Source organism: Lissotriton helveticus, chromosome 2_1, assembly GCF_964261635.1.
Source record: "Lissotriton helveticus chromosome 2_1, aLisHel1.1, whole genome shotgun sequence".
NCBI classification, from domain to species: Eukaryota; Metazoa; Chordata; class Amphibia; order Caudata; family Salamandridae; genus Lissotriton; species Lissotriton helveticus.
The window spans coordinates 1,673,111,115-1,673,255,293 of NC_136059.1; positions in this window are offsets into that span (position 1 = coordinate 1,673,111,115).

The window sequence follows — 144,179 nt, forward strand, 5'->3', positions numbered from 1 at the left end:
CTTGTCCTTCACAAGTAGCCCCACCTAAACGTTCTCGTTCTGAGAGTATGGTTGGCTAAAATATGGTTTCTTGTTTTTAAAGATGTATTCAGGAATTATTTTTAGGAAATACACATTCAGTTGTCCTTCACAAGCAGCCCCGCCAGAACGTTCTCGTTCTGAGAGTATGGTTGGCTAAAATATGGTTGATTGTTTTCAGGTCAAGTCAATATAAACTTTATTTCGGCAATTACTGCCATAAAAGCACAATTTCATTGACGACATCACATCATAAAATAGTCTACTAAAATTAGAAGGGGTGGGGATTGGGAACGAAATGCTAATGCATTTTTCATATAGATCATAAGGTACATTAAGCAAAGACACAAGTGTTGATTAAGGGCAACATATCGCAACTTATGGGAGGAAAACATCATGTGGGCCATTTCATTTAAAAATATAAATAAATAAGGTAAAAAGCATGATTAAAAAATAAGCATTGGTTAAAAACATTTAAAATCTAGAACAATATTAGATAGTCAGCATCATTTCGTTTCACAACCTTAACTTTTCACTAAACATCTACGCTTACACCACATTGCAAAAAGGAACTTTGTTATGGCAGCAACAAAAACTGGGTGTGTATCATACTTAAATAGTCTAAGAACCTCACTAAAGTTTCAAATTCCTATATTCCTGCAAAGTTGGAGAACCCATTTTGATCTTGCTGCCTCATAGGCAGAGCAAAAAAAGATCACATGGGTCTCTTTTTCTTCCGTCCCGTTACACCCAGGACATAGTAGTTTGTTGACTCCAGGCCAATTATTAGAAAATGCATATAAAGGGAGCGTCCCATTTCGGAGTTGGAGAAACAATTTCTTTGCTAGAAATGGTTGAATGAGGTCTAAGGCCGGCTCCAATTTGTAGAGTGACTTAACATCCAGAAACCTGGTGGTTAAACTTGATGTCTGTGTCGCCCTGTAAATAGACATAAGTTGGTGTTCTTTAATAGCAGAATTTAGTGACTGTTTAGAGGTAGCAGGGCATGATTCCTCAGGTGAAGACCACAAATCACTCCTTCCAATTTGGCGGAAGGTGTTCCGAATATAGGATAACCAAGGAATTTTCCCCGTCCCCAGAGTGAGCATGACTGATTTTAATTCCTCTCTATAATTGACCAGCTCAGGAGTACTCCATAGCCATCGCCAATAAAGTAATGGACGGGAGGCAATCACTTCGGCAATGGGGAGGATGCCTAGGTCCATCCATAAGGGGATTAAAGGGGCACTATTTGGAAGACCCAAGAGTTGCCTTAAAAAGTTATTCTCAGTCGGGGTCAGGGTTTTAATCTGGGAATGGCCCCATAATTCCGCTCCATACAAGGAGGCGCCCCTTGCTTGAACTTTATACATTTCTACAGGGGGGCCAATAACCTTTACTGCACAGCTCCTATGAATTTTTAAAATCCCCCCACTGACCTGGATAAGTTTTAAGTTTGCCTTACAAATCTGCCGCCCCAGTCCATAGTGTCATTTAGGGTAAGCTCCAGATAGTCAAAGACAGGCACTCTCTCGAGAGCAATTAAGTCCATTTTGGGGTGTGGGCAATTTGTAGTATCTGCATGGAAGACCATGTACTTAGTTTTCTTTAAATTCACCTCAAGGTTCCTTTTCTTGCAAAACAAGCTAAATGTCTCTTAGACACACTGCATCCCCATAGGGGTTTTAGATAGGAGCAGCGTGTCATCCGCAAACATTAGTGCTGGAATTTTGCGGTTTGCTAGTTAAGGAGAATCTATATCCTTAACTGCTAAGAGATCCGCTATTAGCCCATTCAGAAAGAGGGAAAAGAGTGTTGGGGCAAGGACGCAACATTGTCTTACGCCCTTCTCTACAGGAATCGGAGCTGAAAGTTACCCTCTATTCCAAAACCTAATTTTAGCAAAAGTGCCTTCATAAAGATTTTTAAGGTGTTGGCAAAGGTAGACAGGAGCCCCCATTTCTAACAGGAGGCCCCATAGCTGGTCTTGGTCTACCAAGTCAAATGCTGACTTGAGGTCAACAAATGTTAAGTAGAGTGAGCCTCCCTCCAAGATGATGGTTTTCCAATAGATCAGTTGAAGTCTAAACAACTGATCTATAGTTGAGGTTTTAGATCTAAATCCCGCTTGGAAAGGGGTCAGTATGTTATGGTCATCCATCCAATTCCGCAGTCTTCCCAAAAGAACACGTGCAAAGATCTTTTGCGATATGTCAATAAGGCTAATAGGCCTATAATTAGCCGGTTCTAAGGGACAGCCTTTTTTGAAAATAGGAATAATCTCGGCACCTGCCCACATTTGGGGGGGTGTCAAGCCATGAAAGATTGCGTTAAAAAGGGACCGCAGATAAGGAGCCCAAACTACCTGCTCGGATTTGTATAGATCTCCTGGGACCCTATCCAATCCAGGTGCCTTATTTGGCAAAACTTTGGCCAGGGCCGCTGATACCTCAATCAAGGAGCAAGGGGGGATGTCGGCAAATGGAACATGAATAGAGTCAATCGCTGATGACCCCATTTCAACAGGTCCCACTTGAGACTTTGAATATAACTTTTCAAAGTGGGATCGCCAGACTTCCTCCCCAAGGTTTGGCTCAATTGCATTCTTACCCTCGGGTTTGCCTGTCTTCACCAGTTTCCAAAACCCTCTAGTGTCCCTATCATCTAGGGCTTTCCTAATAGATTAGCACCTATCGATCTCCCATTCAGATTTTGCATTTAAAATGATTTTCTTAAAAGAAGCCCTAGCCTCCCTAATGGGTGCAACATCCCCCTCTAGTAGTTTGATCAACAGATCGATCCTTCCTTCTTTACAAGCCGTATTGTACCAAGGACTGTTACCTCTTTCTTCCTTTCTTTTCTTGGTTGAAGAAGTATAGAAAAACTCTGCTAGTGTTCCAACCAAGTCCTGATGGTTTACCCCCAACTCCTCTAAATAATCAATATCACTACATCTATCTGGAATAGAACTAGCCTTTTCCAGAAAGGGTATAAAAGATTTATACAAAGAAGCCTTTGCCTCAGGTGTTTGTAAAAATGTTCCCCAATGGATTCTTCTCCCTCCCTCGATAGCAATTAAATTAGGGGTGGGCTGGGCAATCTCAGCGTGTCCTGCTGCCAAATGACACCAATCCAAGGCAATAACTAATAGGTTATGATCGCTTTCAGGACGAGACTGAACCACGAAATTCACTATCCTATGCCAGAAGTCCACCTTCACCAAAATATTATCTATTGTGGATGCCTGGCCATTTCTTTCAAAGGTGTGTTTCCCTGAGTTGTCCGCAAACAGTCGACCATTATACGCTCTCAGGGAATAGTTAAGGGTCAGTGAGGTCAGCTGCAGAGCTAGAGGGGTCCAACCCCTCAACGAGTAATGATTGCACGCTGGGATTCCCCACGAAGCATCCTCATCACTCGTTATAGAGTGGGATAGACCATTTAGGGGTTCAAAGTGGGAATTGAAGTCCCCACCAATAATGGGGAAGACTTGCTCAGGTAACATAGAGAGAAGGGCGGACAGGCAGTCTAACGTCTGCACGGTCTGCCCATACTTAACAGGGCGTGTATATACATTGACAATAGCCACCTTAGGGAAATTGTTAAGAGAGAGTATAATGCGTAAAATATCAGGGGAGTGGGTGTCTATCGGCTTAACTAAACAACCGAGATGTGTAGCGACCCAGATGCCCAACCCCCCGGAGGGCCTGCCCCTTGGCCCCTGGATGACCGCTTTACTATATGTGGCAAACCCTGCTCTGTGCAACAACTCCAATGCCCAGGTCTCCTGGAATAGGGAAATCTCGTGGGAATCGATAAATTCGCCCCACTCAGGGATATCCATTTTTGCTTTTAACCCAGCTATATTCCAGGACAATATCCTTAACCCTGGTAATATGGCTGCGTTAGTTCTCTGCGGGCCCATGGTTTCAGCATTGGAATTGTGGTGGCTCGCTAATTCCCTTTTATCATTCTCTATTTGGACCCAATCATTAGTTATCAGCAGGGAGTTATCAGACACCACCACTTCCTGAGTCTTTTTGATTCCTATGGCATGGGGGAAGAAGATAAGTTCTCCCTGGGTAGCAGTAGTAACTTGCAAGCTCCCCGCTCTACCAGATGGGCTGCTGTTTATAACCCCCTCAGTGTCATCATCGGCTCCCCTAACGGTACCTTCAATTATTAGATCCCTATTCAGCATCGATGTCTGATCATTAATCATATCGCCCTCATCAAGTCGTAAAACTTGGCTGCAACAAGTCAGTCAATCAACTTGGTCAAAGGTACTAAATCTATTGTTTAGGGGGACAACAAAGGGGGGAAATACATCATGATTGGCATAACTAATGTTTTTTCTTCCCACCTGTGGCATAAATTCCCTGCCTACCCGTCGTTGGCCTCAGCTATCTGAAGAAAAATAGGAGGGATGAGGGGGGTAGAAGTAGGTTAAGGAAAGGGACCTTATCCCTGAGGGCGCCCTTGTTTGATGCCAGTTGCATAGATAATCAACCACCTGGCGATCTCTGAAATTAATCAGGATACAATCACCCTCGATGTGTTTCTTACTCTGGCCCACCCAATCAACTCTTTGGGCAAACAGGATCTCACTATGTAGCTGTGTGGGAGTGGTCTATTAAGATTTAACCAATTGGAACACTTATTTTTAAGGTCAGGATACAGTTCCTCCTTGCCATGGTCCATCCCAGGGACACCGGCCAAGACAACAACAAACGGAATTGATTCAGGTGGCAGATCTATACATGGAAGACTGGAAATCTTTGAATCACAGCTTGGCACGGGTCTCTGGTCATTTTCAGCTTTATCTTTTCTCGTTGGTGCCAACATTAAACCACCCTCCTAAGTGGAGATCACTGGGTTTGTGATCTCATTGGGTACTCCCTATCCATGAAGTGAATTGCCCGGATTCTCGAGGGGACCCGACTCAACTAACCCCCTAGAAGTAGCTAATATCGTATTAAATGGGAGTACAAGTGGTAAACCATTGGAAACTGGTGGATTAAGCATTGGAACAGAAGTTGCATCAACTAACCCAAACTGACCCCCCCTGGCAAGTTACTGTTCGAGTTATTTTGTGCCAGACAAGATTCAAGGTTCAAGAGTTTGCCCTCTATTAGAGAGAGTCTGTCGAGGAGTGGTCGAAAAGATGAAGTAAAGAGGGCTCCCATTTTTACCAATAGTTCCTCTCCAGCTCATAGAGGGCAAACCTCTGTTGAATCTAGGTCTGACAACCCCGTCGAGCAAGTTGGTGATCAAATCTCCGCCCCTGATGAGGTTGCTGTGCACTCCCTCACACCAGTTCTAGTGAGATTTTGGATTTTAGGATTTTTTGGTTTTTATTCCTTTGCGGGACCCCACCCCGCTTTCTCTTTAGCTGGGCCCAGAGGTTGGGCCGCGGTTTGCTGAGAGGGATTGCAAACAGACCTTGTCAAAGGACGGGAAGGTGAGCTACTGACGAGGTTTCTAGAGAGCAAAACAGCAGGCTCAACAGTAGGTACATGTAAGGAGCAAGGAGCTAAGTAGGCGGCAGGGCGGGGCTAGTGCGCCTCTGATGCTCTCGGTGCTGTGGTTCTGGGGCCTGTAATCTGTCCCAACACTCCAACTCTTCCCGCAATGCCTCGGCTCTCTCACAAACAAAGGCTCCCAACGCAAGGAGCTAAGTAGGGGGCGGGGAGGGGCTGGTGCGCCTCTGATGCTCTCGGTGCTGTGGTTCTGGGGCCTGTAGTCCGCCCCAACAGTCCAACTCTTCCCGCAGTGCTCCGGCTCTCTCACAAAGAAAGGCTCCCACTGCAATGCGACACCCGCGCAGCGGGTGCCTCGAGGAGCTAAGTAGGCGGCGGGGAGGGGCTAGTGCACCACTGATGCTCTCTGCGCTGTGGTTCTGGGACCTGTAGTCCGCCCCAACACTCCAACTCTTCCCACAATGCTCTCTCACAAACAAAGGCTCCCACTGCGATGCAGAATTATTTTTAAGAAATACACATTCAGTTGTCCTTCACAAGCAGCCCCGTCAGAACGTTCTTGTTCTGAGAGTATGGTTGGCTAAAATATGGTTGATTGTTTTTAAAGATGCATTCAGAAATTATTTTTAGGAAATAGATATTCAGTTGGAGTCTAGAATCTCTAAAAGCTGATGGAACTCACACCCTAATTAGTTATAACATCTCCGATAGTGGATAGACTTAACATACTACAGTCAGTACATAGAGAGTGATACAAAAACGGATCACAACAAATGCACCTACAGAGTCATATGCGTCTTTCTACAGCTACACAGTACTTGCAGCTGATAGTCGTCACACAGCAGCAGTCCTTACCTATAACTTGATACATCTCAATGGACTCAACCACCACAGTTAGGGGCCTGGGGCAATTATATTGATGCCTCCCTCATAGATTGCAGTCAGTGCATAGACATTCATACTACTGAGGGTTGTCTCATGAATCTGTTTTTCATCTAACACATTTCAGTCAGTATCTAGATCCCATGCAGCAAATGTGTCTTAAAAAGTGGAGTTACTTATTTACTCCTATATTGGTAATGGATCCCGCACTATGGGCCAGATTACAATCTTGTTAAGAAGGCCTCCTGACAGATACCAGAATGTGTGAATCCAATTTGATTCGTATGTTTCCGACTGAGTTGACCCAATCCTGTCCTACCGAGACATTCGCAGACAAATCATGCCGAGCAATGTAGCCAGAGTCTGACCGAGCGAGTATGATGCACGATTTGATCAGCTGTATCACCTCGGTCTCAGCAAGATGAAACAGCTGTAAGAATTGGACATCGTGGGCAGTAGCAGGCCCCCCTTCACCCAGAGCCCTTCGAATCAATCACAGGGGTGCCCATGCGTTCCTCACGATCCTTGCATGCATAGTGTGGTGGGCAACATGGGGTGCCCGCCACAGGGTGTATGCTTTTACCCTCACACCCCTTTTTGCTATGGGAGCCTGTGTACGTGTCGGTACACGGGCTCCCCTAGAGTTTAATGGGAGTCGAGCAAACCGAGTCTGTCAGTATACAGCTGCATCGTACTCGTTGGGTCGGACTCGCACAGCGCAAATCACCTGGAAAGCCCTCTGGATCAGAGTCGTATGGAGGGCTTTCCTAGCGAGATCAAAATCTGGCCCTATGAAGCTTGGGTTGAGAATCTCATAATATGGTTGAGGTTCATGGTCACTGCAAAAATGTAGACAAGATGGAAGTAATAATACTTAATCTCGACAATACTTTGGAAGCCAAACATGGGTGCAATATACCTGTGTGTCAATATTTTGAACTGAATGTTGAGACAGACGCACCAAAGCTAGCCATGTCAAGAGTGACCAGGGACATCTTAAGGATTTTGGGAGCCCTGGGCCAAACATATTTTGGGGGCCCCTTTTTGGAACATCTTTGAATTTATGATCCGATTTCACCTCTTTCATGCCCTCTTTGGCCAGGTCACTGACAGTGCACAGGTCTACTCCTTTAAATTCTAAGGGGCAGATTTATGAAGGCCTTGCGCCACCGGTGCGTCACTTTTTCCCATGTTAAAAGTGACGCACCGGCGGCGCAAGGCCTTCATAAATCTGCCCCTAAATGTTTTTACTTCTAATATTCAGGGATAGTGAGGTGTGTTTTCAATATTGTAACACAGCAACAGCTCAGTAATATTGCTCAAATAATCTCTGAGATGCCCTCTCATTTCTTATAATTGTTGATGTAGAAGATATTTTTTATGGATGTTGCAAGAAACATAGACACATTTCTCTGCAATATGTCTGTAATAGACTTTCCCATATCGCCCACATAAAAAATAAATTAAAGGAAAACTATTTGAAAAATCTGTTTAAGAATTATTCAAGTTCATCAGGGCAAGACACTCTGCAGAGCAGAGCCAGCTCTATCAAGGCCACCACCTGAATAGCTGGGGCCCTGGGCCTGAGCCCACTTTGCCTGTGCGTTCAAAGGTCTACGAGAGTGACTCTTCATGTCTTGTGAGTCTTCTGTTGTTTCTCTGTTCATCCATAATTTTTAGTGGCGGCTCCTGAGCTAAGGCGGAGGAGAGTTGCCCCACTACCTTGAAGCAGTAAGAAAAGGAAAAAATAAAATGATAATAACGTAATGTTATCATCATTTTATTTTATCTTCCTGCTGCAGCAGCTTTGCGTGACGGGAAAGCAGAGGAGGGGAGGAGTGGTAGAACCCTCCTAAGTGCACAATGGCTGTTTGGATGTCCCTCTCGGGCCGCCCAAAACAGTCATGTGCTCTTTCCATGTTCTCCATGCAGGCTGCATTACAGCCTGCATGGAGTGCTCAGTGCTGAACCACGGTGCTCATAACAATCACAACACTGTGATTTGTATGGGGAGCCTGGTTGTGCTTCCTGGAGTAGAGCAGGAGAGGTGGGACCTGGCGGCAAGGTAAGCGTATTTTTTTTTTTACATTGTGCCCTGTGCCCCCCCATTACTCTTCTGCCCACCCACGAGCCGTGCTGGCCACCGCTGACAAATTTAACTGTACTCATATATAATGAAAACCTGAACAGTGTGTTACTGTATGCCACATGCTGTAGATATATTGCCTCAATGACCACTGTCACCATAGCTATTTGTAATCTTACACCATCAATGACCTAATGTACCATCATATTGATTTTTACCCCTTTTCTCGTAGGAAACTTTCATGCTTGAATTACTACATTTAGGAATGGATTAAAATTGCATTAAACAATGCATTATTCTCACCTATCTTTCTCATGCGCCATATAACACACACCTGGCTTTGAACCACCTCCTTTCCAAGTTCTTTATTCCCACAATGCAGCGCCTTTTTCATAACTCCCAAAAACTCATTCCTATTTATATGTACAAAGTTATCCTACTTTGATCAAAAACATTACTTAAAAATTCGATTTTCCTAAAGTATGATATTTTACATTTCTTGCAATCACTTTATTTTTGCAATTATTTTATTTATTTTTAACATTAGTCAGTGACTCTTTTTTTCTTTTCTTCATTCTCGTAGCATTGCTTTCCCGCTGATGCGCTCATTTAGTGATCTACACTACAGCCAATAATGTTTGGTAATGGTTTTAAAACATAATTCCACTGCCCATTAAAGTTTTAGCGGAAGCTTCAATTGCACTTGAGATGTATACATTCCGTGACTGGTTAACACCAGCCCAGCAAGAGGTCGGTGGTAACCAAATGCAAAAATATTAGCGAGACTGCAGCACGCTTTTAATGCATGTACAATAAAGTCCTTACCAAAGGACGTGGCTGCCGTGCAATTGACATTGTTGCTATATTTAGAGTTTGCCAGTGCAAAAGTTGGAAATAACTAGGAATATCCTTGTCACTACTGGTAATGTCTGCAGTATTGCAGAAACAAAAACAAGAAACATTAGTGGTAGTTATTGGGAGGAGTACAATGCTACTGCCACACCTTAAGGTAATTACCACAATGGCGTATATAAGGCGGAGGGGGAGAAATATCTAGTAACAGGGCATTTATTCAACTCCACCCCATTGCCGGCATGTTCCTAAAGGGCAGCATGCTATAACACAGAATATTAAAGTTTTGTTATCACATGTAGGTATTGCCACGAGATTTGACTCTGCATTGTAATTGAGACTAAAATGGAACATATTAGTCTTTGCTAATAGTTACTCACTAAACAAAGTAAAGGCTGCTGTGGGGTTTCTCAATGAGTTTCCAATCTCACTCTTGCAGCTGACCATTTGAATCGGACATCTGAACTCTGGTGTCTCCACAAAGAAAACAATTATGGGTAGACACATGCAGTATAGATTTTGCAGGAGTGAGAAAATGCTTGAATTGATGTGGTCACCCCCATTTTTTGTTCAAATGTATTGCTGGTTTTTAGACTCAGCACATTGGTTCACTGCTCTCCAGTGCCTGGTGTATGTGCTCTGCCCCTAATACATATATATTGGCTAATCCCCCATTGGCATATTTAACACACCTGTAAGACCAAAGTACATTTTGTAGAAACTTCACCACTATATATTACATTTAATAATAACTATTAAAGAAATGTAACTTTTAAAATGTTACCTTTTCCCTGCCTGAAATTCATGGAGATCAATTTGCATTTACGCTCCAACTTCTCGCAGCCTGTTCTTGGCCTTAATAAGGCATACATGATGTGTTAAGTTTCTCCCCGGAGCTACACAATAGGTCACTGTGATTGACAGGTCACCCTGAATGGGCATGGATGACTCGCTCAGCAGAAGGGTAGAGACTGTGACTCTCCTGTTGACACCACAGAGTAAGTACTACATGACAGGTCTGTCTGAGGCACAGGTTAAACATCTGCACTCTTCAAAGGAAGACAACAGGATACCAGGACAATTCTTGTGTATCCCGTCTAGTTTCTGAAGTGCCCTGCTTTTGCCCCTCCAGATGTCACCTGGTTTATTGTGGGTACAGAGCCCTTCACTACTGTTCGACCTATCAGCCATGGAGTGCTCTTCCCCCAAACTGTTTACATTACTCTTTCATTTTTGCCAATTTCATTTTTGTTGGCCTGAGGATGCTGTGCACTTTACTATTGCTAACAAGTGCTAAAGTGTGTTTTCTCACTCCTTTAAACCTGCTACAATTGTCCCACACTTAATTGGTACATTACATTTACTTGTAAGACCCTATTAAATTGGTACTACATGTACCCAGGGCCTGTAAATAAAATGCTACTAGTGGATCTGCAGCACTTATTGTGCCACCTACTTAATTAGCCTAATAAGCATGTCTTAGGGCTGCCATTCCAACCTGTGTGTGCAGTTTCAAACCACCATTTAGATCTGGCAAAATAAATGTCTTCTCAGGCCTAAACTTGTCTTTTTAATTCATTTGGGTCAGCCCTAGGGAACGTCCTAAACAGCCCGTAGGGCAGTGTGCAGTGTAATTAAAAAATTGGATACGTACATTTAACCTTTTCTTGTCCTGGTAGGGAAAACTATTACATTCATTTTTCACTATTGCAAGGCCTGCCTCTCCCATATGATAACATTGGGTTACCTCATTACATTTAGTAAGTGAAAACTTCCAATTGGGAGCAGGTAGGAATATCGAGTTTGGTGCTTAAAGAACTGTCATTTAAACCCCTCTTTAATGTTAAAGTCTGATTTTAAGTCACAATTCTGAAATCGCCACTTTTAGAAAGTTGGCATTTTCTTATCCCAACCCTTTGTTGCCTGCAGCCTGTATCGTGGGTCACATGACTATGTGTAGCTGGGTGTTGGTCTTTAAGTATTGCTCTCATAGTAAAACAATCAGTGTTGGCGGGATGGGTCATCTTTGACCTAAATGGTCTCTCTCCTACCACACTTGCACAACACTAAGGCTCTGCCTCAGAACACTCGCAAAGGGTTTCACCCCAGTCTATTGTACCCCCAGACAAGGGCATGGGGCTATTGCAAGGAGGCAGGAAGTTCCAAACACCACTAAAGGTGGAAATCTCCAGAACCTTCTCTTCCTTCAATGTTGTCACCAAGTATATGGACCCTCAGACTCAGTTCTTCAGGTCACATCAGGAAGCCTAAGACAGCTGTGCTGCTCTGCTGCAAGAATGACGGCTACCCTGCTGCCCTGCTGCCAGAGTGAAAAGGACTGGACCTGAATACTCAACCCAGGACCACTAGAGTGATTCCAAGGGCTTGTTGACTGCTCTCCTGATCAGAGCGTCAGGGACAGAAAAGGATCAAACCACCTTGAACCCAGCACCTGGACTCTGTCTGTTGTGAATCCTGCCCCCAAAGTTCCACCCCAGTTCTGGACCCTTGGAAGTGGGCCTAAAGGTGCTCTGCCAGTGTCAATGGGGCTTTTGGGCAGAACCGACTCAGCACAATGCATTTCCTTGCATTGAAAACACTGCTGCGTGATGCATCGTTGGGGCAGGACATCACATCATAGCCTGCAGCCCATCGGAACCACTGCTGTGCGCTGCATTCCCAACGCAGAATTTTGTATCACATGCTTATGTCGACAGCATCCTTGGTGAAACAGGAGCTTGCATCACAAGCCTCATCAGGTGCTTCATTGGAACCGCCGCTACCCGATGCATCCTCACACCGGACCTCACATTGCAGCTTGCAGCTTCTCCTAAACCCTGCTGACCAGCCCATCCTCATCACAGGATCTCACAAAGCTCTGCAACCAGTCTTTAAGGTACCCTGTTCAGCAGGCCTAGCTTGGTCCTTGTATCTTGCCTGCACTCCATCACAGAAGGCATGAAGTTGTGACTTTGTCCAAGTTGGGCATGACCAATTAACCACAGCTTGTGCTTGTAGGCACTATTTTTAATTAAGTCTTAGAAAATTCATATTTCCAGTTCTACTGATTGAATTTTCATTGTTTTGGTCCCAAAATATTTATTACACTTTAATATATTTCTCTAAATTGGTATTGGATTTTCCTTGTGTTGTCTTTCCATTTTTTTACTGTTGGAAGTGCTACAGTTTTTGTGCCAAGCTACCAAAGGGTTAAACTCAGGTTTTTTGGGGTTAGTTTGTAACTTCACCAGTGGCAGCTTGCATAGGGCATGCTGAAGGGCGGTGGGCGGGGGAGGGGCAGGGTGGGGGATAGTAAACTTGGACATACGACAGAACGGAGGAAAGTATTACTTTCCTTCGTTCCGTTGTCACTGAACTTCACCCTAACAAGAATTGTGGCTGCTGCTTGAGTAGGATTTTACCCCCTCACCCAGCGTCCCAGGTTCCCACCACTACACAACCAAATACTCAGAGCCCAGGTTTAGTATGGTCAAAGGCTTTCACCATCTTGAAAACAAACCCTGGCACAAGGGAGCTACTGAAAAAGTGGGTAGGGTGGCCCCTGGGTATCCAATTGTTTTAGGAGTGCCAAGGAGTCCCCCCACTCACAGCTAATACCAGGCACAAATGTGGCACCCAAAGGCCCTTCTGGACTTGCAAAAGAATACTAGACTGACTGAACCTGCTGCACTTGTCATCTGTGAGCTGTGAGGAGGCTTGAGGAGGTTAAATGCCCTTCCACTTGAAATCCGAGGAAAGAAAGCTCTTTAAAGAACATAAGGCTTATCGGCTTGGTACATCCAGGAATATAAAATGCTAAAGAGGACATTCCTGTGAAGAAGCCCAGCTGCCCAGCTGCACTGGACCTTAACTGGACTTTGCTGTTGCCCTCCACCTGAATCACTGAAAGTCTCTAGTGATGTTCCCCATAAAGTCCTGTGGGCTTGGAATTAAACCCCTGTGGTTGTTTGGGCACCAAAAAAACTTTTGTAAACGTTTCTGCTAGTCAAAAGGACTTGGAAACTTTTTGGAACTTTTTGACTTCCAGACATTTACTGGAACCAATCAACTTGGTGTATTCAATCCAGGTTCCATCATGGTAGGCTTAACGTTGCTCCTTCGTGGTCGGCTTGAAATTGCACCTTTGTTCCCCGTCTGCCTGACTATCATATCTCTGGATCCCCTTATTGGACTTTTTAAGTATTGGTGTCATATTTGTTATAAAAGTTCTCTTTGTGTTTATAAATTGGAGAGGAACGTACGCTGGAGTCCCACGCCTCCGCGTAGCCGGAGTTCCCGTCCCTGACTCCTCCCACACCTCGTGGTCAATGGCGAAGCAGCGAGAACGCTGGTCTGCCGTCTCTCCGTGAAGCTGTGGTCAGCGGAATTGCCGTTTTTCCGCCGGCACTTGCACGAGGAAATCGCTGGAAATCGCTGACTGATAACGATGTCCTAAGCTGGGGATTCAGCTGACAGAGCAGCCAAAGTACTCGGTGTTCGAGGTCCGGTGTGCGGTGAGACGCTGTCTGCGGTCGGCGCTATAAACTTGCAAGGAGCTACAAAGTTGCAATGCGCTATCTCTGCGCTATCTCTGCTACTGAGGCTACAGGCTGAGGCTATAGGTGAACACGCAAGCGGCTGGAGCTTTGGGCTAGATTTCTACGATGGACTCGGTATTTGGAGCCTGCTGAGATTTCATTTTGTGTCGCAGATGTGAAGTAACGTCTGTGCTACTGCCACAGCTATAACTTTAAAGGTACAAGCTGCAATGTGCTAATGCAGGCAAGATACTACGGACTTGGTATTGGGTATTTGGTATTTGGAGCCTGCTGAGACTGCTGAGACTTTATTTTGCGTGGCAGATGTGAAGTAACGACTGAGCTACAACTACAGCTACAACTTTAAAGGTACAAGCGGCTACTGTGGTGTCTAGATCGTAATGGGCATCTATCATTTAAGAGTTACGGATTGGGCTCTCTGGGACTTGTGACCTTGCACTGGCATAATCCTCTGTTACTTGGCGCTTACTGCCCGTCTAGCCCTGATTTATTGGCATAGACTCTATCCGCCGCCTGCCCCCCTCCCGCGAGGGAAAAGACTTCCTCAATCTCCCTTGTTTTAGGTTAATACACAGCGGTTGAAGGACACTGATTGTTTTTTTTTTCTGATTGCCATTCAGAATTTTTTAGCGGCATGGGCAAACAGTTGAATGCACGCGCAAAAGCGCGAGCTAGACGCCAGCAGATGAAGGATGAGGCCGCTGCCACTAAGAATGCTAAAACAAGTGTTGAGAAAGAGGACTTATTAGTCGATATTTCTGGAACCTCGGGGGACGAGGAGGAAGAGTCCACGGAGTCTGTTTTGCCCATCCCTGCCCAATCTATCTTGCCAGAGAACTTACCCCTAGGGCAAGAGGACTTTGTACATAAGGTGAATGGGGGCGAGACGACTAAATTAGGAACCTCCAAGGATGGGGGGCTAGGTCAGGCTCAGAAAATCTCCAAAAATGTCCCCCTATTCGGGAGAAAAATGACAATTTGATGCCTGCGCTTCTCCCCTCTCCAGCCGCGGGAAGTCCAACCCTAATCCCCTCTACAATGGGAGTTAAAGACATCCCCTCACCGGCTGTATTGGTCCCGCAAGAAAGCAATTCTTCGGTAGATGGAGTGTCACCCCATGCGGAGCCAATAGTATCTTCTCTTCTTGAAGTGCAAAGTCCGATTCTAGAAGTGGAGACTGTGACTACTGGAGAATTCCAGATCTCAGTTAAAGATATGCTCAACATGATATTGAGCGAGGTGAGGGAAATAAAAAACTCGCAAAGGTCTGATTTGGCCCTTATTATTCAAAGGCTGGATAAAATCGAAGAAGTGATCTCTTCTTTTCCCGTTCGACTCCAGGAAGCCGAGGCAAGGATTTCGGACCTGGAGGATCATGTGTCTGAAGTTAAAAAAGAGGTGTCATCCCTCTCTAAGACCTCTAAGTCTTTAGAAATAAAGTTAGATGAAATGGAAAATTATAATAGAAGATCGAACCTCAGAATTGTGGGAGTCCCCGAGAAAATTGAAGGTTCTGATATGACGCAGTGGCTTACCTCCTTCTTCCTCCATGAGGTTTTTCCAGAATTTAAAGGGGACATGACGATCACAAGAGCACACCGTGTCCCTGCTCAACCTTTTCCAAACTCCTCTCTACCCCGAACTATTCTTGTGAATTTTGCAGATATCCGAGTGAAAGAATCGATTCTGTCTAAGGCCTTTAAACAGAGGCAATTCTCGGCTAACCCCTCTACTAAATGTCGGATCTTCTCGGATATGTCTGCTGCGGCTGCTAGAAGGAGGAAGGAATTCGTAAAAATGTTACAATTGTTCAAGGACAGGGGAGCGCAAGCTATGATTGCTCAGCAATCAAAACTGAAAGTTCTGGTTAAGGGCAAATTTCATTTATTTACGGACATTGACGAAGCACAGGGGCTGTTAAGTATGATCTCTAAGGACCAATGAATTTAGGCCGTAAGGCCGTAAGACTGCCCTTTGTACTCTGGTATAGAAGTTTTTTTTTTTGAATTTTGATTCTTGGTGGTCTTTCGAATTATGGAAATCTGCCGGTTGGCAGAGGAAACTACCTATCTCGCTGAAAATTCTTAACTTTCTTTTTTGCGAGGGGGGAGGGAGGAGAACAGGACTGGACTCCGAGGAAGGTCAAAGGGTGCTAATTCAAGGCACCTTATGGGTGGGGATGGGACTGAATGGCTGGCGTGGGGGGAGGGCCATAAAGGACGGGGGGTCGAGAGGGGGAGGGGGAGGGCGGCAGGGGGTAAGAAATCAAAAAAAGAAGTCTTGGATGATTCCATATATTTACTGGCACACAGCCGGAAGTTTAAGAATGTCGTTAATTCTGAAGTGTGGTATTCCTGGCAACGTGGGGTCAAAAAATGGTCTATTTTCAGATTTGGAAATGAGATATGTGGCGATTTTCTCTTTTTTTTGATTCTCTAGTATGGGGGTGAAAATTATTTCCTTTAACATAAATGGGTTAAATAATAGGAAAAAAATAAGAGCAATTGAACTATGGGTTAAAATGCAACAGCCGGATGTGATTCTGTTACTGGAAACCCACATACCCAAGTCGAAAAATGAGGAATTTTTCTATGTTTAAAAGTTGGGCATCCTGTAGAGTACTATCTGCATGTTCAGAATCACAGAAGGGAGTTGCGTTATTTGTGAGTAAAAAACTAGAAGCTCAGGTGGGTCAGGTGGAGCATGATGGGATGGGCCGATGGTGTTGGGCCACCTGTGTTATTCCTAATAGAAATAACCCAGTGACATTTGTACGTTTTTACGCTCCAACGGAGGATAGACCAGCGATATATGAGGAGCTTTTTCATTCTTTGTTATTGGTCAAGGGGGAAATCATTATAGGCCGGGATTTCAATATTATGATGAATAAAGTGCTGGATTCATCCAGTAAGTCGATGGTTCAATATAAACCCAAATCCCTTAGATTGATTAGGAATAATATGGCGATTTTTAATTTACGAGACCCTTGGCGCAATCAAAACCCAGATAAAAGGGAATATACCTGTTGGTCTGGCAGGCACAAACCCTCCTCCCGGATTGATTTCTTTTTAATCTCACATCAAATTATTTTTTCCAATCAGATGTTGCTCCATAACGGATTCTCAGATCATGCAATGATTATTTTGGAAGTAGGATCGGGAGACAGGGTAAGAATCCCGAAGCGCTGGGTCTTTAATAGAAAATATTTGACTGATGAGGCTTGGGTGGAGGCCATTAAAACAGAAATATCAGATTTTCTCGCACGGAATCTGGGATCAGCCCCCCTTAACTATGTTTGGGATTCTCTGAAGGCATATATTCGAGGGCTGGTGATTGGGAGAGACGCGGTCGATTCATCGGCCGCTAGGAACAGGATTAAAGCGCTTCAACAGAAAATACAGGATCTGACTTTACGCATGCAACATAGCTCAGATAGATCGGTCTATAGCCAACTAATTGCGGCCAAAAGAGAGTTCTCTCAGGAGATCTATACTCAGAGTGAGGAGATTTTTCGTACGAGCTCTCAAAAAATCTATGAGGAGAGTAATTTTACTGGCAAATTCCTGGCGTGGCAGGCCAGAGAGCAAGCCTCGTCGAACTTAATACATTCTTTGATCCCTCCTGAGACTCACAGAGACACTTCCGTGCCAACTGAAATTGGAGATATTATGGTTGCACATTATAAGAAAATCTATGGTACTCAAGCGATGATAGACCATCAAAAGTTATTGAAGTATCTGGAAAAACAATCTCTTCCTACTCTTTCTCCTATAGATCAAGCGAGTATGGTTATCTCCTTCTCGCGATAGGAAGTAGAGAAAGTAGTTCAACAGCTGCCACTTGGGAAAGCTGCTGGCCCTGATGGGTTTCCCGCAGAATTTTTCAAAGTTTTCTTTAGTGCCTTTTCAGATTTTTTTATACAATTATTAAACTTTATGTTGATGGGCGGACATGTTCCAGATTCATTTCGCGAAGGGACAGTAGTAAGTTTTCTTAAAAAGGGTAAACCCCCTACAGACCCAAATTCGTATAGACCCATCACGCTACTGAACACAGACTATAAAATCATCACTAAACTTTTATCCACTCGCTTTAATTCTTTTTCCGCAGATTTGATTCATGAAGATCAAAATGGTTTCGTTGCCGGCAGGCAATTGCTGACCAATACTCATTTTCTAACAGAGGCTCTTGATTTCTTTGATGCACGAAAGATCCCAGCTTTAATTTTATTATTTGATGCTGAAAAAGCTTTTGATTTGGTGGTGTGGGAGACACTTTTTGTTATTTTACAGCACTTCGGCATTCCAGAGGCAATAATAGATCTGATACGGAATCTCTATTCTGGGGCCCATGCCAATATCATTATTAACACAGAATCAGTGGGAATTGTCTCGGTGAAACGTGGAACTAGACAAGGTTGCCCACTCTCCCCGTTATTATTTGCTTTTTTTATAGAACCATTAGCCACTGCAATTAGGAAAGCTCCCATGTTACTCCCCCCTATTAACTCGATGCCTAAAATTAAACTGTATGCAGACGATATAATTCTGTTAATTAGGCCAGAAATGCAATGTCAAGCTCGGGCTCTACAAATATTTGAAGAGTTTGAGGAGCAGGGGGGATATCGGATAAATAAAAAAAAAACGATATTCTAGTTTGCGGTGGTATCAACCCCTTAATACATCCTGACTTAAAGTCATGCATTTATAACAAACCGAAAAGATATTTGGGGGTTTGGTTTTCATCCTCAGTTGCTGATCTTTATAGTTTAAATTTTGTACCAATGCTGCAGAAAATCCGAGTATTGTTTGAAAGATGGAATTCCCTACCTTTGACTATTTTGGGACGTATTGCTCTAATTAAGATGTCGGTTCTTCCGTTATTTAATTTTCTATTTTCAACTATCTCTTGTGCTCTGGCTGGCTCATTTTTCACTAAGGCTGAATCTTTGTTTTCTTCGTTTATATGGGCTAAAAAGACGCCACGCATTGCCTTGCACACTTTATTTGAGGATAAGGAACAAGGAGGACTTGCTCTTCCTAATCTGAAAGACTATTATGATGCCTATTTGGCTCAATTTATGACTAGATTTAAGGACAATACCCAACAACTTTTTATTAATTTTTTCCCTGATTTGATTTGTATAGAAGCTCAGATTCCCTCACCGCTCCAAATTTTCAAATCACCAAAAACAGTTAGGTATAAGGTTTTGCACTGGTTCCTTAAAAGACGCACAGCACTGTTAAAAAGGCACTCTCTTCCATTTCTTAATTTATTCTCTCCCATTAGCTCCGTTTTCTCTTTTTTTGGGGTAGATATCAATTTGGAGCTTTTAGAAAAATGGCAGAAAATAGGGTTCAGGAAACTGAATGATTTTTTGAAAAATGATACCTGGATTACGATGCCTGATTTGATAGCCCGGACTCAGGGTAATTTTATATTACTGGGTTCTTATAAGCTGATTCATGGTGTTTTGCTTCAATTAGATCTGACACATCTTTCCCCCCCTGATCCACTATTTAATGAACTTTTTCTGTTAATACAAGAAAGGAAGCCTGGGGAGTGGAAACGTCGGCTAACCATGAACAGGGATCCGAATCTATATGGCAAAGCAAGTAATAAATGGCTAGACCAGGAAAATATGGTATTAACGCCCGCCATATGGAAGAAAATTAGTGGGCTGAATTTTTCTGCACTAAGAGGAGCCAATTGGCGCAGAATGCTGTTTTTTAGTAAATGGCTTCTGTATTTTACCCCGGTTAAAACTAACAAGATGTATCCTGAGTGCTCTTCGAATTGTTATAGGTGTTTGCAGCATGACTCAGCTAATTGGTCCCATGTGGTTGCTAAATGCTCTAAAATTGTTCCTTTCAGGGAAGATATATTTATGGTCTTGCAAAACCAGTGCGAAATCTCAATTTCTGTTAATTATAAAATGATTTTGTATGGATTCGACCCGGAATTGATGCTAGAAGGGTAATTAGTTAAATTCACATATATCACTATGGCCGTGGCGAGGTCATTAATTCTTCAAAATTGGCGATCGCAATATTGCCCCAACGTACATGAATGGCGTTATAAAATGCAAAAAGTTAGAAACAGTGAACGAGTGTATGCTCAAAGAGTGGGGGCGATTCGGAAGTTTGAGAAAATATGGGGCTCTTTTTCTTTCAATGGCAACTGAGCCTAAGTGTATATATGGTTCTGTTTTTTATCTTTTACTTTTTTTTATTTATTTTTTATTTTTATGTTTTCTTCTTTCCGTATTTACCTTTATTGTTCCAATCTATTGTTATGGTGATAGGTATGCTTACTGATTTTTACTGATATATGTACATTTGGTTAAAATTATGTTATGTTTTTGTGTGTCCAAGACTTCAATAAAAAAAAAAAAGTGTTTATAAATTGGAGTGATATTTTTATTGTGTTGTATTTTAGACTTTTTTACTTTGTTGGTACTTGTAAATGCTTTACACTTTTTTATTAAGTTAAGGCTGCCTGCTCTGTGCTATAACTACCAGATGTGGAGCTCAGATTTAAATAATAGACATATTTGACTGAACCTATCAAGATAGTGACTTTATTCCTTGAGTTGAACACCAATCCACCCCAACTAATAAATATAGTATGTCCTAGCATTTTCTGATGACATTAGCATATGGGGTCAGAATAATAATTCATGTAGTGGAATGTGTAGGTGCTAAGGCAATATGACACTTATGTAGACTGTGCTCTGATTTGCTGGTGAAATGATACATTTGCTCACACCACAGCGAATGTGCAGTTCTGCTAATTTCATATTTATTTATTTATTTTTATTTATTTTATATGCTTATATAGCGCCTGAATAGACCCCCGAAGGGGTATCTCTGCGCTTAGCCATACAAAGAAACCGACAGCTCAACCCAAACAGTGCTAGAGGGTGGGGGGAGTGAAATGGGTTAAATGCTGGAAAAAAGGTAAGTTTTCAGGGCTTTTCGAAAAGACAGGTGGTCAGTGCTAAGCTTTAATGCGAGGGGGAGGGTGTTCCAAAGAACAGGGCCTGTGTATGCCAAAGACTTGCCTCCTTGACGAGCTTTTTTAATTTTTGGAACCTTAAGGAGTTGGAGATTGCTCGATCGTAGTGAGCGACCCGGAACATAAGGAAGGAAGGCTGTGGAGAGGAATTTCGGGCCTTTCCCAATCAGGCACTTGTGGATTGTGCATAAGATTTTGAATTTGGTCCGCAGTCGCACTGGCAGCCAGTGGAGTTCCAACAGAAGTGGCCTGGAGGGAGTCCTGGGAGGAGCCTTCAAAATTAACCTCGCGGCCGTATTCTGGACCACCTGTAGTTTGTTAAAATGGCCTTCATTAGCTGACAAAAGAAGGCCATTACAGTAGTCCAGTCTACTAACGACCAAAGCCTGGACCAAGGTCTTTCTGTGGTGATCTGGGAGGAAAGGAAAGACCCTTCTCAGCAGAGAAATAACCCCGAAACAGGTACCCGCAACCTGATTGACGTGATCTTTGAAGGTCAATGACTGGTCAAATAGCACTCCCAGATTTCTGATGGTCTGTTTAGGAATAGGGGCAGGTCCTAGTTCAAGAGGCCACCACTCATTAGACCACAATGTTTCTGCTTCCCCATAGAGTACAACTTCTGTTTTGGCCACGTTGCACTGTAGGCAGTTATTGGCCATCCAGTTGGAAACTGCCCTCATACCTTCTGCAAAAGTTCTTTGTAAAGCAGGAGAGAAGGTCTTAAAAGGGAACAGAAGTTGGGTGTCATCAGCATAGGACACCGGTATAAACCCAAAAGATCTCACTAAGTCAGCCAGGGGGGCCACGTACACATTAAACAGTGTGGGGCTTAGGCAAGAGCCCTGTTGCACACCCCTGGTGAGCTCCCTGGCGATGGATTTATGGGGGCCCAATCTGACTTCTTGAGAGCGGCCGGAAAGGAAACTCTCCATCCAGGACAGAGCCATACCTCCCAATCCTATCTCTCTCAAACGGCAGAGAAGCAAATCGTGAGACACCGTATCGAAGGCAGCGGATAGGTCCAATAGCACCAGAATCATGGACCCTCCACTATCGAGCGTCATCCTGATGTTATTGGTGACAGCCAATAGGGCAGATTCGGTGCTATGGTTAGGCCTAAAACCAGATTGTGAGGGATCTAGGCCATCCGCTGTCTCGATATATTTGGAGAGGTGGGTGTTCACGTGCTTCTCTGTTAATTTGCCGATGTAAGGTAAGAGAGAGATAGGTCGGAGGTTAGATAGATCCGTCCAGGGTAGGGTAGCCTTCTTCCGGATAGGGTTTACAACCGCAGTCTTCCATTCCATGGGGACTTGGCCTTTGGCCAGGGAGGTGTTAATAACTGCCTGGATCGAGGGGCCTAAGATGGAGATCAAAGGGGGCATCATTTTAGCAGGAAGAGGGTCACTGGGAGAGCCTGTTTTCATATGGCCGATTAGGGTTGCCAAATTTTGATCTGTGACGGGAGGAATGACACACAGGGAGTTTGAAGCCTGTGTGCCGGATTTAGCTTCGGGAATAGATGAAATGGCCCCAACTTTAGAGGTTAAAATTTTGTCATAGATCAAATTTATTTTATCCTCGAAGAACTCAGAAATTTCGTCACAGAGAAGTTGAGAAGCATCATCGGTGCTTTCAGTGGCTGTGGGTTTAATAAAATTGCGTAAAATTTTGAACAATTCACGCGGACAGTTCCCTGCCTCCTCCAGTTGAGTAGAGAAGTGGACTTTCCTGGCTAATTTTATATTTTTATAATATACTGACTGAGCCTCGTGAAATGCTTTCCTTGCTTCTTCATTTTTGGATGTTCTCCACTTTTTTTCTAAGCGTCTGCATTTTTGCTTTTCTTTCCTAAGATCAGCTGTATACCATTTCTCCTGTTTGGACTGGGGGAATTGCTTGTGTAGTTTAAGGGGGGCAATGATGTCAATAGCAGATTTCAGGGACTGATTAAATTTCTCTAATACCGACTCAGCATTGTCTATATCTGTAACAATCGGTTGCACCCAGTAATTGTGCAAATTGGTAGCTGAAATTTTATGCCATTCTCGACGAAGAATAGGCGGGGGCAGAGCTTTCTGAGGTTGTTTGATTGGTCCAGCCAGATAAAACTCAACCAAAAAGTGATCTGACCAAAGGATCTTTTTGGCAGGTAAACAGCGTATTTTGGTACAATTGGAGAATATAAGATCCAGGGTGTGACCACCTGTGTGTGTGGCACCGTTGTTAATTATTTTAAGCCCCAGGTGAGATAGGTCAGTTGTTAAATGAACGGATTCCGGCAATTCAGGAGTGTCCATATGTATATTAAAGTCTCCAAGGAGGATAAAATCCTCCTTGGCTCTCATATGGGGGGCAAGTGTTTCCAGAAGGAGCAGGGCAAAGTCGGGGTTGGGAATGGGTGGACGATACAGGAGGGCTCCTTTCCAGAGAGTACTACCCAATGTGATTTTGAAAATCATGATTTCCATCATTGGACTACATATTTGGTCTAAAATGGTTAACTTAAACGTGTCCTTACATATGATCGCCAAGCCACCACCAGTTTTTTTGGGCCTGTCAACATGCATAATTCTATATCAATATAATATATAATATAATTCTATATTAACAAATAATGTATAAAATTCCTCGGTACTGGGGGGGAGCCAGAAACTTTTCTGTTTTACTAGGGATGCTGTTCGTTTTACTCCTGGTTTTGCTGCCTACTTGGGTCTAAGACTAATTTCTCATTATGCATTCCTCTGTATTACCCCCATTTACTGAGAGCCTTAATGTCACTGACTCTGTGTCACCTACCTTACTTTTGAAACCCTTTATTTCACTGATCTAGAACTCAAATATTGAGTGGGCATTTTACTTTATTGACTGTAAGTTTGATATTTTGATGTGTTAGGAGATACCATAACTCTGTGACACGTTTCCTCATGATATTGAGGTTTAACACTGTCTCTGATTCATCAGATTGTGGACATTCTCATTGAGATAAATTCCGGAGTACTTAGATTTTGGGTTCTCCAATACCCACAATGGGAGGAAGCAACACATGAATCATGGTTTACCGGACTAATGGATGGAGCTAGCTAACCAAAATCCCCTACATATGGTGTATTATGTATGAGAAAAAAAAACTATAGTAGGTGTTACAGCTAAAGCTGTCTGGAAGGCCAAACCTAAAAAGGAAGATATTTAAACATGTTTAAGTGTCATCCAAACTTCAGGCATTGCAGGCCTGGACATTTCTCTTAAATGCCTCAAGGTTCAAGTCTAGTTGTTTCAATCCACAAATATTGTGAAACATTTTCATATCTACGCTTCTCTAGGTCACATTATCTGAAAATTGTATACTCGTCATTAAACAATCAGGAAATATGTATACCAACTGACCATTGAAAATATTGTACCTTTTTGAGATGTAATGTTTTCCCCTGTTGCCATCTCTATCATAAATTGCATATTTAAATGATCACATAGCACAAAATATGGAGTTCTTAGTCAATCATTTTTTATCAAGCTGTAAGACTCCCTTTTCCTTATAGCAGAAAGGTATACTCTTGTGCAACTTAACTATATAAGGATTCTACAAACATCAAACTTTATCAACATGTTGCACCCTGTTATTGTCCACATTTGTTAGTAGTTCTACATGTTGTATATTAGCACACAAACAAAATAAAGAAGTTTATGCATTTTAGTTGAAGATGAAAATGGCACCTAAAACTAGGTGTTAGGTAGCACACTAGTTATGTAATACATTGTTTAAAACCAGTGTCCCCTGAAGGATTTGGTGCCCGAGCAAGAAATTTTTGGGGGTTCATTTGGAACAACTTTGAATGTTATTACCCTTGTTTTGCTAATTCGAGCCCTATGCTGGCTATATTGAATTATATGTTAAAAGTTAAGATACAAAAGTACACAAGAGTGAGTTAGAGAGAAAGTTCACTTTCCCAGGAGGCTGCTTAGAAGGTGGGTGCCCTGGGCAATTTCCCACTTTACCCATGCCTTAACACATCTCTGTATGAAACTACAAGATGGACTCTGAAAAAGACTAACATTAGAATGTCATGGATCATGAACAACTAGAAAATCATGTTAATTTACTACATTGAAATGACAGAAAAGAAACATGCACCTAAACTCTATCCTGACTAACATCAAACAAGAAAAATAATATTTAGGTTAGAGATGTAGTTTTGCATAAATATCGAAACCCTATGCTTATAAATAATCTAAATACAACTAAACACTAAAACCGTTGTGTGATTTGGACACTTCCTTTGTCCAAGGGTGGTGGGAAGAGGTAGCTAAACATGCGTTAAATGTGTTAGAACAGCTTAACGTCTAGTAATTGGGTAAAGAAAAAAATCTTTGTAAAATACATCTACAAAGTTTTCCAAAATGAAACTCGTATTTGTAAGTTTATGAAGTTTACTCCGACTTGTGCATGCTCCCATTGTAGAACATACACTTTTCCTATCCAACACCAGAAGATGGCGGAACATGTCAGAAATTCAGTAGTTGGTCTGTGCAACTTCCACTCTCAAGTCCTCAGACTTAAAAGGAGCAATGAATGTCCTCTTTGGTGAGGGAGAACTGACTCTCTTTTAGAGTCAGGTCCAAGGTGATACATGGGCAGTCTGTGTCTGTCTACATTGTGTACATGCATACCTTGCACCTATTCCTTATGAGGTGATGTCTGAAGACCTCCACATAGTGAGTGCAGTTGCAGATGACATGCAGAAGAGCACGGCCACTGAGCAGGTAGCACTTTCACTCTCTGACCATTGTTGTTTATCTGTAAACAGTTGACTATCCTCTGCGTGAGCATTTTACTGTTTTCCTTGGCAGAGTAGCTTCATGCCTTTATTCAAATGCTGTTGTCTTTTGTTACCTTTGTTTGAGCTGTTCAAGAATAGCTGTGTACAGGTGGCATGACAGATCAATTACAGTGATTTCAAAGAAATTAGTATACATTATGTTTCAAACAAAGTGCAGCAATCAAAACCCAGAAAGGCAGTCAAAGGGGAATCATTACACAATGAGCACCACATATGGTACAACGAACACAAAGACATGGCTGCCATAGAACAAGTCTGCGCATCACATATTATCCTGAGGCGCAACCAGGGGGCCCAGACCAGCGGGCCCAGACGCGGTTGACGGGCATCGACTGCGTATGTCTTTAGGGGATGCGTGGTTAATGAATCGAGAATGCTCCACAGGAGGTATGTTGCTGGTATGAATTCTGATGGCAACCACCTGTCACCATAGGCTCAGCTTGAAGTACCAGTGAGGGGAAGACTGGCCTGAGCCCTGAGATGAAATTGCTGCAAGGTATTGGCAATGAAACATTTTGGCCTTTCCTAATTGAAATGGTTTGAAACATACCGTTCTTTTTTAACCTGATTGGGCTCACGGCATCCAATAAAGTATGCTTATTTGAGAGTGAGTCACAACTTATTTTAGCTTGGAGAAGCAAGTTTATCCTTTCTCTCACTACAGGGTTCAGTTGCTATAGATTGACACAAGCACTCTTTGTGCATCTTTTCACATATCACTTTTTTATCTTTTCTTTTTCTTCACCTCTCAAGCATTAGTCTCACACTAATTTCATTTCTTCACGATCATGAAAGTAACCAATAATGAAAAACATGAGCAAACTGGTGAGTACCTACCGGCAGCTCCCTTGGTGATGCTTACGTGAGGTACTTTCTGACCTCTCGCATATTTTCTCTTCTTGTATATACTAACAAGAAAGTTTACAAGGGTGGTACACTGACAAACATTGAAAATTTAACACCCGGGTCTTGCTGCTATTGGCATTTTTCAGAAGCCAGTGTTTGGGCAGAGATATTATTATACTGTCCCTTTGGTCCCTAAAAAGTTTTTGTGTCCTAGTACAACCGGGTCTTTTATACGGATCACTGAAAAAATATAGAATGCAAAAATATAGAAGAAAAAAATTTCGAAGTTAAAATATAAAAAGACAAAATATCAAATTCCTATCTACAAACAGGTAAGTACAAAAATATCGAAAATATATATATATACTTAGTAAAAATATCGAATTTATTAAAATATATTAAAAATAATTAACTAAAATATACTTACAAATACTTAAATAACCTTAGAATTATTAAATAATTAATTTAAGTTACAAAAAAAAAATTTTTTTTTAAAAACATATATATATTAACATAATATTAAGAAAAAACGCTAAAATATCTTTACCGTAGGATAGCGTAGGGGTAAAAATGACTATTCCCACTCCAATGAGTGCAACAGTAGTGAAAGCGTAGGATAGCGTAGGGGCAAAAATTACTATTCCCACTCCAGAGAGTGCAACAGTAGGGAAAGCGTTGGATAGCGTAGGGGTAAAAATTCCTATTCCCACTCCAGAGGGTGTAACAGTACGGAAAGCGTTGGATAGCGTAGGGGTAAAAATTACTATTCCCACTCCACAGGGGGCAACAGTAGGGAAAGCGTTGGATAGCGTAGGGGTAAAAATTACTATTCCCACTCCAGAGAGTGCAACAGTGGGGAAAGCGTTGGATAGCGTAGGGGTAAAAATTACTATTCCCACTCCAGTGAGTGCAACAGTAGGGAAAGCGTTGGATAGCGTAGGGGTAAAAATTACTATTCCCACTCCAGTGAGTGAAACAGTAGGAAAAGCGTTGGATAGCGTAGGGGTAAAAATTACTATTCCCACTCCAGAGAGTGCAACAGTAGGGAAAGCGTTGGATAGCGTAGGGGTAAAAATTACTATTACCACTCCAGAGAGTGCAACAGTAGGGAAAGCGTTGGATAGCGTAGGGGTAAAAATTACTATTCCCACTCCAGTGAGTGCAACAGTAGGGAAAGCGTTGGATAGCGTAGGGGTAAAAATCACTATTTCCACTCCAGTGAGTGCAACAGTAGGGAAAGCGTTGGATAGCGTAGGGGTAAACATTACTATTCCCACTCCAGTGAGTGCAACAGTAGGGAAAGTAAATACTTCATATATTATTTAAAAATATATATATATTAATATATATAAAAAATGTATTAAAAGTAATTACCAATGTAATATAATATAATAATTCATCAATTAAAAATACAAATTAAAATTAATCATTACAATTAGTTACCTATTAATACAAATTAATTACAGATTAACAATTAATTAATTAGCAATTAAAAATTAATTAACAATTAATTCAAAATAAATACAAATAAATAAATTTACATATTTAATTAATTATAATTAAATTACTTCCCACCCTATTCCCCTATAAACCCATAACCCGCTACAAAAAATAAATTAGTTAAATTAACATAATTATCAATTAATCAATTAAATAAAATGAATTTCCAAATAAACTTTAGTTAATTACCAAATAAAAATTAATTAACAAATAATTCAAAATAAATACCAATAAATTAATTTACATACCTAATTAATTATAATTAAATTACTTCCCACCCTATTCCCCTATAAACCCACAACCCGCTACAGAATTAAATCACGCAAAAATTAAATCACATAAAATTCATTAATTAAAATAAATACACAATTTTCACACATATACTAACAGAGAAAACACTATAAAAAATTCGATATTATTAAAAATTCGATAATTTTAATAACATATATTATATACTTAGATATTTTAACTTTCTATATTTTTAAAATTCGATATTACATTACTTACCTTAAAAACGATATTTTTGATGACTATATTCTGTCCATTCGATATTTTGTCCATTCTATATTTTGAAGTCGATATTTTGTCAATTCGATATTTTCTACTCGATATTTTGTCTGTTTACCCTTTTATACATATTGACGTTTTCAAGATGTGCCTTAACCAGGTGCATGCCCATAGCGGAGTCTGGCCAGTGAGCTTGTGCAGCTAGTTGATATTGTTCAGGGCCTTCCACCAACATAGTAAGGGATCCTAGTGACTTGAGGGAGTGTCTGGGGGAAAACGCCCCATACAGAAGAGCCACAACCCCCAGACTCAACAGTGACTCAATTTACAGCCTAAACACATGAAGGTCTCACACTAACCAATCCCTATCGTGATGAGCTGGGCAGTACAGAAATATGATTTAAGATCGGGCACCCCCAGACAACCATCATAGACAAACTAGGTACATTTCTTAAAGGACAGAAGAGAGGGCTTCCCAACCCACAAATATTGTGTGAGCATAGATTGTATCTCAGTGAAGATGGTGGGGGGAGAGGTAAAGGATAGATCTGTAGAACATATAAATATCTAAGAAGAGTGACCATCTTTTAGAGGGTAGACGATTCCAGATCCATATGGGTGCACAGAGTTAAAGGAGCTATACTTAAGTCTCATGCCTCTTGCTGATCACTCGCAATATAGATTACCAGGTATCTTAAGTAGCCACCCTTAAATGCCAGAGAGAAATCTGATACAGAAGAGCACCATCTACAGGTAGTAACGTGGACTTAGGCCAGTTGAGTTGAAGACCAACCAATAGGCTTCCACATAGATCTGTAGCATCTCAACTCAATTATGATGTTTTTATATTCTCTACCAACATTTACAGACCAGTTACTCTCCCCCTCCATTACCAGGCCAGTGAGTTCCTCACATTGGTGGGTTGGTGTTTGAATATTTTCCAGCTAAAGTTCCAGTTAATCATTTCAACAAAACAAAAAAAATTATCACACATATAATAAAGTTCATTTTATTGTTTCGACAAGGAGTTGGCTTTATGCATTCTATCAAGGCTAATAGACCGTACACTAAAAGATGTGTGCAAAAGAGAGAAGTATATTTGATAGCTTCAAGCAATATATAAATATGCTGGTGAGAAGGCCTCAGATTTTGAATAGTCTATTATAGCTATAAAGGAGGAGGTGCAAGGTTTTCCAGACAGGAACACCCAGGTCAAATCCCGATCAGAGAATGATCCTTTTTCCTAGTATTTGTAACCCTAATTTGCTAGAAAAATAGCGTTCTTTCTCTGACAACCTTTTCATTGTTTAATGTGCCTGAACTCCTATGTTTCTCTTAATTCTTAATTTTTGGGAAGTAACATATTGTCTTTACCAAATGTATAAAGGCCAATCTACTTCATATAGCTTGAAACTGGGGCACCATTGAGTCGGAAGCATAATGGAAGCTTTCAAGGAAGGTGCTAATCACCTCAGAGCCTCAATATTGAATCCTACTAGACCTTCATTTTTGCATTATCCTCTCAAGGTGTACAGATGCTGATGCGGTGATGATGTTCGAGCTATATTTTTTGGTGACAAAAGTGCAGGAAGTGGAAGTTGTTCTGAGTATGCACCTGCAGGCACCAGACCCCAGGACCAACTACAATTTCAGAACCCTCTTGAATTCTCTTCCTTCAGTGCATTTGCCAAGCTGGGAGAAATCACTCAAGGTGTTCTTTTTGTTTTATGGACCAAAGTCATAGTAGGAATTAGTTTCTGAAAAATAAAACACAGCCAGAGCTCTCACACACAGGGAGTTCTCTCCTTGCACATTAGAGCCATTGTTTATTTTCACCGCCTGGAGCAGCCAAGCCTCGCAGAAAAGACCAAGGCAAGGAAAATAAATGACAGTGGCCCTGACCTAAATAGAGCAGTGACACTGATTTTTTGAGACAATGGCTGAGAGGTTGATACACTACCTCTTGAAGGGTTTATGATGGCACATCCATCATAACATATTTTCAAATGTTGAAAGTGATAGAAGTTCCCCAATCCACACTTCAGCTGTAGCACTCAAACTGACATCTAGAAACGTAACATAAACTTCTTAAATAAATTATAGATTGTTTGGCAACCGCATCCAAGAAGCAATGTGAAATAAAAAAAGGCATCTTTGATGCTCAGAAGAAAAGATAGAGAAGATCTTTCTAATTTCAGCTCCAACGCTAAGGGCCTGATTACGATCTTGGAGGTGACGGTCTGGCCATTGTGTTGGCATTGGATTCCCTGTATGCCTAGCAGGATTATGACTGCCCAAATCAGATGTGTGTGGCTTGTCAGGTAAAAGACCGCCCGGCTCCCGCTAGCTCCTTCGGTCTTGCTCATTTGCTCCGACGGCGGTCTCAGGGAAAAGTGGCTGCTGGTGGGAGCCCAGAGAATATCTCTGCCTGGCCAATCATGATGTGCTTTCCCACTGATGCAACTGTGATGGTCAAACCTCCACACGTGAGTAGGCAGAAAGCAACACATATAAGGCCAAAACTCACCTTCACTCACCTTTACACTTCCTGTACCACCATGGACCAGATCCTACAAGTCATGCTGCAGCTGGTACTGCTTCAACATAATCAAAATCAACACCGTTGTTGCCGAAACTGAAGGTAAGCACCACCATTACCCGTTACTATCTGACTTGGCTGGTCACATTTACAAAGAATTCATGCATTTTTATAGTACACACACAAGCAGTAACATGCCAATGTGTTGTGCCTATTTAAGTAATGTTGCTGTTTACGATATGTTATGTTATGGGGCATTTATATAGCGCATTATCACCGAAGAGGTCTCTAAGCGCTGTCCAAGAGGGGGCCAAAGAGAGAGGCAGAGAGTCAGGAGTGCTTTAGATAGAGCTCCAGGCTTCCAGGAAGAGAACAGTTTTTAATCTCTTCCTGACGGTGAGCAAGTTGGTCTCTTTACGCAAGCTTTCCGGGAGTCTATTCCATAATGGTGGCATCGTATTTGAAAAGGCTCCCCCCCCAACGTAGAACGCTTAAAACGTAGACATGCCAGAAGACAAGCTTCTGAAGACCGCAGTCTCCTGCTGGGGACGTAAAGGGTCAATTTGTCCTGGCGTTGTGAATGATTCAAAGACTTTTGAACTTCACTCGATGAGGTATTGGTAGCCAGTGTAAGTCCTGCAACAGCAGAGTGACATGTGTCCTCCTGGGTTTTTTGAAGATCAATCAACTGATAGGAGGTGCACTACTGTGGTTATCCGTGTTTAAATACAAAGTTAATGTGCTGGTAGGGTGCTCTCGCAGGTGGCGTCACCGTCCAATGACGCTAGGAGTACAATGAGGTTATGTGCATGCCTTAAAGTGCGTGCATCCCTGAATGGAGGCACACCATAGGGTTCCAAAAATGAATTTAGACTCCAATCAAGTTCGTCAAGTAGTTTCTTCTATTTATTTCATAAGCGTAATTATTTGATATTCACATCATATCAAAGTTATATGGTATCCATAAACATCATGTGTGCAGGTTTAATGAGTTCCACTCCCTAGGCATTTCGGGCAGGAGCCCTTTGTCGAGGGGTATCTACAAAGAATGAAGAAGAATAAGTAACCAATTTTCTTAAATAAGGAATGGATAATCATAGGGTGATGAGTGATCAGGAGTGCTAATAGATGTTAACCCATGCTAAGTGATATTGGAAAAATATCCAACGAGTATCGTGTGTATCAAAGGGTGAAGAAGGGTGAAAAGGAATAGGGTGCTTATAATGGTTAATAGAATTGGTAGTGTACACCGGGATATCAATAAGGGGTGAACACGATGTGAATGAGATTTACATAGAGGATGTGTTTACCGTGCGTGATATTAATGTTAGAAAAGGAGATCATTACTGAGGTGAACGGGTGAATAAACCAAGTTTGAAAAAACACTCACGGCGCGAACTCGAGTAAAGCAGCGTAAACGTGATGCTGAAAGAACAAATAACAGACCGAGTCTTATAAACTATGGAGTTGGAGCTGTGCGCTCCCGTTAATATACGCCTGTTAGGCGTGGCGTTTACTTACATATGTTAAGGTCGCCGTGGATTCTGTGCGAGTATGGTGAAGTTTCAAAAGTGTCTTCCCGGTGACCACGGCGACCTTAACATATGTAAGTAAACGCCACGCCTAACGGGCGTATATTAACGGGAGCGCACCGCTCCAACTCCATAGTTTATAAGACTCGGTCTGTTATTTGTTCTTTCAGCATCACGTTTACGCTGCTTTACTCGAGTTCGCGCCGTGAGTGTTTTTTCAAACTTGGTTTATTCACCCGTTCACCTCAGTAATGATCTCCTTTTCTAACATTAATATCACGCACGGTAAACACATCCTCTATGTAAATCTCATTCACATCGTGTTCACCCCTTATTGATATCCCTGTGTACACTACCAATTCTATTAACCATTATAAGCACCCTATTCCTTTTCACCCTTCTTCACCCTTTGATACACACGATACTCGTTGGATATTTTTCCAATATCACTTAGCATGGGTTAACATCTATTAGCACTCCTGATCACTCATGACCCTATGATTATCCATTCCTTATTTAAGAAAATTGGTTACTTATTCTTCTTCATTCTTTGTAGATACCCCTCGACAAAGGGCTCCTGCCCGAAATGCATAGGTAGTGGAACTCATTAGACCTGCACACATGATGTTTATGGATACCATATAACTTTGATATGATGTGAATATCAAATAACTACGCTTATGAAATAAATAGAAGAAACTACTTCACGAACTTGATTGGAGTCTAAATTCATTTTTGGAACCCTATGGTGTGCCTCCATTCAGGGATGCACGCACTTTAAGGCGTGCACATAACCTCATTTTTTGAAGATCAGCCTGGCTGCATCATTCATATGTAAACTAACACACCTGCATTACAATGTATGAATGAATTTTGGGCAAACTGCCTTACCAAAAATGGGCTCTTGCACAAACAAAAACATCAGATCATAAAGCCAAAGTCACCAATATAGGTATGTTCACATAAATTATGAAAACTGGCACATTAAACCGAAATGGCAAACACATCGCTCCTGAGGTGTGAGCCAGGAGCTAGGTAGAACCTTTTACTGCCGATTTGCTCTGTTATTGCACGATACCATTCCCATAGCGTTGTTGCTTTTTAATCTCGCACTGCTGCTATTGAATTTTTTATTTTTTGTTTTAAAGAAAACTAATTAGTGCTGGGTGAGGGGCAGGCTGATTCAGAGACTCTGCGCCCTTTTCAAACGCCCAGGGGCACGGCACTTCGTTGGCAGGGACGAGTGAACTGCGACTAGACGCTCGCCTGGACGGCCGCCATTTTAAAGCGGGCCAAGGTGAGCGGTCTAGTCTTTCTCCTTCCCTGCTCCACAAAAGTCGGGCTGGCGCGACAGGGCAGCGAATGCGCTCAGCGGGTGCGCCGGCGGCACGCCCGTTTGTGCCGGTCCGAGCCCTTCCCGCGCCTAGCGCCAGGACCCCTGTTCGGGGCCCTCTCGGGACAACAGGCCGCCTTAGGTATGATCGGGAGGCATTGTGGGCCCTAGGGGGAGAAGGCAGAACGCCTGGATGCGTATGTTATGAACCTATTAAAGACATGAGGGCAGCAGCTCACCTATGCCCCAGCTGTAACAGGGCCCTTCCAACGGTCTACTGGCAGGCCATTAGCACCATTCCCAACATAGATAGAGGAAAGGCCGAGGGTGTCCCCGCTGATGTTAGATGTCTGTTGCTGAACGCTAGATCCCTAGTTAAACATAGTATCGAACTAGCGGACCTGATAAAGGATAAGTATGTAAACATTGCTTTTATAACTGAATCGTGGACAGATGCTGCCTCTGGCCCAGATATTGTCAAGGCAACCCCTCCCAACTATGAGTGCTATGTCCAGAATAGATGTGGGAAGAGAGGTGGCGGGCTGGCGATTATCTACCATAACTCCGTGAGAGGGAATTTTCAGCCAGTAGTGGCAGATCTGGGCGAAGCACTGGCATTTAACCTCATTTTGTCTAACCATCAAGCCCTGAGGGGCTGTTTACTTTATAGGCCCCCTGGGAGTTAGGCAATCTGCTAGAGGAGGTCGTTTGTGCTAAGACGTTCACAGTCCTAGGGGATTTTAATTTTCATCTGGACTGCCGCTCTGACCCTGAGACTTGTGAGCTCTTGGAATTGATGGAGGGGGTGGAGCTGAGACAGTTGGTGATGGCCGCGACACATAAGGCTGGCCACACCCTTGATGGTGTTTTCTCCAACCATCCGAATGTAGGAGTTACTACAATTTGCCCGGTCCCCTGGTCAGACCATGCCGCAGTCTGTTTTAAAATCTCCATGGCGATACCCCCTAGATTAAGACTGGTGAGGAAACCTGCTAGGACCTCCAGGAAGTGGAACAATATTGAAGGAACGTCTCTCGAAGACCTATTGATGTCCTCGTTGGTGCCCCTTCCAGTTGATGTGAACGAGGCTGCTGCTACCTACACCAACTGGGTGGGCAAGGCTTGTATACGATTAGCACCGCCCAAACTCTGCCACGCCACTCGTATGTTTCCATCGGCTCCGTGGTTCTCAGAGGAAATCAGGGAACACAAAATCACCTGCAAGAAACTAGAGCGGGTGTGGCAGAAAAACTATCTTGAGGCTGACAAAAGGAGACTTAAATCAGAATTGGCAGTGTACAAAGATTTGATAGGGAAAGCAAAACGCACCTTTTTCACCAACCGCATTAAGGAGGCGAAGAACTCACCCAAGGAGATCTTCCAGACAGTCTCAACATTGGCAGCCCCAAAACCTGCTGCAGTGCCACCCAGTCAGGAATTATCTGAAGATCTAGCAACATTTTTCCAAAATAAAGTGGAGACGATTTTTAATTCTCTGGATGGGCAAACAAGGACTGACCTGCCAGAGTTTAGCCCAATGGCAGGGGAGGCTAATATACAGGAAAGCTTGCTCCGGAGCTTCTCCCCGGTTAGCGAGGAGGAGGTAAGGAAACGGCTCCTGAAGACAAAATCAGGCTCCCCTCGTGACCCCTGCCTGGCTGCCATAGCAAAACTAGCAAGACAACTGAAACGGTCTTGACTCAAAACTCAGCAAGGCTGAGCCAAACTTAACTAATAGAACAACACATTTGCCAGTACTGAGAACCTGACTTATGACTTCTTAATCCAAGAAATAGTAGTCATGAATGTAGCATGAACACTTGCGTAAAGAATTGCAACATATAATTTTAATTGCTTTTTTTCAAGTGTTATTCAATTTTTACACATACTTGTTTTGTGCATGGAAATACAAACAGACTATATACATTTATATACAAAACAGTGTAAAGTTAATATCAAAAAAGAAATTTTTACACACACTATCAAATTCAGACACTCTTGGCCATACATTCATACTACTGCTCAGACATACACATACTAGTCCCGGTGTCAACGATATTGTACAAAAACAAAAGATGAAAAATGAACCCTAATTTTTGGATCAATGTACAGTTCTTTGTGGGTTTACAAGAAAAAGGAACAAAATCTTCTTGCTATTTACAACTGAAATTGTGGCTCAAAAAATGTTTTAAAGTGACCCAGGACTAGGTCGGTCGACACGTTTCAAACCCCGTAAATGCCAGGGTTCTCCTCAGGACCAAAATTACTCAATTCTTGGGTCAAGGCTCCAAACTCAGAGAGGATAGAAAGTTGTATTCCAAACCAAAGTTCAGGGAGGAGCGGTTTTGTGTGCGGGTTCCTATTGAATATGATCAGCTTCTGCAGACCCGCTGTTGAAATCCATTTCGTCGGGTTCCCAACGTTTAAAAATCAGTTTGCGCTGGTAGTCGCGGTGGGACTCCTCATCGATGACTCGCTCCACCTCCTTCAGTCCAGACTGCAAAACTAGCAGCAGCCCGATAGCCTTCATGCTTACATCATTATTTAACAACATGCTGGAAAGCGGGGAATTGCCGTCCTGCTGGAAACAGGCATCAATTTTGCCCCTCCTAATAAAGCCCAATCTGGACATTTCCGATCTAAATAACTACCGTCCCATCGCCAGACTCCCACTTCCGGCCAAGCTCATAGAGGGTATTATGAATACTCAGCTGAGCCTATTTCTGGGGGCTGGGCAAGCTCTGGATCCATCGCAACATGGATTTAGGGTGGGACACAGCACGGAATCTGCCCTTATTAATTCAGTAGAAAACATTAGGAAAGTGATGGACGCTGGAGGCAAGGCCGCCCTGATCCTGTTGGACTTGTCTGCGGCCTTTGATACGGTCCACCATACGATACTGGTGGACCGTTTGAGGGCCGGCGGGATTCTGGGCAAAGCACTTAAAATCTTGAAAGCCTTCCTCTCCAACAGGAGTCAGGTGGTGGCCCTGAGTGATCTAGAGTCTAAACCGTTTGTGCTCCCATGTGGGGTTCCCCAGGGTTCATCCCTGAGCCCTACCCTGTTTAATGTGTATGTCTCCACCTTGGCGCCAGTCATTCGATCTTATGGTTTCAATTTAACATTGTATGCAGACGACACACAGATTGTGGTATCGCTCCTACCTGGGGGAGTGGAAGGTATGGCCAGCAGGTTTAGGGATTGCATGCTGGCAGTCAGTAAATGGATGGCAGGGAACTGTCTAAAACTGAATTCGGCTAAGACCGAAGTGCTCCTCTTCGGGGCCAGAGAAAATTTCTGGTCCCCAAGATGGTGGCCGGAGGAGTTAGGCGTCCCTCCCTCCCCAGTCGGTAAAGTTAAGAACCTGGGGATTCTGATGGACGATAAACTGACCTTTAGGCCTCAAGTCAATGCACTGTCCTCAGCCACCCATTTTGTACTGAAGATGATACACAAGATCCTGCCCTTTTTACCGGATGAGCACAGGAAAACAGTGGTGACGGCACTGATCCTGTCCCGTCTGGATTATTGTAATGGCTTACTGCTCAATGCCCAACAGGGGCTGCTCAATAAATTACAAATCGTGCAAAATGCAGCGACCCGCCTGATTACGGGCACACCCAAATTCACTTCCGTCACCCAAGAGTTGGTGAAATTGCACTGGTTACCTGTGCGCAAACGAATTGCTTTCAAAGCACTATGTACAGTATTTAAGGCACATAAAGGATTGGGTCCTCAGTGTATGACCCAGCACTTTCAATGGTACAAACCAGGCAGACCACTCAGGTCAGCCAATCAGGGGCTGATTGTCATCCCAAGAACTAAGAAAGTTCGATGGGGGGGCAGAAGCTTTTCTCTGGGAGCAGCGAAGGCTTGGAATGCTCTACCAATGGATCTCAGACAGGCTCCGGATCTGATTTCCTTTCGGAAAGTCTTGAAGACATGGCTTTTCAGGCAATAAGCTCGGGCTAGTCTTGGGAGCGGTCATTTCAGCACCAGGACACCGGCTGGTGACAGTGCGCTTTATAAATGTCACAAATAAATAAATAAATAAACATCATTGTGATAAGTGCAATGTTACTACATGTAGAAATTGCACTAGTCAAGGTGGTACCCTACCTCCACACTTATCAGGAAAATCAATGCCGGACCCAAATCTTAAACATTCTACATATTCATTACCTCAACATTTCTCCTCGTCTAGTGGAAGTCCTGTATTGCAAACAATTAAATGTGTCACATTAGTTCACATGAGGGAATGCATATGTGCACATACTTTTCAGTAATAATTGGGGAACAAACACTCCTGGATGCAAATATCATAAAATTAGGTTGAAACATATATTTTCTGGTGCATATGACCCTTACTATGATGAATGCCTGCACCTCAATGCAAATGATCATCATTTACCATGGTAAACAGAGTATGCACTTAAGAAACTTCATATAAAAAATATAGGCTGGATTACCTGAAATTATGGTAAAGACAAATATGTACTACATATGTCGGTCGCAAACATTGCTAGGAACCAAACAATTGATAAGTGAAAAAAATGCCAGGACTAACTTGTTGAAATCAAAACCATAGATGGATTTCAACAAATGGGATAACTCTCAACATCAATTATACCAAGTATGTAAAGTCCTGTGAACTTTTGTGCTGTGCCACAAAGCTTGCCTCCTTTATCACTGCCATGGGGAATATCCTTAGGAAGGGGCATCCAGCGGGCAGAGCAGGCACCTCACATAAACTACATGGGGGAGTTGCGGTTTGAAGGAGTGAACTTGGATTTGGAAGGAGTGTCCTTGACTTGGTGTAAAGAGCGGATTTGCATTTGGGAGGGGGGCTTTGAGAAGTGGAAGGGGCAGATGTGTTTGGGAATGTGAGCATTGCAAGTGGAAGGGGTGGAAGGGCCATTTTGCCGGGGTGGATTTGGATACAGGATTGGTAGGTATGGATTTGGGTGTTGGAGGGGTGTCCACCCCCTGAAAAGAGTGGGTGGACGCTGTGTACCTGCGTGTATCCCCAACTTGTGTCCTGATCGCGCTATCCTGCCATTTGTATAGCCTTGCAGCGCTGTCTGAGTTCGGGTACCTTTACGCTCTGGTCCGAGGATGCCGTCACAAACCAGATTATGGTTATCATATTTATTAGCTTTTTCCTCACTTTTCTGGCAGTTCTGAATGAAGATGAAGGCACGGATCAGTGTCTGAAATCTATATGACCCAACAGACATTGAGATGTTGCCAAGCAGCGTCCCTGCAATGGAGGAACCGGGTTTGCAGGAGAACTATTTAACCCGTTTACTGCGCCCGCGATTTTGACGGCAGCATGGAAGGGGTTAAGGATTGTAAAATTGTAAATTGATACTTGTATAGCGCACTACTCACCCGCAAGGGTCTCAAGGCGCTTGTACGAATACGGCTGTGGAACCCATCCTGGCTTTCCCTGTGAGGTGTCCACTCCTGGGCACCCCCAAGGTGGAGGCCAGGCATCCTTAGCGTTGTGGGGGCCGTTGTGGAGATTAATCAAGCTATTGCCCAGAGTTGCAGAGTGGGACTCCATGATTGGAATAGGCACTGAGGCAAGAATTATCAGGTCTGTGGAATTTTTGAGCCCAAGGCCCACCGAGGCGGGGAATTGAACCCGGGTCCCAGGCCACACTTCTGCATCAGGGTCTGCCGCTCTAACCATTGAGCCACACTTCTCCACTTAATATCGGACTGCGCAGCTGTTGTCTGAGTGCTTTGATTAAGCACTGTGGGCTCAGCCCATCCCCTCCCAGACCCACCAGGTATCCAGTGCTAGCCTCTTAAACATGCTGTTTGATTTCCAAATGACTAAATTGTCACATAGTTCCAATGAAAAGTGGCAGTGGAGTACGCCAGCAGGAGGCCTGTAGGCGGGAACACACACTGAGTAACCAGTCTGTGTTAGTTTTGTCACAGCACTCGCTGAGTATCTTAGCTGTTATACCTGGTGTGGTGTTTAAAAATTCCAGCCGGGTTACTGCATTATTAAACATGGCAGTGTGTTATTGATAAAGCAATGATTCTTAATGGTAATACATTTCATCAGTCTAAGGGTTTTCTTTCATTTGGGTACTGCAGACATTTGTCATACAATAAATGATTGCCTTTCACCTAATCCATTATTCTACTCACAAATTACAAAATTGACTATGAATCAGTGCTTAATTTGAGCAGGTGCTTTCGGGTGCTGAGCACCAGCACTTAATTGGTTTCCATTGCTCTGCACCAGCACCTAGTTGTCAACACCCTACATAGGGCAGTCTGCCACATGGTGGCGCTGCTCATGTAATTTAGAGATGAGCAGTATAACAGTTGTTTAGGAAAACAATAGACATTAACAAATTGCTACTAACTGCCTCCCCAGCCATTCCTTTAGCTTTGGGGACCTGGAATAATCTGAACTGTTGCATTTACGTGCGAGAGAGATGGTTAGTAGTTTTGTCAGCAATGACAAGGGCAATGGGTGGTGCAAGCTGCAGTTGCCTCCTGGTCAGAGCCCTGGCACTTAATATTTTACAAATTAAGCACTGCTATGAATTCCCACAGAGTGGATCATGAACATGATTAGAGCTAGAGGGCAAACATCGGAGGTTGACCTGTATTAGCTATGCCTAATATAGTCTGTATATGGAAAGCAGCAAAAACGTAAGGGTGCTATTAGTTTCTCTTTTTACATTATATAATATTTCAGACAGTATGCGCGTGCGTTTAAATGTGAACAAACTGTGCTCGTGCAAAGCAAAGCCGCCTTGCAATCATGAATGAACTCACCAAACATTCTTATTGCTTTACTGTTATTTTTCAGTGACTATATGTAAGCGTCTCGCTCGTATACATATCTATAGTGGAATATTTAAGTTGCATACATGTGTGTCTATTTGCTAGGTTGGTAGATTTGTTTCTAAAGGTCTTTTGTCGTCAGCGAAAAAAGTAAAACAAAAGAAAGGAACATGCTTTTGTGTGCCTCGTGGATGTATATATACTGTATGATGGCGCTCCCCTGCACTTACTGCACGCTCATTAACTGGAAGGGTACGGACCAGGACATCCATATGTCGCTTGCCTCCTGAAGCCCGTAACTTAATAGTTTTGAATATTTTACAGGATGTTTGATATCTCCTGGAGGTTTCAGTTATTCTCATATCATCACTTGATAACATTTCCTTTCTTTAAATAACATCTGCAGGCTTTGCAGCAAAACTCACATTTAAAATTTGACACGTTATATACTCTATCAAAACATACAGTTAGAAAAGGGTCCAAGGGATATTTAAAGACCATGCCTAGGTTGTACCCCCCAAAAGATAATGTATAAACAACACAGGAACCTAGGGGTCTCAAAAGAGGAAAAAGGAGCCTCAATATGTCATCGACAGTGTCTAGACTAGTACAGCGATGATAAACACATAGTTAATAGAGTAGCATAAACAGAGCTTAAAACAAAAGGTCTGTTGTGGTTGTGAATAGAGCCCACGAGGTTGTTCATAGGATACCCATCAAAGTATTGTATGATCAATTTTATCATCTGGTCATCCAAACAGAGGTAATAAGACTCTTGATCATTGTGACCATATTCTTACCCTGTAACAGAGCGGGGTCCCTGCCCACAAGCACTTAACGACCAAGTGATAATGAACTAATGGGTAGAAGTGCAGTGCAAAAAATAATACAAGTGGTGAGTTAAGATAGGATAGAGGGCAAGAGAGAAAGGCAATTTTATTAAGAATATGACCTCTTCCTAGTTAAAAACAAGAACAGTGCAAGAGAGCAGCGTTTAGCAAATAACTGCGTAAAGGCCAACATGTTTCAGCCTAGATGGGGAAGACCCAAGGCTTTCTTCAGGGCCTCTGTTTGTGACATTGCTACTGCAGAGTGAAAAATGAATGGTCAAAAGCAAACCAGTAAAATAAGTAAAAACAGTGAAAAATCCAAAGGATACAATAGATCAGTTACATATCCTCCGTGTCAGTGGATCCTTTACTGGATCTGGAACAACAGCAAACATAGCTAGTGTTAAGATAGGAAATATGCTACTCACTTTCCTCTCGGTAGATGAAAAATGTGATACAAAATTAACACTCACCCAGCATAACCGGGGAATTGACCTCACCTCACCTGGACTCCAACTCAGGAATAATGAGACCACGCTCTAGGGAAATAGGGATACAGATACTTAGTGCAAACGGGCTAAACAACTCTTTGCACTCTCTTATACACTCTTAAAAGTACCATGAATGTTATCCTTATTCCTAGTCACTTAACCATGTAGGTAACCAAAAAGTCACTAAGGGCTCAGAAACTTCCTTGAATACTCTCAACAAGTTTACACATGTATTGCTGTCTGATCTATAACAGAGCTCCTACTGAGGGACCTAATGTCCCTTAACTTGATTAAACAGATTCTAACAGTATGGGGCATCATGTGCATGTCAGGCTTGTTACTCTTACCTCTCTGTCGTTGCCTCTGACAAGACCCAAGTCAGGGGGAGGCAACGTACGGGTAGGAAAGAGAAGCTCTATAGCGTCCCGGTCATTGTTAGTAGACCAATCGCACACTCGCACAGCAGTGAGGACGGGTATGCGGGCCACGCCTTAAGTTTAATGAACCAAATAGGTGGCATTGTTGTGTTCGCTTATTTGCTCTTACTTAGGCTGCTTGAAAGGTTTGCCAAACTAAAATGAGCAACCTACCTTGTCTTTCGCCATCTCCTCTCGAATACATACCGGAAGAGAAGAGACGAGTGCGTAGTCTCGCGATAGCGCGAGAACTACCAAATTACATCATCCTTAACAGAGTTGTAGTTCCTGTGAGTCTCAAAAACTTCTCCTGCTCGATTCGGATCTGTGAATGGAGATAATGACCATCTCAGTTTAATGGGCGACTTCAACCTGGGTTTTAACATTTTAAAACAAGATCGAAAAAGGTGTTAACCTTTATGATGTATGATTAAGTGAAATCTGTGCTCCAAAGGTTAGATAATGGGCAGATTTGTCAGCAGTGACACAAAGTCAAAAGTTATGAAATTTATTAACTTACGTCACGTTTGTAACAAACTGTACCTGGTGGATGTGACCTGACTAGTCATTACCATTCCCAAACAGATATATCAGGGTTTTTTATTACCACCTACACGCTGTATCTATACATCAAGGCAAGGGTGCTAAGGATTGTCTACTGGCTACATCATAACTTTTGACTTTGTGTCACTGCTGACAAATCTGCCCATTATCTAACCTTTGGAGCACAGATTTCACGCCACTAGTATGTGTTTCTGTTTAAACCTGGAAACCAGAGTTGCTTTCGAAGAGACATACTTTGTACAACTTTAGTGAGTAGCATATTTTCACTCTCTCTCTGCGACTGGATGAGAAATGCGGACACACAGACAATAGCGATATTGCGGTTGGTGGCTCAGCTTTTCAACATTCCGTTTTATGTGGTTGAAAGGAGTGGTGGAAGGAGTAAACGCTGCAGATGTGATATCAGAAAGAATAAAGTATCTACTGGGCTGATCTGGTTGCACTATGTGTAATAAAAATACACAACATGATCCCACTTGTGTTTACTCAGCTAATAATTGATATTATGGGCCCGATGTAGGTCGGTCGGTAACGGCCGAAAATCGGTATTTTCGGCCGTTACCGATCGGTAAATAGGTGATTGGCATGTAGGGGGCTTTATTTTACCGAATCGGTAAAATTACCGATTCGGTAATTTTACCGATTCGGTAAAATAAAAAATTGGTAAATTTACCGAATCTGAGCCACCCATATGTAGGTGGGACTCTTCAGAGTCCCAGGAGCCTTACCGAATCGGTATTTTACCATCAAATCCAATTTGATGGTAAAATACCGATTCCGGTGTGCATGCACATGTGTGCATGCACACCTATGCCATGTGATAGGCAGACCTGCCCTTAGGGCATGTATGCCTGCCACATGGCACCCGAGCCTGTTTTGGGGGTGCCAGAGGGTGTCAAAGTGACACCCCCTGCACCCTTGTGAAAATCGGTATTTACCGATTCGGTAAATACCGAATCGGTAATGCCCATTCATTCCTATGGGCTTCAAAGCCCATAGGAATGCATGGGCATTACCGATTCGGTATTTACCGAATCGGTAAATACCGAAATCATCCGATTCGGTATTCCAGCACATCTGGAATACCTACATGTCGACCCCATAGATTTACCGATTTTTAATTACCGAATCGGTAAAATTCGGTAATTTAAAATCGGTAAATCTATTTCACCTACATCTGGCCCTATATGCCTTATATACTTACTATAATAAATGTCAAATATTGGCACAGAATATTGAGGTGATGCATGCCTATTAAGGGGAAACAGAGACTGACAAGTCCGACGACCCTGAACTGCAATGAACTGCACTGGGTGAATCGCCCATCCCTTGCGATGGCGCAAGACCAATGCCTCCTGGGGGAATCAACCTGAGTTTAATATGTATGGATGTCGACGACTGATTGTTTGAATCGAATTGTAAGTTCAGGCTTATATCTGTAATGCTACTGATTGCTCCATTACCAATTAATAAAAATCCGTTTACAAAAAAAACGCATTCTTGCATTTGCAATTGTCGATAAAATAAATATTAAAAATAACTTTAGTGTTTTCATCCGCTGCTCGCGCTATGATTCAGGTGCTATTTCTTTTCTTTTTTTAATGATATGACCCCGTGAATGTTGGCCACATCACAGTGTTTTAACCTTCCCCCGCCCTCCTCCATCTTGTTTCTTCTCCTTTCCACCTCTCCCTATCCTGTTTCTTCTATTCCCTCCCACTGCCATTCCTACCATGCTTCTACTGGCTGCTGCATGAAGCTTCTTTTTAACGGTCCCATTACTAGTCCTATTGGCTTTGGCAATGCTTGTCTTAGGCCTTTCTCCCAATTCAGTTTATTTGTTTGTTTGCCAACTCAATAACCCCTTCATCTTCACTGGTAAACCACTGCACACTCCAACTTCCTTCAAGGTGGTAGGCAGATTTAACCACACCTGCTCATGTACTGTTAGAAGGTTTCAGATTTAAATTGCCTCCACTGTAACTTAGAATGACTTTCGGTAAACCTTCCTTTCAGGATACAGCATCCACAAAGTTCACCTCAGCAGATATTTCCCATTTGCTTTGATTTTGTAATCTGAACATAAAAGTAGTACTTTTTAAACTGAACCACTTGCGCTTGCAAACGGTTTGAAATAAACTTCATAATGTGAAGCTTTCCAAAGAAATGAGGACAGTTTATGTATCAAACCTCAAGGTCTGAATACTAATGAGGCCATTCCATGACGGATGTCTCAATGATCCAACAAACGCATTCATTTTATCGACCGACTAAGGATGACATGCTGCTTCAGCCTGCCTTAAATCGAACTGGTGGCCTACGGCCCACTGAGCTATCTATCTGTCCAGTACAGGAGTCTCTCCTGGAACATTTGCAAGCTGACAGGCATGGCATAAGGGCCAGAGCTGATGCCTGTATGGGGGAAGCCCAGGTGCCAACCTCCACATTTTTCATTGGACTAACAGTCTGTCCAAGGTCGATAAAATAGGGATCAGTGAGTTTGGTAACAAGATCACTTCTTATTTAAACATGCAAGAAGGCAATTTAGATGCGTGGCGCCGGTAAAGGTTTTCCTTTACCTTCTTTTGTTATGTCCTGAACAGTGCCTCCCACCCCCACCCATTAGATTTTACAGCCCCCTCTCAGCCCCACTGTGAAAGATCAATGGATATGCGAATTACTCTGCAGACACACCCTTGCTCTGATGACTTACAAAGCAGCTCACGCTGGGTCCTGGTGACGAGCTCCTGTGTTTGATTCCTTGCAGTGCTCGATAAAGGTGCTGCTGTAGTATCACTTGAGGGATAAAGGGAGCGCTGACTCAGGTAAAGTCAGGTCCCCATGAGTACCGGTACTCTCTTAGTTCTAGAAAAAGTGCCGGTACTCAAGGGGAGAAAATTTAAAAGTGCTGGTACTCAGTACCAGTGAGTACCGGCCCATTTAAAGCACTGGTCATTGGCCAAGGCACTATCTCAGGATAGTTTTTTGTTGTTGTTAATAGAAGCATTTATGGGCTTGGACCCGAGGAACCACGGAAGACCTGAGACTGGCTGTCTCTGTGGTCAACATCTGATCAGGTTTCTGGAACATCACAGGACAAGTGTGGCTAGCTTCTCACAGGTGGTGTGTCTTCTGCACACTTCCCAGCATACATTGTTACTTCGAGGCGCTGCCGCGCAGATTTCAGATCGGATGTAATGTGGAGTATCCCCAAAACTCAAAGAAACAATGTTTGCAAGCATGGATCAGGTACAATGGGGATTCAGATCCAGATCTGTGACCTTGAGGAGCAGACATGTTACCTTGAAAAAAGAAAACACGGTAGCAATTTGTGGAGGATGTGCAGTTTTATATAGCAATGCCAGCCTTTTGACAATGCGATTTCTTCTTCAATTAAAAAGAGGCGACTGGGAGTATTACTGCTTTGCCTGAGGGCCCTAAGTTACTAAAGTTCTTGCTGCTCTTTGTGTAAATCTGACACACTTTGCTGGGCGAAGGGTAAATATATCCATAAATAGTCACAAGGTGATTATATCAACAGCATTGTTCATGCAAAAAAAGTCGTTTTTGCACAATGCTTTGCGTCAGCGTTATATTTGTACTTGAGGGCCACCGTCCATAGGTAAATTACATCATTATGGGCAGATGTACAAGCCCCCTGCGCCACCAGTGCGTCTATTTTTGTGACGTACTGGTGGCGCATGTTACTGCTCCATATTTACAAGGACAGGAAAGCCACCCTGCATGACTTTTCCTGTCCTTGTAAATATGGCCCCTTTACATGCAGCACTTTGCGTGAAAGGGGCGTTCCATGGGTGTTTTTGTGGGTGTTCTCATGCAACACCCATGGAACAAGACAAGTTTCCAGATTTACGAGGAATGGTAAATATGGAAATGCGTCTGAATGCGAGGCGCAACGAGGAGAAATGTTTTCATTTTTCCTTGTTTTTTCCTCATTCAATGGGTGCTGCATTCTACAGCACGCATTGAAAGAGGAAAATGCCTGTAGTGATTGTTTCTGTGCAGGAAGTTGGCCCTTCCTGCACAAAAATAATCTCCCCATGATGCAGGCATCCTTGCTCCATGGTGCAAGGGTGCCTGCGTCGGCGTATGGCAGCAGTTTGTGCGCCAGTGCAGGGGAGAGCACAGGAATGCTACATATTATTGTAAATAGTGCCGCAACGTGGCGTAGCCAAAGGGCTTGCGTTTCCTTATAAATATGCCCCTATATGTGTAATTTATAGCGTAGGAAAATCAAGCGTGTTCTACCTTCAATTTGGAGTTAGGATTTAACGTACAGGCAAGATGCACTTACTGTTTTTGGTGGAATTATTCATAGGGTTGTGCACGTTTTAACCTGTTACCACTTCATTGCATACACTATCGGGAGTTTGGCACTACGCGACGCAAAGCACGGCGTGGGAAAGTGAAGTTGAGAACTTTGTGTCATGTAGCGCTGCTGAAGCATCGCCTGAATAGATGCACAAAAAAGTTAACGGCCCAGATTGTTTCTTCTACTTGGTCCATCCCCTTTCTTCTATCTCCCCATCTACGGCCTCATACAGAGACAGGATGTAGCTGAGAGGTTTGTATTTAATGATCTTGGCAGGGGGGGGTTATGGGCCAGTGGTTTAATGGCATTAAGACAAAATGGTGTTGATCAGACCATCGTACGATTCGTCTTGCCAGCTTATTAGTTTTAACAAGGCTTGCATGAGTCTGTGTGTGGCAGCCAGACACGTAATTCGCAGAGGCAGCCAGGCTCAGAGACCACAGTGACTGTCAGTGGCCGAGGCAGAACCCCAAAAAAGCGCTCCATAGCAAGGCAGAGAGTCCCACTATTTAATTAGCACCATTATTTCACAGATGAGGCGTGTAAATACATTCGATATGCTGAGAACAATTACAAAACAAGATAAGGGCACAAGCAGCCTGTGCATCACTGCTTGTTCCTGTGTTAATACTCTATGGTGCAGGGGTAGGCACTGTGTGTCTGAAAGTGCATTCAGGCAGAAGCAAACAAGAAGATACAGGCACACAAGCAGCGTGTGTGGCACTGCTCATGCCCGAGACAATACTGCATGTGAGTTAACTTACAAGAAAAGGTGGGGCATGCACCAACCATTAGCCAATTGCAGGCTATGATTTTTGATTGACACAGATATGTAAATCCGAACTGGTGGCATGGGTCTGACCCCACAAAGCACATACAACTGTTCACCTGACAGCTGCGCTGTCTAGGCGCCACCTAAAGAGATTGGGTACACAATACATGTGAAATGTGTTATTTACACAATTTTTTCATTTATGAATATTCAAGGTTACAATTTTTCGTTTGTGAAGAATGAAGGACAAAGCCAAAGAGGTCTTTAAAATTTGTTGTCAAACTATACATTATATGAGGACAACATGACATATGTGTTCTTTATCATATGTGAAAATGTTGAAAACGTTTAATAGGTTCAGATTATTCCCCAATGCAGACATTTGAATTATGGGAGGTGAGGGAATGACATGCTCCAGTGTACAGCCTTTCCCCAACCTTGCCAACGTGGAAGAAAAGGATATCATCAACAAGTGCAGATTGAATAGGCAAACTATACTGGTCAGGCAGTACTCCTTTGTGTGGCCACAGGTTTCTTCCAATACACTGTGGCAGTATGTGGTGGTTTGTCACAACCATTTGTCAGTGGTGTGCTACAACAAGTACTTTCAGCAATGATGAGACACATCAACAGCTACATGCTGTTCACAGGACGTTCAGATGTGCCTAATGTGAAGGGCGATTTCTACGTTTTTGCATGCCTGCCTACCACATGTGGTTGTAGCAATTGATGGCACCCATATTGCCATATCGCAATTTGGAATTCACAAAACGGGATGCATGAATTTTTTCTAATAATATTAGCGATTCGGTAAAATTCGCATTTTTTACCGATTCGCTAATATTATGCGTATTCTAACTTGCTAATTCGCATTTCCCATTGATTCCTATGGGCCAAAAGGCCCATAGGAATTAATGGGAATTGCGAATTTGCAAGTTAGGATTCGCATAATGTTCATGCATACCATGGGTGCACGGGGGGGTCCAAAGGACCCCCCCTGCACCCCTGAAATGTATTTTTAATTGGATGTTTCACACACACGTCCTAAGGACATGTGTGTCTGTAACATGCAAGTTTAAAAAATGCATTTTTTTGCTTTTTTACAAATTTTCACAAATTAACACGAGGGTCAACCTCGTGTTAATTTGCACTTCCAATTTCGAAATTCGCAATTTTAAAAAAAATGATGCATTGCATTTAAGGAATCGCACAAATGCGATTCCTTAAATGCATTCGCATTTTTTAGAAATGCTAAAAAATGCGAATTGTGCACAAAAGTTTGATGCATCCCAAAAAGGGTTTTTGCATTCGCAAACGGCCGATTTTTCAGATTCGCACCGTTTGCGAATGCAAAAACCAATGATGCATGTGCCCGTTGGTAACAAGTCTACCGGAATAAGAAGAACAACCATTCAATCAATGTACACATTGTCTGCTTACATGATTTATACATCTCAAGCATCTGTGCCCGGTTCCCTGGTTCAGCCCATGTATCTTTGTACTACAGAACAGCACTGTACCCCTGTCACAACTTGAAACTGGGAGGGCCTGGTTTGTTGGTAAGTACAATCTGTCATAATATTGTTTGGACAATTTAATGTTGTATAATCCAACATATGTTACATCTTTTTGCTCTTTTTTTGTCTTCCTTCTAGGGGACTTAGCCTATCCCAACCGACCATGTTGGGAGTCTGCTTCAATGTGGCCCATGGAAGAACACGGAGGCCAGTGGAGTGGGCTTTCTGGCTCCTGAAGGGCAGAATTTGATGTCTAGGCAAAACTGGTAGAGCCCTCTCCTACTCACCCACTTAGCTGTGCCAAATCATCCTGGTCTGCTTCAAGTTCCACAACATAGCCCTTTGACGGAACATCCCTTATATCCAAGGGGATGCAGACCATGAATAGCCACCGGGTGTGAATAATGAAATGCCAAGTGAAGATGATACTGGTGATGAGGAAGGAGTTGACTTATGTCAAGATGTCATTGATAACTTCTTCTCATGACTGTAAGTATATCTGTACATTTGCTCACTTTCACCATTACCATTGATGTGATGATGAGTGAAGTATGTGGTGTTAATTTGTCAGGAAGGGCAAGCACAAAGTTTTGACGTATTGACTACTGTGTACAGTTTCTTTGTTTATCTCTGAATGTTTTGAGAAACTGTGTCCTCCAAAAGTTGACTTTGTAATGTATCTAGTCAGTTTGATTGGCAACATTTTTGTTTCAATCTGTTTCGGGTTTTGTCATTATTGTCATCTTCATTTGGGCATTTCAGAATTGTGACATTTGCTAGTATATGGTGCTGTTTTGAAATACAAAGGGAACACAGGTTGATTCTGGGACAGACTGGAACAGCCTTTGGGTGTGCAAACTGTGTATCAAGACAACGTTCACATTTGCTGAATGGAAGATTTGAGGACTCTATGGGACTTGTTCTCTGTTGTGTGTTGGCACTAATGCAAGATGTGTGAACTTATTAGCATCAACCGCATATGGTGGTGGAGGCAAATCATGCTAATCTCCTTTCACATTGGCTAAATCCTCATTATGTGTAAAGTGTATGTAGCTGTTGGTGTGTCTCATCATTGTGGGAGATACTTCATGTGGCACATCACTGCAACTTGGTTGTGACACTCCACTAGACACTGGAACACTGTATTTGAATTATCCTATGGCCAATAACTGAACTACTTCGATGTTTTTATCTATTGGTGTATTAGATGTGGGATTCGTATTGAGAGACTGTAAATCTGGCTCCAGTTGTTGATTTCAATCAATGGCAGTTTGCCTTCTGAATCTGACTGTTTGAGAATCTATCGCTTTCTTCCATGGTGCCACGGACTGGAACTGTAGATGTGCTTATGGCACATGTGTTGTAATGTTTTTGGAACACTATGACAACCAAATATTTGTTACAGTTCAATAAAATACTAGTGAGTGATTTGTGGTTTGTTTATGTCATTTCTGACATATGTGTGGCACATTACCAACATGTAAATCATGTTGGAATAGACAAACATTCCATCGGTTCACATGTGGCTGGTCATCTCCGTGATTTTCACTGGCTGAAAGTGGACAGCCGAGTGAAATTCAAGGCGCTCAGTTATATGCATAAGATCAGGATGAAAACTGCTCCCAGCTACTTGCAAACCCTTGCCGACGTTTATGTTCCTTCCCGTTCCCTTCGTTCTTCTTCCCATATTCTTTTCACGGTTCCCAAATTCAGACTGTTCAGAATGGGCGGTAGGTCCTTTGCGTATTTAGGGCCCAATCTATGGAACTCACTTCCTTTGGACATCCGGTCTGAGGACTGCTATGTCCGTTTTTGCAAAGCCGTTAAGACCTGGCTGTTTAATCAATAACTGTGCGTTTGCTTTCAGCCATTGCTAGTTGATATTTCTCAGCGCCGGGAAACCCTTTCGGGTAGCTGTCGCGCTCAATAAGCTCAATAAATAAATAAATAAATAAATAAATAAATTACAAAATGTGTGATAGAAGGTAAACTGACAACAAATTGAGAAAAGGAACACAACAGCAGTCTTTGATGTTGGGATTTTGGTACTGTATTAAACAAAACCAAAACAACTGAAAGAGGGTGAAAAAAATAACCAAACAAAATATGGAATTGTTAGTCATGGTAGATGAAACTATCATTGTGGAGCCAGATGTTTTAAGTCCATGAACATCTATCATCAGAAAAGGTAAATGTGTCCATAAATAGTCCAAAGAGTGAATGGTAGGCACATACTCGAACAATTTAGATGCAGTTTATTATTGATGTTGGTGGTCTTGCCTACCTCTCCTGCAGATAATTTGGGTGAACATCCCCTCTGGCAGGGGGCAGAGGGAGGGGAATCCACAGCTGCTGTGACTGGGATGGTTGCAGGTAAATCCATCTCTGGCAGGGCCTTCCTTTTTGTGGCTGCTGCAGATGTACATGGGCTGGGGGAAGATGGCGTTGGGTCACAAAAAGGGATAGATGGTGCAGGGAAAGTCCTGCACACATGGGTGAGGATGTCCTGCAGCACCCCAGTCAGGGAGAATAAATTGATGTTCTGTTTCTCCATCTGGAGATTGTGCTCCCTTTGCAGCTGCTTCATGTCCAGGAGTTCGGTGAAGAGCTGGCTCTGTTGGCTTGGGACTATTGGCTGGCTCCCAAGAGGCTGTCAATGGTGGCCTATGTGATAGTAATCTCAGTGGCCTCACTGTCCACATACACAACCCCCTACCCTGTGCCCTTGAGCCTGTGTGCCCACTAAGTCTGGATGGATGGTAGTTGGTGGTGAACATCAGGCAGGACTGGGGGTGAAGGTGGTGGTGCTTGTATTTGGGACACAGGATGTGGAGGCAACAATTGGTTGTAGTATTGTTTCAGCTGGAGTGGGAGGTGTACCTGTGGTTTGAGTGAGGCTCACTGGAGCCGTCCACCCAGGCTGACCAGATGAGGCAACCTCCTCCTGCTCATCAAGACTTTCAGCAGAGTCTTCCCTGGAGGCTTGGTCCTGGGGTAGAGTGGAATCTGCGGCAGCGGTGGGCCAATTTGTGGCCTTGCAGTTGGACGTATTGTATAAAAAAACACAAAATTGCAAAAGTCTGGATTTTACATGTAAAAAGTGTGTAGCCAATACCTAAAGCTACCTAAAAGGAAAAGAATGTAATGATTATTGGATCAGTGGAATGGTATTCATTTTTACACAAGACGTTTGAATTCCACATAACAACTTTACATCAACAGGTGAGAAGGTGTCCTGAAATTGAGAAATGGTAGTTAGAAAGTATACATAAGATATACTAAACATTGGAGACTACACAGTTGAGGTGAGGAATGTAAAAAACATTCCAAGGCAGAGCAGGCAATCTATCTGGCAAAGACACAACTTAGAAGGATGTTTGTCATTGGTCATCAAATGAACACTGCAAAGTATAAAATTGGGGGCCACCACTTGCATTCAGCATACCAAAGGACATACCTTACAGTTTGTAGCTCAACACAGTTTCATTAGTGAGACCTTAAGAAACCACTACAACACCTCCATGACAATCATTCTTGACATGGTTGCACCATCACAGCTAAATAGACTGTCCACTAAAGACTCCAAACCATGGTACAATGGGAGTCTAAACAAAGAAAGACGCAATCTGAGACTAGTCAAATGAGCATGGAGATCCTCGCCATCCGTAGAACCCTTTAAGCACTTGAGATCACCGAAGAGCACCTACAACAAGCGCATTAGAAACTCAAAAGCGAATTTCTTCAGAGCTCAACTAAACAAAGCCAGAAATCACCCAAGAAAACTGTTGGAAATTATCAAACATCAATCCACTCAACAAATTAATCCCTCCACATTAGGATCCGATCCGCAGCCAATCTGCAATATATTTGCCTCCTTCTTCCTTGAAAAGTAAAAAAAGATTGAAAGTGATCTCCAAACAGCAATTGAGCATCTCCCAATGATACCTCCAAGTAGCCCTAGCCCGCTTCTGATCGAGCAGTCCACTGTACTACAAGGACTCACTCTTAAAAACAATGTGTCATGGAACTCATTCAAAACCTTTGATGGAAAAGCCATTCTTAATATCTTAACAACAGTTACACCATCAAACCACTTCTGTGACCCCTCAGCTAGTGTTTTCAATGAGATTAAAAGTTCTTTACTCACTATTTGGACTAAGATAGTGAATGCTTTGATAATTCAAGGGGCTTTACCAGATTGCCAAAAATCAGGACAGGTAACGCCCATTCCTAAAAAGAAAACCCGCAGCAGATCATAAGAAATCAGATAACTTCCGTCCAATCTTCACCATTCCCTCCCTGGCAAAGATCCTTGAGAAATGCGTCCAAACCCAACTGTGCAATCACATAGCTTACTTCCACCTTATTGACCAATCCAATCCGGCTTCTGTCGGCGACACATCATGAAACAGTCCCTACACATATAGCCGATGACTCGCTTAAATTGCAAGACCAAAATTAATCTTATCTCCTAATCCTCCTAGACCTATCCACAGCCTTTGATACAGTCAAGCATGCCGGCCTCCTTGACTTACTTGAACATAGAATGGGATTATCAGGTGTTATCCTAAATTAGTTTGCCTTGTTTCTACACAACAGAACTCCAAGAATTGAGGTTAACCAATCCCTGTCAACTACCACTCTGGTCACGTTAGGGGTCCCTCAGGGGTCCACCTTATCACCTGCTCTCTTTAATCTGTGCATAGAGCCTTTAACTGAAATTCTGAAATGTACCATTGTACACTACAACATGTATGCAGATGACTCCCAACTATACCTACCAATCTCCTCTCCTGCAGATATCCGCTTACTCAACACAACTTTGCTTAAATCCCAAAACTGGCTGACCAGAAACCACCCCTCATGCAACTCTCTCAAATCCTGATTCCTCTTAATTGCTCCACCAAAACAATGCCTTGGCATCGAAGCTTGGATGAAAAATTTAACAGCCTTCAACTGCCTTCCACACCTTATAGATTCAACAAGATCACCAGGAATAATACGGTCACAAGGATCTCAGCATGCAGGGACATATCAGCTCAGTCACCAGAAGAGTAAACTTTCAAATGAACATTCCAGGAAAAATAAAACCCTTTTTCATCTTCCATGACCTTAAATCAGCTGTGCAAACACCAGTGATCCCCAGATTAGACTACTGAATACAACCCGATGTGGTCTGCCGAGGTCCAAGTCGACTCCACTAAGGGCATCCCTCAACTCTGCTGCAACACTCACTGGATCCAAAAGGATTAACCGCATCACTGCAGATGTGAAGGCACTAAAATGGCTTCCTATTGAGGCAAGGTTACAGTCGAAAATTGCTTGCATGATCAATAAAGCCGTACACTTCAATACACCGAAGTACCAAGCTGATGGGCTGGAACTGTCTGGCTGTGGCAGATTGCCAAGAAGCACAAGCACCTCAAATATTTGGATAAAGAAAACCTACAGCCAAACTTTCTCTGGATTGGCCCCTAGAATCTGGAACTCTCTTCCCCCTAAAGTCAGCCTGAACCCTTCAAGCACATCCTTCAAAAAGAAGTCAAACTGCTTTTAATGATCAAATCTCTACCCTAATTCCACTGACTCATTTATCTGGATATTGATTTGATGCAGTTCTCAAACCAGGGTTTGCCTTCTCCATCTACGTCCTGGTCTCTAACTCACTGTCTTTCTGATTTGCAACAGGTATTGTCAGCATTTATGTTTCTTGGCTGTCATGTTTTTTTACTTACCGAAACATTTGTAAAGGCTCTAATATCCCTCTAGTGTCACGTTCGCGCTATATAAAACTTTATAAATAAATAAAAAACAAATAAAATAATTATTTTACTGTAACAAGTACTGGTCGACATAATCAATTGTCCCCCGACACATTTCATGAGAGGGCATCACATAGGACTTGACTAATACTTGTCAGTTTAATGGGTGTGGATAAATGAAAGTAAAGAGAGAACCTACAAATATGACATTGCAATCTTATTTTCACAAAACAGAAACAAGGCATCATGGGAGTTCTAGTCATTTCAATGTAACATTGCCATGACTTGCACAATTGTAAGCTTACCATACCTAGTGATTATTTGCAGTAAAATGAGTAGGACCATTTGCAGAAGGTAACGCATGTGTGGAGCTTGTTATTTGGTAGACACACAAGCACCATTGCATAATGTGGAATGTGATGGAAATTGAGAACTGTAATCTTAAACACAACAAAATGCATTCATACCAACTACTGAGCATATACTGCAAAAATATCTAAGTTTCTATATTTGAAAAAGCTGGGAACACATTGGCAAGAGCTACATTAAAACCAAAAAGGAGATGTAGGTTCAGTGGCAACATTGAGTAGTGAAAGTTACCACTCTCCACTCCACCAGGGATTCCTGTAAAGCCTTCAGGGTGCAGGATCTGGAGGACCTTCTCCTCTCAGGCGTACAGATTTAACGAGGGCCTGGGAGAACCAGCACCAGCCTGCCTGGCCTGCAGATCATGCTTGGACATCAGGGCACCGACCCTCTCCTGCATGTCATTCCACCACTTCCTAACACCTCCTGTGTGCTCACATTGGTAGCTACAGTATTTACTCTGTCAACTATTCCGGTCCACATTTGTCTTTTCTGTGCAATGTTTGTATATTGGGCTTGGGCTCCAAACAATTGTGGCACTACTCTGATGATTTTGACCACCATGACTGACAATATCACCTCTGAAAAACGTGGGGTTTTCTGCCAATGCATTTCTTACTGATATTGATGTAATCAAATAACTGGCTCAAAACTGGAAAAAATGGTAAAAGGAACAAGTAACAGGGAGAAGATAAGAATTCAGGTTCCTGTGTCCTCTGGCACGGTGCAAGGTAGTGCTGCTGTGCAGCAGCAAACAATCATGTCTGATATCAGATGAGTTTTATTGGGTGGTATGCAGGTGAAGGGAGTTAGCCAAAAGACATCAGGGGCCCCATTAGGATGGCGGGCAGATCACCCCGCCGGGCCGTCAGTAGTCACCGCCGACCCGGCGGGGCCATTCGCCCGCCATCTATGCAGAAATGGCCCCCCGCCATATTACAATGGCTAGGGAGTCCGCGGCGCATGGACAGACCAACCGCCGCTTTTCCGCCCGGTCAACATGTCAACCAGGCGGAAAAGGGTTCTATATGGTGGCGATGTCTGAAATACACTGCCAGCCATATTAGAATGTGGGGTTTGAAATGCCTTTCCGTGGTGGCATTACTGCAACGGAAAGGCATGCGGAGTCTGCTTGGGGTGCCCGTTGTGGGCCCCCAGGGACTCCGGGGGGTGGGGGTGCACATGGGGGATACCTATGGTACCCCCTGCAGTTCCATGCACAACATGGCAGGCACTGTGCGGTGCCTGCCATGTTGTGCATAGAAGTGCACAACATACCCTCCTGGGATTGTGGCGGGCGGTGCTGAGTGCACCGCCCGCCACAATGTTAGGAATACAGGATGCGCCCGCCTCTGTGGCGAGCGCATCCTAATGGCACCCACAAGACCCCCGCCCTTATGGTGGGTGGTCCCTTTGTACAACGGGATGGCGGGCGGACAAAGTCCACCTGCCATCCTAATGTGCCCCAGGTGTGTGTACCATCCAATGGCCACAGGAATCGTACATTTGGACTGCGTTCTGCGACTGCATCCCTCCATCGAGAAAGAAACACCAAGACACCATCAGTTCAACTGTGAGATCTAAATATGCTTAGCACAATCATTCCACTCTGACGAAGATGGCGTACCAATTGCAAGCTGAGGAGTTCACTGCATCGCCAGCGCCTGAGATGCGACTGCGGCAGTTAACACTCCATTGACGTGGACAGCAACCCAGCCTGCATGGATCTAAATATGGTGGGCAGGCACACTGCCTACTCAACACTGTTTTTGGGACCGCAGCTGTGGTAGTACGGTGGTAAGACTGCCAAGATCGTAATGAGGTCCTAAATCTTTTCTAGCAAACCTTTTTACTCAAAACCTGATCACTTTATCATAGCTATTATAGCTCAATAGAATATGTGCCAATGTTCCTGCACCCTGGTGGTACACTTAAAACAAAGCCAAAAGCCATATGGAACGTTGTCCAATAAAACCTGTAGATTTTGTCTTTTTCACAGAACATACATTGAGATCCGATTTCCATACTATAACTTTCTAATTTTGAAAATATGCACCATTCTCCATGACTTCAATAATAAATTGCAATTTTCAAATTTAACAGTGGGGTTTCTACATTGAAAGCTTCCGAATGATACCCACTTCCTAAGAAGATGATCCATTTTTAGAGCCTTCTAGACAATAAGATTTGCTATTCTGGCCCTGGAACTAAGGATTCCGTCAAAGTGCCAACCCAAACATGAATATCAGTTGGACGGCAGCTAATACAAAAACCACTGAGCAATGTTTTCTTAATACGTGTTTCTGGTAATAATCTGTCCCATGAGATACTACTGAGACACTTAATAGAGACCCACATCCTTTTTCATAAATGAACCACACACTCAACTAGCACTATAAAACACAATGTACATTTTAAAAACATTTATTTTAAAAGCCGAATCTATTGCATTTGATATGAATTGCAGCCACACACAATAAAAGTACTAAAGATATGAGAAAAATAACCAATACTGTGAACAGCAAGTAATATTCCAACATTATTTTTATATTTCTAGCATTAACACTCTTGTACATTACTTGTAAGCACTATCATAGCTCTAGCATATTAGGAAATAATTAGCCTGTCCTGAGTTTCAAAAATAGTGCTCACTCCATACCTGATTCAGACCAACAAGACATATTGCTCTGCCTGAATAGCAATCCTGCTATTTCTGATGGAACAAAATACAACCACTTGAGCAGCTAGTGAAGGCGATCTACCACCATACAACAACCTTAGATTAAAGGTGTGCTTCAGGATGCTTGTTCTGTCTTGATAGTGTTGGCACTGCAGAGATCTCTTTAAAATCTAGCCGTTTATTGTCACTTTTATAATACTGTAGCAGAGGGCTGTTGAAGGGTGTTAAAATGAAAAAATCAATAATAAGTATGACAATGCCCTGAAGCAAGATGGCGGCTGCTACTGCAGCTGAGTGAGGAGCTGTGTGGCGTCCTACCTGAGGTCCGACCGGCTCGCTGTTTGATGTCGTTGTTTTATGTCAGCCCTTTCTGAGTGGGAGTCTTCTCGCTTTGCCGCCACCTCAATCCTGTACAGAAAAGGGGGTGGTGATGAACAGAGTGTCTGAATTAAGCAGACCACTCTTACCCAGTCCAAAGATCAGGGCTTCATCCATCACCGTTATTTATCTCACTGCCCCATCCCAGCTCAGAACCTGGCTATATGCAAATTAGTCTGTCCCTGGCCCAGTGCATCATGGGAACTGGGCAGACCAAACTACCAAGCCAATTCTTCACCAGAAAGGAGACAAGCTACCGGGGACCGGTTTCTGGCCTTTCAGCCTCTTCGGCCCGGCTTGCTTGAATCCTGATGGAGCAGTGAGAAAGGGACTCATGTCTGAGTATACCCTGCCACACCTATAGTGGCCAAAAACGATACAGAAAAGGGGGTGGTGATGAACAGAGTGTCTGAATTAAGCAGACCACTCTTACCCAGTCCAAAGATCAGGGCTTGATCCATCACCGTTATTTATCTCACTGCCCCATCCCAGCTCAGAACCTGGCTATATGCAAATTAGTCTGTCCCTGGCCCAGTGCATCATGGGAACAGGGCAGACCAAACTACCAAGCCAATTCTTCACCAGAAAGGAGACAAGCTACCGGGGACCGGTTTCTGGCATTTCAGCCTCTTCGGCCCGGCTTGCTTGAATCCTGATGGAGCAGTGAGAAAGGGACTCATGTCTGAGTATACCCTGCCACACCTATAGTGGCCAAAAACGATACAGAAAAGGGGGTGGTGATGAACAGAGTGTCTGAATTAAGCAGACCACTCTTACCCAGTCCAAAGATCAGGGCTTGATCCATCACCGTTATTTAGCCACCACAAGTGTGGCAGGGAATACTCAGATGTGAGTCCCTTGCTCACTGCACCATCAGGATTCAAGCAAGCCGGGCCGAAGACGGCTGTAATGCCAGAAACCGTTCCCCGGAAGCTTGTTTCCTTTCCAGTAAAGAATTGGCTTGGTAGTTTGGTCTGCCCTGTTCCCATGATGCACTGGGCCAGGGACAGACTAATTTGCATATAGCCAGGTTCTGAGCTGGGATGGTGCAGTGAGCTAAAAAATGGTGATGGATCAAGCCCTGATCTTTTGACTGGGTACGAGTGTTCTGTTTAATTCAAATACTCTGTCCATCACCACCCCCACTTTTTGAACCTCAATCCTGTGACATCTTGTTTGGGGCTGTTTGGTGCCAGTTGGTGCCGTGCTTCAGGGACGGCGAGTGTTCCCTGGTCAACTCAGCTGAATCCAGAGCTGCGGAGAGTTGTCGAGAGTTGTGGAGAGTTTCAGTCCGTAGCGGAAGGCGGAAGGCGGGGAGAACGGAGGCGTGCAAAGGGTGGAAGACGCTGGATTGCTGGCGTTTTGTTCGGAGAGCTGCAAGGCTGTAGCGGAGACGTGGAAAGCCCTCATCCTGGCAGAGGTCGGAGCGGATACGGAGCAGCTGTGAGAGGTGTATGACGGAGATGTGAGACGAAGGGCTGGGAGTGGATACATTGTTGCAAACATCCAGGCGTCCGCGTTAGTCGAGCTGGCTTGCTCTCATTTCTTTCATTGAAGGCACGATTGTCCAGGACATTTTCAATAGCAGTAAGTAGGTTGCAAGAAGCCTCAAAGAAATATGCTGCTACTGTGAATCTGACTGTAACTGGGATTGACGGTTACCTGCCACCGTTATAATCTAATAGCTAACATACTCTGGCCAGTGGCATCTGTATAAGGGCATTTAATATAGCTACTTCCCTGCTATCTATCAATCTATTTAGCTGTGTAACTGTTTACTGCTTAAGTGACAATTATGGCGCCTAAAGGCAGAGGGATAAAAACAAAAGCCACTACTAATTCAGCTAACGCTGCTAATACGACGCCCAACACTGTGGAAAATACTGCAGCAACGCCAGCGACACAGCTTAATTCGCTCAATAGAGCTATCCCTGAGACTCGAGCTCGTCAGCAGAATGAGGTCATTAAGGAGCCAGTAATACCTGATTTATTTAAAAAGAAGAACTTAACTACTTCATCCAAAAGCAGTACTCAGATACCTGGAGGTCTTATTCAAGGAAGTGTGCAAGAAGCTGCTGAACCATCTGGCGCTGTACCTAAAAACCAGGGTGCAAATCTCTTATCACAGTCCCCAACAAATTTAATCTTGCCCACAGCTGGAGGCGTAGGGCCCCCCCCCCTCGAAAAAGGCATTGATGATGACTTAGTTGAACTCTGTCAAGCGGTGGGGAGGTTAGAGTCTCGCCATGGGTCAACAAAGGGGGTATTAAAGAGAAAGATGGATTAGTCTTAACTACAAATGATGCAGAATCTATTGAATCGGGGGGCCAATTTTACTCCATGTCTGACGTATCGGTAGGATCTGATGGGGAGATTGGCGAGGAGTTGATTAATGAAGGCCATTTGCTATCAAAAGATTGAGCTGATGACTGTAATCAAACTTTTGAGGAAGATCTTCTTGGTCCCGATTTTCTGGTGAGCGAAGGAGCTCCTAACACAGTTCGTAGGGTTGCGGAGGTGCAGAACCCCCTTGCAGGTGATAATTTAGGTGTGATAGACCAACCGCAGTGGGAAGGGGGTGGAGCGGCATCCGAAACCCAGGCTGAATTCCCAGAATTTTTGGAGGGAGATGAGGAAATCACACTAAAATCTATCTATAACCTGCAAACTTCGATGTACAGATTAATCATGGCTCATAGAGAGGAGACCAAGGCAGAAGGGCTCCGCACCCAAGGAGCTGTTCGTAAACTGCAGAACGTCGTTCGCCGCTTAGCTAAATCCAGCAATGAAACTAATTTGAGAGTACAGGAGACCGAAGTTCGGATTTCTGCCGTGAAAGATGAACTCTCCACACAGAAAACGTCAATTAAGGATTTGGAGAATACTAGACAAGATATTGACCGGAAATTGCCCGACCTGAAGAATCGTGCACGGCGCAATAATTTGCGCATATTGGGGATAGCTGAACAATCAGAGGGAAGAGACACTCGTCGTTTTGTTGTGGAGTTGTTCTCGGACCCCTTTCCAGATCTCAAAGGATGGGTCTGGGATAAAGAAATTATAAGTGCTCATCGCTTTCCTTTTAATCAAAAATGCGATCGGGGGGAATAAGAATTCAAGAGCTATTCTCATATGTCTACAAAACTATTTGCTTCAGGAGATCTTGTATGATCTGGCTAGACCTTTAAAGACTAGAAAGGGTTTGGGCATGAGTTCATTGTACGGCCCGATTTCTGCCCGGCAACAGTGCAGCAACGCTGGAGGCTTAAACAGCTAATAGCACCAATTCAGTCTAAGGGGGGGCAAGTATTTTTACTAAACCCTGCAAAACTCAAGGTGGTGCACAAGAGGAAAACTATTTTCTTTGTGTCTGAGGTTAAAGCGCAGCAATTCTTAGATGCAATGTAGTAGAGATGGGATAAGGGTCATACACTTTCCTCATGTTTTTTGTGGTTCTCTTTTTTTTTGCCTCCCTAGGAATAGGACTACTGGGGGTAAGGCACACTATGGGTCTGGTTGGCTCGGGTAGAATCACATAGTCTATACTCACTCTCCATCAATGAGGGCATTTGCCTTAAGCTTCCGGTGGTGGGGTTCTGGGAGGAGGGTGGGCTGGGCGGGGTGGACTGCGGGGGGCGTGTGGGTGGGAGAGGGTGCTATGTTGGGTGCAAGGAAGTACAGCTGAAGGATGTTTAGTTTTGATGTTTAGGATCTTTGTGTGGCTGGTGCCAAATTTTGGAATTTTTTGTTATTGCAAGCTTAATTGCAGAATTGTACTAATACAAGAAATTGGTTAAATTTTCGATTTGCTCCATTAATGTTTGTGGCTTAAATGACAAAAGAAAAAGGGGTATAACGGCTCAGATGTTCAAAGCTATGCGGGCAGATTTAATCTGTATACAGGAGACCCATGTTTCTTGGACAAACAGAGGATGGCTCAAGGATCTCGGATTGGAGGTTGTGGGGTGTTCTCGTCAAAGCTCTACGATAAGGGGGGTGGCCATTTTAAAGAGGTTTGGGCTGGATGAAGTTAAAAGAATTAAAGAAGACCCATTGGGACGATGGGTTATTGCTGAACTCAAACTTGGGGGATCGACTATTACCATTTGCTCGGTTTATGCTTCTACTGTCGATGACCCCACAGTCTTGCATCAATTAAGTGTGGAGCTAGCTTTATGGCCACCTCGGTTAATATTATGGGGGGACTTCAACTTGCATTTGGATGAAACATTCGACATCTGTGGAAATATTGCATATGCAGGGAGAAAAAAGAATGCATTTAAGGCAGTTAAGGGGATTGTTCAAGAATATCGATTGATAGATGTGGGGTATGAAAGAAGGGGGGAACTTTTGGATGCACTTTTTTCTCTGCCCCTCATCAAAGACATTTTAGGCTGGATTACTTTTTTGTTGCTAGGACTTTATTTAATGAATTTGCTCAAACGGAATATAGGGTGTTACCAAAAATTATATCGGATCAAAATCCCATTACTCTTAGTTTTGACTTAAATATTCTATTCAGCCCCCAGTCGTGGTCTTTTGATCGTAAGCTCCTGTTTGATTTATCCTACGTTGGGCATATGAATACTTGGATTCCTGAGTTTTTTGCCAATAACAGGGGATCCGCTTCGGCAGAGGTAGTTTGGGATACATTTAAGTGTGGGGTTCGAGGAGAAACCTTGAGCTACTCAATAAGATAACAGAGGGAGACTCGAAAGAAAGAGGAAGCAGAGATGAATAATTTGAGACTGTTAGAGATTCAGCCTATGCAGGCTTGTAACAAGGGTTTAGCTACAGATACCATTATTAAGGAGCTATTGGCTCATAAAGTCAAGATCCATCAAGGATTTGCTTCAAAGTTTGCCCAGCAACTTGCAGCTTTTCGAACGGAGGTCTATGAAGTAGGAGAAAACTCAGGAAAACATCTGGCTAAGAGGGCGAGGCAGAAAGCTGTGTTAGCTAGTATTGACAAAATTAATATTACTGCAGGGATGACTGTTAACAATACTGCTGATACACTTAAAGTGTTCTGTGATTTTTACTCTAAACTATGTGCTGAGGACGTGGTAGGAGACTGCTCAGATCGGATAACTCAATTTACCGAATTGGCTTTGAATGGCATTCTATCTAAGAGGAGAGGGAGAAGATGGATCTGCCTATTACTTGGGAGGAGATTGAGCTGTCATTGCTATCTTTAGTCTCTGGAAAAGCTGCAGGTCCTGATGCTATTCCTCTGGAGTTTGTTAAGCATTTTCGTGGTATTCTAAGATTAGAACTGGTGGATCTATTTCTAAGAGCCCAACAAGGCATTGCCCCTCAGACAGACTTTCTTAAAAAGGGCAAACCCCCTCTGCTACCGTCATCTTTTCGTCCCATTTCACTTATAAATGCAGATAGTAAAAAAATTTCTAAGATCGTTGCCTCACGATTATCCAATGTTATTTCTCCGTTAGTCTCCAAATCTCAACATGGTTTTATTCCTGCCCGTGACACCACAGACCATATTCGACGGGTGATTGCGTTTCTTGATTGGTCCCAGGCAACCCGGTCTAATGTCGGACTCATATTTTTAGACGCTGAAAAAGCCTTTGACTGGGTTGCCTGGGGTTATCTGTGGGACGTGCTAGCTAGGAAGGGATTTGGCCCAGGTTTTCTAACGGCACTAAAAACTATGTATATCGCTCCAAAAGCTTGTATTCGAATTAATGGTCAACTTTCCCCTTTTTTTCAATCACTAGGGGCACCCGTCAAGGATGCCCCTGCTCACCTTTACTTTTTGCACTTTATATTGACCCTCTAATTAACCGTTTTATTTTGGAACAAAAGATTAGACCTATTTATTTAGCCAACACTAACTACCGAGCATTTGCTTATGCCGATGACATTGTAATAACCACCACTGATCTCCAGACTGCTCTTCCGGCAATCAATGAGCTCGCTAAACAATTTGGATCATTCTCCGGTTATAAACTTAATCTGGAGAAAACGCAGATCTTATGTTCTGGAGATAATCCACCCTCGAATATTCCTACCATCTCAGAGGTCACATACTTGGGAATTAAGATATCATTGCCCATAGAGAAAATACCGGAACTTAACATAAACCCTGTGATAGCCCAAATTAACATTACGTTACAGCGCTTAGACCATTTACATCTATCATTGCATGGTAGACTTAACATTTTAAAAATGCTGATCCTACCAAAAGTGCTCTATATGTACCGCACTATACTGCTGGAATTCCATCCTCTCTGTTTTAAAAATTTAGAAAGGACTACTTCCAGGTTTTTGTGGGGCAACAAACGCCATCGGAAAGCCCTTAAAAAAATGATTCTGAGTAAGGAGTGTGGGGGATGGAATGTCCCTTATTTTCTATTTTATTACTTAGCGGCAACACTCCAATTTATTAGTCCTCTTATAATTGGAGATAGAGCAAATATACCTGCTTGTCAAACTCCATCTATATTCGAAATGACTATGGGTGAGAAAGTGAAAGGTAGTTTCCTTAAGGTTGTTGAGCCCAGCTATCATAAAAAAACAAAGTATAAGACGTTGAAGGCTGCTTTTGGAGCTTGGCAAAAAGTACGGAAGCATTTGGGCTTATCTAAACTAAATGCCTATACCCCCTTAGTTTCGCCTGGTCTTCTGCCAGCTATTTTCTGTGATTTAACGATTTATAGGTGGGAGCAGAAAGGACTACGATATTTGGGCGATTTATTTATTAATGGTCAAATTGCTTCATTCCATGAATAAGAGAATACATTTTCTTTGGTAAGAAATGATCTTTTGCAGAAAAAGGCCCTATAGGCTCTCTTTATTTAAGCTTGATTCAAGAATGTGGGGACGATATGGAACAGTGCCAGTTGAAATGGGCTAATAAATTAGCTATCCCTGGTATTGATGTTTTGTCGTCCGTTAAGTGTGCTTCAGAATGTTTAATTACAGGGATGATGAAATCTCAGCATTTTATGTGCATACATGACCTTTATTACACTCCAAGTAAGGTTGTTAAGTGGAGTACGACCATTGGAACAAATTGTAGCCGTTGTGGGTTACATGTAGCTAATGATTTGCATATGTTTTTTCTTTGCCTTAAACTTAGGGTTTTTTTTTCAACAAATTGAACATTTTCTTGCTGCTGTTCTTAATTGCGATATTACGGTAACCACTGAGATGGTGTTACTGGGTATGGAGCTTACTATCTCCAGACCAAAGCCAGTAACTTACTTCTTATTTATTTGTATGGCGGTAGCTAGAGCGTGTATTACCAGGGAGTGGATTAACTCAGACCCCCCTTCCTTTTTTACTTGGCGTGAAAAATTATTGTTTATGTATAATATTGAGTCTGCCATCTATAAGTTAAAAGGGATCAAAAGAAGAGCTTTGGGGGAGAAAATTTGGGCACCTATTGCTGATTGGATCTAATCACTTTGTTTGAATTTTCAAGTGTCGTATTTTGTATGTATTCAAGCTGGATTTCTGTTTTTATGTATTGCTGTATTTCCTTGCAAGAAAATAATAAAACTATAAATATAAAAAAAAAAAAAAATTATCACAATGCCCTGTCAGCTATTTGAATTTTTAAAATAGTGGTCTTTTAGGGAAACAATATGTAGCACTCTCTCACTAACCTCCAAGAACCTCTGTTTGTTTATAATTGATAACAATGCTAGGCTTCAGCAGAAATGATTGAATGACATAAAGACATTTAAACAAGCCTGATTATTACATTTGCATGTAACAATTGTGGACTAAACAACATGTTAAGAATTTTCATTTGATGAAATCACAGCTGTACATTTCTCCATTATTTAACTAACACATATGTCATATCAAAATAAAAGATTCCCAGAGGAAACGAACAGAGGAGACTATTCACAAAGGCAACTTGCAATTGTGAGTAATTTATTTGTGTAATTTACTCTTTGCTTTTTGAGAAACATTACTACTTTTGGCTATTCACAAAATCTGAGTGTAATTGTACTTAGAAGTGTAGGCTTACACCTCTCCACACCGGATTCAGAGGGTGGAGCTAAAATTACAACTGTAAGTTACCACACAAGGCCTCCTCTAGTACCGCATCGCCCTATAATAGAAAAGAATAAAGATAGGCACTTAAAATAAAACCCCAAAGGAAATAATGCTAACTCATTTTTTTAAAAGGCTTACAAATATAAATAAATATAATTTAATATTGAAAATGTATCTACAAATAACACATATTTATTATATATTTATAAACTATTTCAACAATCTTTTTGAATTAGAATTTATAAATTAATGTAACATTAACATTGATTAAAATATAATTACAGAACATTTAATTCATTTTATGCACCACTGTTAATAATTGTTAAAACATAATAACATTCTCGTTATTTTACTTTAGGAATTTATTTTTTAATTTAAACTTCTGAAAAATATTTTATCATATTTAGAAGGATTAAAGATTTTATCAAAAAATAAGTTAATAGTGCTGTAGCATTTTTTAATATTGTGTTCTACGTTTTGAAAAAAGTAGAACATTAATTTACATTAATATTTCACATAAAAATAATTCAATATTTCATGGCTTTGATTTAATGAATGCTATCAAATCATCATCTAAAATGCTAAAATTCTTTTTTATGTATATTTTTTATTGTATGTTTAATTAAAACCATTATTTTTGCAGTAACATTTGTCCATGTAATCTGAACTAGATTAGAGAATTAATTAAATGTAAATGTAAATGTGCTGGACTTGTAAAGCGCACAGCTGCCCGTAAGCGTCCCGGCGCTTGCTTAGGGAACCCGTCCTGGTATTCCCCTGTGAGAAACCCCGGCAGTGTGTCCACAAGGTGAAAGCCAGGCATCCCGCCACGAGGGGCCGTAATTATTAAGAAAGATTTTTTAAAAATAGTGTGTGTGTTTTTTTATGCGTGTTCAATCATAGGGGAAAGAGGCTCTGGAACTTATTGATAATAAAATAATCCTGTAGTCTCACTGGAATGATCATTATGCACCATCCTCAAGTATGAAGTGAAGGTAACTGGTTACAGTCTACCTGAGTTGTTTTTAGTTGGTTTCAGCCTGGACCAATCAGAGGGTTTTGAATATCTAAAACTAGGTTGTTTTTGCCGATGAAAGTGAAAAACATGTTAATAATACATATCAGCTAAAATAAATCTGTGGGCGGCAATTCAATGAAGATACATCATTTAACCCATTCCATGCTGCCACGACGGCAGCACTATCTCCCAAGTGCTGCCGTCGGCCAATGGCCGACGTAGCCCCACCCGTTTTGCGGAAGTGCCGCACTTCCGCAAAATCGCAGGCACAGTTAAGGCGTTAATATAGAGGCGGCACTCCAATATTGGAACATCATTTATTATACCAGTTTAGTACTTGTTGTTTACTGTTCAAAAAGTAGCAATTCAAAATTATTTAGTCATAGATGTTACTATTCACTGGTTAGACAAAGTTGTAAACAAACATCAAGTATTTCTGGAGCATCACTATGAAACACTGCAGTTTCTTATCGCTGTGTAGAAAATCAACACATTTCATCTCTTCAGAGGACTGTTTAGTAGCTCAGCAATGAGCATATTGTGAAGTGGACAATATCAAGGCAGATGATGAATGGCTATGGAAGAAAGTAAACCTCTTGCAGGTCAGTTAGGCAATGCCCAGAAGTTAAAGGTCAGTATTAAGAAGCGAGCTATTGTAGCAGCTTTCACATTTTGGAATAATTTAAATGCTACTTTATAGATGGGGTTGGAGGTTCTCCACCAAGAAAGCCTTAAGAAATATTGTGCAAATGTAACCATAGGAAGCCAGCAACAATGGGTAAAACCTGATCGAATTTACCACTTTAAAGTGGCTGCAGAGTTGTGGATTTTCTTCAAGAATGTTTTGGCCAATTTAGTTGCAAATCATGCATTTCAATAAAATAAAATAAATAACAATACCCTCAGCTTGGTAGTATTTAAATACTATGTAATACGTGACCTCAGAAGGGCTCCCACAAGAAAACTGGGGGCTTTTAATTGCCATTGTTGGAATTTGAATCACATGTACCCAGTACCAATATGATACCCTGAAAAGTGCATTTATAAGCAAACAAAGCAAATTTGCCCACCGCTTTTAATGATTTAAATGCTAGAAATATTTTGGGGTTTCTACCAAAAAAAAATGTAATCCTTAGTTGTAAATTTTAGATCCTGAGATCAATACCATTTGTAAAAAATTGGTGTGATTGAAGAACCAGTTTACAGGGGCATCTTGTGGGTTTCCCCCAAGAATTATTTGCATGCTAAATTATATTTATCACAGCCTGCTATGATATAGCTATCATTTTAAAAGGCATAGATAAGTGTTCTCGATGGTGCTTGGACAAAATAACAGAAAATAATATTGTGATACAAAAATATTGCGTCAAAAATGTAGGGATGTCAAAAGTACCATCAACAGGAATATCAAAGTTACAAATATCATATTTGATTCTGTATGTTTATTAATTTTTTTATTGTACCTCAAGTAAGATACTTTATTTGCTATGACATTTTTGAAATGTTTATTTTTAATTGTGTGAATGTCTAATGGTTTTACATTTTTTTTTGGTATCATAATATTGGGTTTTTAGGGGATATGGGTTAGGAAATTGTTAAAAAAGTGTATATTTTAAAGTCATTTTATGGTAATTATTCTAAGTCTATTCAAATGTATGTTTTAAAATGGTTTACTTTATTTTATTTCTTTAAAACTTTTAATACATTTCAATTTATGAATAATTAATATATATACTGTTATTACATTTAAATTTTGTTTATGCAATATTTAGAAATGTAACTATTATACTTTTTGGACAAATATATTTAAATAAAAGAAATATTTTATTTTTTGTTTTGAAATTATAATTTTCTAATAAAAATATGTGTTTTATTTAAAAATTAGTTAAACATATTTTTAAGTTACGATTTTTAATTTTGGAATCTAGGTTTTATTTTTTACTTAATGGCTTAAAGTTTAGGAATTATAGTAAATATTTACACACACATATATAAACTATTAAATGTAGTAACTCTTTTTTGTTTTATGTTAAGGTTTAAATATGAACATAAAGGTTTATAGTTTTGGTTATTGTGTTTTTAGATTACATTTTTGTTTATTTTATAATTGTGTGTGAGTATGTAGTGTTGATTGTGTACATAAAATGTTTAATTTGTATTACCTTGTATAAAATGTTTAATATTACAGTGGAAAGAGTAAATTTCGCCTATTTAGCGTCCAACATCATCTAAAAATAGGCTTAGATTGGACAGCAATTAGTAAATGTCACCCATTTAGTGCCCAACACCTTCCCCAAATATAGTCAGACTGGAGTGGGAATAGTAATTGTCATCTCTTTAGTGTCCAAGACCTTCCCCCAATATGGTTAAATTGGAGTGAGAATAGTTAATATGACGCCTGTAGTGTCCAACGCCTTCCCCAAATGTAGCAAATTGGAGTGGAAATAGTACATGTCACCCTTTTAATGTACAACAAATTCCCTAAGTTAGTTTAACTTAAAGTGGGAATAATAAATGTCACCTATTTAGTGTCCAACACTGTCCTCAAGTTGGTTTAGATTGAAGTGAGAATAGTTTTTTTCACTCCTTTAGTGTCCAACATCTTCAAAGTGGTATAGATTGGAGTGGGAATATTAAATGCTACCCTTTTAGTGTCCAATATTTCACAACTCCTCCTGCTCTCTTCCTGTCGCAACCCCCTCTTGCGTCCTTTGCGTAGTCTAGAACGCAGGGGTCATGTAGCTTTACCCTATGACTCCCTAACTGATGTTTCTCTAACACGTTCATGACTGATGGCTCTCCAGCATCCCTCATGGCTAGTTTTTTCCCAGTAGCCTCATGACTGACACGCTCACAGCATCCCTCATGCCTAGTGTTCCCCAGCACCCTGATAACTGATGCTTCCCCAGCTCCCTCGTGATGATGCTCCCCTAGCACCCGTAATTTCCAGTATGCTTAAACCCCTACAAGCGTTCCCCTCATACCATGAACCCATGTATTAAATACTCCTATTATTCCTAGGACCTTACCACCGACCGACATCCCTGCGGTTTCTGAACCGACCGACCTCGGGTCAGTGATCCAAAATCACAATTACTATGCGACTGCACATGGTGCGGTCGCACAATCCCATTTGCCTATGGGAGCTTGTGTGGCAGTTGGAAACGGGCAGCAGCACAAGCTCCCATAGAGAAATGGGAGTCACGGTAAATCCCTGCGCAGTGTGGAAGGCACCACATGATGCCTGTCACACGGTGCAGGAATTTACAAGGGAGCACCATAGGTGCCCCTTGGGCCCCCTACCAGAGATTGCGGAAGAAGGGGGCCCTGCTAGGGGCACCCGAAGTCGCTTTCTGACAGGCTGTCCATGTTGGAAAGCCCAACACGGAAAGCCTGTCAAAAACTGACATCATAATCCCGACAGCAGAAATGCCATCCGTAAGGGATTATGTCATGGTTCCGACTGGCCGATTGGCTCCTTGAGCCAGCCGGATTGACCGGACAGGTTTGAATTCCAACCATCATAATTGTTATATGGCGGTCAGAATTCAAACCAAGGATATCAGCCGGTGGACTGTAAAGTCCCTGCCCTGCAGGAACTGGGTTGCATGCACACAGAGGGGCACAACATGTATGCGCATGCAAATGGGCAACAAGGGGCCTGCTAGCCTTTTCATGGAAGAAAGACCTCCATGACACAGCTGGTGGTCCTGAAACTCATAATATGCATGATAGTGCCGCAGCGTCACCACCAGCATATTACTGAGGCCCTGACCACCAGTAATATGCTGGTGGTGCCGCTGCGTGAGCATGAGCAGACTGGCTTCCACTAAACCCGGCATGGATTGGTAATGGATATTAATTCCCAAATAGTGTCCAAATTGTTGCAAGTCAGGACATGCATGCAGGGGAGTGTCTGGAAGCCTATTAGAACAGTGGAAAGTCCCACTATTCGGCCCCCTGGTAGGGGGCAGGAGAGCTCAGGGTGCGAGATTTGTGACAGCTACTCTGTGCTGATGATGTAGTCCTTCTCTCCTGTACACCTAACGGCATGTGAGCTCTGGTTGCCAATTTTGTATCATTCACGGACAACCTGTATTTAGCCACCAACATCACTACGACTCGCTACATGGTGTGCGGCTCGCAGAGCAGCTAATTTAGATCCATCGCCATCTAGGGCAACCATATTACCCAGGTCAAAGATTTCTCTTACTTAAGAGTAATATTCGATGCCCATAATAGTTTTCTGCAGTGCCTCTCCAACCATTGTCTTCAATTTAACCACGCTATTGTGGGTCTGCAAACATTAGGAGCAAAACAATACTCCTCCTGCAGGAAATTTACAAACTGAAGTGTCTACCAGTACATATATATGGGGCTGGAATATGGGGTTTTTGAGACAGTATCAGCTTACAGAAGGAAGAGAACTGTTTTTGTAGATGCTTGCTATGTTTGGACACGGGCAGGTCCCAGCATCTTTTGCATGATGAATTTGGCCTTGCCTACATGACCAACATGGTGGGACTTGCCCTATCGTCTTCTCTGGGCCTTAATTTGGAGCCATCATGAAGCAACAAAGAGGTTATTGAAGATTGTTCTGGCATGTGACTTTAGACTCATGATCCCATGGCTCTATTACATCAAGCAAACAGCTGAACTTTTGGGTAGTTCTGAATTGTTTAGCATGCCCGAACCATCCTAAAAAAGGATTTGGGGAAGATCAAGGAACTCTCTCCAAGTGGAGCCATGGCTAACAGAGGGGGCAGGGAGTTAACAAACAGGAGAGAGCTAGTTTGTCTCCAAACTGCAGTATGTGCTGCACCATATCTTGAATGCATAAATACCATTTGGGAAAGGACACTTCTGACAAAATTCTACTGGGGAACCATCAGATGTTATCTATGCTTACCTACTTTTCTGCAAATTCTATAAAACCGCCAAAATGTAATATTTTAGCTCCAATTCGTAAAAACCAGGGCTTCCGTCAGTACAAGCCGACCTTTTGCTTTTTTGGTCTGTTACCGGCTTATGATATATGTCACTTAGTGGGCACCTTAATAAAAAGTGCTCTGTGCTGGCGAAAGTCTAAAGACTTTTAGAGCTTTACAAAGGCAGATTGCACTACTCCATCGGATACATAATATTGTCTTGAGCTGTTTTTCTGTTGTTGTTTGCATTTCTAGCACTGTCCATCTAGCATGGAAGTGAGTCCGGTTTATTTGGGGGAAGTTATATGGAAAGGCTATGCTTTTTACCTTTTGCCTTCTTCTGTCTTCTCATTTTGAAAGTTTTCATTTAATCGTAACATTTTATTGGATTTTCATCCATTATCATGTCTTTTTTTAATGATTATATATTTATAATTGAATTAAGAAATCAATCAATCAATTAATGAATTAATGTACTATTCTCATATATGTCTTAACAATAATTTATATTCATTTATATGTTTAACTACTTTAAATAATTGAATTCAGTTTAACATTGTTACCTATGGGCCTTTAGTTCAAGTCTCTACAGCCATTGTTTTCTATGGGAGGGTGCAGCAGTACCAGTAATTGGCCATGTGTAGCGCTTGACTTACCACAAAAGTCTAAGTTACTACAAACGTGTATGTTATCACAAAAGTGCAGCTTGTGGGCCTGATTCACAAAGGAAAACTTATACTTTTGTGTAATTTTATGACTGTTTACTATTCACAAATGAATTTTACTAGTAGTATCTATACCACTAGGGAGTCTCTGCAGATAAAACGATAGGACTGTCATAAATATACCACCAGAAAAATATAGGGGTGAGCGATAAATTCCACGGACAGCTGGCAGAGTTCGCAGTGTTTTGCCCAAGAGTTCCGGAAAAACTCTGCCAAGCACCATGTGGCGCAGTTTTTTTCTCACCCGTAACTTGCCAATGTTTAGTTGGCGAGTGTGAGAGAGAAATGTCATACCCTAGTGCGATTTTTTGTCACTAGAACAGCACTTGGGGAGATTTTCTCAATGCAGGAGGTCACGGACAGTTGCAACCGTTCGCAGTGAGAAAGCTGCTGCTCGAGTAGAAAATCTACTCCAGTTGTTGGTGTTGATTTTGTATTTTGGAACAAGCTCCCAGCGGTAAAAGTATGTGCAACGTGTTGATTCCGCCCGGTCGCAGAACTCCATGGAATCTCGCTGAGCTTTTATGGAATTCCGTGAGTGAAACTGCACGAGTTCCGCCCAACCAAGGAAAATACCTTTCTGAAGGCAAACAATTGTAAACTTACACAAAAGCGTAAGTTTATCTGTGTGAATCGGGCCTTGTGACTACTGAAAAGTAGTTAACATACTCAACAGTGTAAACTTACTCAATAGTGCAGATCATGAATCAGGCTTCTTTAGATGTTGTACTATATAACTGCAAATACCTTTCTGAATTTTTGTTGAGGATATATTATGCAGTGTTTTTTCCCTAGCTGTTTTTTACGGAAATATTTTCTGAGTCTTTTACTTTCTTAGATCATCTAACATTTTTCTTCATTTAACTAGGGTACTTTGTTCTTTCGTTCATGGAAATGAATTTAATTAACAAACACATTACTTATCCTTCGAAGTCTGCATTCCATTGAAACAAATTAGCAAATGTTTGCATCCTAATCCTTTAATGCTTAAAGTAAAAATATATGCACACATTAAATCGGGCATAAGACAGCACTCTAAAGTAAATAGTGTTGAAACACAGAATGTCAATTCTACTTTAAATGTTATGTTGGTATGGATTTGTTAATTAATAAGGAGCTTTTCCTTAAATGAATTGCGAGCGTGTACTTCAATAAACAGAAATCAAATGAGAAAGCCTTGCTAGAACACTAACATGAAAAGCAATAGCTTTGTCAGAGGTGTTTTATGTCTGATTGCATGTGGTGAGAGACCATGGAATGTCTAGGTAATTTGATGCTGCCTATTTGTATGCATGATAGCGACATTCTGTTAATGCTTTCCGCCGTATAACATGTATTGTCATAATTGTATAACGTGTATTGTCATAATTCCAAAAAGAGCCTAACTAATGTTGAGAAATAACGTTTCAGCAGCTGCCATGTAAAGTATGCACTAATTGGGAACCATCCAATAACTCAAGGGCACTGTTGTAACAATGATGTTAACCAATTTCGCTTTATCACATTCCATGTGATTATTGTGTTCTTGCATTTATCCCTAGTCTTAAATTAATATAATTTGTAACAATCTCATCGATGTCATCTGATTTATGCTCCAGGTTAGTTTGGTATGACATTACCTTTTTGATTAGTTGCAGTACTACTACGAACCTAGGGGCAGATTTACGAGGAAGTGCTGCAGCGCTGCAACGCAAGTCCTTTGGCTGAGCCACGCTATGGCACTTCCATAGCACAGGAAAGCGACATATTTACAATGATATGTTGCATTTCTGTGCTCTGCACTGCGCTAGTGCACAAACAGCTACCATGCGCCTGCTCAGGCACACTTGCACCATGGTGCAAGGATGTCTGCGTCATGGAGAGATTGTTTTTATGCAGGAAGGAGCACTTTCCTGAACAAAAACAATCACTACAGGCATTTTCCTCTTTCAAAGAGGAAACAAATAGGAGAAATGAAAACATTTCTCCTCGTTGCGCCTCCCCTGGGGAGGCGTAGCATTCACACGCATTTCCAGATTTATGATTTCTCATAAATCTGGAAATGTGTCTTGTTCCATGGGTGTTGTGTGGGAACACCAATCAATCAATCAATCAATCAGGGGAATTGTAAGCATGCTACTAACCCGTGAGGGTCTCAAGGCGCTGAGGGGTCCGCAGATCTTTTAGCGGAAGAGCCAGGTCTTGAGGGCCTTACTGAAGGTGTTCAGGGAGGGGGCGGGTCTTATGTCTGCCTGCAGTTCGTTCCAGGTCTTGGCTGCAATGTGAGAGAAGGATCTTCCTCCGGCTCTGGTACTGTGGATGCGCGGGGTTTTGGCCAGTGTGAGGTTGGAAGAACAGAGGTTCCTTTAGGATACATGGAAGTTGATTCTGTCATTGAGGTATTTGGGTCCGTTGTTGTGTAGGCATGTGTAGGCCTGAGTGAGGTTTTTGAAGGTGACTCTTTCCTCCATGGGGAGCCAATGAAGACTTCATAGGTGGTGGCTGATATGTTCATGCCGGGGGATGCAGAGGACGAGTTTGGCGGCGGTGTTCTGTTTACGGAGTAGGGACTTGTTGATGCCATCGTCGAGTGTGTTCTCATAGTCCAGTCTGCTGGTGATGTGTGTGTGGGTGACTGTCTTCCTTGACTCAGGGGGATCTATTTGAAGGCCTTGTGGAGGATGCAGAGGATGTTGAAGCAGCTCTATGTGACGGCGTTGACCTGTCAGTTCATGGTGAGTGAAGAGTGGAGTATGATGCCGACACCCACAGCAACACCCATGCAACGCCCCTTCACACAAAGTGTTGCGTGTAAAGGTGGCTTTTCCTGTTCTTGTAAATATGGAACAGTAAAATACGCCACCAGTATGTCAGAAAAAGTGATGTACTGGTGGTGCATGGGGCCTGTAAATCTGTCCCTTAGGCTATAGTTATGATTGTGGGTTGTTGTACTTTACTTTATATTTAGAAATCTTTGGAAGGAGCATTGCTTTGTTTCATGTCTTGTACAGTAGCTTTTTAAACTGCATCTATTTGAATGCAGCTCCCCCTATTTTATTACAAAGCTATCTGCTTTAGTGTAAGAGCCAAAAATCGTGTGTTGATTGTCAAAAGCCACATTTAGCTAGATGCTGCCCTAGAACCTAAAGGGTGGCTGACAAAGTACAATTAATGGCAGCCTGTCTGACAGAAAACCTGCGGCAAGAAGTGACAAGACAAACGGCTGCCTATCATTACTCTCAATTAAGAATGTGATAGCATCTATAATGGAAAACATATGGCCCAATTCATTGATTTCGAAAACACTGCAACACTTAGTCCCTGATTATGAATTAGGCAGCGCAAAGTCCTCTGTGGAATGAGATTTTGCACAATTGTGAATGGATCAGTACAACACTTAGGCCCACATGCATCAAGCATTTTTGGAGTCGCAAACGGTGCGATTCCTTAAAATCGGCCGTTTGCAATTCCAAAAGTGCTTTTTGGGATGCATGAAGCAATTTTAGAATTCGTAACTTTTTTGCGAGTTCAAACATTGCGATTGCTTTTAAGAAGTCGCAAATGTGCGATTTCTTTAAAGCAATGCATCATTACTTTTAAAAGTGCGAAATCGCAATTAGGGTGTCAAATTTACCGAGTAGTTGAACCACTCGGTAAATGTGGAAAAAGTGTTTAAAATGCTGAAAATGCTTTTTTTTCAACATTCATGTTACGGACACACATGTCCTTAGGACATGTGTGTGTGAAACATGATGCGAAAAATACATTTCAGGGGTGCATAGGGGGGTCCTTTGGACCCCCCCCGCACCCATGAAATTTTCAAAGTGCCACTCGCAATTTGCTAATGCCTTCCCATTGACTCCTATGGGCCTTTTGGCCCATAGGAATCAATGGGAATTGCGAAAATTAACTTAAGAATTCGGTATTTATTTGGGATTCGGTAAAAATTGCGATTTTTACCGAATCACAAATGAATACCGAAAAAAATGATGCATAGCATTTTGCAATTCTTAATTTGCGATTCGTTATTTTTCGCAAATTAAGAAGTGCAAAATGTCTCAATGATGCATGTGCCCCTTAGTTTTTATGTGTGTGATCTGTCTAACCTGAATAAAAGAAACACAAATATCATCCGAATTGTCAGAATAAGTCACAACACACTCTAAATTATACTGTGCTCTCCCTCTTGTAGCTTGGTACAGAGCAGTCAGATTTAACTTAATAGGCAATGTGTAAAGTATCTGAGCAATACTTCATAGAGTAACACAGCAAAAATCCAACAAAAGATGCTACACCAGGTTAGACAAATAAAGAATAATTTTATACATAAAACAAGACCAAAAATCCAACAAGTGAAGTTGAGAATTTTTAGAGAATAAATGTAAATAGCTCTTAGAAGCAATACACATTAAATGGGTTTTCTGGTTGTGCTGGACCAGGGCAAAGTCAAAAGTTCACTTGGGCCCACTGAACCAAAGTTCCTTGATCTGGGATGCATCATAGTTGACGAAGATGGAAGGTGCAGCTGAAGTGATGCATTGGTGTTGAGCCACAAACTGGATGAGATCCATCGATATTCTCCTCGTAACAACAGTGATGCGTTGTTTCCGAGTGTGAGGTGCTGATTGCAAATGCGATGCGCGGCGGTGGCTCCCGCTATAGGAGATTCATGAACTCCAAAAGCGATGGGTTTATTTTGAAGGCACCGGCTTATTCCGAAGGCACCGGGTTCAAGCCAGATAACCACAAGGATGTGCTGGTTCTGACTTAATCAAAGGCGAAGATGCACCAGTTAAGATGAGGATGCATGGGTTCTGGATGTAGAAGCAACTTAGGCCTCACTTCCAAGGGTCCAGAACTTGGTTTGCACCACTTGGCAGGGCAGACTCAGAGCTTGTAGAGTCCAAATGCAGGTAGTTGACGTCCTTGATATCCCGGAGACTTAGAAAAGGAAGCAAGCCACCAAACCCTTGAAGTTACTCTGGGTTCAAGTGATGTAGGTCCAGTCCTTCTACCCCAGGCAAGACAACAATAGGCAGCAGGGCAGCTCTGCAAGGCAAGAGCACAGCAAGGCAGAAGTCACGCAAACCAGCAGTCCAGCAGAGTGGCAGTCCTTTCAGCAACACAGCAGTTCTTCTTCCTGGCAGGGTGGTTACAGGCCCAGAGTGTACTGAAGCTATGATGTCAGAGGTCCAGTACTTATACCCAGTTGTGCCTTTTAAGTGGGAGGGAGACTTCAAGAAAAGCTTTGAAGTACACAGAGGTTCTCCGTGCCTGCCCTGGCTCCAGACTCACTATAAGGAAGTATGTAGCCATTTGTGTGGACAAGACACAGCCTATACAGGTGTGTGCATGAGGCTTAGCCCAGCTCCTCACTCCAATCTCACAGGAAGGCGCATCAAGACATACCTCAGCTCCCTGTGTGTATGGCTGTCTAGAGGGAATACACAAATGTTAGACCTGGCATCTTTGGCGTGGTTTCCCCTGTCTTTTTGCCTCTACCTCCTGTATTTATGACGCTGTGCTGGATTTTGTTTTTGCTGGTCTAGATGCTTTGGGCACTTTGCCACTGCTGATCAGTGTCAAAGTGCAAGTGCTCCCTGAGTAAATTGTAATTGTGATTGGTCATCCATGATTGGCATTTTTGTATTACTAAGAAGTTCCTAGTAAAGTGCACTGAGTGTGCCAGGGCTGGTGTTTCAAATGCTACTAGTGGGCCTGCAGCACTGATTGTGCCACCCACAAGAGAGGCCCTAAAATGGTGTCGCAGTCCTGCCACCACGGTGCCTGGGTGCAGTTGCTAACTGCCATGCTACCCTGGCCAGTGTCCACACTGGCCAGGCCAAGCCCTTCCCTTTCTGTACACATTGGACACACCTATAGAAGGCCCTAGGTACCCCCCTGGGCAGGGTGCAATGTATATGAAAGGTAGAGCATGTACTGGTGTGTGACATGCCCCGATAGTGAATTACAGCCATTTTCGTTTTTCACTATTGAGAGGGCTATCTTGCCCATAGGCTATAATGGGGAATGCTGTGTATAATGTTTACTTACCTGCATATCTTTCCTTAGGGGCAAGATAGACAATTAAAGTGTGTATCCCTGAACTCAGAATTTAATAACCTATCTTTTAGGAAGGATGTTTTTTAAATCCTGTGATTGAGAACAGCACTTTTAGAAAGTGGCTGCTCTCTTGTCTGACCTTTCTGTGTGCCTTGGCCTATTTGTGAATTGAGTGTCTGGTTTGTGAGTGACAGGGGCTGGGTAGCGCCCAGGAGGCTGGAGGAGTCAGCCCTAGGCTGAATAGCTGCATCTGCATCATGAGTGGTGGTAGGGGATAGCACCTGGGTCTGAATAGGGCTGTGCCTGCCTTCCACAATGCTGGCTCCACCTCCTTCTGTGTGAGTTGTAAAGGGGTGGGCCCTTAGAACTCCTAGACCTGGGTCAATAGATCAGTACAAAAAAGAAGTGGTCCGAGTTCGGAATTGATTAATTTACAAGTTATTCTGTATTGCTCCATACAGACAATTGCCACACATTTATTTTGCTGAATATAACTGAACAGTTTAAAAAATGAAATGTGCAATGTTCAAATTCAAATTGCATTTATTTCTGCAATCGATTGTTTCTGTGGTTTGTTCAAGATATAGAATCTCATATATTCAACAATATTCAAAGTAATTGTAAATTCATTACATTTTAAGTGCTCTCAGTGAAAAGGGAAAGGAAGTGCAAGAAGGTGTGAGGGACTGGGTAAAGGTGGTGTGAGATTAGCAACATCGCGTTAAAATGAGAAACGCCTCTACAAAACAAGGTATTGTCAAAGTTCCCAATTTGTATCACACATAGGTTAGGTACACTCTTTTCTTTAAATCCTATGGTGTGTTTCAGTTGGCGTAGTCTACGTTTCGACCCCCATGTGTTCTTAAGGGTTATTCATGCCTCATGTTGGGGTCTTCGTCAGGACAATGGATAGAGAGCCTATAAAATAACGCGAATGCTAAGATTAGGTCATTGTGTGGTACGCTGTCTGACACTGGAGAAGGAAATGCAGGAGATACCTACATCAGATGATGGTCAATGTCTGTACCGTCGTGTCTTGGGCCTGGGCGCGCTCCTCGAAATTCTACAATGTAAAAGGGAAAGAGTCTCAGCGGACTGTCTTTGGCTGGGGAGCCGAAGAACATGAGTTTGGGAGGTACCGGGGAGGACTTACTTTGGGAATATTCCTCATCGATGGAGTGGGAACAGCATGTCACGTGTAGTATCTGTGGCCATTCATCGAGTTCAGTGCACAATACGCACCGTTCTAGGAAGTTAACATGAAAGGCCAGTAGGTCAAAAAGCTTAAAAACCTCAAATGAAAAAACTATAAGAATATTGCGATGAAAGCTGGATTTCGACATTAAGTTCAGGAGAGGATCGGGTATGCCGATATAGTCGGTGGCATTGGGAAAGCCTGACTCGGTTTACAAAACTACGATCGATTTCAGTACCTGTGCTGTTTTAGTCAGCAGCCTTCCGTGCACGACGCTGCCTCGATGCATCTGCTCGCGGTGCCGCCGCTGGATGCTGGGTGTATGAGAAGGGCTCGACTACTCTGGGCCAATCAACTGTGGGTTTCACGGAACGCCCATGCATCGTGAGATGCGTCAGTCGGGGATCATCTGAAAAGATCCCTGGCTATGCAAAAAGGGTCTGGGGCCTCAAGGGAGCATTTTCCAGGGATAAATTAGTAACAGAGGTGATAGCATCCTTGTACTGATTCGTCTTCGAGTTATGCATATGTGCTGCAACTCCATGACCTCATACATACCGAATAGTGGTAATGCAGGTGTGTGGGGCCTTATGGGGGTTCCCTTCAGATATGGGCGCTCACAGGGCATGACCTACTTTAAACCGGGTTAATAATGGCACAAAGTCTTGTCATAATTTGTGATAAATGTAGTTGGGAATAAACATGACACTGTATTTGAATGGCATTATGACATACAATTGACATATTTAAGAAATCCATCATATAATCACAAGGTACTGGAATGACATTATGACATATAATCGACATGTATGCGCTCACAGGGCATGACCTACTTTAAACCGGGTTAATAATGGCACAAGGTCTCGGCATAATTTGTGATAAATGTAGTTGATAATAAACATTACACTGTATTTGAATGGCATTATGACATACAATTGACATATTAAGCAATCTATCATATAATCACAAGGTACTGGAATGGTATTATGACATATAATTGACATGTAAGGCAAGCAATCATGCAAATTAGGAGTTCTGCATTAAGATAGCCACGATAATGTTAAACCACCCTGAAAGACCCTGGGCTGTGCTGTAACCCCCTAGTGCTATGTGAATTCCAGTCAGCGAGACAAAAGGATTACTCTGGGTCTAAACCTGCCATTTGGGCAAAGTTGGCATCTAGTTCATTCAACCCTCTATTTACAGTCTTGAATTTGTTCATCCATTTGCACTCTCTAATGTTCAAAATGGAAGTCAGGTTGCCTCCTCGTGGTCCCAAGGTGATTTTTTCGAGTACCACCCATCTTATGGATTCTGGGGTATGGTTCTTGTCCCTAAAATGGTCCACAAGTGGTGCACCCACTGTTGAGCAGCGGATCCTGCTGCAATGTTGAAAAATTTGTTTTTTCAATTTTTGTTTGGTTTGCCCTATGTACATCAGGTCACATGGGCATAGAAATGCGTAAATCACTCCACTGGTGTTACAGTTTGTGAAGGATTTGAGGTCTACAGTGAGATTGTTGTGGATCACTTGCTTCGTTTCCCAACATGTTGGACATGCTTTGCACGTGGTACATCTAAAGTGGCCTACCACTCCTGGTAGATTCCATAGACCTTGGATGGTTGGTGCCTGTGGCGTGTCCAGCAATGATCGGACAACATAGTCCCCTATACTTCGCCTTTTTGAAGGCATGCATAGGTGGTTCCGGACTGTCTAAAATATCCGCAACCAAGTTCCAGTGTTTATTCACAATTTTCTTTATTTCATTGCTTTTGGTGCAGTAGGTTGTTACACAAATCATTCGGTCGTGAGATGTTGGGCGTGTCTTGGGCGTCAATAATGTTGACCTGTCTTGGGACCATGCTCTTTTCCTGGATCTTTTCACAAGCCGCTGGGGATAACCCCTGTCTATTAGGCGATTAATGAGGTCTTCAGATTCTTTGAAATAATCCTCTTTCAAAGAGCAATTTCTCCGGATGCGGAGAAATTGGCCGAAGGGCAAGTTGTCACGTAAACTTCTGGTGTGATGGCTCGTGTACCTTAAGAGGGAGTTTCTTTCTGATGGTTTTCTGAAAAGGGTGGTGTAGAGATTCCCTTCCATCTCTTTTATGCTGATATCCAGAAAGTCAATAGATTCCCTACTCATATGCATCGTGAACTTGATGTCGTCTGACTGGGTGTTCAGCCATTCCATGAAATCATGTAGATCCTTTTCTTCACCTGTCCATACCCTGAGGACGTCATCTATATACCGGTGCCAGGTGGAAATCATGTTTCGGTATGGGTTGTTTTGTGATAAAATACAGTGCTGTTCATATTCAGACATGAATAGGATCGCCAGATCTGGGGCAAAGGCAGCGCCCATTGCCACCCCTTTGCTTTGAATGTAGAACTTATTTTGAAAGACAAAGAAATTTCTAGTCATTGCGATTTCCAATAAATCAATGATGAATTCTGTGGGAACTCCTGCTGGTTGGTCCCTCCTTTGTAACACTTGTTTCATACAGTCCAGGGCAGGTCTCTGTGGTATACTGGTGTATAGGGAGACAATATCCATTGTCACCAGGATTTGGCTGTTTTTATCGAAAGGGATCTGGTCAACTAGGTTGATAACTTGCATGGTATCCCTGAGATAGGTAGGTGTTGCTTCAGCTAAAGGTTTCAAGAATACATCCACATATTTACAGAGAGGTTCTAGGAGGGAGCCGCAGCCAGATATAATCGGTCGTCCTGGTGGTTTGACTGGGTTCTTGTGTACTTTGGGTAGTACATATATGGTTGGTACCCTGGGTTGTTCCACATTCAGGTAATCGAATTCCTTCTTAGTAAAAAAACCCATCTCAAGTGCTTTGTTGGTAATTGATGAGATCTCCGTCCTAATCTCCTTTGTAGGGTTAAGTGCTACCGGTCTGTAGCTAACCCCATCCATTAGTTGAGAATGGATTTCAGTCTTGTAATCCTCCACATCCAGCATAACTATAGATCCCCCTTTATCAGCTGGTTTAATCACCACTGATTTGTTGTTCTGGAGTGCATCCAACGCTGTACGTTCACCAGCGCTGATGTTGTGCTTCACATAAGATCTTCTCTCACATGTTTTGAGGACGTCCCTAAGTACCACGCTCTCATACGTCAGTACTTTGTGAGAGACTGATGCCATAGTAGGCATAAATGTCGAAGGTGGTCGTAAGTTTGTGAAAGCCGACATTGCAGTAGATGGTCGGTTGGTGAAAAAGTTTTTTAATCTTATCTTGCGAAGGAACCTGGTGAGTTCCGCTTGGATGTTGAATTTGTTGGGTTGAGATGTGGGTACAAAAGATAGCCCCTTACAAAGTACACTGATTTCCTCAGATGTTAGTGTATAGCTTGATAGATTGATTATCGGGCTAGATCTGGACGTTGCTCTAGGGGTCCCCCCATCTACCATCTGTACGTCTTCCTCCTGGTGCTCCTCTCCCCGTGGTCTTCTGCTTGGAATCTGACCTGTTTGATATTTTGGCCCTGTTGTCTCCCTCCGTCCCAGTTCTGCTGGTTCGGCCCCGATTGGGGCGATTGTTCCATGAGCCTCCTCTGCCTCTCCCTCTCGGTGGTCTCCACTGGGTGTCTCCTAAAAAAGGTGATTGTGGTCCGCTAGTGTGTTGTTGGGGTGGTTGGTACCATTGGTCTGATTGTTGGTAGTTTCCACTGGGTCCGGCCTGTTCATTTTCACTTTCTCCGCTATATGATGAATCTGAGAAGTTGGTGAATCTACGTGTACCTCTATAACCTCCTCTGCCTCTATTGAAGAAGCGGCCTTGGGTATCTTGTCTGTAGTAGTCAGGCTGTAGATAAGGGTAGGTCTTTTTCTTATCATAATACTGAATGTCTTTTGCTAATTTATCCAATTTCTTTGCTTGTGTCTCCACGTCAAAGTCTTTTAGGGTTTTATTTAATCTTTCTAAAGTTTCTTTGGCATCTGCAAAGGCCGAGTGACTGGCTATTTCCACTTTGAGGTCGTCAATCTCTTTCGTTAATTGCTCCACTTGTTCTTTGGCCGTCTCCACTCCCAGCACCATCCAGTGCCGGGAGCAGTTGTTTGCCACGAAGCTGAAGCCTTCTTTGAACTTGGGATTGTCCACGAATATGGCAGGTTCGTTGCGGACTTGGAGCCCAGTCGGAATGATGTTGGATCGTAGGTAACCGGTTAGAAGATGTCCATGGAGTTTGGTTCGTACCAGCTTTTTTTCAAGACGTTCAAGTTTGTTTATTTTTTCCTTTAGGGAATGGTCTACACTGGTGCTGTTGGCAGTGAGGAAAGCAGTCCCCGTATCTCCCTCAATTCGATTTTTTATGTAATCCTCCGTATACGAGAGGGTCTCAAGTTCCATACTGATGTAGCCCTCGCTATACCACAAGGAATTAATCAGATAATTTATACAAGTTTGAAAGAAAGAACCCTCACAAGAGATCGCTTGCTCTGAGAGTGTGAGTTGTAAAGGGGTGGGCCCTTAGAACTCCTAGACCTGGGTCAATAGATCAGTACAAAAAAGAAGTGGTCCGAGTTCGGAATTGATTAATTTACAAGTTATTCTGTATTGCTCCATACAGACAATTGCCACACATTTATTTTGCTGAATATAACTGAACAGTTTAAAAAATGAAATGTGCAATGTTCAAATTCAAATTGCATTTATTTCTGCAATCGATTGTTTCTGTGGTTTGTTCAAGATATAGAATCTCATATATTCAACAATATTCAAAGTAATTGTAAATTCATTACATTTTAAGTGCTCTCAGTGAAAAGGGAAAGGAAGTGCAAGAAGGTGTGAGGGACTGGGTAAAGGTGTTGTGAGATTAGCAACATCGCGTTAAAATGAGAAACGCCTCTACAAAACAAGGTATTGTCAAAGTTCAAAATTTGTATCACACATAGGTTAGGTACACTCTTTTCTTTAAATCCTATGGTGTGTTTCAGTTGGCGTAGTCTATGTTTCGACCCCCATGTGTTCTTAAGGGTTATTCATGCCTCATGTTGGGGTCTTCGTCAGGACAATGGATAGAGAGCCTATAAAATAATGCGAATGCTAAGATTAGGTTATTGTGTGGTACGCTGTCTGACACTGGAGAAGGAAATGCAGGAGATACCTACATCAGATGACGGTCAACGTCTGTACTGTCGTGTCTTGGGCCTGGGCGCGCTCTTCGAAATTCTACAATGTAAAAGGGAAAGAGTCTCAGAGGACTGTCTGTGGCTGGGGAGCCGAAGAACATGAGTTTGGGAGGTACCGGGGAGGACTTACTTTGGGAATATTCCTCATCGATGGAGTGGGAACAGCATGTCACGTGTAGTATCTGTGGCCATTCATCGAGTTCAGTGCACAATACGCACCGTTCTAGGAAGTTAACATGAAAGGCCAGTAGGTCAAAAAGCTTAAAAACCGCAAATGAAAAAACTATAAGAATATTGCGATGAAAGCTGGATTTCGACATTAAGTTCAGGAGAGGATCGGGTATGCCGATATAGTCGGTGGCATTGGGGAAGCCTGACTCGGTTTACAAAACTACGATCGATTTCATACCTGTGCTGTTTTAGTCAGCAGCCGTCTGTGCACGACGCTGCCTTGATGCATCTGCTCGCGGTGCCGCCGCTGGATGCTGGGTGTATGAGAAGGGCTCGACTACTCTGGGCCAATCAACTGTGGGTTTCACGGAACGCCCATGCATCGTGAGATGCGTCAGTCGGGGATCATCTGAAAAGATCCCTGGCTATGCAAAAAGGGTCTGGGGCCTCAAGGGAGCATTTTCCAGGGATAAATTAGTAACAGAGGTGATAGCATCCTCGTACTGATTCGTCTTCGAGTTATGCATATGTGCTGCAACTCCATGACCTCATATGAAGTTGAACATTGCACATTTCATTTTTTAAACTGTTCAGTTGTATTCAGCAAAATAAATGTGTGGCAATTGTCTGTATGGAGCAATACAGAATAACTTGTAAATTAATCAATTCCGAACTCGGACCACTTCTTTTTTGTACTGATCCACCTCCTTCTGAGCGGCTGACAGCCCTGCCCTTCTCTCTGAAAGAAAAACAAAGTGCTCCAGGACTGACCAGAACTGGTTCTGACTAAGCCTCTCTGCCTCCAGAGAACAAAGGAAAGATTGGTATAAAAAGGGCTACCCAGACTACAGAAAATTAGATCATCCTGGAATCAAGAAGGAACCTCTGCCAAGGAGAAAGCTGGAAGACTGAAGAGGAAGGACTGTCCTGCTGTGTGCTTGTGTTCTGACCTGCAGTTGCTTTGCTGCCAAGGAGAGGGGAAGGACTTTTCTGTGTGCTGTGTCCCCTTGCTTGAAGAGATCTCCAAGGGCCTAAGGAGAGCTGGCCTCCTGTTAAGAAGTCCCAGGAACAAAAGGACTACACCCCCAGCTTCCCCCTGTACTCTGCTGAGTGAGTTCTGCCCTTCCTAGAGTGATTGATCCAATTGTGGGGCCTCTGGAAGTTGTGCCTGCTGTTTGGGGAGCTGGACAAGGAGAAAAGAAGACAATCTGCAATTTTCAACGCATCGTTCGCTTGCGGAGCGCCTTCCCGAGACTGCGAGGAAATTCCTGCCGCCGTGAAGTTTGAGATCGTCGCAGCGCCTGTTGCCGCTGCAAGAACCGACGTGCCATTCGCTTGCGGAACGCATCGCCCCGGTGCGGGAAGTTCCCTGTCGCTGCGAGTATTGTCACAGAGCCTGTCGTCCCTGGGTGAGTTCATCGCACTGCTTGCGGACTGCATCACATCGCTGTGAGCATCGTTGCAGAGCCGTCGCATCGAGGGACCGCAAGAGGAGAAGATCGATGCTGCGCTCTGCATCGCCGCCGCACCTGAGATCATCGCCGTCCCGAAGATTGTCGCATTGTGCCTGTGCGAGACGCTTCCTACTGAACCTGAACACCAGAATCCATACAAGGTATCGCATCCCTCCCCATACAGACCAGACTTGTCGCAACACGCCCGCTGCATCCAGCGGGGCTGTCGCACCGCCTCCCCAGGGTCTTAGGAGTCACGCATTGCTTGTTTTTCAACGCTGCAGCTTCCATTTGGAACTTTTGTTGCATCTACAGGTACTTTGGGCTAAATGTGACGCAACTGTGGATTATTTTGACGCAAACCCTAGAACTCTTTTAAAATCATATTCTTGAACTGTGTTTGTTAGATTTTTGTCGTTTTGGTCTTGTGTAGTTTAGATAAAGATACCTTATTTTTCTAAACTGGTGTGGAGTCCATTTGTGGTGTTTTCACTGTGTTACTGTGAGTGTTGGTACAAATACTTTACATATTGCCTTTGATAAGCCTGTCTGCTCATGCCAAGCTACCAAGGGGGTGAGCAGGGGTTATCTAAAGAGTGTATCCCCCTTACCCTGACTTGAAGCAAGGGTCCCTATTTGGACATTGGTACCTACCTCTGACAACTAGAGACCCCCAGATCTAACAATAAAGCTCAGATGTCACCCAACCCAGGCTGAACAGAGATATGCCCCAGGCACCAAATGTCTAAAGTAAGTAAATCCCAACTCTCTAAAAGTAACATTTGCTAAACGGTAATTTAAAATCCAACTTCAACATGACTTGTGATTTTAAAGTGAGTCGAGTGATACCAATCATGAAAAGTCCATCTCTTCACAATTGAGAATTACACTTAAAATGTGTAATAAGGTAATCTCAATGTTATCCTATGGGAGAGATAGGCCTTGCTGTTGTGAAAATTGGGTGTTTTCCACTACCAAGATATGTAAAACCTAAAAGGTACATGTCTTAAAATATATTGCACAATACCCTGTGGTTCATACAGGGCCTACCTTAGGGATGACGTGTATGCATAAAAAGGGAAGGATTAGGTCTGGTAAGACCTTCATCTTGCCAGTTTGATGTGACAGTGAAAAACTGCACATACAGGTCATGCACTGGCAGGCCTGAGCCATGGTTGAAGGGCTACTTAGGTGGGTGGCACAATGAGTGCTGCTGGCCCACTAGTGGCATTTAATTTACAGGCCCTGGGCACATGTAGTGCACTTTACTAGGGATTTATAAGTAAATTAAATATGCCAATTGGGGTTAAGCCAATGTTACCATGTTTAGGGGCGGGAGCACAAGCACTTTAGTATTGATTAGCAGTGGTAAAGTACACAGAGTCCTAAAGCCAGCAAAAAACGAGGTCAGAAAAATGAAGGGAGGCAGACAAACATTTGGGGAAAGATCACCCTGAAACTGTCAGGTCTAACACCCACCCTTCATAAGAACATACACGCGTACATCTCCACCACAGTATGCACACACTAATCCACATACATTCATACATAAACACATGCATGTGCCAAACATTAAAAAAAGAAAAACTTACTGGCTGCAGCAGTGATCTCAGGCAGTGGATCAGCCAATGAGATAAGGCGGCAGTACCTTCTTTGTCCTAGACATAGAAGTTGGACTGGCAGAAATACTCATGGCTTTAAGTGGGATGAAAAAACAGGGGGGTGTCTCTCAAGGGGTGTGGCCGATGTAATTAAGGACGTGGCTTAAAAACACATAAGCTAAAAAAATCTGTGCCCAATAAATGTGATGCTTTCTTTTGTTGTATCCAGATAAATAATATAACGAGTAACATCACACCTAGACCAAGCCTGGACTATTGGCTTTGTCAACAATATAATGCGTAATATCACACCTACAACAAGCCTGGACTATAAGCTTTGTCAACGGTTGTTAGCTGCATAAGAGAAATAGGCAACAACTTTGGCTTCGCTGTACATAACATTGAAAATGCCTCAGTTCTGAAATGAAGAGACAGATTGTGAAAGAACTATAACGGGTCTGTTTAAAAGCTGTAAAGGGTGGTACTGCTGCAGCTGTAAGCTTTTTTTTTCTCCGTGAGGTGAAAAATGGAGAGCCCAATAGAGACCCAGCTCAGCACCTGTGAGAAGTAAAGCAGGCACACAGAGCGAGACACTATTTAAAAAACGGGACATTTATCATTTTAACCAAAGCGCCGCTCAAAAAATGGGACATTTCTTTCATTTGTCGCAAAGTGTCGGGACACTGCTCCAAAAACCGGGACTGTCAAGGGAAAACCAGGAGATCTGGTCCCACTACTTATTTGTCAAAGACATGAATGGGTTCAATGAGAGTTGCTAACCCTAACCCCACTTTGTGATGACGCATTACTTATGGACACTCAGCCTTGGACCCTTCAGGGCTTAAAGCTGAAGCACCAGGTCCGAATCTATTAGTGACATTCCCCCTCGTCATGAGGGGGAGAACCTCCAAGTGCTTTGCCAGCCTGAGGAGGTCACACCCACAGGGTTGCGAAATCCTCTATACGGCAAAGTTCTGCTCAGGCGGTTGGGGGGAAGATGGCGGCCGGGTAGGACGCTCGGTCGGTTAGCTCCAGGACTCCGGACTCCTCTGACATGAGGATGTAAAAAAAAAAACGTCAGGAATGCACCAAAGCATGGAGCAGTGAGCATCGAGCAGTAAAACCTCAAAAGAAAAGGGATTTCTTGACTCTCGGAGTAAATAAGGAATGGTAACCTACCTGGTGACGGAGAGTGGCTTCTCACAAGGAGAGTCAGTTTTGCTTCTCCGCGCTCTTGACCAAGCAAAGCGTGACGGGTCCGACAAGGCAGGATACGATACGGGAGTCTGGGTGGCTGCTGTGAAGGCGAAGGCGATCTGCGGAAGAGCTTCCGGAAGACTGTGGTTTCAGTTCCGGGGAGCAAGCGGCAGAGCCCTGTCAGACAACGCGGAGTTGGTGCCCAATTCACGTTGGGACGGCAGGGGCGAGGGACGCGTTTGTGGATCGAGCAACGGCGAGAAGGACAGGTGGGCTGATTTCTCTAAACGTACGCTCATACATGACCCCCGAAGAGTGTTAGAAACAAACTTTACAAAAGATAGGTCACCGCAGCACATGAGCGAGGCATTGAAAGAAACAGAGGAGGGTGGCGAAGGTGGGTGTAACGAGCTTAAGAAAGTTCCAAATCAAATTAAATCAGCAGAAGGAAAAATCTTGGTAAATAACCCGGGAGGGAGATCAGAGGATATACAGGGCAAGCAGGGCGAGCAAGTCATATCAAGCTACAGCCTGCGAAATAGGAACTTTCTTAAGAAGGAACAATATCCTAAGGGTATCTCTCCTAGAGAGATCAAAAAAAGAGCCAAGAAACCACCCAAAGAAAACACAAAGATTAACTCAGAAAGTGGCATAACTTCCTCCAGAGGGAAAGCTGACTCATCCCTGAAAGGGAAAATCAAGGTAACTCCGTCACTGAGAACCTACTTTAAAGTCCAGCTACAGCAGTGTCCACACACGGAGGAGCAGACACAGACACAGGTACAACCGTCACCAAAGGACCCCCCTTTTTTGGGAGGAGAGGAAAACACGCTCTCTCTTGTCACAGCTGACCTATATTCAAAGACTCAAACAAACGTAGACCCTGAAAAAATAGAACCAAGTAAGAATAAGAGCAAGGTAGCATTCAAGAATTTGGAGGTTAGTTGGAAAATCAAAGCAGCAGGCAAGGAAGAAGCTGCAGCTGCCCCCCAAAAAGCAAACATGGCAAACGGGGCTGATAAAGACACCGTGGCTGCAGAAACAAGGGGGGAGATAACAGATGACAAAGTTGGAATGCCTGAGTTGCAAAAAACGGGAGATTTTTTTCCTAAAAACCACACAGATGAATTTCTTGAAAGGATATGGTTGGAGATGCGAGAAAAATTTACCATATCAGAGGCCAAGCAAGACAAAATTCAGGAAGTGTGTGAGAAGCTGGACAACAAGCTTAATGCACTGGGGGACAGAGTGACGGCTGTGGAGAGCGAAGTAGGCGCGCTGAACAAAAAGGTGGAAAAGAATCAGAAGGAGATAAATTCCTTGAGACAGGAGAGCAAAATAATGAATGAGAAGATGGAGTCGCTTGAAAATCAAGCCAGGAAAAATAATATAGGCTATTCAATGTACCAGAAAACCAGGAAGGTTCAGACATTAAGAAATATGTGGTGGAACTTCTATCAGAACACTTTCCATGGGCTGACAAAGCACTGCTCGAGGAAGATATACAAAGAGCACATAGAGATCCATTTGGTAAAAACAAAGAAAGAAAAACACCTAGGAAAATACTTATCAACTTCAAAACCTACGTACTAAAGGAAAAAAATTCTGGGAGAGGCATTGAAAAAGGGAAACTTCAACACAGATAACTGGACCTTCAGAATCAGATCTGATATGTCGAAGGCCTCCCAAAACAGGCAATGGGAGCTAGGAAATCTAATACCAGAACTGCAACAACTCGGCGCAACGGTACAGATGAAGTTTCCTCCGTCACTAAGGATAATGTGGCGAAACAAAATGAGAAACATAAGAGACCCAGAGGAAGTTAAATCTCTTATAGAACTAATGCGAGAAAAAACCCTGTCGGAAGAACCAATAAGCTAACGAAGAAATCTTCTTAGAGTCTCAGAAGCGGTAGAATAATGGTAGAATAATGGTGTAAGGCGTTGCAATAATAATTTTTAACACACACAGGTCAAGAGTCAAGAGTCAAGGAGTAACTAAGGGTTAAGAAGTTAACCCTAAGAAAAGAAGATGGAGGCTTCCCCAGGGAGGGTAACGACAAAGCACAAAAAAGAAAACACAAAAAATGCACGAAGCAGAAAAAGGGTGGGGAGCAAAATAGGGAAAAAACAGTAAAGAAATCCTCAAAAGTCGGAGAAGATGGAAAAACGAAAAGGAGTTTCTTACCATAAATAACAAAATAAACAGTATACCGGAGTGGGATGCGTCAGGGGGAAACAGGGCAGATGGGGAGTACGAATAAAGACTTTAAAATACTCTCCTGGTATGTAAACGGTATGAGGACAAAAAGCAGAAGGAACAAAATCCTTGAGTATCTCAGAACATCAGAAAGCGAAATAATCATACTACAAGAGACACACCTATTAAAAGAAGAATGGGCCCAAATAATAAAGAACCTAAAATGGGTAGACACATACATATGTACTACACAAGAATGTAACATTAAAGGGATAGCGATAATTATCAAAAGTCACTTAAAGCTACCCTGGAATCAGAAGAAGTAGACTGTAAGGGAAGATGGGCAATAGCTAGAGTAAAGATAGAAAATAACCCATTCACAATAGCAGGATATTATGGACCTAATCTAGATGACGCAGACCCTTTACTGAAACTTTACTCTCACCTAATACTAGCTACCACCCCAATAATTTTGGGGGGTGATTTTAACCTTATAATGGATCCCAACATTGATAGGTCCCCCCCCGGGGAGACAGGCGAACTTACCGAAAATGAGGGAGTAGATTGGCATATATAAAAGAGACTTAGAGCTGATAGATATTTGGAGAGATAAAGGAGAAAAAAATCAGCCCTTCACGCTATATAACAAAAAACTGGGGCACAGGTCGAGAATTGATTATTTCCTTATTGACCGAGTTCTATCAGGAAGCGTAAAAACTTAGCTCACCTCCCGGCCCATCTATCAGACCACTCCGCTGTCCAACTAACACTCCAGGTAAAGACAACTAAAATGCAAGGAAGATTCACGGTAGAGAGGGCCATACTATTAGATCAGCAAATTGTGAAGGAACTTGAACTAGAAACAGAAAACTTTTTCGAAAATAATAAAACCGCACGACAAAACAGATCACCTGGGACACATATAAAGCTGTGATAAGGGGAAAATTATTAAGTCTGGGAGCATATAAAAATAAAAAAACGAGGCAAGAGATAACAGACCTGGAAAAAAGCATTCATTCCTTCGACGTCCAAATAATAGTGGAACAAGATATAAGTAGGAAAAAAGAACTAGGAAGAGATAGACAAAGCCAGAAAGAAAAACTTGAAGGCATCCTAGAAGACAGAGTGCGTACAAAGTGGGAATCAAGCAAATTAGCAAACCATGAATATGGGGAAGGCTGCGGAAAGTGGCTTGCATGGAAACTAAAAACAGATCAAGCCAGGAATAAAGTAAGGAGTATACATCAAGACGGTCAGGTGAACCTAAGCACAGACGAAAATACAATCAGACAAGAGTTCATGACATTTTTTGCTGAGTTATATACGGAAGATACCAATCCTCAAGAAGGCCAGATTGACACATACCTAGAAGGTATCCCATCTTTAGCTCTAACGGAGGAGGATAAGGAAGAACTAAATAAAGAGATCCTAATAAGCGAGGTAAAGGAGGTAATCAGAAGCTTAAAAAAAGGTAAGGCAGCAGGCCCTGACACCCTACCAAATGAGCTATACATGGCATTAAGAGACATTCTGTCACCACACATCACGGAGATGGCAAACTTGATCCTTAAACAACAAAGCAAAATACCCGTTTCCTGGAATGACGCAATAATTACCATCATTTTAAAACCTGGTAAGGATCCTTCTAGATGTGAGTCATACCGACCTATATCGCTGCTCAATGCAGACTACAAAATATTCACAAAAATCATGGCAGCCCGTTTAGGAAGAGTAATGGCCCAACTTATAAACCCGGACCAAAAAGGATTTGTTAAGGGGAGACAATTGCATGAAATCACACACGAACTTCTGAGCACCATAGACATAGCCACGCAAAAGAAAACTCCCCTTACTATACTCACCGTCGATGCCGCTAAGGCATTCAACAGAGTCAATTGGTCCTTCCTTGAAAAAATCATGACCAAAAATAACATAGGTCAACCTTTCATGCATGTCGTGAAAGAAATTTACAAGACACCGAGGTCTAAAATTCTAGTTAATGGCAATCTTACAGAGGATGTGAACATAGAAAGAGGAACTAGGCAGGGATGTCCTCTCTCGCCTCTGCTTTTTAACCTATATATTGAGCCGCTGGCAAATAAATTAAGAAATACTAAAGAAATAACCCCGTTCAGGTATCAAGCATGGGAAAAAAAGATCGCACTGTACGCAGACGACTTGATGATTTTTACGGACAATTATGTCAGCTCTAAGTCAGCCATAGAAGAGATCATAAGTACGTATGGGAAAGTCTCAGGTTACCTGGTAAATCACACCAAAACCGAAATTATGACCTGGAATACACAGTTCAAAAGTTCGAACATCAAGAAGGAAATAAAATACCTAGGTATTCTAGTAAACCATGAACTAGAGAAGATTCCACAGCGTAACCTCAATAAAGTGGCAGGAGAGGTGAGAAAGCTACATAAAGTGTGGTCCAGTTTACCCCTAAGTTTTATAGGAAGATCAAATATTGTCAAAATGTCAATTTTGCCCAAGTACACATATCTTTTTAATACCATTCCTTTGGAATTTGGAAAAGCCCTTTTAAAAAAACTACACCAGCTTTATATGGACCTCGAAGGGAACGAGGATATCTTGGAAGAAACTCAGGAGGGGAAAACAAGGTGGAGGGCTATCAAGCCCAGATTTGGTGGAGTATCACAAGGCGTTCCAGTTCAAAAACATGCAGACACTGCTAAAAAGTCATCAATACTATCCAAAATATTTACAAGCAATGACAGAATCAGTGGATCACTTTTTATTCAAATTCGGTCATCCAAAATACTTAAAAAAAATAAAATTGAAGACCCTAAGGGATGCAGCTAAGTTGTGGGCGCAAATTAGAGCAATTTTGAACATTCAATACTACAGCGCAATGGCCCCTATATGGGAGTCACCAGGAACCCCAGAATGCCTAAAAGACTCAATGACAAACCCCTTGAAACTAGCCAATATCAACTATTGGGGTCAATTACTAAAAGGATCAACTCCGGTCACATGGGAAGAACTTCAAAGAATCACCAACGAATCAGTCTCCAAATTTAAATATTACCAAATTTCAAGCTGGGCCAGAACTATTCCTGCAAATAACCAAGAGAATGAAAAACTGGAAAAGGAAATGGTAAAAAACTCACCCATTAATAAAGAGGTTGCAAAGTGGTACTGGGCTTTTATAGCTGCAGGAGGTGGAGACACACAGATCGAGGATCTAATCTGGGGGAGAGATTTACAAATAGCCGATCTGGACAGAATATGGGAAAAATCTGTAGGAAAATGCTGGTCAACACTAAAGTCAGCGGCTTTGAAAAGAAATCATCTATATACAATACACCGTGCATACTGGACACCGAAAAAACTGTCCAAATTTAAAAACGCAGGCGTAAAAAAAAATCCGAAATGTGGGGAAGAAAAGGCAGATGATGTCCACATGTTCAGAAACTGCCCCCTATTAAAAGATTACTGGAAAGAAGTTGGTAAGACCATGAGCACGATCATGCATAAACAGCTAACTGTAAGTACAACCCTTACTCTTTTTGGGATTGAAGACACAAGAGATGGAGGGGGTTTAACTGAATGTCAAGAAAATGTACTCTTTGTGTTAATTGTACTAGCAAGGAGGGAAATCTGCATCAACTGGGTGGGGACATCCCCTCCAACACATGGAGATTGGATGAACTCTGTCTTAAGGATTAATAAACTAGACAGGAGGGGAAATACCTGTAAGAGATTTAAATATTGGGAAATCTTGGAAAATCACCTAAATCCCAATATAGGGTTGGCACACACAGTCCCATGATTAATGCGAACCAACATCTGGTGGACGAGTATGATACCCGTCGAGTAACCAAGGCGGCTAGCTCCCCCCGCATTTCCAAATCAGATTTGTTACTATGTAATGGCTTAAGGGTACTCCTCTGAAAACATCGAGAAGATGGTAAACTCCCCAAATACGAGAGACCAAGGGGCAGTTCCGGTAAAGAGAATCAGAGGTAGAAACCTGACACTCCAAACACATAGAACTTCGCAATATGAGGATTAGAAAATAAAAAATAAAAAAGTTCTGCTCAGGCAGTCAGGCTCTTAAGCCTTTAGCACATGTGCAGCACCCTACTGTCTGACGTGAACATAAAGAGTCTGTCAGGGTGACCGTTGCCCAGTCTGACAGACACTCTTCATGTTTACAAAAAGGTCGGGAGCTTACCCCTGCTCTTAAGAACAGGACACGCCTGTTCACTGCATTGTTGATAAAGAATGCTGTGACATCATGCCTGGTTCCTTGTGGTATCTTGTTGTAGGGCCTATATAGAATCTCTATGTGTGGAGGTTCTTAAGTTGTCAGTTATGTTTGAGCTGTTGATGGCTGAGGTGAATAAACCGGACCTGTGATCTACAGTCTGTGTAGATTCTACGTATTTATGAGAAAGACACCACATTTATTTGGCGACAGAGGTGGTTCTCACCTTAACATCCAGCGAAGCTCTCCTCTCATTTTCTTCATCATCGGATGATTCTCTGGTGAATATACCTCCTCCAGCGGCAGTTTGAATTGCGGATGAGAAGGTAATGAAATACTTCTCCAGCGGCGGATTGTGGCTTCCCCGTAACACTGTTTACAAATAAAAACTGGTGTGGAGTTTCGAGGAAGGGGTCTGTGGTGACACGCATCTACGTTTCACATGAAGATTATTCACAGGCCTTGGGAGGTGTTGGAATGCATTTGGGTTCCAGATGAAGAGTGTTGCTTGAGTGTCAATGTCCATTGTCACGCAAATGGGGCCATTTTGTACGTGAGCTGGCTCAAGATTTTAGATTACGCGGCTACGTGCTTCGTAAAGCACAGTGGACATTTTGCAGAGTTGGTAGCAGACTGGAGCTTATTTAAGCTCTACGTCGGCACGCATGGAGGACATTTTGTCTTATTGGGAAGGATTACATTGAACAGCATTGTATCCATTGTTAACGTATGCTCTGAATTACATCTTTTCTTCCGCTTTGTGTAGCAGAGCAGTTTCTCAATAATTGGTTATTTACTTCATGGGTAACGGCCTCATCTTTGTGTTATTTTTTTGTGGAAAGTTTGGAGAAGACTTTCAGCTCATCGAAGGTTGGCAATGCTTCAGTCACATTGTTTTTGGAGTCACATTCATGTGCAGCAGTAATTGGGATATTATCTCCAGCATTTGGGAGTAGTAAGTTATAATATTTTTGTTCCTTCAGAAGTCCTTGTACAAAGGAGGAGGAGTTTACAAGTGCACAATTTGAGATGAATTAAAAAAAAATACTCTTGTTTAGTTGCATAAATTCAGGTATCATTCATTGGCACTGTCATATCACTGTTCGGTATTATTCTTCTTCAGGTGTGTTTTAAGTTCATTTTATTATCAGCGTTTTATCTTATTCAGTATGCAGAATGTAACTCAACCACCTTTCTTTTTAACAAGTCCAGGAGAACCCACCATTAAGTGGCAAAAGTGGAAGAAGATTTTTAATAACTTTGTACGTGTTTGTGGGACTAACTTAAGTGCGGAGCTTATCATGTTTTGGCCAATTTACTCGGTCCAATGTGATTTTAAAGTACGCTCCTGCAATTTATTTTCTAGAAGGGATCTTAGTGTAAGATCCCAAAAAAATCACCTTTCCTGTTGGTTTTTAAAACCCTAATACATCTAACCATTGTTATTTAATACATCTCTTGTTTGCCTGTTGTGACCATTGCTGCTGTTGTTGCCCCAGGAGGAGAAGGATCGGGCACCGAGCACCGAGTACCGCCATTGCCTGGACCGACGCCGGGGGGACCAGAAACTACCATTCCCGGCATCCCTCGTGGCCCCTGTCGCCGCGCTTCGTGCGAGGAGGCGCCTAAAGCCTGTTCAGGGCTCCCACAGCGCAGGAGTCCACTCATGCCTGCCTGTTGTGACAATTGCTGCTGTTGTTGCCCCAGGAGGAGAAGGATCGCACACCGAGCGCCGAGGGCTGCCATTGCTTTGACCGACGCCGGGGGGACCACAAACTACCATTCCTGCCATCCCTTGCTGTCGCCGACGCCGCGCTTTGCACCAGGAGGCGCCTAAAGCCCGTTCAGGGCTCACGCAACGTGGGAGTCCACTCTTGCTTGCCTGTTGTGACCATTGCTGCTGTTGTTGCCCCAGGAGAGGAAGGATCGCGCACCGAGCGCCGAGAGTCGCCATTTCTTGGACCAACTACCATTCCCGGCATCACTCGCGGCCGCTGACACCGCGCTTTGCACCAGGAGGAGCTTAAAGCCCGTTCAGGGCTCCCGCGCTCGGGCATGGCCGGGCGCTGCCCGGGCGAAGCACGGGCCAAGGGCGGGCCTGTCCGCGCCCGTCGGAGCCAGGAGGAGACAGGGCAGGGCCACCCCCCTTTTTTGTTGTACATTCACTGAAAGATGCGGACTTGGTCAGTGACTTTGGTTTATAAGCATTGTCGTCAATATTGTATTATTGTATATTTAATTGTGACTTCTATTATTTTAATATAGATACTTACCATGAGCAAGTGTAATCGAAAGGTGGTAGGGGAGCAAGGGGTTGCAGATACCTTGGATGCTTTTTTGCAGAGGGCCGAATCAGTTCTTCTACATGAAATCGAGCTCACGCAAAAGAGACTCTCCTGAGAGCCCCTTCGGAACTCTTCTGAAGTTCTTCCTGCTGGCCCCTTGCTAACCATTGACCCACTCTCTAATCCTGCCCTTTTGCAGGGCACTTTATCGCCAACACCATCATCTGCTGATCCCTCTAATTCAGCTAGTGTGCTTTCCCTTTCTCCTTCACCCCCAATTAAGATCCTCACTCGCAATCAGCGAATATCTCATGAAAAGGGTAGAGAAGGTGCCACAATTGTTGCTGCAAAAAAAAGGAAAGCGGGTGGTTTACCACTCACTACCACTCAGGTTAATAAAGTGGCAAAAACCCGAGGTGCGACACGAGGTAACAAAGGTAGCACCCAAGAAATTCAAAATAATAGAACACCAATCACAAATGTGACCAATGTACAGGGTTTATCTAGTGATATTTTGGGTGAATTGGAAGTTCGCCTTTTGGACAAAATTTACAACAGAAAAATTAACAGCTTTGCTCAATCCCCATTTTACCAAACTGTCTGATATCAATCTTAGACTTGATAAAATTGAGCAACTACATCATTTGTCAAAATCTGCCCCTCCTGAGGTAGCTACCAATTTTCAGACTGATTCCATCAGAACACTACCCCTGCCAATTAATCAACCGGACAGGGTAGTTGGTCCTGTTCACAAATCTGTAGTTCTGCCCTCACTTTTAAATCCTAGCAGTACACATCCTAGTATTCTGAAGACTGCCCCTGGTAGGGAAACAACTGGGGATTCTATGAAGGGGGGTTTGGCCAAACCAAATAATGCTCTTAAATTACTCCCTGCTGCAACACCCTACACCGTTATTCTATCCAATGTACCCCCTTTAAAACCAGGAAGTGGGGAACATTGGGTGTCGCTGAGGAACAAAGCCCTGCATTTTTTAAATACCAAAACTGGGTTGGGAAGTCACCTATTCCGCAAATTTAAGATGATTCGTAGAACTACATGGATTGGGAGATCACCAAAATTAAGTTTAGGGTATTGTGTGGTATTGAATTTTGGGTCCCCCCTATTAGTGAAAAACATTTTAGACAGGGCCGGGACAAGGCACCTGACAGAGCAAGATATTAGCATCTTACCATTGGGATTTTTCTATCAAAACCCTCAATGCTGTCTAACAGGGAGTATGATTATCGACCCGCTCACAATCCCCATGGTCTCTATGAATATAATGTTCCTATTCATAATAGTTTTAATCTGCTCTCCAACCTGGAAGAAATTGATTGACTGGGTCGTTTGCCAGATCGTGAAGTGATACCATCTTCAGAGGTCGTTCTGACTGCGGTTGAGCTAGCTTTGTCTTCTCCATTGATGGACAGATCTTGTTTTCACGCTTCTAGTGACCCATTACAGTGTAATAACCTCGACTTATCAGTATGTAGTGGGGGACTAGTTTGTGGGGCATCACCTCATATTAAACCTATTCTAAACATTGCTGCTTCTGCTGTGCTAAAAATCATGTCATGGAACATAGCAGGGCTAACAACTAAAATTGCCTCACCTGACTGGTCACACTTTACTAAGGAACAAGATATTCTGGCCTTCCAAGAGACCTGGGAGGTGGATCAGGTATTCCGCCCAGGTTATATGAATTTTCACAAAAATGCAGAGAAGGGTGAAAGGAGAAGGCCCAAAGGGGGATTGACAATTTGGGCTAGGCAGTGTTTGCAGTTTAGGATTGAGGAAATGTATATTGATTCCAGGAATATTCTTATTATCAGGTTCTATCAGGGTAATTTTCCAGACTTTATGTTTATTAATGTCTATTCTAGGGGTCTACAGGGCGGGAATCCCTCAGATACGATTGCACTGCTTGATGCTTTTTTAACTCTTAAAAGAGGCCAAAACAACATATTAATAGCCGGGAACTTTAATTGTACATTCTAGCCCCTTGATTCTTATGATATGGATTTTAGTGTTGAGGAGGAGGTTATATGGTTGATTCCTCCTATTACTTTAACACCAATAAAGAAGTGGACAAGTACGGCTTTACAGCTAAAGGTTTTTTCATTGGAACTAGGGGTGAGAGCTGTTAATGGGCGCACCTCATAAGATAAAAACGGGTTGCCTACTTATGTTAGTGGCGCACGTTCTAGTCGAATAGACTACTTTTTTATTATTAAAGAGCTCTGGACCCATCTGTTAGATATGAAGGTATATTCTCGCCTAAAGAGTGATCATAATCCCTCACTCCTTTCTATGCGTGTACGTTACCCAAAACAGGTTGGAGGTGGGACACCATTTGTTGAATGTGTGGAAACCTTTGTAACAACTGACTTACGGCGCCTTAAATGGCCAAATGTGGCAATTAAGGTTGAACACTTGAATCAAATGAGTATCTTAGTAACTAACGCCATAGCCTTTCTTCAGCAAGTTGCTGAACACAACAACCCATCCTTGTCGCTTGGGAGCAAAAACTGTTGCCGGGTTCCTACAATCCACGGATCCTTTTCTCCATTGCCTACTGGGGAGTACTGCTGAACTGAAGAGTGGGTCCCAGTGTCGCCATTCCTGAACTGCTGCTGATTGCGGGGAAGCGGGATTGCGAGGACCAGGGTTCTCTGCGCTCCTGACATCGCGTGCACCTGGTGCCTCCTCCCGCCCCCCCCCCCGCCTACCTGGTGTTTGAAATACGACTCGTAGTGTAGCTCCTATTTTCCCAATAGGCTCTGCGCATTGGAATAGTACCTACAGCAGTAAAGGCCTAGGCCAGACGTTAACTAGGTCTACTACTGTCGATACTAGACTTAATTTTTGGGTTTGCCAGCTAAGCTCAGAGTTCGCTAGAAACTTTCTCGAATGTTCAAGGAAGGAATTAACTGCCCTGATTAGACAAGAAGGGATTTAGTTTCTGACAACCATAGAACATGACAACTTTGCTCTCCCCTAATCAAGAGTCAATCTCAAGAGTCGTGTGAGCACAAGGCAATTATTTTACTCAGTCAGTACGTGCATTCTTAGTCTCATCAGAATGTAGAGAAAAGGAAGAGACGGGCGTGTTCAATAAAAGATGTTATTTATTGATCAGTCTCTTTTCTCGTACAAGAGAAATGGATCGATATTATTGCAATACTTATAGTTAAGTAAAGTGCATACATTAAAAGCAATAGTATAAAATAATACTGTAAAAACATTGATATGGTTTCTGAGCCATATGATGTTTAAAATGATTAAAATATATTTACATACACATATACATTTGACTAAACGTACTCAACTGGTGTTTCTAAATACGCCTACCCCGTGTACCTGACCTAAGTCTAATGCGTGGGCGGGAATAGAAAGTTACAGTTTAAGTTAAGTTTGTTTTTGCCAAGTGAATAACTAAAGAATTCTCTGTGAGGGGTTATTCAGTTCTGTACCTGGAAGTTTAGGATGGATGAGGAATGGTATCTCTTTCTCTGCTCTCGATATTCCAGGCTGCCTGCGAGGGCTGCCCAGAAGCGCCGGTGCTGGGTCTCTCGGCTTGAGATAGCAGCGCGTCTCTCAGCGCGTCAGGAAGGCGGGGCTGCTGCCAGCGGGGTCTGCTTCTGCTCTCGGCTTCGGCAAGTATGGCTGCTCCGTCTTGTCACCACGCGTGTGTTTGCATAGGGCAAGGTCGGCAATATTTATACCTTAAAGGTGCCGAGATTGACGTAAGGATGGACATAGGTACGTCAATAAAGATGTCATACGACTTGCTCGTTAGCACATTCTTTACTAAAGTTCTCTGTGAAATCAAAACAATGGCCGCACGGATTGTCCAGGTTGTCATAGGTTTGATTTGTTATGAGAACGTCGTATGCCTTATCAGGGGCTGGAGGACTGTCGCTTGTCTAATTAGATCTCAAGCGTTATGACCTAATCAGATAACACGTTCCTGTGCCGTAGTGTGACTGCGTCAGATAACGGTATCTGCATCATGGGGGTTTTCTTGCCTCATGGGCTGACTGTTAGTTAACTTGATAGTTAGTTTAACCAGAATAGGGTCAGGAATAGGGGGACTGATTCAGAACCTATAGAAATACACGACACCCACTCCACGCTAACTATGGTCATATCTACTAATCTATGCATAGTATAACATAGTACAACATACTATAGAGTATAGTGTATACCTTACCACCCCAAAATACATAAATGCATTTTGAAATTTTCAAATATACTGAAAAATTGCAGTCATATATATTGTATGCACTTAAGCTATGAATTAAATGCAAAAGTAAACACGCATTTTTATGCATTATTGCTTATTGGCATATGAGAAATACACATGAAATGGCTCTTAATATGGCTATACAGAAAGGAAGTTCGAGACCATTTCATCACATAATAAAATATTTGTGAACATCCCAGCGGGCAGCTAAAGTCTATAAAGTATCTAAAAATAGAAATTTTAGTTCTCTAGGAATAGTTTCTTACTTTAAGCAGAAGATCAGTGTCCCGGGAAAAATATGTAGAAAAATATTTTAAGGGGCTTGCTGAAAAAAATTGCTGTCCGTGAACTGGAGTGAAATTGTTCATGTGACTTTATTTTTAAAGTTGAAGGCCGAATTCAGGGAACGCCGTGTGCGAGTTTACTCAAAAGTCTCTATTTCTGTTCCGGAGAGAACATCATATCATTCAGGCTTTCGAAAAAACTGTCAACAGCTTCATGGGAAAGTTCCACTAAGTCGGAAATAGGGGTAACCATGCATTTGTGCGCATGATTGTCTCCATTGACATTCTGATTTGTATTGCTGACAGAAGGTCGTACCTGTTCGATGCTGCTTTCATCTTGAACTTCACTACTCTTCAATCGTAGTGGTGAAGATTCCAGGAATGCCGTCATCAGGATTGGCAGCCTTTGAGGGCAGCACAAAGCGTGAACCTTGGTAGGAACCAACAGTGTATCTGCATCCACTGGCGCATCCGATTGTAGCGTCAGACAGGTGTCTAACACGCATTCTTCTCCGCATAGCAGACACCTTAGTACAGGTAAAACACACCTTTGCCACATTGGTCGAAATGATAGAAACCAAGTCATGTTTAGGTCTCTAAGCCGGGAGAGTCCCAGGATTTTTGATATCCGGTCCCGGTATCCAATGGCTAGGATCGTGTCTTCCATTGTCGCGAGAGTTTGATCTGTGACATGGGTTGCCATAACGAAAAATAAGGACTAGGAATAGGATTCCTGCAATTAGTCCCAGGATCAGGGGAAGTCCGCCAAAAATCGAATGGACGAAATCTGGAAAAATACCCAGTATGGCTTTGAATGGTGTTAATGCCATCGAAAATACTGTCTTAAATACTTTTGAGACCCCAGTGGTATCAGAAATATTTAAGATTTCGCTTAGGATTTCCGCGAAATGTACGGGGGAATTAGTTGATAATAATGTATGTATCTCTGCAGTCGTCCTTGCGACTTGTAGATCATACGTTTCTTTTGATGACGTGAGCCTTGTAGGCGTCTGAAGAAGCACTGTTTTCATTCTGCTTAAAGTGTCTATTCGAATAGAAGTAATTTTCAAACTGGGCCATGCCCTTGCCTCCCTGTCTGGAAAGGAGCTGGGGAATAAAGAACGTCCACAGCACTTGACCTTCGCCGTTGTAGTGACTAGATAAGGAGTCCCGGGCATAAGACTACAACATCTGCGGTCTACAATAAGAATGTAACTCCCATTATAGAGTCTTTGAAAGAATGGTTCTATTTCAGTTGCAGGTGCGCCTTGCTGGTGACATGAAAGGTTGTATGAATTCCCTTCACAGGCTCCATGCAAACTAATTCCGTTACACAGAAGCGTGCCGCTTAGTGACATAGCACAATTGTTGCCACTAAGAAACACTTTCTGTCCTTTATTACTGACACATGCATGTGAATAGGGCAGGTTCCAAGTTGTTTTAAGGTACCCCTTTCCCAATTTCTCGTACATGCCAGCCTGTATATATTTTTGGCAGTATTGAAACCTGAAGGTTGAGATTGGAATATTTATGATTCCGTGGATTATCCATTCACTGACAGGTCGTTCTGACATTGTCATTGGTAATCTTTCTAGTTTTTCAATGCTCAAGATTGTATAATCAGCACCCTTTTGCGCCATACCGATTTGTCTATCAGTAAGGTTAAAGATTTGGAATAGTGACGTTGTGTTGATTAAACGCCAAGGCACGTAGCCTGAACGCAGATTTTGTAACGTCCAGCCAAGCTGTACAATGGAACGCAATTGTGACTGACCATGTTGTAATAACAGTAAGTCTTGCGATAATATATCGATTGCTGAAGACACAATGCTGTCCAATGAAAAAATTCTGGAGGACAGAGTCATTAACCCATTGTCCACTACAGAAAGTGATTTTTACAAATTAATACGGTCAATTTCCCGTATTCTTTCTGCTGTTTCTATTTGAGTAACCTTCCAGGCCTCATTGTATGCTGCATATACAGAGGCTGCTATGAAACGCTTTTGACGCTGTAGGTGTTGCTTAATTTCAAGCAGTGTGGAAGTCTGTAGCCATTGAAGGCATAATTTGCCCACACTGTAGGTTGTTATTATCCCTGGGTGATGTCTTTGGGGATATCTAGGGTCTGGCCTGGTCATTTTGAAACCCTGTGTTTTATTCAGGAATCTATCTTGACAGTAATTTGTATCTGTGGGCCAGATCAACCATTGTTTCCAATCAGGATGTGTTCTGTTTTGGTTTAGTATATGGTTTACGTCTATCTCTTCATCTGTATCAGAGCTATTGCTGAACATTGTTGGCTTTGGAATAGACGGTTTAATTAAATCTTTGATTTTGGCTAAGCCAAGACAGGTGGTTTGTTGAACAGTGTCATTTAAAAATATCATTTGTTCTGGGATCATGCAGGCTCTAAACAAAGCTTCTATACCCTGTACTTGCCATTCTTTTGTACCCCAAACACTTTTCAAATCAACATTTTTGTCCCAATAATCAAATCCAAATGTATTCATTTTTTCGAAGAAAGAATCTGAATATATCAATTTTGTGTTGGTTATCATGGTTTTCATCCCTGTCTTGTTTGACAATTTAAAATAAAATGTTTCAGCATTACTTATGTTAAAACCTGAAAAATATGAATATTTGTCATACACGGTTCTAGAGCTCCCTTTTGGAGGTGTAGCACAATGTTCCCATTGATTATAATTTAAAACATTTCTAGGTTGTGCAGATTTATGCAAAAAATGGTTACCATAATGGTTATAGCAATACATACTATCATAATTTGTAGAACCTTGCAAATAATCATGTTTTGTAAATTTAGCAGACATTACTAAGTCCGACATCATATTGTTGATGCTTTCGAAGTCCCAATCATCAGCAAATGAGTTTGGTTTTGCAAAATCACTCAAGGAGATCTTGATTTGGTGTGGATATTTCAGGATCTCGACCGGACCATAAATTTCATAGTCAGTGTTGTCCCAGGCCACCCCACCAGGTATAGGATTGGCTGTGAAGTTGGCTGAAGAAAGTTCTGAAGAGAGTTCTCTTTTCTCGACGTGTGAAGATGTGTGTGGTTTGAGGATCAAGTTGATGTTCTGACTTGCTGTGTCCATTTTAGCATATTTTCCCTCAATGAAGCGTCCCAAAGTAAATACCATGATGAGCCAAAGTATGAGGATAAATGCACCAAAACCCACCCAAAATTCAATCCATGGAGAAACCAGATATGTTTCTTTCAGTTGTTTCAAAAGTTCCTTCGCTTTGTCTTTAAAGGATTTTGATGATGGCTGTGTCTTTGATTCACTGAGGCTTTCAGAGGAATCATCGAAGTTGATGAAGTACCCGGATGCAGTTCTGTCAATTGTTCCAATTGCTTCAGGATTTTTGTTTCTTGCATTGTCACTTGGTACTTCATTGTAGATTGGTGTGTCTCTGCTAAATGTTTTTATTTGGGTTTTCAGAGGTCTTAGTTCTATTGCATTGTTGCATAGTCCTTGTTGTTCTTCTGTAGGCGTTTCGAATGTGATGAGCCTCTTTGTTAGGACCTCTGTACTGGTAGCAAACCTTGGTGTTCTGCTACTTATTGGGAGTCCACTTGGCCTACTGTTTGTTATCGGCCACATGTTGTGGTTTTACCAGGTCGATGGATACAACTCTGTTCTCCTTTTTTCCAGCAAGTGGCGGTAGTACAACTGATCTTGTCCCGTTGACAGACAAGACAGGAACTGCTTTTCTGTAAGAAGGCCCAAATTCCTTCTTTACCGCGATCTTCTCCCTGACTAGATCCCCGACTTTTGGAATCCAGACAGGTCTTGCTGGGACAGGTGGTGATTCTTCAGTGGTTGTTGGCTGTTGTTTCAACTGTATGTTGCTCAGGTCTTTTCTTGTTTTGTTTAAGTCCTGTAAAATAGCCAAACGGTCTTTGACATCAAAGGTTTTTTCTATTACCACTGAAGTCTGACTATCAAGGTCAGAGATCAACATCCTAGTTCCGAATAATAATTCGTACGGACTGAATCCCTTCAGAGAATTTCTTGGCAAGTTATTTAGACTACGTTGGACACTTATTAGATGTTTGACCCACCCAGCTCCCGAACCTAATATCCTTTTCATTATAGATTGCTTTCTGCCTTGGTTTTTTCTTTACACCATCCAGTACCCTCAGGAAGGAAGTGAGAAGATTCCCGCTGGGCTGTGCTCATTCGGCCATGTTTCCCCCCCAGGCTGGATTGCCTGAGTGAAAACAATGGTCGAACGTAGCATGCTCTTAGCGTATATGCCATTTAGACTCGCAAATCTTTTTTTTTTTTTTTTTTTTTTTTTTTTTTTTTTTTTATTTTTTTTTTATTTTTATTTTTTTTTTAGTCCTCATATCCACCATGGTTTTTGAAAGCCATTTAGAATAAGCATCAGACAAGTTTACACAGTATAGTAACTGGAAGGAATCATTTCATTCGAGAGGAGAGCCACAGATCCCGCAACTGTCTCAGCTTGAAATTCTTTTAGGCTACCAGTGGGGAGGCCTACTGCTGGGCCAGGGCCGGGATATGACCGGATACGATTGAGTTGGCACCATAGTAGTATAATCATTGGACCCGGGGAAAAAAAAAAAAAAAAAAAAAACCCCGGTCTTTATTGAGACCATGCAATCGAATGCCAAAAGGTCCTTTTGCATTGGTTTCCTGATCTGGCTAGATCTATGCGTGCAGTCTGTAGCGTTGATGTCAGCCAGTCCCCGTGGGAAGGGGGGATGGAATCCTTCCATCTCCTGCAGATCTCTCTTCTTGCTAAAAGGATCGTGTAGAAGACCAGGTTTCTAGCTATGTTTTTAGTTGTCCTCAGAACTCCAAAGATCGCTAATGGTAAATCTATACTAATTGGGGTACCTAATGATGCCGTGAGAGTCTTACCTATGGCCTCCCAATAAGGTGTTATACGGGGACACTCAAAAAACATATGGATATCTGAGGCTGCCATCAAACCACATCTTGCACATGCCGCTGAGGTTCCTGAGGTAAATTTAGATAATCTTTGGGGGGAATAATACGCCCTGTGAAGGGTAAAGAGATGGTTTCTACGTAACCATGAGGGTTTCACCAAATTTATTAAAAGTTCAAATGAGGTAGACCAGAGTTCTTGTACGTCTTGAGTCAAAATTACATCGGCCCAAAGTTGAGTTGGTAACTCAAATTCCCCATCAGATTCATCTAGAAGGAGTCTATACCATTGTGAAATCTCATGTTTTGGTGGGGGGGTACCAACCAGGTTAGTTATTAGTTGGCTGTGCCCTCCAAGTGGAAACTTGTTGCGTTTGGATTGTGGATCGTTATATGTCTGTGTCCAACTTCTGATTTGTATGTATTTAAACCTTGAAAAGGTTGGACCTATTTTGTTCTGTAAATACTCCCACGAAAGCAGATCCCCCTCATAAAAGAGATCCCCCCATTCTTTGAGGCCTGCTTCTCTCAAGGGATTAGCTAAGGAATCTTCCAACCAGGCTGGACTATCCGGCAGCCCCCAAAGTGGTGTTTTATCGCAGTAGTATCCCTGTTTAATAGGTTTAATTAGCTCAGACTAGACTCGCAAATCTTGTATAATAGTCCGGACGTCAGCCGAGTGCTGTGGATCTACATTATAAGTGGAAACTAGCCTGTATATGTTAATCGCAAGCCATTCTTTTTACTGGTGATATTATCTGCCTTGATACGACGAGGTATTAAACTGCTTCTCTCCCCACTGCGATCTCTGTTGCAGTTTGGGCAGTTTTTTACAAACATGGTGTAGTGCAGGCTCATGCCTGGCCACCAGTACCGTGATTGTAATTCTTCCAGAGAATCTTTTAATTTAAGGTGTCTGAGACCCTCGCCCATGTGTGCGTCTGCGATTAACAAGCTTCTCCTGTCCATGTTTGGAATCACTCTATCCCCCACTCCAGGGATTCGAGCAAAAGGGACGGAGTTTGCATCGATTATGTATGTATAATTGAGTGGATAGTTGATCGGTAACGCTGAGCAGTCGCCTTTTGATGACGTTTTCACCGCCAGCAATGTTTCACCGTCAATGTATTTTAATGTACCCTTTTTTCGATCTACGGGAGCCGATTTAGTGGCTGCCGCTGCGGCTGTTTCAGCCAATGAATTCCCTACAACGTGAACGCCATCACGTTGATGACTCAGTGAGTGAGTCACGTGAGTCTTTGGTAGTTCTTTTTGTAAAAGAGCTATTTGTTCCCAGAGCAGTCTCTGCTTTATTGGTGCATCTGTGTCATCCTTGTAACCGTTCTGAATCCATGTCTGCAAATCCTTGTTATATGCTTTGACGCAGTAATATGAATCTGACACTATAAGTGTCGGGAATTATCTAGCGCCATTTTCAATGCGATTATTTCAGTTTGTTGTTCTGAATTAGTTTCTACTGAGTGTGATTTTGTTAATAGAGGTCTTAGTTTACCTCCGCACCACACTTCTTTTGTAATCTCACATGTGGGATTGTATGCATGTTCTCCCCAAACGGAGGGTTGAGCATGTCCGTCTGTATAGATTACACAGGCGTAATGTCGTAGAGGCAGAATGTCGATTGGCAGAGGATACGTCTTTTCATATTTTAGATTTTTAGAAAATTGTCAACCATGCTATGCTTGATAATTCATATCCTACGTACAAGACTGTCAGATGGGCAATTCTGGACTTTTTAAAGTTGAATTTGTAACCCTCTGCAGCGAACCCAAGTATTATGGTGTTCACCCTTTTCAAGTGAGTCTCCAAGTCATCATCTGTTAAGTAAATGTCATCGACATAAGATAATGCTTCATCATCATATAGTTGTAGTAATTCTGTTACTCTCGCTGAGAATACCCCCGGGCTGTTCTTGTACCCCTGGGCTAACCGACAGAATTGTTTTTGAGTGCCATTTACTGAGAATGCAGTTAAATATCTGCTCTCTGGTGCTCTCTGGTGCTATGTTTTGACAAAAGAATCCATTGGAGATGTCCAAGGTTGTTTTGTATTTTTTGCGCACTATGTTATTCATTAGTGCAGCACTGTGTGAGTTTTGCACTGCAAAGGTTTTGCAACATGTGTTAAGGTGTCGGTAATCCAAAACTAGACGATATGAATTATCTGGTTTGGAGACCGGAAACAAAGGATTGTTCATTTGTGAGGTGCAAGTTTCAATCACCCCCTGGTATTCTAGCTGATCTAGTATTTCATTTACTTGTTTTTTAGCTTCTTGCTTAATTGGGTACTGCCTTTGTGCAGTAGGTTGTGATTTTAACTGGATTTTGTGAGGAGGAGAATCCTCATCCCATCCTACATGATTTTTATATAAAGCAGGTGCTAAGGCCACTGCCCACTTTCTAGCAAGTGTGTATTTTTTATGAATCGGGATTTGATTCGAGAAGGCAGGCATAATTACTTCTTCGCCATGAGGGCACTCCCTGACAAACTCTGGTGGCCAGTCTTTTTCAGCTAGAAGGATGTCATAACCCTTTGAGAGGTTATCCCAAAATAGTCCCCTAATTTTCCTAGTCTTATCTCCCTCTATACGTAATGTTATTTCGTATATCTTGTGGGGCTTGCTAACTCTGGTGTCTGCAGTTTCCACTTGAAGGTATTCATTCGTGTCCACTGTCTCCAGATGATTCATAAGGACTTTGCGAGCTATGCTCACCTCTGCTGCGCTGTCTAGCATTGTCTGAGCCCATTCTCCGTTTTTCAGTTGTGTCCTCAGTATTCTCGGCATTTTTAACTACCTTGATACTGGCTACCTTCTTTTTTGGAAATTGTAATTTCTTTTTTAGCTGAGCAGGTTCCTTGTCTTTGGACTTGGCGTGCTCTTCTGATCGTCCTCTTCTTTCCGATTTCTGCGAGGAATTCTGAAAAGATTGAGAGGGACGTGTATCAATGTCTTGATATCTATCAGGTTTTTTAATATTATCCCTATTTCTAAGGTTATATCTATTCCCAGAGGGGTCACTCTGCGGTGACCTCTGTCTTTGGTTTGGAGATTTCTCTCTTCGCCTAGGAGACCTTCCTCTGGACTGGAATTTCTTTTCTTTATTTCCATCCCAGTTCTTTTTTGGTGAATTATTATTATTAAAAAATATTTTTTCTGGACTTGTAGTCAGTTGCGGTTTTACTGGTATTCCACCTAGACTATCTCTGCCTAGTTCTTCATAGGATTTTTCTATGATTCTGGCAATTTCAGCTGGTTGGTCTGCTATATCTGTCTCTTTTAACCTCTGGCGGATCGCCACGTTTGCTGCTTCACCTTTTATGTTGGCTAATAATATAGCCGAGACCTGCTTGAAGTCTTTTAGTAATTTCATACCAAGAGTTAAAGCAGGTTCTGGACCGTATTCATCTTGAATTTGTTTTAGCACATCTGGTATTACCGAAATGGATGGAACACCGTGCGTTTTTGTGTAGATGGAAGCAAAGACTGTACCCCAAGTGTCACAGTCCTCAATAGGCGGTGCGATTCCCATTGGGAGACATATAGTCAGAATCCTGTGTTTTTCTAATGGGGTGGTGTCAGAAAACACCGCCTCTATTTGGGTGATTTTCTGTGCCAACCAGAACGGTATTTGTTCCCGTTTAGCTGGAACTTTACCTAGGCAGGATTGGATGTTCTGTGGTGTAATTTTATTTGTGTTCCCCTGGTGAGGGGTCAGCTGTGGAAGTTTAATCGCTGGCTGAATTGTTGAAGTCCGCATTACATACTGAACTAATTGTCTATGAATTTTTAGTAGTTGTTTTAGCTGTATTAACAGCTCTGCTGTAGACATTCCTTCGATGTCTGGGTGTGGTGTGTATCCGGCCAAGACCGGCCACGTTGCTCCTGGTCTACCTAAAGGACCGAGCCTTGTAATGTGATTATTATGTTTTAGGGCGCCATCAAATAAGAGCAAATGCTCTTGGAATTTGAGTGGTACTTCCACCTCCTCGAAAGGAGTGTACGTTTCAGGAGGTTCCTCTACTTTGTAATAGTGGAAGTACTTTGTTACAGCATTTGCTGCTGGAAAATGTATCCATGAATAGTATACCTCTGTCTGCCGATATTCGTGTGCCTCGATTACGAATATGACTGTGCCACCTCTAGGTGTCAGTCCATTTTCTATAAGTTTTAGAGTTATAGATCTCCTTTTGATGACCGGAATGAGTATTATTTCCGCGTCTGCTGCTTGCATGGTAGCATCAGCATCTGCGAGTTCAGTTGCTAATCTAACTGCCTCTCTTTCATCATCACTCTCTGCCATTTTACAGACAGGATGGTAATATGTTTGTTTGCAGATCAGGTTTCTTTATGGAAACAGAGATTAGATGCACAATATTTTGGAACTGTTTATCCTTCAACGTTGACTTGACCAAGAACCATACATAGGAGTTCCCTCCTGCGAGGTTTTGGAGGATATAAGCTTTCACCCACTCCAGACGTCTTTGGAGTATTTGGGAAAAGGGGTCTGAGTGAGAAAGCACGACTGAGTTACTCTAAATGTCTTACGTTAGTTTTATCGCCCTTTCCAAACACGTTGGGCGCCATGTAGTGTAGCTCCTATTTTCCCAATAGGCTCTGCGCATTGGAATAGTACCTACAGCAGTAAAGGCCTAGGCCAGACGTTAACTAGGTCTACTACTGTCGATACTAGACTTAATTTTTGGGTTTGCCAGCTAAGCTCAGAGTTCGCTAGAAACTTTCTCGAATGTTCAAGGAAGGAATTAACTCCCCTGATTAGACAAGAAGGGATTTAGTTTCTGACAACCATAGAACATGACAACTTTGCTCTCCCCTAATCAAGAGTCAATCTCAAGAGTCGTGTGAGCACAAGGCAATTATTTTACTCAGTCAGTACGTGCATTCTTAGTCTCATCAGAATGTAGAGAAAAGGAAGAGACGGGCGTGTTCAATAAAAGATGTTATTTATTGATCAGTCTCTTTTCTCGTACAAGAGAAATGGATCGATATTATTGCAATACTTATAGTTAAGTAAAGTGCATACATTAAAAGCAATAGTATAAAATAATACTGTAAAACATTGATATGGTTTCTGAGCCATATGATGTTTAAAATGATTAAAATATATTTACATACACATATACATTTGACTAAACGTACTCAACTGGTGTTTCTAAATACGCCTACCCCGTGTACCTGACCTAAGTCTAATGCGTGGGCGGGAATAGAAAGTTACAGTTTAAGTTAAGTTTGTTTTTGCCAAGTGAATAACTAAAGAATTCTCTGTGAGGGGTTATTCAGTTCTGTACCTGGAAGTTTAGGGTGGATGAGGAATGGTATCTCTTTCTCTGCTCTCGATATTCCAGGCTGCCTGCGAGGGCTGCCCAGAAGCGCCGGTGCTGGGTCTCTCGGCTTGAGATAGCAGCGCGTCTCTCAGCGCGTCAGGAAGGCGGGGCTGCTGCCAGCGGGGTCTGCTTCTGCTCTTGGCTTCGGCAAGTATGGCTGCTCCGTCTTGTCACCACGCGTGTGTTTGCATAGGGCAAGGTCGGCAATATTTATACCTTAAAGGTGCCGAGATTGACGTAAGGATGGACATAGGTACGTCAATAAAGATGTCATACGACTTGCTCGTTAGCACATTCTTTACTAAAGTTCTCTGTGAAATCAAAACAACGGCCGCACGGATTGTCCAGGTTGTCATAGGTTTGATTTGTTATGAGAACGTCGTATGCCTTATCAGGGGCTGGAGGAATGTCGCTTGTCTAATTAGATCTCAAGCGTTATGACCTAATCAGATAACACGTTCCTGTGCCGTAGTGTGACTGCGTCAGATAACGGTATCTGCATCATGGGGGTTTTCTCGCCTCATGGGCTGACTGTTAGTTAACTTGATAGTTAGTTTAACCAGAATAGGGTCAGGAATAGGGGGACTGATTCAGAACCTATAGAAATACACGACAGCGGCCCCCACTCCGCGGGTTCCGCTCGAAGTCGCTTGGGAGCAAAAACTGTTGCCGGGTTCCTACAATCCACGGATCCTTTTCTCCATTGCCTACTGGGGAGTACTGCTGAACTGAAGAGTGGGTCCCAGTGTCGCCATTCCTGAACTGCTGCTGATTGCGGGTAAGCGGGACTGCGAGGACCAGGGTTCTCTGTGCTCCTGACATCGCGCGCACCTGGTGCCTCTTCCCGCCCCTCCCCCCCACCATACTTTAGGAGCGTCAATCGGGCAACCGCGGGACGCGCGCGGGCTGCGCCGGGCGATGCCCGGGCCAAGGGCGGGCCCATTTAAGCCCGTTAAAGACTGGGTAAGACTGAACTGGGCCACCCTATTTATCTTTTTATATCCAGACTTGGCCTTTATTTATCTGGCTACGTGTTTAATATTTTCTCAGCATTTTCGTCGGCAAGTGTGGTGCCCTTGTTAGGAGAAGGACTCCTCCACTGATATACGCCGCTGTCACCCTGTTTTAAACATAGCATTACTCCAAACCATCTACTGATCCCCGTCATTCACCATGTCTATGAGAGAGACAAGGAGTAAAACGGCGCAGGGTGTAGGCCAGATCACCGGCCCAATAGATCAGTACATTACGAGGGCCAATGAAGCTATAAATCAGGGCATTACCCTGCTGGAACGAAGGGTATCACAAGATCTAGCCATAGCAAGAAGGTCCTCATTGGGCCTCTTGGCATTAGCCAGAACCCCAATCCAGACTGGAGCAATTGGTCCACTGTTATTGGAAACTCGAGCAGATATTCATAGTATGCCTAACACAGTAGATCTATCTGCGACTCAACTGTCGATGGACTCACAGATAAGGGATGACTTAGAGAAAACCCCAGACTTAATTATGAATCCAACTCTAGTAGAACCCTCTAAAAATCAGGAAGTGGGGAGGAGGGAGGGAGCCATACCCAAGCAAAGGAGTAACAAGAAAAAGAAAAAGAAAGAGTCCAAACAACAAACTAACAAAGCTCTCTCAGAGAACATAACCCATCAACTCATTCCATCAACACAAAGAGACCCAAATTCCATAAATACATCTGCATTCAATCTCTCCATAACACCTGGAAACTTAGATGCTACTGGGGGGGTGCATGCAAAGTATGTGAATCAAATAAACAGTTGCTAGCTAGTTTTGGGGAGCTCCTTAAGATCCATTTGCTACCAATGGATCGAAGCATAATGAATATTGAAAAGCAACTAGCCAAGCTGAACACACTGCTAAATAATCTGAAAGGTCTAGGAGGCACAGATTTGGGGGGGTACTAAAACCAACCTCACACAGAAACATTCAGGGCCGCTAATAAAACCTAAAACATCAGTAAAGGCATCCAACACGCAAGAAAAGTCTAATGTTGTTCAAGATAATAATCAGATAGCACCTAATACTTTGAAAGGCCCTATTCAGGCAGTAAAACAGAAGCCCATGTTACCCAAGTCGCCAGTACTGCAACCCGACGCAGATAAAAAAAAGGGTGGGAGGTTTAGGCGTACCATTGATCGTCCACCGGAAGCAACTTCATACACAGTGATTCTCACCGGGGTCCCAGAGCTTCCTGAAAATGTGAAAGAATCCACTTGGTCCCTAAAAAATAAAGTACAGCAGTGGCTAAGTACAAATAGACCGTCTCCGCCCCACCGCACCTGTAGAATCTCTATAGTGCGAAGGGTACCCTGGATTGGTGAAGAAAATAGAAGAATACAGGGGGATTGTGTTATCATAAACTTTGATGACCCAGCTATAGTTGATTACATCTGCTCGTGGCCAACTTTGGCAAAAAAAGAGGGAATTGACGCAAATCGCCTATCCTTCTTTTATCCCCCGAAATATGTTCATGACCAGGGACACAGTTATAATTGGAACCATGGCCCTGATCGGAATTGGAGCCAAGTGGACTACTGGAATAGGAGAAGGGATTGGAAGGCCCGGCCATGGAACTCACGAAATGACCAACACGACATGGAGGGATGGAGGGGCATACCAACCAGCAATCGATTTAACTGCCTACAAATGGTGGACTGACCATTACCAAACTTAGAACCAGGTGATGCAGGTGCCACAAACATCAGGACTCTTGTAGCCAAAGGGGGAACCTATAGGTATACTAATGAGAGTATCCCCCAGTTATCTGATTATACACTAGGAAATAACACTATTGATCTGCACATTGATTTGGTACCCCCATCTTACCCCCATTAGTATTAAGCGTCACACCTGGGAGCCCCGAAGTTCCAACTTTGGACAGGGGAAACGACCAAGCCTCACTGGATGATAACTCTTCGAACTCTGCAGTCTTGGGGGTGGGGGCAGGAACTGACGGGAGTGCAATCATGCCAAGAATTAAGTTAAATCAAACAGATCCAAGGGCTAGTCTGACCATTGTAACCTGGAACATCGCGGGACTCTCAAAAAAAGCTGCAGATCCAACCTTCCTGACTTTTGTCAATAACTTTGACCTGATATGTCTTCAAGAGTGTTGGGATCAGGAGGCCACCCATTTAGACAGTTTCAGTACCAGTTTTACCCCGGCCCTACAGACCAGTAGAGGTAGGGGCTCAGGTGGCCTCTGCTTGTATGCTTCAAATATGATAAATTTGACAATAGAGAGATTAGATCCTGAGGGTGATATGATTAAAAATAATAAAATCAGACATTCAATTCAGGCATTTACTGTGAAAGGGAAAGGGACACAGAGCTTTCTGCTGATTAATTTATATAACAATATTGTGTGGGAGGATCAAATAGAATATATGGATGAGCTAACACATGCCTTGAGCTGGGGAGTAGGAAATGACAAAGTGGAAAGATGTGCTATATTGGTGGGTGATTTTAACTGCCATCTATGCCCCCATAGCGGATCGGACGTGTGTAGTATAACCAGCCTAACAGGCGAACCAAGCACACATTTTGAACACACTCACTTTGGAAATCTATGGTTAATTTCCAACCCTCCTATCATGGACGGGGGACTAGCTCCCTAATCGACTTTATGTTGATGTCCAATAGCCACTACCGAAGTGTTCTGGCTTTTAAAACTGAGGACATCGCTATGAGCGATCATTACCTGATCAGCGCAAGCTTTGATGCAGGCCCTAGGGACAGCCAGATTACGGATCTGACGGAAACTTTATACTGTCATTCGATTTCCCTGGCATGTACCAATGGATACTCTATAAAGTGGTCCAATGTAAATCCAGACATTTTTTTGAAAGATTTGATTAAGGAGGATCTTGATCAATTTATGATATGCCTTGAAGAACCTCTTAATCCATATCTAGTAAAAACGGCCTTTGGAAAAATAGCATCCTCAATTAACAAAAATCTGACAAGGAAACAAAGAGATGACGATAGGGATAAGACGCGGGGTTGGTTTAACTCCAAATGCTCCAAAGCCCATAACTTCCTTATAGATACACTAAAAAAGTACCCAAAGACCTAATAGAAATTAGATCCGCCCGAGCGGCATATAAACATTCAATTAAGCAGCGAAAAAGGGAATTGAAAGATGCTGCCTGGGAGGCGTTATTAAAAGCCAGCACCTTGCGGGATAATACGGCCTTCTGGAGGGAAGTGAATGCACCTTTTTTTATAGAGAGGAAGACAGACCTTTTAGAGGTTGCCATAACAGAGGATGTCTGGGTTAGTCACTTTGCAGATCTATATAAAAAAGATGATTTGGATGATCCAAATGATCTTGATCTTGGGCTGCAAAGTGAGACTGACGTGCAGAGAACCCCGGTAGACATATTTCCACTACAGACAGTCTTTTCACTCTTAGAAGTAGAACAGGCCATACAAGAAAGTGAAAATTGTAAAGCCCCTGGGCCGGATGGCATCCCGATTGATATATTTAAAGATAATATCTCTTTGTGGGCCCCACTCCTCACAAATGTTCTCAACTGTTACAGTCTAGAAGGTTTTCCAACAACATGGCAGGAAGCCATTGTAATTCCTATATTTAAAAAAGGAAACAGAACATACCCAAAATGTTACAGGCCAATCTCCTTACTTGATTCAATGATGAAGGTAGCTGGAAGAGTTTTGTTGAACAAACTACAAACCTGGGTAAAAGAAAAGGGGATCCTTTAAAAATTCCAATATGGATTTATAGCAGGACTAGGAACAGTAGAACAATGTCTTAACCTGGCTTTGATTACAAGTAAATACACGGTGGCAAAAAAGGCAATTTATACATGACTTTTGTTGACTTAAGCTCAGCATTCGATTGCCTAAGCCACAACGTGTTATGGAGTACCCTGACAGAACTGGGAACTGACCCAAACATACTTGACTTTATAAAAGAATTATATAGAGGGGCGGTGGCAATGGTCCGTTATGGGAAAAATGGAAAATGTACTAAGAAATTTCTAATAAAAAAAGGCGTCCATCAAGGATGCATCCTTGCACCATTTCTTTTTCATCTATACATAAACGTTCCCAAAATTAGTGGTATGCCAGTACCCCTCCTACTTTATGCAGACGATGCTGTCATAATGTCAAGAACCCAGTTAGGTCTGCAGAAAGCTTTAACTGGGTTTTCCACGTTCATGGGTTCAAGAGGACTTCGGATAAACGTGGGAAAAACCTTTACTATGTGCTGCACGCCGAAAAACAAAGTAGACTGTAATACTTTTTTAAACCAAACAAAGATAAGCTTGACAAAGACTTTTACCTATTTGGGCATTGTTTTTAACAGTAGGGGAACATGGAGCACAGCCATCAATACACGCAACTTGGCTTTCTCTCGAGAAATAGGCGCGGTAAATAAATTTGCGAAGAAACTGGGCGGGAAGCCGGTTTAAATTTTGCTTAACATCTATGCAGCTAAATGTGTTTCTACTGCGACCTATGGTGCAGGAATTGGGGAATGGCAGATTGCCGAGAGATTCAAATTAACGAGAATGCTTTCCTTAGATATCTATTAGCAGTGCCCAGATCCATTTCCACCACCATATGCCACAGGGAACTTGCTCGGGCCCATATCACTGATGTGATTAAGATAAGTCCAATAATGCTTTGGCACAAGATATGGACCTCCAACGAAACAATGTTCAATAGGGACGTTATTAGAGACTGCATGAACCAGGCAGCCGCTAGAAATATCACGTGGCTCTCCTACGTTGGTAAATTTTTAACTTCTATAGGCCACCCAGAATTGTTTGACAATCCCACATCCTGCTCTTTAATTTCAAAAAAAGCTTTGAAGACATGTTGGTTAGGTTTGCTCGAAGATAGGCGATCTTACCTAGAGGGAAATAAATTAAGCATTTCCCATCATCGCCTACTGTTGCATGGACTAGGTTTACATCCATACCTTTCCCCACTACATACTAGTTACACGAGATTACTACTAACTAGGATGAGAACTGACTACTTTTTCAGGTTGATAACTTTTCCTACCGTCAATGATTGGTCTGCTAAATTAATTAATTGTCCCTGTGACGATATCTCAAATCAGTCAAATATTCATTCGATTCTATTCTGTAAATATTTCGAATGGGGAAGAAAGAGACATCTGGCTCCACTGTTAAAAATGTGGGGACTGAGACAATGTAGACCAGCACTGATTAAATTGTATATGCTACAAGATGAAGTCACTGTGGTAGCAGTATCCAAATTCCTGAAGTACGTAGTAAAGTGTGGAGCCTCGATGGTCTGAATATTTTAACTTAACATATATCATCTATATTATTGTGTGGATTATTGAATTATATAAATTTTTTATTTTAAATGTATGTATAATGCACAAATGTAAGGATATACTTTTTAAATTGTATTTAAAATGTGCTTTTATGGTTTTTTATATCAAAAATCGAATAAAGCTATCTTTGACTTGACTAACCCATCCTTTAGTGCTGTACAGGTCCATGAAAATCTTTTTAATGGTCTTAAAAGATTTTTTACAGCCAAACCCAAAACATTAGTTATACAACCTTGTCAAAAATCTGCTCCGTGGTATAATTCTTCTTGCCGCATAGCATATCGATCACTAGTGGCTGCCAAGAAGGGGGCCTGATTAAAGTAAAAAGGACAGCCTACAAGGTAGCATAGACCCTAGCCAAAAGGCATTGGGACGAAGCACACTGGTCTGACCTACTTAACGCTTGTAGCAGGAAAGACATGACTGCTTTTTGGCAATTAGTGAAGTGGGGGAGCGGGGACCGAAGTAACACTCCGGTGCTAGACTGCATCCCTGCGGACCCGTTCTTACATGACCTTGATTCTTGGGCACTGTATATCCAACTGCTGTTGAATGCCATCGCAAAAGGGACATCGTTGACCAGTTCTTGGTTAGGAGCCATATCATTCTGATACATAAAAAAGGTGACCACTCGCTACCAAGTAACTATAGGCCCATCAGCCTGCTCAGGTACTGCTATGCAGAATCCAGGCCTGGATGGAGGACTGCCACATCCTTTCTGATTTACAAGCAGGGTTTCGGCAGTCTATCAGTACAGTAGATCAGGTTTTAAAGTTTATTCTTATATATTGGCTGACGGTAACTCTGGGGAGAGGGACCATCTATGCTGCCTTTGTAGATTTGAAGTCAGTTTTTGACTTGGTTCCACGCTACAAGTTGTGGCATACCCTGCTTAAATTGGGTATGCCAACAGAACTTGTAGCTCTCTTAGTAAAGGTACACACTGACAATTTTGCCCAGGTTAGATGGGATATGGCAGGTGGCACCACGGAAAAATTCAGAGTAGAAAAGGGTGTCGGACAGGGATGTGTCTTGGCACCTACCCTTTTTTCCATATACATCAATGGGGTGGTGAATTACTTTAAAGACTTTCCTACTGATGCTCCGACCTTAGCTGAGGTGAAGACGCCACTGCTTATGTTCGCCGATGACACTCTAATTTTGTCAAACATGAGACAGGGATTTCAAAGTGCCCTTCTAAGATTCGAAGTATTTTGTGCAGACCACGACCTTATTGTAAATGTCGATAAAACAAAGTATATGGTTCTGCACAACCATAATGATTGGTGATGTTAAAATGAACGAAGTGTCACTGAGGCAAACCGAGACCTTTGGGTATCTGGGAGTACTAATTGATAGAAAGCTAACTTGGAAGCCGCAACTAGACTGTCCATCTGTCCAACATGCGCAACTTTCTGGTGCCCTGCTCAAGGAACACAGATGTTCTCACACCAAGCCCATAGCTCCTGTGCTCCAGATTTATAACGCAAAAATTGGTGCATCAATTTTGTTTGGGGTAGAGCTCTAAGGATATGCCAATCTGGAAACTTTGGTGGTGGGACAGAATACATTTTTAAGGTCTTTAGTTGGCCTCCCTCAATCCACCCCCCTAGTATCCCTTTTTCTGGACCTGGGATGTAACTCAGTGAGAGATGTGGCACACTATAGGCTTTTAGCCTATTGGAGGAGGATATGGGTCACTACTGAGCTCACACATTATGCCCAGGCCCTGTTAGAAGTGAGGGATTTGGACTTAATTGTAAAAATGGGTGGTTTAGGTGTGTCAAAAAATATTTACGTGAGCTGAGTATGGACCAATTATGGACCGCCCCCGCCGGAAGTGTTTTTCCAAGCAAACTGAATCTAAAGGCAGCCTACTGGAACTTACTTACTAACAAATGTTTTGCATCTTGTTCCAGTGGCGCATTGACCACCGCCTTTGTTGAATTAAAGCACAAGCCCAAATATGAGGGGTATTGGGATTTGATCACGTCATCATGTGACAGGAAATTTTTCCATCAATTTAGGGCGGGATCTTTGCCTATAAACTCTTTTACCACCAAATGGAATAACACAACCAGTAGACTTTGTCCTTTCTGTCAAGACATGATTGAAACTCTACAACAAAGGGAGGAACCAAGAGGGCTATTTTTAACAGGGTCCGATGTATAGGCCCTGGAGCTATATCATCAAAGAAGGATACACTGTTCCCCAGGGGAAGAAGAATAAATGAACCGATACTACGCGAGGTGAAGAGGGGGTCAAGGGGAATCCCCTTTCGGAACTAAAACCCTCACACACCCAGCAAGCTAGGTGTCATGCCTCATCATCTGGGTTTTGCTCCTCGTCAGGCTGGCGCTGCAATGTCTGACGGGCTCCCATAAAGGGGCTCTTTACCGGAGATCTTTTGTTCCTGCCAGTTGGTGCTAATGGTAGGTAGAACCTACACTGCTGGATCATTGCACCAGAGAGTACTTTCACCTCACTGTTTTTATCAAGGTAGTTAACCATCTCATTAAAAATTTTAGTGGATTAATTAACCTTTTTAAACTCACCCACTTATCACGTCTACACTCCCACTAGAGCCCTCACACTCACATGCACCAACTAATAAATCCAAGATATGACCAGAATCATGTGTAGAGTATGGATTAATTTCATGAGATTTAAATATGACAGTAGCTTCAGAAATTCACTATCCTTGTCTCCTGCCTTAGAATGTTTGATCCAGCAATTAAAATCTCCATTTAAAAGATCAGGTCTGAGTGGCTGATGAAAAGGGAGCAGGCAAGTTCATAGACATCAGTAGCAACATCTGTCATGTAACTGGAAGGATGATATTTTTAAAGAAAAGTTCTAAAGCCCTTACCTTGTGTAGTGTGGTTTATGGGCCTCTTTCTGTGTGCATGTTAAGTTAGCATGACTTATTAGGAGTTTAAACGCCATTTTTCCTTTTGCTGCTTTTTTGCATACAACACTGCTTAGCTGTTTTTGCAAAGTTAGCTTTCACGAGGGTCTCTACATGGGAATAGGTTTTGTTTTTCGACATCTCTAGACATACATCGTGTCCCCAGTCTGGACAGATTCCAGGCATGCAGAGAGACTAACCGATCCTGATGTAATTTACACTTACTGAGTGGACAGGTAAATGGGGTCCTCCTAAGAAAGCTCAAGAGACCTTCTATACTTTTGTAATACACAAGCAGCCCGTCCCAACGTTGTCCGGGTATGAAATAGAATGTGTGTAATGTGTGTATTCAGATACGGTCATTCGCGTGTTCCCCCTCTTGAGGTCCAGCTGCAGCCCTGGTTGATGTTAGCAGGCTCGAGTCCCTCCGCTTGAGGCCCAGCTGCAGCCCTGGTTCATGTTAGCAGGCGCTTGTAATTAGTGTAGTGATCCGCCGCCTGAGCCCGGCTACAGCCCTGGCTGATTTTAGCAGGCGCGTGTAATTTGGTTTAATGTGATAGTTCAGTAACAGCGCGCATGAGAGGCTGCAGTAATTGGAGTTAATTATGGATTAGCCCATTGAAGGGGATGTGATTATTCCACATAAAGAACTCTAATGCCCACAATGCAGCTTCCTGACTATTAATGCCCCAGAAGAAGTGAATACGAAACGCGTCGGTACCAGTCAGGTGCGCATGCCCTTACCTATGAAAAGCCTTGGGGAACGGGTTACTTGCTGTCGAGTGCTGCTGACTTCTTGGACACATCCCCTGGATCGTAGTATGTTAGCGGTTGTCCTGCGGCTCAGCTTGCACCACCCACGGAGAGTGGGGACACGGGCTCGATGCATTTCAAGCCCGTAAGTGGTACGCAAGTTTGGATCAGGGCAGACGCCTATGGAGGGGCTCATGCGGAGCCTTTAAGAAGCATGGATTTAAAGCTGCATCCATCCAGGATTAATATGGGACATTGTGTTTTCCGAAGGCGATGAGTACAATTATGGATTAGCCCATTGAAGGGAATGTGAATATGCCAAATAAAGAACTCTAATGCCCACAATGCAGCTTCCTGACTATTAATGCCCCGGAAGAAGTGAATACGAAATGCATCAGTACCAGTCAGGGGCTTACAATTAACTCCATGTGCGCATGCCCTTACCTATGAAAAGCCTTGGGGAACGGCTTACTTGCTGTCGAGTGCTGCTGACTTCTTGGACACATCCCCTGGAGCGTAATATACATATATATATATAGTACAGGAATTTGTAAATGTATTTGTACAGCTTAATGTTTGCCATCAAGAAGGATAATGATTGTAATTGATGCCTGATATCAGCAAACTCAAATCCTTTTATATGCTTCTTCTTAAACACACACGACGCAGAAATTCATAGTGTCAAAAAATCAAGTAATGAATGCCAGACATAATGTTGATTCGTTTAGAGAAACAACGCATATGTATGATTTAGGCATTTGTGCCTTACTAATATGAATGTTGATAATTCAAACTTTTTGTTTTGAATCATAGTTTATAACGCTAAATGAAGTATTTATGTCGGCAGGATGTTAATGCGACAATATATGGTTTTTCTATGTATTTTCACCATTACAAAATGGCGCCCACATTTGAGTGTGTAAAGGGATACACGAATCTTGTTAGTCCTTCCTTTATGTTTATACAGTATGAGCATTGGCGCGAAACTGCTTAATTTAAATGATTGCTTTTTTGCTTTGTAAATTATCAGTGAGCAAGGGCACGGACGTGCCCGAAACGCGTCTGATGACATTTGTTACCCACCTTATGGATTAAAAACAGCAACTTTACATCTCTTGCCTCGAGTGCTGATTATTGGCTGTCCGCGAACTTTTCTGTGCAGGAGGCACAGTGTGAAAGGTTGGATTCTTATATTGAACAGGACGTGGTCGGTTCCTGTATCATCGCGGACCCCTCCACGGGCAGCAGGCTGACCATTGAATCGGACCGTTAAGGAGTTCCTGTTCCACATAGGAGCGAAGTTGGTCGGCCCCTTGGTTTCCGGTCAGAGGAAGCAATCGATCACCGAAGCAGAAGTACCGAGTCGAGTGTCGGAGGACGTTCCCCGGGAAGTTTTGGCAACGGTGAGAGACATTGTATGATTCGTGAAGGAGTTTATACCAAGTAGTGGAGGTACACAGAGGCTATTTGCAAGGATTTGATGAACGAAACCCTTGTCATTTTGCAATTAATAATAGAACTAAAATAGTGTGGGTAACATGTCAGAGGAGCGGGAACGCGAGGAAGCGTTCGAAGAGCTTTTCAAGAATTTGACGGTAGTGGGTGTAGAAGGCAAATCTCAACAACAGAAAACAAAAGACAGCAATGGAAACCCAGATGTCAAAACGCTGCTCAAACTATTGGAAAAGAACAGCAGGGGAGAGCTTACCAAATGGTGGGAAATTCGATCGTTAGAAAAGTACAGAGAAGTGGGGAGGGTCCCGCGAGGACTACGAATTATGCTGGTGCCCTGTTTCGAAAATCCCAACCCGCTATTACTAAAATACTGGGCTGAATACAACCTGGAAGCCTCGATGCGATTGGTAATTTTATTGGTGGAATATGCAAAAATTGACCGTCAAGTCAATTTGGATGAAGTGGCGCGAATCACTACTGAGTTATCTAAAGAAATGTATAGCAAGGACAGAGCACATATAGATAAAACAATCAGCGAAATGAAAGAACGCCTAAAAAACAGGAGGGCGTAATAAAAACGCGAAAAGCATTCAAGTTTGCTCGTGATCAACAAGACTATCTACAGGGGCGAATATACACATTTGCTCGAAAGTATGATCACCTTATGAGTCAACGCACAGCAACCACAGCAACACCAATATCCAAAGTCCAACAACACACTGATGCGGGAATTACAGACCCAGAAACATCTATCTCGGATGCAAGTTTAGTTCCCAGTGAAGAGGATTCAGACGAAGGCACCTCAGGTGCAAAACGAGGGGATATGGGCCAATTAACCCTGGGGGAAGAAATGGAGTTTATAAGAATGCAACGCAAATCAACCCTCCGCCCGAGAATTCCAAATACCAAACAAGGAACAGGAGGAACCAGCGACGGAAACAACGGCGCCAACGTGCAATCTGCAAAAGGCAAACAACAGAAGAAGTTTTGGCGCAAAAAGAAATAACAGACATAGATGAGAACACAATCATTAATCTCACCGATGTGGAACTTAGTAAAGCAGAAAAACAACTACTTGCACTGGGATTATCATACTGTCCAGAAAGTAACTTTAACTACGTAAATACCCGGATTGACATTTTCAAATTCATCCGTAAAATTAAACTGCAAAAATACTACACGGTGAAGACAGGTTTGGAGACTAAGAAAAAAATGAGTGACACATCAATGCCAAAACGATCTGGATTACAATCAAAAGATGTTAATCTTTTGCGCAATCTACAAAACCTAAGTAATGATGATAGTAGTGAATACAGCACCCAAGAAGTAGTAGGTGATGAGGAGATTAACATCAACCAACCTGCGGGAAGTCCATTTAAACCCACATCCACTTTCAATCCTAGCATGCCCAGGGATGCAATTGATGTATTTTCAGATCGTGTGATAGAGGAAATCAAGACTCTTCAGAACAAAACTATGAAATCACGCCTCAAACCCAATACAAAAGCACGCCCCTATACTTTACTAATGAAAAAACTTAAAAACAACAAAAGTATCATAATAAACAAATCAGACAAAGGAGGCAATGTCGTTTTGTGGGGAAAGAAAGAATATATGGAAGAAGCGTTAAGACAATTGGGGGACACAACCTGTTACTCCAAAATAGATGTAAAAACTGCCAGAAAAATCAACGAGTCCTATCACTCAGATCTTTATAAATGGAAACGTGAAGGATTATTGAGCAAGGATGAACTCAAATTTTTACAAAAAGACTCCCCGGTGATGCCCAATTTGTACCTAATACCAAAGGTGCATAAACAACAGACACCAGTACCTGGCAGACCGATTGTGTCTGCTATCAATAGCATGTTTGAAAATACATCGAGATATATCGATTTCTTTTTGCAGGACTTTGTGGTTGCATTGCCGGCGTATGTGAAAGACACCACTGACTTTTTACACCAATTGAGCCAATGCACATGGACAGACGATTTGTTGCTCATCACCATGGACATAGCAACACTATATACAAGCATATCTCATGAGGATGGTCTCAGAGCAATGAAATTGTATCTTGACAAACGTCCAATTGAACTACATGCTCATAGCAAAATGCTACTAGAGATGACGGAGAGATGCTTGCGAAACAACACTTTCCTGTTTAACAACGAAGTATACAAACAAGAAAGAGGTGTCGCCATGGGGTCGTGTTTCTCCCCCAGCTACGCGGGGCTCCACGTGGGTTGGTGGGAGGAACACGTCCTCATGGTTGAACACAAGGAATTTTGGACTAAAAATGTACTGAAGTATTGGCGGTATATAGATGATGTATGCATTATCTGGAAGGGGACAAAAGAGACTGCCATCAATTTTGTTCAGGCGATCAATGTGAATAATCTGAATCTTCAGTTTACAGCTGATATCAGTCAATCCGAAGTCAGCTTTTTGGATGTCAAGATAGAGATTAATAATAACAGTATATCCACGAGCCTATATAGAAAAGAGACATCAGGCAACTCTATTTTGCATGCGTCAAGCTTCCACCCTCAGCACACTATTAGAAGCATCCCATATGGGGAGTTTTTAAGAATTCATAGAACATGTAGTAACACTGAGAGTAGAGACAAATGTCAAGCGGAAGCCTAGAACAGACTAATGAGACGAGGATTTAAACCCATACTGTTAGACTCAGCAAGAAGGAAAGCAAACTCATTGAATAGGGAAGATCTACTTGACCCAGACAGATATGCGAATAAACAACCAGATCAGGATAATACCATCAGGCTCATTACCAGCTATAGCCGCCAAGCAAAGCAAATAACAAAAATTGTGAAGCAACAGTGGCCCATTATACTAACAGATCAGGTCCTGAGAGACATTATGCCGAAGGTACCCACTGTAACTTTTAGGAGAGCTTACACTATGAGAAATGACCTAGTGAGGAATAACCCTGAGATTAGCAATCCTAAAGAGTGGCTCTGCCCCCGCAAGGGGTTCTTCCGCTGCAGCTCATGTCGAGCGTGCAAATTCGGTGTTAACACCAGAAGTTACACAACCCCATTTGAGGTCAACCCAATACCCATAAGAGATCATTACACATGCCGCACGGAATTGGCTGTATATGTACTAACATGCAGCTGTAAGTTACAATATGTGGGAAGCACAAAGTTGCCAGTACATCAGCGCATCCTGCAGCACCTGCGTGCTATAGTTCATGCCGATCAGAGCTACCCGGTAGCGCGGCATTTTCAGGTTGCACACAACAAAAACTTGGCAGATTTGACATATTTTGTCATAGACGCAATAGTCCCAAACAAAAGAGGAGGAGACTTTGAGAAAAAACTGCGTCAGCTTGAATCACGCTACATAGTGTTGTTAAATAGCAAGAGCCCGGGGGGTCTTAATATGGGGGAAGACCTGAACAATTTTTTATGAGAATTATCCAGAGAGGGGTAGTAATTTAACTTCTGTAGTAAAACCTCATTGCTTGTTGTAGGGTCGTATGAGCGGGCGATTAGGAACACACTAATGTATATGGGATTTAGAAAAGTCTAATTTATCCATAATGATTGATGAGTTGGCCTATGACAGAAAACCCACTAACGTTTTTAGAAATAAGTAGAGAGTGTATTAGCACTTCAGCACAACTGCACTTATTCATAGTCTTTTTTTTTTAAATATTAGCACTTATTTGTCACTTCCTAAGCACCCGAGCAAACTGAGCGCATCATTTATGACTAGGCAAGGTGTAAAGTATAGGACTAACTAGAGATAAAATGGAATAGCATAGCGATTCTGAGTATGTCATAAGGAGAGCTACGGCATTTAATACATAGGGGGTTGCATTCATTCGGTTAAATGAATTTAGAATTGAATGATAGGAATGTTGTATACTAACCTGGAGAGAAACCACTATGTAATTCATAAGTTTGATCCAACTTGCGAACATAAAGACAGATTCCGATATAGTATAGGAATTTGTAAATGTATTTGTACAGCTTAATGTTTGCCATCAAGAAGGATAATGATTGTAATTGATGCCTGATATCAGCAAACTCAAATCCTTTTATATGCTTCTTCTTAAACACACACGACGCAGAAATTCATAGTGTCAAAAAATCAAGTAATGAATGCCAGACATAATGTTGATTCGTTTAGAGAAACAACGCATATGTATGATTTAGGCATTTGTGCCTTACTAATATGAATGTTGATAATTCAAACTTTTTGTTTTGAATCATAGTTTATAACGCTAAATGAAGTATTTATGTCGGCAGGATGTTAATGCGACAATATATGGTTTTTCTATGTATTTTCACCATTACAAAATGGCGCCCACATTTGAGTGTGTAAAGGGATACACAAATCTTGTTAGTCCTTCCTTTATGTTTACACAGTATGAGCATTGGCGTGAAACTGCTTAATTTAAATGATTGCTTTTTTGCTTTGTAAATTATCAGTGAGCAAGGGCACGGACGTGCCCGAAACGCGTCTGATGACATTTGTTACCCACCTTATGGATTAAAAACAGCAACTTTACATCTCTTGCCTCGAGTGCTGATTATTGGCTGTCTGCGAACTTTTCTGTGCAGGAGGCACAGTGTGAAAGGTTGGATTCTTATATATATATATATATATATATATATATTTATATATATATATATATATATATATATATTTATATATATATATATATATATATATATATATATATATATATATATATATATATATGTAATATATATATATTGATACCCCTCGGTTCCTTTTCGCCAGAATTTGCAGCACTCTCTCGCCACTTCGTAAATCCCCGCGGCAGAACCACGCCGCATTTAAATCCACAACCAATTCCCTCAGCTGGGAGAAAAACGGGACGAACTCGCGTTTGTCTTCACTTATGTGCTTTTTTATTTAATCCTCACAGCATGGAGTTTCTCAAGCAGGCAGGCACAAATCTATGCGTTTCGGGATAGCATATCCCTTGTTCAAGATCAATTTGGCTCCAGGCTCTCAGTCTCAATATAGTGAGTCACATTATTACATAATTTCCTGTTTGATGTTATTTTGGCCCTCTGGATGATGTAGTTTTTTGCAAAATTTTTTATACATTTTTTTATCCGTCTGCATAGCCTATGTCCTTCTGCTGCAACTGCCCTTTCCAAGGCTGTATTGGGTATTGTGATTGGTGCTGTGTTTACTGAGATTACCCGCCTCAAAGGTTTGGGCTCTCTCTTTATAATATTAGTATGGATAGATCCTAGATAGGGAGGGTGCTTGAAATAGGCGCTTTTATCACCTGTTTGCACTATCATTATAATATGATTCCTCCTTTTGTATTTTATAGAATTGTAACTATGCTGACCGTATTATTCTTAATCATATGTATGCTTATGTTGATTAAAATACTGCGCTTGAGATCACATCTTTAAAATAAACATTTTAACCTTACAGTGTCTCTATTTTACTCCTGTTGTAGACTGGTATGAACGTATAACAAAAAAGTGTTCTCACTTCCCACCGAGATGGTCCTAAGTTGCATGTTCTAGGTTGTCCAATCATTGGTTTCTTTGCTATAGGACGAAGAGCTAATGTGACACTGACTGATAGTCTGGTAGGGGATTTTGGGTACTAAGGTGAGTTTTGGTACACCCTAATTCACCGAGGTCCTAAGTCTCTATGCACAGTTCTGTGTCTGAGCAGAATCCCTGTAATACTTGATCAAGTGTAAAAAGCAGCAGAGCCATAAGTTTTAGATGCACCAGTTGATGCACTAAGGCTTGCAGATTTTTACTTGATTGCCACAGCACTGACTCCTTTTAAGATGGCCTATTTGTACTCTCATATAATATCTGTAAGGAACAGCCACGAACCAGGTTTCAGCAAGTAAGAGAACCTCCAAATCACAATTTGCTAGTAAAGTAAATATTTCAAATGTATGCTTTGATAGAGAGTATTTGCGTAAGTGCAGGGTATGGAATTATTCATTAACTATAATTTTTTACAGCACGTGAAGACACCTGTGACGTAGCTGATGGAGTTGAAACTATATTACTATTATGTGGCGAGGAGCAGGTTAATGAGTGAAATGGTAGACCCTTATGGGTGGAAAATATAAAATATTGCAGCAGTATGTTACTTCTCCGTTCAGGAATTGGGAGACTTACTTTATGGAAATCTTTCAGTTGTTGTACATTGCAAATAATGGGTGCGATTCACAAAGGTAAACTTAGACGTTTGGTCTAAACTTAGACCAAATGTCTACGTTTACAACTTTGGGAATTCACAAAGGGCATTTACGAGTAGTATATATACGTCCGCACTCGGGGCAGGTTTATGCCCAGAGTGCGGACATAAAGATAGTACTTGTAAATGCCGTTTGTAAATTCCCAAAGTCATAAACGTACACGTTTGGTCCAAGTTGAGACCAAATATCTAAGTTTTCCTTTGTGAATTGCGCCCAAAGTGTCCTGCATGGAAGCTAGCCCCAGGTCCTGGCCAGAAGCAGATGAGCTTGCGTTTGACACACCTTTTTGGCGCACCTGCTTTGCAGACACTCCAATGTTTGTAGAAATGATTTAACACAGGCATATACAATTGATCTATTATAATGTTAAGTATGTTTCCATAAAAGTTTTCATTATTTCTACACTTCCTATGAAAATACGAAATATTTGAAAACCTGGAGCATTGAGGTGCAAAGTTACATGGACAGATAATTCTAGCAAATGCATTGAAAACATTTCTGAAATGTCCACAATGCGGTAAATGTGTGTATAGTCAGTGCATTTACAAGACTTTTCGCTTATCATTTCCTTGACTTACCCGTGGGGGCACATACATGTACTCACTAATTAGGAGCTGTGGAATATTATGTAAGTTGACACTCAAAATTGACACATGTGCCCCAATTATTTAGATGCTTTTGACTTTAACATATCAAATTCATGTGTATAGCTTGTATCTTTATAATGCTTAAGTCACACTTAGGCACGTAAAAAGTGTTATAAATGTGGTCATACAGCAAAAACATATATAGAAAAACAGCAAAATAATGTAACATACAAACCCAGCATAGAGGATGCTGTGATTCGCTCAAAAGAACTGCTTAAAGTGTTTACCGTGCTATGAAAACAGTATCACGCTTACTAAAAAAGTCCATGTAATTCACTTACACCATGTGCTTTTTTCCAGAGAGTTACTATACATCAATTTTATGCCTAGTCATCACTGTTTCATTTTGATCACACAGGCAAAGCATGAAGACGTCTTTAGACTTTAAAGGTCACTCAAACTACATCAATTTAAACACTACCTGCACAATCAGTGGCCAGATGTACGTAGAACTGGTCACCAATTGCGACTATTATTTTTGTGACCAGTATTCTATTTTGCAGGCTGATCTATGTACTGATAGGCCAGTTCGCAAAATGTTGATTCCTAGTGGCATGCAATTTGACCAACTTCAGGAATGTGCTAAATCACAACTTCTGACCCTTTAGGAATTGGTGCCATTGAGGGATCTGCTGAGGTCAGCAGATCACCACGTCTGTGATTGCTTAAAAAAAGCAAGGTGTAGATGTTCATTTGTTCATGTTTTAATTTTACTTTTTTTCCCTGCAGAGAAAATATGTTTTCCCATAATCTACCCTTGTGAAATGGCACTTACCTCTGCTTTCTCAGGAGTAGTATTACAGGAAATTATCTGAAAAACGTTAAGTGAACTGAATTTTGCAAGTTTGCGGATGCTCTAAAAACTAAACCCCAACCAGACAGGTGTGGTTCCTGTAGGAGAGAAGTGGAGTCAAAGAAGATGGTTCCCAACTCCTGCCAGAGGATTCCACAACCTGAATACAGTTCTGCACTCCAAACTAGATTAATCCCAAGGGGAAAGAGGAATAGGATCAAAACAGGGAAAGATAAGTCTTCAGGTAAGCCAGCCTACCCTCCAAATAGGTGTCTCTCCTATTCCTAGTATCTGGTTGTTCTCAGCAGGTGTTTAGGGATTGCTTCTGTGTGTTCCTATAAGAGGCAAAACGTATCTTACAACTACTTGGAACTAAACTGCAATACAAAACCCCAACTTCCTGAATATCATGTCATCCTAATCTTTTCTACTATTTTCCCCTTTCCCAGTTTGGGATTTTAAGTCTTTACCTTCAGGATTGTTTCTTTTTTCCTTCAGGATTGTTTCTTTTTTCCAGTGGTCATTTTTTCTGAAAAGGAAAATAAAGGCAATGGGGTTATCTTTAGATATCCGAAGTCAAACTTTTTTTATTCTAACCCCTTCCATGAAACTTCCATCCTAGTCCCTTTTTGGTTATCAGACTACGAATACACAGTAAGTGCGCTAGCTTTTATATTCAGGAATTATATTAATTACCTAAAACAACCTTTGCAGACTGTTTATCTTCATTAGGGTGTTAAACAAATGAAAATATGCCTTTTGGAAAACATTTCGGGTGGCCACACATTAAGTAACAAAAAAATCTTGAATACAGTTTTTTAACAACGTAAGATATCTATTTTTTCAGTGGCTTGTGAAGTTGCTTCTTCACTGAATAGCTTTTTTTTCTTTTTCAAGGATTTCTAACTCCGGGTGCAGATAAGCGTCAAGGGATCCAAGGACAGCAAGTAAGAAAGACACGTATATTAGAGTAAATAAGTGCGTTACTGTTTTTCTATGCAGACGTATGTTGGCAAGTTTTGCTTTTCTCACAGGTTTTTGTTGGAAGAAAGGTTTTGATCCAGCAAGTGCAGTTGCAAAGAGAGCACAACTCACAGAAGGGCATGACTGATGTGACATAGCGAAGAGGTGGTCGGAAAACAAGCAGTGGCGGCTGGCAACTACCGGGCAAGGGAGGCGGGCGGACGGACGGACAGACGTGCTCGGAAAAATAAATAAAAAAGACTTACCTTAAGATGTCCTCGGCTCCGGAGCTCTTCTTTCTCTGATGCTCAAAGGAAGTGGATGCGGGAACTCCCTTAACGAATCCTGGTGCTGCTTTCATGGTGTGAGTAGAAGTAACAACAAGGGTTTGGCTAAAGGCCACGCCACTATAGAAATAAACAAAACAAGATGCCAGTGCTGCACTAGTATTTCTTAAATTCACAATATGTACAATTAAAATTTCTGTTCTACTAAAACACACAGTTTGGCCTTTTTGTTTTTTACGCCAATCTGTGTGTTTTATTGAGTAGAAAAGAAATTTAAATTGTACATATTGTCAGATGGCCTGTGTGTTGACCTATGCAGAACAGAACCTTAGTGATAGCCTCATTTAATAAAGAGTAATAGTGCCACACCAGAAATAGGATAAACCAAAAATTCTGGGTGGGGCACTCTCTTCAGTTTCTCTTTGTATGTATGAGAAGATTATGGATGGATGACTGAAATAGGTTTTGAGGTGCATGAATGTAACACGGTATATGAATGTTGTGTATATATAGTATTTTCAGAGAGTGAGTGTGTTTTTTTTACAACTTTCCTAAATAATTTTCACATAATTCTTTAATTAGGGGGCTCCCTTATCTATAAGAAATACCAAAAATTAGGCGTTTAAGATGTATGTGTAGATAATTCGAAAAATTGCGATAATGAAAAAGCAATAAATGAAATAAAAGAAATAATTGTTGATTATTCATTCTGAACTGAAATAGTGGTTTCTAAAGGACAAATGTTTTATTCATTGTCTGGGTGAATTTAAGAAATACTAGTGCAGCACTGGTATCTTGTTTTGTTTATTTCAAGATGTGAGAGCAGCACCAGGATTGGTGGAAGCAGCTTCACTCGGAGCTCCACAGAGCCCTGAAGGCCTGCACTCACTCTAACCTAGCTGCCTTAAGACTGCTGTGTTATAGATTTCAAATTGCGCATGCCTGGCTGGCTGTTGCAAGACGGCCAGCCAAAGGACATGTGCACTTTGAAAAGTGAATAACCAACCTACCCTCCTTCCTGCTGCTGTCATTTAGCAGCTGACCCACTCTCATCCTGACGCTCTGTTTGGGACAGGGATGAAAAATAAAATGGTAAGAAATTACCATTTTATTTTTCATCTCAGTGGCTTTGGGGGGGAATTTAAGTGGTGCAACTCTCCTCTGCTCCAACAGAGGAGCCGCCCCTGGAACGGCAACATGTCAGCTAAGGGTGGGGTCGACCAGATACAGCAATGCAGCAGTTGTGGATCAGACAAATCCTCCTAAAGACTGGTACCGACAGAAGACTTCTCTAATTTGGGGCACAGGTAAGTAGAAAATAATAGACATTTAAATTTAGGATGGACTTAGCTTTGGAAACCAGCCACATCCAACATGGTCGCCATCCTCAAGAGAGCTGGCACTCTTTCGAGAGCACAATTCTGAGATTGTCATCAGCCTGCACTGGACAAGGCTTGGCGCATCAGTTCCGGACCTCTTGCTCCTGGACCACTTGTCTCCCAGAGTAAGTCTGATCGGCAACACTGACAGGTTCTTACTGAATTTTGTAGAGATGCTTCTCATTTATATTCAATAGTTCCATTCAAAATTTTAATAATGCAGATAAATTGCCATAATGGTAGATAGATGTCTCATGTTAAGTTCCAGCTGCATACCTACATTTACTTACATCCTGGTTCTGTGGAAAGGAGTAGCCAGAAAATGAAAATAACCCTCACTTGCAAAAATACCTCTACTCAAGCATGTTAGCTCCCCTCCATGCGAGCATGTGAAACGAGGAAGTCCAACCTTCCTTAAAACAGTAGCCCTCGGGGGGGCGTGGCTTAGCGCCCATCGAGGATGGCTGCGTCGGCGTGAGCTCTCCGCCGCAGCTGAGGGGAACCGGCGGATTCCGCGCCTTTCAGTCCTTGCACATGGAGGCACCTTGCGTGTGACAGCCTCTGGAATGCACTGAAGCCTTCCCCAAGCTCTCTCTGGCGGCACTCTCCATTTCCGGCGCCGAGGCTCTGGCGACCGCGGCCGCCATTTTGAGACGCCGAGCTCCTCTCATGCTCCGCATCGACGATGTGCGCACCTCCTCTACAGCGTCCTGTGGTCTCAACTCTCCCCAGAATATACATGGTGGGCTACTTTTCTCATTTTTAAGAGACTGTGTGCGCTTGGTGCAACTATTTTTTTTTCCTGTAACTATTTGCCTCCTCCTCGTTTTACGGCAGCCATTTTGTGATTTTTTGTTTACCTCTCCTCACCTACGCACGATGAATGACTGCCTCCATGCCACCATGTGATACCTGGGCTCCGTTCCTCTTCTAATGACCTTCTTTGATGTTAATGCGTCACTTGCTGACCTCCGCTTGCATTGAAGGTTGAGGAAGGCGACAAATTTTATTGCTGAGTACTTCTTATGTTTTTGAGTATGGTTTTATGGTTGCACCTCCTCAACCCATGATCTGTGATTAATTCTTCGTGAATTTGCACCTAGGACTTCTACTGGTTGGCTTTTCTTTATAGCAACTTTGTTGGTGCACTATTGCTCTCATATCACGGATTATATCTTTTGGGAGCCACGAAAGTCTTTTCATTGCTGTCTCGCAGGTGTTTTCCCGACACAGGCTATTCTCTCATGGGCAAGCTTACATCGAGTGGCACTACCAAGGTTGGAAAGCGCATCTTCATCAAGAACTCTAAACTTTTCTCTGAGCTAGCCCAACTGGACGCTTCTCAAGCACCTCCTGATTCTATATCACAGTCAACCATGGAGCCTTCTTCACAGCCCTCTGGGAAAGCTACTGTCAAACGCCTAAAAAAGGACCCGCCTTCACCATCGGCCTCGGCTTCCAATGTCTCCATGGAATTACTGCTAACAGAGATACGAGCACTTCGCCCCTTCATGTAGGAAACCAATGCTAAGCTACAAGTTTTGACAGACAACTGGATGCAAATGGAAGCGAGAGTTACATCCGTGGAATGCAGTGTCTCCTCTCTCCAGGAATCAGCTACCAAGGTCTCTCACATGCAATCTCAAATCTCCTCTCTTCAACGACAGGTTGAGGACCTTGAGAACCGAAATCGACGCAATAACCTGCGCATTTACGGCCTTGAGGAGGGTTGCGAGGGGAGTGATCCCATCGCTTTCTTCCAATCCTTCCTTCCAAGGTTCTACACCTTCCAGACGGCACTATGCTTAACATACAGCGAGCTCATAGGCTCGGTCGAAACTCTTCATCTCCTTCAGGTTCAGCGAGACCCAGAGGTGTTATTATGTATTTTTTGGAATACACCGATCTTTTGAAGGTCCTTTCCGCAGCCAGAGCAATTCCACGGCTTACATGGTCTGGGTCCCTCTTGTTTTTTGCGCAGGACTATGCCAAAGCCACGGCCAGCCGTCGTAAAGCCTTCTTGGATATGAGACCTGCCCTTAGAACCATCGGTGCCAGATATGGGCTTTTTCACCCATGTCTCTTTAGAGTCACTTATAATAATAAAACAACTACCTACGAGGATCCTGTGCGACTCCAAAGGTTTTTGAACTCTTGTTGCTCTGCTGACGTGGACGCTTCGGGCTCCTCTTCTTTTCCTCCGTGACTCCTTTCTAGCAGCCTGCTGCAGTTTCTCCATTCTTAGGCTCTTACTCTTTATCCATGGGTTTACCAAATACTGATTGTTTTCCTGTGCGTACTGCACCATGTTTTCACGTTGGCTATGTTGATTCACTCCTGTTATAAACCGCATTTGTTACCTTCCTCTATACCTGTTATCTCTTGCTGCTTTGTCTCCTTAATGTTTTCTTGCAGATCACGTTGTGCGTTCCGTGTTGTTCCCCCGGCTGGGCGGCTCGTTGGCCCCGGACGTTTTGTCTCCTCCAGTTGGCGCTACCCCCCCTCCTTTCACGTCTGATCTTTCCCTTGATTGCGCTCCCCTCCTCTCCTTCCTTGTAAGTACACTTTTTCCTCTTGTCATGTTTGCATATGCCTTTGTTCCCATTTTCCTTTTCATGTTACTCTCCCTCTTCACTTTTTGCTTAACGGTGTCATTTCTTTTTTGCTACTTCAGATCTCTCTTTCCCCTTTCTTTCTATCTTTCATCATTCCGTTTCTGGATGTTTCTATTACATTGTCCTATCTGTATTAACTCTCCTATGTTACTCCTTTTCTTCGTGGCTCTACCCCTCTCTTCATCTCTGATTTCTCCTCCTGTTCCTGATTCTCTTCCATGTGTTTCACACTTGCAAAACTTTTTTCTTTTCTCATATCAGGGTACTTATTCTATTTCTTCAGGTACCATTCTTGCTTCCTTTTTCTTCTTACTTCCATGGCTTTCACCTTCTGCCGCGACTCTAGCTTCCTTACCTTCTTTGATTCTGTTTACTCCTCCTTGCTTTCACTTCAGCCTCAATGCGTTTTCCCTCTTTTTCCTTTTTCTAAGTTTTGTATACATTTATCTTTCTTCTACTCACTTATTTTCATGGGTTTTTCCTTGCTTTTGTTTAAAATGTTTTTTAACAATTTGTATTGCTTAATATGTCACTGACAGTTATCTCATGGAATGTTAAGGGTATTAATTCTCCGATCAAACGACAAAGAATTCTGTCTCACCTAGCTAAACTAAATGTCGATTTAGCATTCCTACAGGAAACTCACCTTTCTGATTTAGAATCTGCAAAACTGAGAGGTTGGGTGGGTGAGGTTTACTATTCACCAGGTGATGGCAAACGTAATGGGGTGGCGATTCTATGTCGTAAATCCATCTCCCATTCTCTCATTTCCCAAGAGTCAGACGATGATGGTAGATGGACGCACGTTAGAATTTCTCTTAGAGGTGTTCCAATCTCTCTCCTTAATGTCTACGCTCCCACTGGTGGAAATCCCTTTTTTTGGACGGACTTATCTCGTCACATTACCCGGTTTGTGGATGATAATTTTATCCTAGCCGGGGACTGTAACCAACCTCTTGATCCTTTCATTGATAGACACTCTGATGCCCCTGATATCCCCAATAAGTCTCATAGATTATTCACTCAGGCTATATCTCAACACAAGCTCATTGACGCATGGCGGATCTGTAACCCGACGACCAAGGAATTTACTTTTTATTCTCCCTCTCATCGCTCCCAATCTCAAATTGACTATATTTTTGTTACACATAACATTGCCCAAACCCTTACCCATGCTGAAATTGGTCCAATTCTGTTATCAGATCATGCCCCTGTTTCAGTGAACATTGACATACTCCCCAAAGTCGCCGGACCTAAGAGATGGCGCTTTAACAATACCCTTCTCCTAGACCCCAAGTTCACTGCCTCCTTTACCACCTTTTTTGATGAGTTTTTTTCTCCTCAATGATACTCCTTCTATTCCAAAGCATACCATTTGGGAAGCTTTTAAAGCTGCAGCAAGAGACTTTATTCTTGGTTATGTAGCGAAAAAACGCAGGGCTGCCCGCAAATCCACTGGGGCTCTCCTTCATGACATTAAGAGATTGGAACACGCCTATTTCACATCGCACTCGCAAGAAAACCTGACTGCTCTTGTTGCTGCCAAAATGAAATTTAATGAGAAATCTACAGAAGATGCTTCACTGTATTTGTTGAAATCTAGTGCTAGGTTTTATGGCGGCAGGAACAAGGCTGGGAACATTTTGGCCAATTATTTAAAAGTCAAGCATAACAAGCTGAATATTGAAGCCATATATGATGCACATTCTGTTCTTAAGCACAAAGATGCTGAAATTCTCACCGAATTCTCCCTTTTTTATAAAACTCTTTATTCGTCCGAAACCCAACCCTCCCTTCATTCTCTCACACATTTTTTCTCTACCATTCAGAAACCCGGCCATTTCCCTCTTGACCTTTCTCACTTAGAATCCGACATTTCCCAGAGAGAACTGCTCGCTGCACTCCAGCGTCTCAAGACGAACAAAGCCCCTGGCCCTGATGGCTTTACCGTTGACTTTTACCTCCACTTCTCCAAACTACTCCTTCCCAAACTCCACTCTCTTTACGCACGTTTGTCACCCTTGGCAGTTCCTCAGGTTCCTTTTCCGATGCCCACATTTGTCTGATACCCAAAGAAGGGAAAGATATCCAATATTGTAAGAATTATAGGCCCATCTCCCTAGTAAATATTGATTACAAAATATTTGCTAAGTCGCTGGCAATGCGTCTGGACCTCTTACTTCCTGATCTCCTGGGCGAAGAGCAGTCTGGTTTTGTAAAAGGTCGATTTATTACCGACAATACTCGACTTCTATTCAACATTCTGTCGAAATCCTCCCGCCTACAACATCCTCTCGCGGCAATTGCTTTAGATGCTGAGAAGGCTTTCAATAGGATTGAATGGTCCTATCTTTTCCATGCTCTCCAATGGTTTGGTTTTGGTCCCAGATTTATTGCCTTAATCTCCCTATTATACTCCAACCCGCGTGCAGCTGTGTGCTAATGGCCTGGTCTCCTCCTTTTTTGCCCTTGGTAGAGGTGTTCGCCAGGGCTGCCCCTTGTCCCCTTTTCTTTTCAATTTAGTATCCAAACTTCGTCAAAACCCCAACATTCACGGCTTCCACACTACGGATTCACATATTAAACTTGCTGCATATGCAGATGATATTTTACTTTTCATTTCCAATCCCACAGATTCGATTCCCGCCTTCCTAGAGGAAGTTCGAAATTACTCCCTGATATCTGGATATAAACTCAACAATGATAAGTGTGAGATTTTACCTTTGACTAAGTTCACTTTCAAACCTGATTTTAGTGCCTCTAACTTCACTTGGAGCTCTTCGCACATCAAGTACTTAGGCTTGCATATTACCCCCTCTGTTTCAGATACTGTTTCCCTTTGCCTAAATAAATGTATTAAAAAACTATCAGATTTAACAACCAGATGGCACCCTCTCTACCTTTCCTGGTGGGGTCGTCTTGACACTATCAAGATGATGCTATCTCCTATCATTCTCTACACAATTTCCAACATCCCTGTACCTATCCCTTGTAAATATTTCAAGAAAATATTTCAGTTCTGTCTTCCTTTCTATGGACTAACAAAAAACCCAGGATGTCCATTGCTCGGTTAGTCCGCCCTGCATCTGAAGGCGGAGCTAACTTCCCAGATTTTCCGGCCTACCAAAAAGCCTTTCTACTGAGACAAGCTTCCTTTTGGTTGCAAAATCCATCTTCTCCCAGCCCTTTATGGGCCAAAGTTGAGCGCTCTTTCCTCTCTCCCTTCTCTTTTGCTGAACACCTCTCATTCTCACGCAAGCCTTATTCCATTCCCACTCCCATTCATACATTTAAACTTCTTCTTTCCTCCAATCCTCACCCTCCTGTCACTGTTGCTGAATTCCTCACTTCCACAATTTGGCATAACGCACATCTCTTAATTCACAATAAACCCTTTTACTGGAAATCTTGGAGGCAAAAAGGACTCATCTGGATCTCCCAATTGTTCTCACACTCCACATTCTTACCCTTTTCCACTCTTCGCTCCTCCTTTGATTTACCTGCCTCCTTTGCTCACAAATATCTTTTACTTCAGGAAACGGTGATGGAGACTTATACTAGACTATCACAAATGCAGGCTCCTCCACCTTCCACAACCCCCACTTCACGGCTCCATTCCTTTTTACATACCACCCCCAGGGCTTCTGCTATTTATAAGTTCCTTCATTCTAGGGAGTCTGTTAGGCCTAAGTCTAAGGTTGAAGAACAATGGGAATCCGATCTTGTTGCTTCATGGTCTGTATCCTTGTGGGACAGGATATGGACTAAGATCCGCAAATCATCCAGAGCGGCGTCCTTGACGCAGTCCCTGTTCTTCATATATAATAGACTTCTTTTACACCCTCTGATCTTCACAAGCGATTCCCTACCACTCCCGACATTTGCTGGTCCGGCTCATCTCCGCATGCCACCCTGTTTCATATGTTATTTCTTTGCAAATCTGTTCATGATTTTTGGTTGCAGGTATGGGCTCAAATTAATGTAATCTTTCACACCTGTATTCCCTTCTCACACACTCACATCTTTCTAGGAAGCCTTTCTCCCTGCTGGGAAGATTCTGAACTCAATATACATGTTGTTGATCTATTGTTAGCTGTTGCGTTCTTACAGATTACTATACATTGGAAAAATGCATCCAATATATCCCTTAAAGTTTGGTGGTATAATGTATGTCATAACCATAGACTTGATACTACTTTTGTTTTCCCTATCTCCATGGCGGCGAAGCGTGAGAATTTATGGCTTCCCATTACACTATATCTTGATTCCTGTGCTACCCATTCATTTCGCCCACAGCCTGCCCAACAAGAAGTCCCTAAACCCCCTTGAATACCCTTTGCATTTCTTTTCTCCTTCATTATAACCTTGTTTGCATATACCTTTGCTTGCCCCTGTTCTGTACCTACTGCATACCTTGTATTCCATTTTTTAACCCATGATTGCTTTCTGTAACTGTTTTATCGTACTGCACTATTTTGATACCCCTGATTTATTTGCATACTATGGATTGACACCTTGTTTTCTCTGACTAATAAAATCCTTTTCAAACTAAAAAAAACAGTAGCCCTCAGCCTTTCACCTTCCTTCCATCTATATGTACATTTCATCTTTTTATTTTTATTCATATGTCCACCTCTCCATGACTTCAACTTTCCATACATGCATTTTTCTATCCACAAATCTACTTTTTCTATCCATACGTCCATTCACTCTTCTTCCTCCATCTTTTCCCCCATCTGTCTATTTTTCTATGCTTCCTTCTATGAATCCTTAAATCTATTGATCCTTTCACTCTTTGGTTCATTCTTTCATGTTTGTATCTATTCTTCAATTTACCATTGCATCTATACATGAACTTTCTTTCAGCATTCCATCCTTTCACTCTTCCATCCTACCTAACACCTTTTCTGTCTTCTTTCCTATCACCCTTCCCAACTCCTCCTGTTCTATACTCTTTTAACCTCTCCGTCTTTATTTCTCATGCTTATTTGTTCTTTCTCGCTTTCTCTTGCATGCTCACTTTTTCTATTTGTGATCAGTTATTTTTCCATAGTTCATAATTTTACTTTTTCGACTTCCTAATATTTACATATCAGCCATGCCCCACAGCCCTCTCTCACAGTGTCATTTGTGAACATTTTCTCTTCAGACTGAAGAGACACATAAATAACTCATTAATGTTTTAGTGGGACCCAATTAATCAAACTGTGTTCCTCCACGACCTCTGCATTTACTTTTTCAGTAATGTCCTGCTTCATGACTTGCTCGTTAGCTGGAGGAATACCATGTTCAATAAAAATGCCAGTTACAAATGTGGCTCCCTTTTCTGCATCATTCTCTTCATCTATGGTGGGATGGTATGCATCCTTTGTGATGTAAAGGCAGTCTAGTATGTCTAATGAAAGACATGCAAAGCACGAGGAAGAGGGCAGTGCCTTGGTGTGGAGGCAGTCTGTCGACTAAAAGACATGTAAAACTAGGGAAAGAGGGCAAGGTCATATGTGTTGATTAAATTATATTATTTAGATTGTTATTGCTCTACTGAAATGCATGTACAACAAATGAAAAGAGGACAGGACTCTAGGGGGTTGTATTTATTTGTGTTCTTTTGACCCTCATTGTTTTAGTAAAATACATTTAAATAGAGAAAGAGGGCTGAGTATTGGGTGTTCTTTAGATTGTCATTGCTGGTGTGTGTGTATATGTGTGTGGCGAGTGCAAGGGTGGGTCCAGGAATAGCTACAAGGAGGAGGGACAGGTGCTGAGTGTGGTGGGGGTAAAGCAAAAATGACAA